Source organism: Peromyscus eremicus, chromosome 2, assembly GCF_949786415.1.
Source record: "Peromyscus eremicus chromosome 2, PerEre_H2_v1, whole genome shotgun sequence".
NCBI lineage: Eukaryota > Metazoa > Chordata > Mammalia > Rodentia > Cricetidae > Peromyscus > Peromyscus eremicus.
Genome location: NC_081417.1, coordinates 96,380,930 through 96,525,108, shown reverse-complemented (window position 1 = coordinate 96,525,108; position 144,179 = coordinate 96,380,930). Strand labels below are relative to the sequence as shown.

Genomic DNA, 144,179 nt, shown 5'->3' with positions numbered 1-144,179 from the left:
CTGACATTGTCCTTAGGGTGGACATAAAACATCAGTGATTTTTATTCCTTCTGTCCTGTTATTTTGAGAATCTTTAGGCCCCTGACCTATATCTTTGAAGGTTCCCTTGTGTCCAGGCTTATCGGCTCTTGCAAAGAAATGCCTGAGGGCCACCATCAAACCAGTCACTAGTCAACCAGCCTCAGCATTTCAAAGTCAGTTGAGACTCAGCTGGGAATAACCATCCCTACTCAAAATAGGAGGGCTTGAGAAGAATGTTTCCAATGTCATTCTGGATAAATTAAAATATGGTCTTTCCAAAATAGTACTAAAAGGACACATTTATTGAGAGATGTAGGTCATGTCACAGAAAGTGGAAAGTGTCATATATCCATTTTGTTTTCTATTCTGTGGGGAGAACAGTTGCATATAGAATTCAGAAAACTAGGCTAAAATTATGATTAAAACATTCTGGGCTTGTAATCTATAAATATTCTGCCTTTCTCTCTCTCTCTCTCTCTCTCTCTTTTCCTCTCACAGGCCTTTGCTGTTTCTTTTCTCTCTCTTCTTGCACTTCTACCTCCTCTTGTCTGCCTATCTGTCTGTCTGTCTGTCTGTCTGTATCTATCTGTCTATCTATCTATCTATCTATCTATCTATCTATCTATCTATCTATCTTCCTTCTTTCTCCCTTTCTCCTCATCCATGTAATCCAGGCTGGACTTAAACATGTAACTTACCTCATTTTGCTCTCCTGTGCACAAGGATTATAGACACTGTCTACCATGCCAGGCCTGTTTATCTTCATTGAAATTGAAAGTCTGATGATACAATTACAGAAATGTCACAAAAAGTAGGAACCCAAAGGTAAGAACAAAGTTCATGTTGATTTTTATTTAGAGAATTGTTTTCCTAAAGAAAAGAAAATGCCAAAAATATCTCATGGATTCTTGTAGTATATAGTTCCACCTGTGGAATTCATGATTGGCATCTCAACTCAAATTTCAGAGAATTTTTTTTTTTGGGGGGGTTTTCGAGACAGGGTTTTTCTGTGTAGCTTTGCGCCTTTCCTGCGACTCACTTGGTAGCCCAGGCTGGCCTCAAACTCACAGAAATCCGCCTGCCTCTGCCTCCAAGTGCTGGGATTAAAGGCATGCACCACCACCGCCTGGCCCAGAGAAAATATTTTAACTGGGATATTCTCTCCTGGAGGGAGGCTCATTGAGACTTGGGCGACAAAAGAAATTTACAACATCAGGAAATAAACAAAACTTAGTTTCAGGAAGCTCCTGATACTTACAAGATTCACAGAGCCCTCCCCCAGGTTGTATGAGCAGAAACAATGACTGAGGAAAGGGGACTTTCAGACTGGTGGAGCTTCCTGCAAGGCCTGCAGCAAGTGAGATCTAGAGATGAAGCTTTTGCGAGTCATCACTCACGCTGGGGTAGGCTTTCAGTGACATATGTGTCTTTGAGTTATTCATACTTTTACAAGTAATCTATCAGCCATACTATGCACGAAACCCTAACAAACTCACTGGTTCACTCTGTGGAATCGTTTCTTTGGTCTGTTGCTCCCGCCTTGTCTGAGATGATGAGACATTTGTTCACATCTCTGCAGGCAAAGTCACACAACATAGACAAACATACATATCATAGCAACATGTTAACTAGTCCCTGTACAAAGAGCTGGCTGGTTGGTAGGCGTATCTGGGGCTTTCTACCAAGGCAATAACTACCCAGTGACCACCATCCACTTGGAGAAGTCAATAGAAAATTTCCACTGAAGGAATGTTTAGGGGCAGAGAAATCTTTGACTTTTCCCTTTATAGATCTGGAAAGCACACATGATTGTCTGGCTAATTTCCCACTCTTACACAGGCCTGAATCAGTGAAGTTTGAAGAGGGTCAGATGTTTAGATCAGAGATCCTCAAGAATAGGTCCTTCCAAAGGAGAGAGAAGTCAGCTTCAGACACAGCCCAAGCCCAGACCCAGGCTCTGCATCCACTAGGATAGAACTTGATGGAAAGACTCTCAGCTTACATACATCTCCAGGAATATGGGAGTATGCTTCCAAGAAATGTCTGCCTGAATTTTCTTGGGAGGTTGTAAATGAAATAGACTGAAATAGACATGGGAAATGGGTTGTATGTCCATATTTTGTGGGACAAGGATTCAGTTGGTATTTGGACTTCTTAGAAGTTTTTGCCCACTGTGGTAGCTGGAATAAGAATGCCCCCCAGTAGACTCAGATGTCTGAATACTTGGTCCTCAGTTGGCAGTTGGTGGCACCGTTTGGTTAGGTTTAGGAGGTACTGCTTTGCTGGGGGAAGAATGTCACTAGAGGATGGCTTTGAGTTCTCAAAGCCATCACACCATTCCCAGTTCATTCCCTCTGCTTCATGCTTGTGGTAAGATGTGAGTTCTCAGCTGTTGCTCCAGCTGTCATGCGTTCCTGCGGCCACAATGTCCCATCATGATAACACTTACCCTCTGGAACTGGAAGCCTGAGTAAACCCTTCTAAAAGGTGCCCTGGTCTTGGTATTTTATCATAGCAATAGAAAAGTAACTAGTGCACCTGCAGACCCTTAACATCACATGGCTGGAGATGTAGCAAAGTTGAGAAATGTCTGAAACCAGCATTGAGAGTACTGTCCTTGCCAGCGTCTCTGAAGAATCCGGGGAGGGGTCTTTGTACCACAGCATGAATTTGCATCATTCTTCTTACCGCGGGAACTGAGAAAAACAGTGGGCTAGGAATGTACAAACAGATCCCACCTTGAAAGAAGTTGTGGAATTTTTGTATCTAAATGGCGGGAGAACCAGGGGCTGACATTTAGGAGGACGAGATGTGTACCCGCTCAGCTCTGGGCACTGTGATAGTAGGGATACCTGTGTTCCCTGAGGAGTGCCTTGCTCAGGCATATGAACTGTCACTGTTCTTGCAGGTACCAACTACTGTGGCAAAAAATGCAAAAGCTTGGACATCAAGTAAACATTCTGATGTGAGAAATTAACAAAAAAAAAGAGCACATTTTGACTTCTGAACTCATTTTTAATACAAAGAAAGCACAAGGGAAAACTCTCCATCTGTGTGAAGGAACACACAAACATGGAGGAAACTCACAACCACGAGAGGACTGGAGTCTTACCGCCTGCTCTCACAGGTCCTGAAGTAAAATTCCTGTCACATTTCTGGCCAGTGCAGTTTCTCTGCTTAACCTGTGCTGCTCATGCCTGTGACTAATCCTTTAAAGGGTCCGACTGAAGTGAGGGTGGAGCAGAGGCTCTGTCACTTCTGTCCCACAAACCCATGCCTGAGTGCTTTAGTTCCTCAGCTTCACACACTGGGCCTCCTTCCAAACAGAAGTGCTGGACAATCTGGTGTCTGAGTGCAGGATGACTGCCCCTTCCGCTGGGCAGGGAAGGTTCCATGCAGTAAACCGCCTCTTCGGTTCTATTCTGCTCCAGATGCCAGGCTTAAGGCAGAAGCCCACATGTGGGAGTGAGTGCTTTTTCTTGCCCTAGAATAGGAAGTTCACAGGAGTATGACTTCATTAAATAGAAAGTATGTATCAATAAACCTCTTGCAATAAATGAATGAATGAAGTTTCCTCATTGTTAAGCAAAACATAATCACAGAAAGCATGTAAATACTATAATCTAGTCACTGCTAAGTAATTTACAAGCAGGACAGTATTTGATTCATATACTTCAGTTTTTATTGTACTCCTGTTTTATCTGAGAAAAGTGTGGCTCTGCATGAATAAATAATCTGTCTATATAAAATAGCAAGAACTGAGAGTAATTGGATAAACCCAGCTTTCTTACAGGCCTACTATTTTTGCATTGTGAGCATCTTGTTAATTTGTTTTCATCATAAGAAAACAAAATTGTAAAGTGGTTAGCAGCTGTAAACAATCTATGAATGGACACTCATGCAATGATTTAGAGTATAGGGTCATATGTCACATGCTAGATGGATTATTAACAATGCTATGCCAATGTACTTATTCACATTTTTATTTCCTGCTTTGTGATTTAATAAAATTCATTTCCTCAGTGAGAGTTTTCTCAAGATGAATCCAGTTTCTGATTCTTGCTCACATTTAAAAAAAAAAGATTTCATTGGTTCATTCTAAGGAGTTTATTAAACACTATCTAGAGCTGGAGAAATGGCTTAGTGGTTAAAAGCACTTACTGCTCTTGTAGAGGACCTGAGCTGGGTTCACAAACAGCTGCAATTTCAGTTCCAGGCGATCCAGCACCCTCTTCTGGTTTCATGGTACATGTAAACACATGCAGGCATATACACCAACATATAAAAATAATAAATAAGTCTTTAAAGACTGCAAGACATGAACTTGATATGAATTTGCAATTTTCGTATACATCATCGAATGCTTTAATTATCAAGTAGTGGATGCATCTCCCAAAGCAGTTAGCCAAGTAATAGTAAGCTTCAGCTATGGACAAAACCTGGAAGCTCTCTAAGTTATTGCTTAATACCTTTACAGAATGAAACACTGTCTCAAACTTCCAGGAATCAGAAACACATCAGAAAGGCAGTAATTATACACATGAAACGATAAGGTGTAATATGCTGTGGAATGTCCTGTATGTTGTGAATAAATAAAATGCTGATTGGCCAGTAGACAGGCAGGAAGTATGGGATAGGCAGGACAAACAGAGGAGAGGCTGGGAGGTGGAAGTCTGGAGTAGCTGTCCAGGGAGCAGCAGGTAAAGGCAGCAGGTAAAGCCACAGAACACGTGGTGACATATAGATTAACAGAAATAGTCTGGCTGAGTATAAGAGTAAGAGCTAGTCAATGGTAGGCCTGAGCTAATGGCTGAGCAGTTTAAATAATATAAGTTTCTGTATGTTTATTTTATAAGTGGGCTACAGGAATGCCAGGGCTTGGTGGGACCCGAAGAGAAAAACTTTAGCTACAGTAATATCTCCCTGTGTGCTCTGTTCAGTGACTGAGGATGTCGAGCCTGTATGTCAGCCCTGTGCAAATTATACACATCAGGTATAGAATGCCAGACCTTTTATGAGAAAAAGAAGCATCATATTACGAAATATAATTTCCACATAGCTCATTTAACTGGTGTCTTTTCATGAAGCCATAGTTTCTTTCTATAGGTGGTGAATAGGAAGGTCCAAGGTTTTTTTAACATTTAGTTTTCCAGTTATTGTTTAGAGAGATGCTTGATAGAAACAGCCTTCCTCCTGTGCCTTCTTATTAATCAAAGCAAAATCAGGAACAGTGTGAAGGGAAGCCTGGGAATCAAGTGTCTCAGAGCAATTGCAGGACTCAGGCAAACAACAGAGTTTCTAGCCGACTGGAGTATGTGGATGGAGCTTCTGAAATGGATGAAAAAAATGTAGTAGAAAGTCCTTTGGATTCAAACCATTCTCTGTCTTATCTTTAATTTACATCACTCTTCCAGATTCTTTTAAAAGCATTTACATGCAACAGAGACAAACTTCTGATTGATTGGATGAAAGTGTATTCCTACAGAATGAAAAATAAACATGAAGCTTCTTGGCAAAAGCAAAAGCTAACCCAAGGTTCTCTGCTGCTTCACAGGCAATCTGCTCCTCAGCCAGTTTTGATCATTACTTTTTTTTTTTCGTAACTCCTAAACCTTTTCATTTAAACCTGAGGTCACACTCAGACTATGTGTGTGTTTGAGGATGCCACGTGCTGTTTAAAAGTATTTTACTTCTCTAGCACTTTGCTTCTTCCTATTCTCATGTGGTCTTCATTTACCATGCTCTCCTATTTCTTGTTCTCCCTCTCTGTTGTTGATCCACCTGGGATCTCCCGCTCCCCTAAGCTCTCTTTCCCTCGACCCTCGCCCTTCATTACCCCCACTTATGTCCAGGCTGTTCATGTAGATCTCATCCATTTCTCCATCATTGAGTGATCCCCGTGTCTTTCTTGGGGTCCTGTTTTCCAGGTAGCCTCCCTGGTGTTGTGAGTAGCAGTCCAGTCATCCTTGTTCCACATCTAGTATCCTCCTGAGTGAGTACATACCATGTTTGTCTTTTTGAGTCTGGGTTACCTCACTCAGGATGATTTTTTTCTAGATCCATCCATTTGCCTGCAAAACTCATGATGTCATTGTTTTTCTCTGCTGAGTAGTATTCTGTTGTGTATATGTACCACATTTTATTTATCCATTCTTCAGTTGAAGGGCATCTAGGTTGTTTCCAGGTTCTGGCTATTACAAACAAAGTGCTAGAGAGGCCCACAGAAATCCACAAAGATACCCCCACAATAGACTGCTGGCAATGGTCGAGATACAGCCTGAACTGACCTACTCTGGTGATAGGACAGCCAAACACCCTAACTGTCATGCTAGAAACCCCATCCAATGACTGAGGGATCTGGATGCAGAGATCCATGGCTAGGCCCTGGGTGGAGCTCCGGGAGTCCAATTAGTGAGAAAGAGGAGGGTTTATATGAGCGAGAATTGTTGAGACCAAGGTTGGATAAAGCACAGGGACAAAGAGCCAAACAAATGGAAACACATGAACTATGAACCAATGGCTGAGGGGTCCCCAACTGGATCAGGCCCTCTGAATGGGTGAGACAGTTGATTGGCTTGATCTGTTTGGGAGGCATCCAGGCAGTGGGACCGGGTCCTGTGCTCATTGCATGAGTTGGCTGTTTGAAACCTGGGGCTTATGCAGGGTCACTTGGCTTGGCCTGGGAGGAGGGGACTGGACCTACCTGGACTGAGTCTACCAGGTTGATCTCAGTCCTCGCGGGAGGCTTTGCCCTGGAGAAGGTGGGAATAGGGGGTGTGCTGGGGGGAAGGGGAGAGGGGTGGAAGGGGAGAGAACAAGGGAATCCCTGGCTGATATGTAGAACTGAATTGTATTGTAAAATAAAATAAAAAAATGGAAAATTGAAAAAAAATAAACAATAAGAGAGTGTATTAAAAAAAAGTATTTTACTTTAAGACCAAACTTCCTGTGTAGAGGTTAAGTGGGGTGAGGGAGTTGCACCGTCTTTGTCTGCAGTCTGTGCTATGAAAAACATGGGAATAACTTTCCCACTAGAATGAAATAACATAAACTTCAGTTCAAGTCCTCAAAGCCTTGTGTATGTTTATTTATTGGCAAGCTCATTGTGAAATACAGGTTTGGACTAATGCCATCCTATATTGAGGCACGATTTTTACAGTAACACAATATTACAAGGACTGGATTTTACAAAGATAACAATGTCAGCTTGACTTGTGTTCAAAGCACAACAAGTTAGTCATCAGACAATCAAACCTTGCTTGGGTTAAACAAGATGATCCCAGGAGACCGGAATTCTCCTCTATTTGGTTATATTCTTTTAGTTTTCTGTTTTTGTATCATGTCTCTGTTCAGAAACCACTGCTTCTCAATGATGGCTTCGAACCACGCACTTGCCACAGAAACATCTGGAATGTGACACCAACCCACCTATTATCTTACATTCAAATCCTGTGTCAGATCAAATTTTCCAGTAATGGCTGCTGTATGGTTTTTCTGTCCCAGCAGACCTTGATTTGCCCCTTACAGCATGGTGTCACTCTTCTGCAATATGACTAGACCTTTGTAATGATGTTGGCCTTTAGAGTATGTCAGAGATGCTATGGGACATGTTGGGTTAAATTACAAAACTACAACATACTCCATGCCCTCTTGAACAGCTCAGACCATTATATGAAAAGTCCACTGAGCCCAATAGGGAGAATGCAGAGAGACACTGTCTGGATGCAGTCCAACCCATGCTGATCACCAGCCTTTTCCCCTGACTTATGAGTCGTGAAGTCTCTAGTTGATTGCACTTTGAGCTGCTGAGTCCCCTCTGGTGTACAAGTCTTCTTACTGGGAGAAGCCTCGTCCAGCTTCTTCCAGCATGGAATCTTTCTGCTTCATGAGAGGGTTTTGTGCCACTTGCTTTGAGAAGGTTTGTTGTGAAATCATAACTGAGCAGTGCCCCTTTTTGTTACAAATGCAAAGCCACATGTCAAATCAGCGCAAAGGAAGGCAAGAACACAAATATATCTCATCCTAAAAGACTGAAGCAAGACCTTGCATAAAGGCACGGGAATTAACTCAGTGTGTGTGGGCATCAGTCTTCCCATCTCACTGACACCTCATAGTTCTCCATCTCTCCACAAGTCTGACTTCATTCATTTTCTGTGTTAGTGGCTGCATCTCTGTTTTCCAGTATATGTGATGAGAGGCAGCACCTCAACCCTGCTGTGAGACACTTGATTCTTTGATCTTGGGTTCTTGTCCTGCCCTCCTTCCAAGAATGGAGTGGGAAGACAGCAAAGGGGGAAATAAGGGGAACTTTGTCTGGCAAGAAGAGCCAGTTTAAAGGCGAAAGTAAATCTGAATAGGAAAGTAGAAACTCTGAGCCTCTGGAGGCAGCAGCATGCCAGTTGAGGGAGGCTGTGGGTCACAGCTCTGGGCACTAAGCAGCCTTCCAGTGCCAGGTGAGAGATTGTTGTCAAATGTCAGAGCCCAAAAGCTCTTGGAGGATTTTGGGGTGCCAATTGAATGCAACCCCTTACAAAGAAAATCTGCAGGATTAAGATCACTGGTAGAAATTACCACTATTTTGGAATTTTTAGGTTGCTAATTCTCATTGGTCTCCTGGACTAACACACCCCCTACAGTGGAACTAGGGTGCACTGAACATGGAGTGGCTTGTCCTTAAAGGTGGTACACAAAGCCATATGTCCACCCAGATGCCATCCTTCATTGAATTCCTGGTCCCAGGTGGTACAGAATGAAACATTGAGAAGAGGCCATGTTCCTGAGTACTTGAGTCCATTGGAAAGCTCAAGAAAGCTCCCTTCTGGAGGCTCCAGTACTGGGCTATTTGGAAGTTCCATATCAGAGGCCCTTTCTATCCTTTTCATAAACAGACTGGCTGTTTGAGTCTTTATGGTACTATTATGAAAGATGATGACCAAAAGCAACTTAGGGAATGAAATTTTCTATTTTATGTACACTGTCAAGTCATAGTTCATCATTGAAGGAAGTCAAGGAGGAACATAAGCAGGAACTTGAAGCTGAAACCATGAAAGAAACATTTCTTGCTTGCTCACAGCAAGGAAAGCACTTCTCTTGCTTGCTCATGGCTTTGCTAGCTTTCTTATACAACCCAAGACTACCTGTCCAGAAAGGGAAGCTGACCACAGTGGTCTGAGCCCTGCTACATCAATTAACACTCAAGATAACCCTTCTCAGACACGTCCACAGGCCAGTCTGATCTGTACCATCCCTCAATTGAGACTTCCTTCTCAAGTGACTTCGGGCTGTGTCAAGTTGACATTTAAAACGAACTAGAGTACTGGTGTTGATATTTTGTTTGTGCTCTGACAAATAAAGCTTGCCTGCAGATCAGAGGGCAGAACTAGCCACTAGTTAACCATAGAGGTCTGGAGGTCTTTATAGAGAGGAGACAAGAAGTGATAAGGCACGGTAGAGAGAGGATCTTGGCCCCTTTGGACTGGAGGAATGGGAGAGGAAGGAAGTCACTGGTTGCTGCTCCTCTGCTTCTTTGATCTTTCAGAGTACTTGAGTCCATTGGAAAGTTTTATCCAGGTTTTATCCTGATATCTGACTCCTAACTTTTATTGATAAGATAAATTAGATTTACGCTTCATACTGGTATGCCATTTAACTTAGCTTATTTAAGATATCTTAGTAATTTTGACTAATATGCCATACACTGTCTTTAAAATGTGTTAGAATTCCTTAAAAAGGGAAAACAAACAAAGGGAGACAGGCTTAGTGAATATTCACTAAAAGTGTGCTCTTGATCCATACATAGCATTATTATGGTAGAGCATATTGGACCAGCAATAGGAGATACAAGTCTAGGGTGGAGGAGATTTTTGGAAAAGGATATAAAATAAATAAAAATGAAACAGAGCCTCATCATAACATACCATGCTGTGGCTGCTTCCCAGTAAAAATACAGTGGTTCAGGCTGCTAAATTAATAGTCAATTATTGCAAAAGCACTGAAAAAATCAATACAATACATAAGGATTAGACCCCAGATCTCTTGACACTTTTTTCATATCTAATAACTTCTCACAATGCTTCTGCATGGGCTATTTGCAACTAGGAGGTGGTTTTGCCCAATGCTCATGATATTGAGTAAAAGCTTCTATGTCTTGTATCTTTCTATCTAGGACTTTGTTCACATTCAGTTTCTAAAATACATCTAGGGTTTAATCAAATAGTGATGAAAGAGGATGAACAAAGGAAGAAGCCAGTGTGAAGGATTCATGAAAAGATGCTGTATCCTCAAAAACCAGCTGACTGACTGAAACTTCAGAGGTGTGAAGAGGATGAGAGAGAGAGCCAAGTATTTACTATGATCCTATACTTAGAAGGCCATAGGAACTTCAGTACCACACTTTCTATTCTCGTTCTCTCTATTTTGTTCTCTATTTTTGTTTCCTTTTCATTCTTTCCTGTCACCTACCTTTCCTTCTTCTAGATCATGCTTGGATATAATTATTATGAGTGGATGCAGAAATTCAGTAAAGTTTGACCTGAACCAGCAGGTCATCAGATTTCTCTGTTTCATAGTTATTCCCCTAGCTAACATATGAATAAGTACATTACAAAGTAATGAGATTAAAACTGTTTGGTTGGCACCAATCATGACTAAGATTGTGAGTCTGTTGTGCTCGCCTGCTCTCTTTTCCTCAGCATCTCCCACAGTCTCAAAATCAATGGCTACATGCAACATATTCTAAGAACAGCAAGTGAGCTCTTCTTTGTTCTCACAAGTTAACCCCATTGTTACTCCACTCTGGGCAGGCTTACCCTCAGAAATCCTTTCAGCTTTCTAATGAAACCTGTTCTATAATTTTAGGGCACAGTTAGTACTTAACTTCCTTGAGACAGTGCTCCTCTATTTCTGTGTATTGTCAAGTATCAAACTAGTCTGTTTCAGGGGCTAAAAAAAGTCCTTTTAAAATTAAGTATCTGTCACTGTGAATATGCAGTAAATAAGTATTTTGACATATTTGACTCTATATTTCTTCAAGAGTTGATCATCCTAGGGGAGATGAGACAGATGCCATGGAAGGGAGAATGTGCATGCTGCAGAGAGGTCTCTGCTCATCAACTAGCTTGACACTGTACTTGAATGAAGCACAAGCAAGAGCTGTGGAAGAATTTTTGAGAAAATTCAAACCAGCCACACCAGATTGGCAGCAGAGGTGAAGATGACTCTCAGGTAATCTTATAAGAAGTAAAACTTATCACAGAAACCATTCTGCTATGTTTGCAGTGGTTGCCAATAGTGTCATGCACAGGAGCAAGTCATCATCCGCAATTCTGTGGTTCAGCCCCAGCATGAGAATAATCATAGCTCACTTGTGGGGAATCAGGGTTATGATGTAATTGTGATCAGCGCCCAGTCTGAGCCTCAGGGGCTCAGTAGAGACCCTGGCAATTCAGATTAGCCTACTTCCACATTTAATGACTATTCCTTCCACCCCGATGATCAGAGTATTTGTCACCGAGAACATTTCAAACATTCTTTAAAAAGGCACTTTCAAAACTTAACGAGTGATCTGCTCTGCACTTATCCGGCAAGGCTTTCAGATGGAGTCTTCCACTTTATCTGTGAGTGAACTCAGACCCCCGGGACAGCAGAAGACAGAATTCAAGTGCTTCAGTGCTTTCTGCAGAGAAGAGGCTTTTCAGCGGGGAAACGCTGCCAGAAAGGTTTCTTTTGCTACTTCAAACCCAGAGCATTTTCTTGACTATTGACCTTGGCACAAAGAAGATGGAATTAAAAGTGGAAGTAGGCAGGTGACAGGAGGAAACAATTTTGTGGCGTCTCTTAACTTGGAGATTTAACTTTAAAAAGGGGGGGAGGGGCTAATGAGTAATTTTGACGTTAAGACTACTTCTGAGGTGTAGAGCAGTTGCAATCCACAGCTGGCTGCAGCCGTTCTGAGCGCAGGGCAGCAGGAGAAGCCGTCAGCAAACCTGCACCTCTCCAGCGTGACAGATGTGGATGTGCTCACATGCCTCGTGGAAGGTGAGAGGGAGGAAGGTATGCTTGTCATCTCGTTGACGCTAATTTCCTCCAAAACCACTCTCGGATACTTATCAGAACCCGTTAGCTGAAAGACGCCACAAAACAAAAAACAAACAAAAATGGAGCTGAGATATTTTAAGCCATTTAATTAATTAGCCAAAGCAAATGCTAAAAGATACTTAGAATTGTAGTTTGTTGGTGAATGTACATTTTTACTCAAAGCCTAAATAATGGCTAAGAAATCCAGGAGAAACGACACTTGTATTTATTCTTTTGCTGTTAGAGAATTTTACACATACATAAGATGTGTCTTTTTTTTTTTTTTTTTTTGGTTTTTCGAGACAGGGTTTCTCTGTGTAGCTTTGCGCCTTTCCTGGAACTCGCTTTGGAGACCAGGCTGGCCTCGAACTCACAGAGATCCGCCTGCCTCTGCCTCCCTAGTGCTGGGATTAAAGGCGTGCGCCGCCGCCGCCGCCGCCGCCGCCGCTGCCGCCACCGCCACCACCCGGCTAAGATGTGTCTTAATCAAGTTCATCCTCCGTTACCTCGCCTTCAATTCCTCCCCAACCTCCACCACTCTCCCCTCCCAATTTCATGTTCATTTTTTTAGAAAAGTAAATCCCACCGAGTCCATTTAATGCTGCCCATATTGTGTGGGTCTTGGGCCATCTATTAGATCATGGGTAACCTCTCAGGGGTTGCATCCTTGGAGAAAGCTGTGTCTTCCTGCCCAGTGGCCATAGTTGCCAATAGCTCCCAAGACAGTGGTAGTATTTCATGATCACCACTGTCCTCCATGCTGGGATTTCCCTTGGCTTGATCTTGTGCAGGTCTTGGGTTTGCTGCCATACTCACAGGGTATCCACATGTCCAAATTTCCCATGGTGTCCTGAAAATACTGTTTCATTGTAATCATCCATTGCCTCTGGCTTTTACAGTCTTTTTGCCCCCTCTTCCTCAATCCTTAACCCTGGAGAACAGGGTGTGTATATGTCTCATTTAGGGCTGGATAGTCCACAGTTTTTATTTCCTTCACCTTGACCAGTTGTGGGTCTCTGTGTTGGTCACCGTGTAGTGCAAAGAGAAGATTCTCTGATGAGTGTTGGAAGATAATCTAATGGTATGGGTATAAGAATAAGTTTTTAGGGATTGGATTAATACTATATCCATTTAGCAAATTCTTCCCCTGGTGTTATCATCTACCTAGCCATGGGCTCTTTGCCACATTTATGGTATAGGCAAGAGTTCTGACCTGTGGAGCAAGCCTTAAACCTTATCAGAAAATGGCTGGTTGTTCCCCTAACATTTCTGGCACTATGGTACCAGTGCACATATCATTCCAGGCCTATTGTTATCTGTGGCTTCCAGGGTTCCCAGCTGGTTAAAACTGCTGATGACATGCACAGCACCTTCAGCTCTGTGAAAGCTAGGCAATGGGAATGAAACTTCCAGGTCAGTAGCAAACTTGATATATCTGTGTTCTATGATGCAAATATATGGTGTCTTTAGCAATAGAGTCTTATCATCCAGTTCTGGAGGGTAACTAAGAAGAATGGCAGTAGACTGCAATGCTGGGGTGGGTCTATGACTCGCCACTGACAAATTTTCTCCAGAAGAGGTAATTCATACCTGGCACTGCACTTTTAATGCCTATGGTGTCTAGGAGAGACATTGTTCTTCTGTTATAGGGCAACTCCATTTAAAATATCTATATATATGTATGTATTTTAAAAAGAGATACTTGTTCATTCATGTTTATTGCTGCTCTACTCACAATAGGGTAATGAAAATGTGGTAATTCAAAACAAGGAAATATTATTAGGTGTTAGAAAAATGAAATTATGAAATTGCTATGGATAGAACTGGAAAACATTTTACTGAGGGAGGTCACCCAGATTCAGAAAGACAAATGTTGCATGTTTTCTTTTTTATGTGGATGCTGGTTTTGAACCATTAGATGTGTATCTATTTAAATTGGAATACCCACAGAAGGCAGGAAACCAGTAACAGGCTGTTCTGGGGGTGGAGATGGGAGGGGTTGGGGGAGGTTGGGGATTGGTGGAGGACCTCAAGGGAGGGTAGATAGAACTAGAGGAGGTGTGAAGCCAGGGACGGTGAATAATGGAACAAGAAGGACTAATTAGGGTAGGGGATGGGAGGGCAGGGTGGAGGAATGAGTACGGGGAGGGATAGCTAACATAAATAATTTTGAAAACACCATATAGATGCATATATTAATAAGCAGATGGGGAATGTTTTCAGCTGCCAGGCTGTTTAAATCTCTCCATTGGTGCTTCCCAGTACCAGGCTTCCCAGTGGTAGTAGCAGCTCCCCCATCAGACTGGGCCCTGAGCTGTGGCACATAGCACTGGGGGAAAAAATAGGCTATGACCAGCTAGACTTTTATGTGGGAATGTTAGCCAAGTCTGTGGCTTCTTTATTTGTAGGGCCTGGGGACCTTATTTTCCCACTTACTGGAACCTTATTTTTCTTTATCACCTGGATTTAATAAAAAGTCAGCAGATGATGGAAACGTCGCTGAACTAAGAGAATGTAGGGTAAATTCTTCAGAAGAGATGGATGCACACCACTTTTTTTCTATCTTCAACTTATTCTGAGTGCCAGGCACAGTTCAGGCTCACAGAGTGCTGAATGTACCCTGGAACATGTGGGATGTGGAAGCACCCAGGGACATGGCAGACTCTGGAAACAGGATAGATTAACACTAGCACCTGCAAGTCCCAGGAGGTCTATGGTGAGGATTCTTGACAAGGAGGAAACTTTGGGGAAGCCCACATGGAGAACTTTACTGTGATAGCAGTCATGTGTGGCGATCATGTTATCTGTTTATGCTCTAGACTTTTTATTAGGAAGTAAGAGTGTGTGTCACAGTGATTGAGGACACAGAACCGGGTTGCCTCGATTTGGAACTTTCTTTGCCACTGATACAACTAAGTATGTCAACAAATCACTCTATTACCTTGAGTTTCCTCATCTGAAGAAAATAATGGTACTGCTGTGATACTGTTGGGAACAGACAAAAAGTACCTTGTCCTAAGTACTGCCATTTTAACTTCAGACTCCATGTCACCTGTAGGGTGAAACAAAGTTCAAATTCTCAAGGCTTAGTCCTTAAACAATAGGAACATTCTGTTATGCATCTTTAGCTCTCTAAAACTTTATGGCGGTTCTTTTGTTTTGTTTTGTTTTTCGAGACAGGGTTTCTCTGTGTAGCTTTGCGCCTTTCCTGGAACTCACTTGGTAGCTAAGGCTGGCCTCGAACTCACAGAGATCCGCCTGGCTCTGCCTCCCTAGTGCTGGGATTAAAGGCGTGCGCCACCACCGCCCGGCCTTTTATGGCGGTTCCTAACAACAAAAGGAACAAATGACTCTGATTGGTTGGACTGAAAAGCTTACATTCTGCGTTGGTTGGCAATGATGGAACACACAGGGAAAGCCCCTAACCTTTGAATCCTGTTTGGTGAAAAACTGTAACTGTGATTTGGCACAGATGTTTGTGGTTCTTGTGCTTATAAACCCCACTTGAACCCCTGCTTGTGGCTGCCAGGAGAAGCAAGGCTCCCAAGTCCTTGTCTTGCAGCCCTGCTCAATCAGGGACCCTGCTTGCATGGTGACTTGTTAAAGACTTTGCTGTTTCGTGATCCCATAGGTGCTGTCTCTCTCCCTCCTCATGGCGCACAAGGGACATGGTCTAACAATAGTGGTAGAGGAGGGTGTGGTCCCCCGTGGGTACTGCTGTGATAGTGGTAGAGGAGGGCGTGATTCCACCTGGGTACGTGGTAGAGGAGAGTGTGGTGCCATGGTGTCGAATGTTTATGGCAGCTTGTCTCTCAGCTAGGTAGGCCCCAGGGAAGCCTTTGGAAGTTTGTATTCCGGGGTAGGAGCTGGGTCTTGTTTTAAATCAGCATGGATTCCAGGTTATTAAGAGAGAAAACCAACTCACAGGTCATGGTCTATTTCTGTAAAACTTAGAAAACTCGTGGTGGGTGCTGCTGTATTCTTAATATCGAAATGCATTTGCATACATCAATGAACATGCCTGTTGAGGCCAGGTGAGGGCATGGGATCCACAGGAGCTCATGTTTCAGGCTGTTGTAAGCTGCTGTAAGTGAGTGCTGAGAACCCATCTCAGGGTCCTGGCAAGAGCTGGCCGCACTGTTTAGTCATTGTCAGTCACTCCTGCTCCCAGAACAGTGCCATCTGGATAAAGTTCCAACATATAACTGATTTAAAGCCCAGCCTTTGTATTTGTTCTAAATAAAGTTTATTTCCTAATTTTTTTTTGCCCCAAATTCTGGCCTGACAGGTTTAATGAGCTTGATATCTTTGTTTTGTTTGCATGCATATATAATTGGAAGGTGTAAATAAAAAAGAGGAACCTATCACAAATGGTAGCCACAGTGTCTGTGTTTATTCTTTTCAATATCCTTTCCCCAGATCGCACCTTCCACTGGGAACAACAGACTGTTGTCTTTTAAGTTGTATTTGATTGTGCCTTTTATTTTCTCACTTAATTGCTTTACTTGGTTTGAACTTTAAATTATTGGAATTTATTTTTAATGACTTCATAATATTTTATCTTATGAATGTGTGGTGAACTTTTAAAGTTACCATGTCAGGTTCTTCACTTTTTTATAAAGCTGTGCATTATAAATAAAGCTGTGATAAATATCAAAAGAAAAAAGATTTCATTAATAACTTGATTTTTTTTTTATGTCAGAGAGTGGACTATAACAAAATTAAAGGACACTTCTCACTTAATACCTTGTATGAAAGGCTGGATGCCTCTAAGTAGCTTTAAAAACTCCAATGGCAGCCGGGCGGTGGTGGCGCACGCCTTTAATCCCAGCACTCGGGAGGCAGAGCCAGGCGGATCTCTGTGAGTTCGAGGCCAGCCTGGGCTACCAAGTGAGTTCCAGGAAAAGGCACAAACCTACACAGAGAAACCCTGTCTCGGAAAACCAAAAAAAAAAAAAAAAACAAAAAAAAAAAAACAAAAAAAACCCAAAAAACTCCAATGGCCTTGATAAAGAACAGACAGCTAAGGGTGGAGTATCAGAGGGAGAACCCCAAAATGGCTGCCTTCCCCTGTGTAGTTTGAGATAGCATAGTTCTTATTATGTCAGCTGTTGCATGGTTCTAGAATGGATACAGAGACATACAGCCAAGGCTGAGTCCTCTACCAGAATGAAAGTCTGAAAGGAGAGTCGTGGCAGAAATCCTAGTAAGACTGTCATCTCCTCTGTGGTTTAGGAGGAAATACCTGCTTGATGATTGAGGTCCTATTTGTAAATAGAGATGCCCTAAAACAAGGACAAGAGTGTCAACTGGCTGCCTCAGAAGTTGCATGGTCACTACTATATGAAAAAGGGGGTCAAGCTGTCTGCTTAGTAGGAATTTGCTCATGTAAGAATGTTTATTACTGTTGGCAAGATACAAGGAAAAAGAGTCCAAGGTAAATCTGTGCTAAAAAACCCTTCTGGCAACCAAAAACTTGCATGGAATGAGTCTGATAGTGAAGAGAGAAATAAATAATAAGATAAAAATGACAGTAAAGAACTCAAGAAAGTGATATTTTCTACACAGTTCACCAGGGCAGATAATGCTATGTTCATCCACGAGTTAAGGGGTCAGTCTATCATTGACCTCAGACTGTGATAGTGGCTTTGGTGAGTTCCACGAGAAAACATGAATTTTGTAAAGTAAGGAAGGATTTGGCAGACATAAGTAACTTAGACCAGCATGTGAACCAGTTCCAAAAAAGGGGAGGCTAGAGTTGGGATGTAAAATAAATAAATTGATTAATTTTTAAAAAACAAAACTAGTTGGAAAAATATACTAAAAAAAGAGAAAGCCAAGATGGATGGATGAGTGGATGGATGGATGGATGGATGGATAGATGATAGATAGATAGATAGATAGATAGATAGATAAATAGATAGATAGAGATTACCATGTCACTTGGAGTTATCTGTGGATATATTTTTCCCTAGGGTAGAAACTAATAGATAACCCAATTTAGTGCTGGCTAATCTTTGTAAGGCCTTCAGTCCTGACTAGCAGTTCACCATAGGGCTAAATTTTTATAAAAACAGAGAAGTGAAGATGATTACTACTGCACTTCCTGCTATAGAGGAAGGAGGTCTCCAGGGATGGAAACAACCCCAGCCCCTTCCCTAATAATGTAGCCAGAGACACTTGCCAGAGAAGACCATGCAGGGTGACCAAAAGCCCAATGTTGAATTACAAATTTGCTGTTCTTCTATTAAAGTTAGTATTTGGGCCTGAGTGGATGCTACAGCAGATACTCCTCAATGCCCATGCCCTGCAGGAGTATCAAAGGTAATAAAAATCAGTTGGGAAATATAGATATACATAGATAAAAGGGATTAAGTTTAAGGAGAAGGCAGCTGCATCCTCTGTGCAAATGGCGTGGGATGAAGCAGCTAGATAATACTGCAAATGAGCAAAATCTTTTTATGCTTTACTAGACCTTGCTAACAATTTGTTGTCTTATTAATGTGAACCTTTGGGATCATGTGACATTTGCTCAGAATGGATGGCAACTAACTTTCAGAGTGCTTCACCAAGGTTATATCGATAACTACATAACTCTATAATTTGTATGGGATGGTTGTTCCAGATTGCATTATTGCCCTGCTCATCCTCTGTAAAAAGTTTTTTGTTGTAGGTAGATTACATAATGCTAACTCTTAAGATTTTACAGATTTAGAGACTCATTTGAGAAACACAGGAATACACCTGAAGAAATAAAGATAAAATATTAGTTCTCTGAGTGTCAATAAGGCTATTATGTGAATGTAAAAACAGATGCTTTCCTAACCCATAAGTGTGGGGAGCTGAGGAAGCCCTGAGTGAAGGTGTGAGTAGGGAATGGAGGTCTGAGTGAAAAATGTGTTGTTGATAATGGACACAGCCATGTCATGGATACCAATGTCTCAATTCCGTGGAAACTGGCAACGTCTTTCTCCTGGAGAGGCTCAGAGGAATAACAAAACCTTCTTCTAGTCTAAGTATGAATGATTACAAATGATTGACAAATGTGTGCGAAAACTAGCACCTGCAGCTTATTCCTCAGAGATGACTGCAGCCTCAGGCTGCTCCCCTACAGGGGGCTCATATTGAGACTGACTTCCTCTGCTCCCTGTGCTGTACATAACAAACACACTGAGGATTCTGGGTGCTGCATAGCAGGTGCTCCATCAGAGCCAGCACAGCCTACCTGATCCTAGATTCTCTCTGTCTTTGTCTCTCTCTCTGTCTCTGTCTTTCTGTCTCTCTGTCTCTGTCTCTCTCTGTCTCTCTGTGTGTGTGTGTGTGTGCGTGTGTGTGTGTGTGTGTGTGTGTGTGTGTGTGTGTGTGTGTGTACCTGTCCGTCTGCCTGTCTTTTCTTCATCCCTGTGCTGCCCCTACTCAGGTCTGCAGGACCAGTAAAAATCCTAGTGTCAGTGATGGAGTTGTTGGCTGGGGAGCCCTAGAGGCCCTTAAAACAAGGAATGCCATGGCTTTGCTGTTCATTGTGCTCCAGAATCAAATGATAAGGACCTATTGTGGAAGACCTTGTGTGATTTGGTTACATGGCTTGAAAAAAAAAAAAATAGGTAGAAGACAGAGCTGGAAGTATTCGCTTACTGTGGTCTAGCTCTCATAGCACCAAGGTGTTGCCAAGGTTGCTGGAGAGAATTATGGCCCCCAAATCCTCCTCAGCTCTGGCTCCTGCATGCTTCATGACAAAAGTGCCAGGCAACGCTTGCCAGCTAGTGCAATCGTGGCACAAGTGGTTACAGACAGAACCAGCTTTCTGATTGGATTTAAGACCTGCGCCACAGCTGGAAATTCACAGCTGTTAGTGTTAACTTGTTCAAAACCTGTAGCCAGGGAAGTCATAGACCCCGATGAAAAAATACTAGTATTGCTTTGGTAAACAAATGTGATACTTCCTGGGTAATGTCCTTCACAAGATTTGTGTTTATAGCTGTGGGTTATTTAATGCTGTTGGTTTTCACTTAGATATTATTCTCTTTCTCATTTTATGTCTTTCCTCATAGCAAAAGAAATACCATTGAGACTCACCACCAGGCATGCTCTGGGAATAAAGAGATAGATAAAAAGACACTAAGATGCAGTACTCTACTAGAATTAAAGGACCATATTAAGACTTCTGTTCCACACCTTCAAGGCGCAGGGACCATTACAGAACTGGGAATAGAAAGAACATGAGAACCAGAGGAAGGGGTGGAATGTTGTATGGAATTTTCCTGCCCGATTAAAACCATCTACCTTGGACGGAAGGCCATTAGGACACAGGATATTAAAAAGGAGCTAAAATAACAGCATGTTCTAAGGGAAATAAAACAGTCCATCCTGCAAGGAAACTTGTTACAGTCAACACAATAGCTTCAAGTCCCTGAAACTAATCAAATTCACTAGGCTCCCCACTCCCCAAGCGCATATAAGCTGTAACAACTGCTGAGAGACACTCTCAGATGAGATGAGCTGCCTAGAAGAGGCTCAGACCAGCCAAGAAGCCTGAAAGAAACTAGATCAACTGCCTAGAAGAAGCAGAGACCCGCTGAGCTGCCTGAAAAGAGACTCAGAGCACCTGACCCACCGGGAAAGGACACTCCAACCTGTTGAGCTGCCTGCAGGCTGTGCACTGGGTTCCAGGTTTCTAGCTTGCATGCATTGCCACCCATATTGGGGTAGGCTTTGGTGATTCAGATGTCTTTGAATCCTTTCTGCTCCTGTAAGTGGCTTCTCACCTATATTCCTGTAACTAGTCCCTATAAAACTCCTTGGCTCATGAAGTTGGAGTGTGGTAGTATCCTTTCTTCAGTGTTGGCAGTTTCCCATCTAGGGTGAGGAAAAGTTTCTTCATGTCTCCCCAGGAATAGTGTCACACAACAGTGCAAAACATGTGTTTAATTCTTTTGGGTATACCTTGAATAGGAGTACTTGACTTATATGATAAAATATATTTAGCTTTATATCTCTATCTATATATCCTAACATCAATTTGTTTCAAAGCGGTTATACCATTTTGCTTGCTCTCCAAAAAGGAAAGTTTCTCTTCTTTTCAAGACAACTTTCCTAGAATTTGGCATAATCAGTGTTTGCTTTAGTGATACTAAATGCTGTGTGGTATGAGTACTGTACTTTCCTAATAATGATTAGGGATACGTGTCATTTGTACAATTTTGGTGGGGGGCGGGTAGTAGGACATTCTTATAACTTCTTTGTCATTTTCTCCTGATTGAATTTTAAACTTACACTTTCCTTTTCTTTGGGTTTTATAAGCTTTGTGTCACTAAAGGCAGGCATCTACTGTCAGGTGGAAGACGAACAGTGACCATCCTTCTAGAGCTGCTTGCTTCCCGAGTTCTCAATGATGTGTAGACACATCTGTTCTACAGAATTCGTGGTTTCACCCTTTTCTTGGAATCTCACTGTTCTTTTGGAAGATGAATGTATGCAATGATGTATGAATGGTGCTGGTCTCCAAGCTTACATGTGGCATGTCCTCATGTCCTTCAAATGGTGCCCCCCCTGTGCACCCAATAGAAAGTGTGTTTGAAGAGTGTATCACTTACTCCTGAAGTCTGTTGGCTGTGTAGTAAGTGAGAAGAGTCTTGCACAGTATCTTCTCTTTTTAGAGGAATTGACTGATTATGCAGTCCAGGTATTGTTGGCCTCAAGAAGAGTAAATTGGGATTGACCTCTGTAATAATTTAGTGCTTTCGATTATAATTTTGTTGTGAAAGTAAGGAAAAGGGGGCTTTGATAGGCAGTGTCTTATTCTATTGCATATTTATCTCTAGTACTTTTATGTATAACCTTTGTGTGTTGCACTTGGCTGACATCCACAAGGATAGAATTCTACATCAGCACAGAAACACGCAGACAATTTAAATCCCCTTTAGAGATCATCAAGGGATCCACAGTCCGTCTCTAAAATGAACAAACTATTACAAAAGGGAAGTTGTTGAACTTGTGCTTTCTGCTTCAGAAGACGCAATTTCTGAATGTTCCTGGGAAACTCTTCTAAGTCTCTAATGCATCCATTCACATGTGTAGACTGGCAAATAAGATGATCATGTGTCTAAAGAAAAACATTTAGTCTGCATTTCAAATAACTTGTTAGACTGTCAGATTTTAATTTTTTCCTGTTCATCTGAGGACACTGACACATGAACTTTAAGTAAGTCAGCCTTTTTATTCATGTTTGAACATTGCACACTATGTTCAAGTAGATCCTGAGGTAGCAATTAAAACATAGGATGGGTATTAAATTTATTCATTTAGTTTATACTTCACTAAGGAAGGGATTTGTGAACCCAAATAATACAATTAAGGAAATCTGAAGTTGCATTTGAAAACTTATACATAAGATTTCTACAAATTTTAGTGGTTTAAAGGATTTCTCCAGACTGAGAAAATGATGGGTAATTTTATGGGAAAACAATGTATAAAGGATGGATTTTGACAGGAGGAGATAATGAAAGGAGGAATTCCACACATAGCAAAGGGCAGATTTCAAATAGAGTTAACACAGAAAGATGTTTGGAATCCTTACTCTAATTTTCAACTTGTAGACCTGCAGTTAAGGTCCCTGAGGATAGCACATCCATCAAATATACAAGCTTCTTTTTACTGAGCATTTATTTTGCCCATGGCACTCTATTGCCTCTTTGTGTTTGTATAGGTGCCCAATGTTCCTGCCAAGGACCAAGCCTCATGTTCCCTGTCCTGCTCAGAACATTGCCTTTTTGATAATCATTCTTTTCATTTCCACTGCATTATCCCTCTAAGCAAACATGCTACAACTTCTCTCATTAAAGCAAAGAACATCAAAAGCAATGCCTAAAAGTTCAAGTTCTTCTCCTTCTTCTTCTTCTTCTTCTTCTTCTTCTTCTTCTTCTTCTTCTTCTTCTTCTTCTTCTTCTTCTTCTCCTTCTTCTTCTTTTTAAACCAGTTTGGTTCTGTGCTCCCTTAAAATCAGCGTCCTAGAAGAATATCCCTGTTTTATTAGATGATGATGATGATGATGATATGATAATGATGGGGGCTTCTGGGGGTGCATGTGTGCAGGCTAGAGGCTGACATGGGATGTCTTCCACAACTTCTTTTCACCTCGTTTTTCCATCCTGGGTCCCCTGTTGCTCTGGATCTTGGTAGGCTGGCAGGTCAGCAAGTGCCAGGGATCCTTACTGCACCAGGATAATGATGCCATCTCTGTTTATGTAGGTGCCGGGGATCCAAACCAAGAGTTAATTCTCAACTCTGGCCTAGTCAATGTATTGAAAGTATTTGACTCTGTTGGCACCCAGTTTGAAAAGATCTTTTTATTGGCTGTGTGAGTTGAATTTCCTTTATGATTTCATGTACCTTTCCTTCTGGTCTTTCCTCCTTAACATTTTACTTTTACTATTGTAGTGATCTTATTGAAATCAAAAATATTTTAGACAAGATGTCTCTGTGTAGTCCAGTTTGGCTTCAAACTCATAATGTGATTTATTGGAATTATTTACAGGATATGTACCTCCTAGTCCAACAATAGCTGACTATGAATAGAAAAGCCAAGAATCCAGAACTTGCACAGTCCACAAGGCTGGATGTCTCAGCTGATCTTCAGTAGATGCTGGGATCCCAAAGAAGTGGGAAGGGGGCTCTAATGCCAGTGAAGGAATGCACTTGCTAGCAAGGTGAGAACAAGCAGGCAGGCACAAAACAAAAGCTTTCTTCTTCCATGTCGTTATATAGGCCTCAGGCAGAAGGGGTGGCCTTCCTGCCTAAATATTTGGATTAAAGGCATGTGTCTTCCTAACTCAAAAATCCAGATTAGAAGTGGCTCTTCTTACTTCAAATTAAGCAAAAATTTCCTCTCATGTGTGCCCTCCAGTTGGTGGTTTTAGTTCCAGATGTAGTTAAGTTAACAACCAAGAATATCCAACATGGATATTGTTAAATGAAACTAAGCAAAATGAAAATTGCTTATTATAAGGATCAAATAAGAAAAAGTAGAATCATGTATAAGAGAAATGATCAACATGTCAGTCACCATTCACTCTGCGTTTCAATTTTTCCTGGCAGCTTTGAAAGAACACAGTGTTGCTTGGCTCATGGCAAATGTCTGAAAAAGGATGAAATGTGGTGCTTTCTCCTAGAAACTGCAACATTGAATTTTGTCTCCTCCCCCAAGAGTGAACGAACTCATCAGCAGATCCACAATGCTGAAATAACTCAGGAACACACCATGCCTGGTAAACACCAGATGCTTGATTCAGAAAACTAGAAAGAGCAAATGGTCCTGCCACTTCCTGGTGATTTCTGCACGCTAAGTGCCTCATGAGCATCTTCCCACAGAGACTCCTCCTGCTAATGCTCTGCTCTTCTTGATGCCACTTTTTACCACATCATCTGTCAGACCAGTGAGCAACTGACATATTGTATCAATTGATTTAAGGCACTGTTGGCATTATGAAATATTTCAGATCTGTCAACACTGGAGATTCCTCCCTTCATAAAGTATATGGCCTGGAGTGGGCAGTTAGGAAAATAACCTTTAAATGTTGGAATGTTAAATCTTGGTTTAAGTGATGCCCAGATTCAGCTGAACCATACAGCAAGAGGAGTCAGGTGCTGAGCCTCTTTATATCTGTTCCCCACACATCTGTCCTGCTCCATGGTTTTCCTTCAGTTTTCTGTTCAACACTGCCTTCTAAAGTGACTTCTTCCATAGGTTGGTGGGTAGTAGTAGCTGCCAGCTGTTCTTCATTACTGAAGGCCTTCTTCCCATAGCACTTATCACCACTTCGGATAATTTTTTTTTATGCTTTTTTATTCCCCTTTACTGAAAGGGCAGCTTTGTGCAAGCAAGTGGGGGCTTTTTGATTGTAGTTGAATCCAAGGTTTATAGCATTCTCAAATGAAACTGGTGAGTCAAAGTTTGATGAATAATGGAGTTGAATAAACCACATATTTTGGCATTAGCTCCTCCTTGTATGGCACATATTGAATGTTAGCTCCATCCACATTTTAGGTGAGAAATCAGGGTTTGTGGGTCTTAGTAAGTATGGGAGCTGTTTCAAGCACAACTGATCCCAGTTTTTGTTGTTGTTGTTGTTGTTATTATTATTAAATTTTGACTTTTAGTTCTAACTGCTGCACATTATCTGTCACTGAGGAGGACTCTTGGGATCACCATGGGGCTAATGTATAGGTTCTGACCAGCATGATGTCTGCACTTCAGGTGCTCAGGCACTATTGAATTCTCTACTTTTTTGTCAGATGACTTCTCTTTACTTTTATTTCACTGTTTACTATAAACTGTCCCAAATTATGTTTGAAATTAAAATGTTTAAAATCACGTTAACAAATTAACACTGACTTACATACACGAGAAGATTCTCTTGTATAAATACTCATGGCATGTACAGAAGGCTAGCTGGAGTCAGTTCTGGCACAAAGAGCCTTGTCACTTGCAGTCATGAGAAAGCGTCTAGAAATCTGTGCTACACAGATGAAATGTAATACTGACTGCCTACACAAAAGAAAACAGTGGAAAGATGGAGTAGAGTAATACTCTGAATGTAATATTGAAACATGAAGTGGTTTTTAACAGAGCAGATGGTGGGAAACAAATGAGTACTTAACATGTATTAGTAGGAGCAATGGGAGTTGGAGACCGTGTGGACCATGATGTTGATAACATTCGTATCTGCTGTAAGTTCTAAGTGTGAACATCCTGGGGAGATGAACTTAATCACCCGTCAGTGGTGCTGAGGAACGGAAATCTCCCAAGCTGGTGGCTTCAACAAAGGGCAGTAGAAGAAAAGTAAAACATGAATGTAAAAGAGAGGTGGTAGATCAATGAGTTGATGGGTGTTCTTGGGTTGAAACGGATAGGTTTGGAAAGGATGAACAACATAAAAACAAACAAGCACAGATGCAAATGTGTTTTCCTGCTTATGAAAACATAACACTTGTTATTCAGCTATAAACAGAGTAAGCACAGTATATGTGGTTGAATAAAAACAGCCCCACTAGGCCCATAAGGAGTGACATTATTAGGACCTGTGACCTTGCTGGAGTATGTGTGGCTTTGTTGAAGGAGGTATGGCTTTGTTGGAGGAGGTGTGTCACTAGGGGTGGGCTCTAAGATATCAGATGCTCAAGCCAGGCCCAGTGGGTCAATCTCTTCCTGTTGCCTGTGGATCCAGATGTAGAATTCTTACCAACTCTCCAGCACCATGTCTGCCTGCATGCCACCATACTTCCTGACATAACAATAATGGACTGAACCTTTGAACTGCAAGCTAGTGCCATTTAAATGTTTTCCTTTATAAAAGTTTTCATGGTCAAGGTGTCTCTTCACAGCAATAGAAACCCTTACTAAGTATATATTAATAGTATATATTAATAAAATATTAATAATTAGTAATACCTAACTATGAATGATGTGTGCTAAATAATGACTGCCCTGTAAGAAATGCTCACTGATACATTAGTGCCATGAACAACATGGGAATGACAAACCACTTTATGATTGGATTTAAAACTTGCTCCACAGAACAAAACCCATACCTCTTACTGTTATCAATCCAAGAATCTATAGCTAGCTGAGTCTTAGGCCCTAGGGGAGAACCTACTACTGTCCTGCTGCTAAATGATCATAGTGTTTAAACTAACTCCTAATGACTTATCATTATACACATAGGTCAATGTATCTGTCAACCCTCATTTGAGACACTTCTATTTGTAGTAGATAGTGATTAATAAAAAAGACCCACAACTGGCCATAGTGCAGAGAATAAGAGACTATGATATTCTTAGCCCTAAAGGGAACATATACATCACATATCCCTCTCCCAAGGATTGTTGCAGAAGTAGGGAATAGAAAGAGTATAAGAGACAGAGATGGTGGATAACTACAAGGAAACAGTATCTTCTGTACACAGCAGGGCAGCTACACTTATGCACTCAAGAATTTTAACACCATGCCTAAAACCTATGCAAGTCCCAGAAAGATCAAATCCCAGCACGGAAAAGGTTTCTTCATTCCTTCTACTCCTAGCTATGGAGTGTCTGGCAACTGTTAGCTTCTGAGGAAAGGAGGCACACTTTTCTCTAAGAGTGTAGTCCCTAGCAAGTTGAACATACTTGCATAATTTTTGGGAGGCACAAATTGGTCCAGAAGACTTAAAAGAAAACAAAAACAAAAACAAAAACAGGACATAAAGTTGGGTGGGGTGGGAGCAGGGGATCTTGGAAGATCTTGAGGTAAGAAGGGCTGGATGTGATCAAAACTATGTCAAAGAACTAATAAGAATTAACATTGGAACAAGTATACACTTGTAAAATTAAAATGTCAAGCCTGACCATCCGTAATTACCATTTGACAACATTTCCAGGCAAGCTCTCACACCCTTCCATACATCATTGTGTGTGCACAGCCTGTATATTCGTGTATGTGTAATCTTAGACATATGGTGGAGATGCTGTGAATGTGTTGCTCTGATTGATTGACTGATAAGTAAAACACTGATTGGCCAGTAGCCAGGCAGGAAGTATAGTGTAGGCAGGAGAGAGGAGAATTCTGGGAAGTAGAAGGCTGAGTCAGGAGATGCTGCCAGCTGCTGCCATGAGAAGCAAGAGTAAAGTACCATTAAGCCACAAGCCACATGACAACATATACATGAATAGAAATGGGTTAATTTAAGATATAAGAACTAGATAGCAAGAAGCCTGCCACAGCCATACAGTTTATAAGTAATATAAGTCTCTATGTGTTTACTTGGGTCTGAGTGGCTGCAGGAACTGGGTAGACACAGGAAAACTTCAGCTACAGACATATGTTTGATATATTGTAACTTGGATGATACACATTATGAAAATATGAAAGTTAAGAAAATGGGCTTTTACCTCAACACTTCCTGTTCTTTAAGATATAATTTTAGGAAGATGACTTCTATTTGTAAGTGTTATTTGTAATTGTTCTTTTCCTCAATCTCTTGCTTCCATTCAACTCTTGGTCAGTTTTCCAATGCCAACCATTTATAGACAGGATGACACTGGGATGGAAGTGTCATCAGAAGACCTATTCCTTCCTTTACTAACCATGGAGCTGTTGGCAATCATTAGACAATCCTTAATCGAACTTGGGAGATCAGGAGAATCAGAGCTCCCTGAGAAAGGGGTGCTGGGGTTCCTGTCAACACAGAGATGGGGAAGGGACAATTATGTTCTCCCAAGGATACCAGGGTCCAGGGCCTATGAGAGATTTCATAGCATCTGTCAGGAGAAGGAAGCTTATGGGTTATCATCCTAGTTTGCTTCTCTCTTGCTGTCATGAACATCATGACCAAAACAAAAACAAAAACTTGGAAGAGAAAGGGTTAATTTCCTCTAACAACACCTAGGTCACAAACCACCACTGAGGAAAATCAGAGCAGGAACTCAGTGTAGCAGTCCGGAGGCTGAAACTGAAGCAGAGACCATGGATCATGGCTTACTGTCTTGTTTCCCATGGCTTGCTCATCTTGCTTTCAAATACAACTTAGGACCACCTGTCTAGGAAGAGCAAGCACCATGCACAGTAGGCTGGCCTCTCCCATATCAATAATCATGAAGAAAATGCCCCATAGACATGCCCAAAGGCTAATCTAATGGAGGCTGTTCCTTAACCAATGTTCCTTCCTCCCAGGTGACACCAGTTTGTGTGAAGTTGACAAAGAGTAACCGGCATGCTCGTGCTTTGTAGGTATGCTGGCAAGCATCAGTGAGTCCATGCAGATAAGCACCTCTCCTTATATTAATCTACAGAAGCTTGAAATGACACTTCTTTTTTTGTTGTTTTGAGATAAGGTTTCACACCATAGGCTAAACTGGCCTCAAACTTGTGGCAGTCCCCCTGCCTCAGCTTTCTAAGTGCTGAGAGCACATGCATGAGTTAAATACGTGGCTAAGACTTAGACATTTTTTCAGGTAGTGTTACCAAAGTTAGTAATAGGCAGTTTTATTTTAGCACTATATAACTGGCATTTTGTTTTGATAACTGTTAGCTAACCAGGGTTACTAAGTACTTGTGGTGTACTTTTTTTCGATTTATTTTTTATGTGCATGGCTACCTGCAGGTATGTCTGTGTACCACATATGTGCAGTGCTTGTGGAAGCCAGAAGCAGTTTAGATCCTCTGGAACTGGAGTTACAGTCAGTTGCGAGCAGCCATGTAAGTGCTGGAAACTGAACCTGGGCCCACTGCAAGAGCAGCTAGTGCTCTTAACACCGAGCCATCTCTCCATTCTCACTACTAGAAACTGGTAGAGGTGTGCTGCATGTGTAAAATTTGCTCACTATATTTAAAATTTTTCATTTGTAAAGAAGAATAATCTAAGATACCTCAGCAACTTTTAATATTAATTTTATGTTGAAAAAGTATTTGGGACACATTTTAATAATAAATTGTGTCCCTTGATATGCTACAATAACTGTGTAATTAAATATGTAGTCTGATAAATATTGGATTAATATAATATTAAATCAGTTCTGATATTTCTTTTTACTTCTTGAGAATGTAGCTATTAAAACATTCTGTTGCACATATAACCCTTACTGTGCTCTGTCAAACAGAGCTACTCTGAGCCACCTACCCAAAGTGGTTTTCTCTTTGGAGCAGCAGGGTAGCCATACTTGGGAGCTTGTGTGAACTGAAGATTGTGAGGTTTCCTTAGATAAAAATTCTCTTGTATCATGCTTCTCAAGTATTTTGTGTGTGCATTAATTGTTGAGAAGAACTATTGTAAGGGTTGTAAAAGACTTAATAGCTACACTGAAGAGGATAGAGCATCATGTAAAATAATATACCTGGAGAATTCACTGGGTAATACTGTTTCTATGTCATAATTTTTTACCTGGAACATGAAGCCAACATTTCTTTTATCCCTGATCTAAGTGCCATAGATGCATTATCTTATTGTATAAGGTATAGATTTTTTACATACCATAAAGAATATGTCAGAATAAATATAAAATCCATATTAACAGAATGTCAAAATCTTTGAAGCTATTGATCATATTCAATATATTGATCAAAGTCTATGATGTAATTAAAAAGCAAAGTAGTAACTAAGAGAATAGAAGATGATTATTAGGTAAAATGTGAGAAGAGAGGATATGCCTTAGCAGCAGGATTAAAAAGTCAAGTTCTGTTTTTACAGAAATATTCTTAAGAACAGCTTTGTGGAATGTTCACCAAGGATCAATGTCATATAAAAGAGCACAACCAAGTCGTCATGAAATAGAGCACAAGGATAGGTGATAATCGTTAGAGTCTCCTTCAATCTTCGATATAAAGTTGGATGAAAACCAGAAGTCAAGTTTGAAGTTCACATCATTTGGAAAAGAGAACCAGGTGATATGAGAATTCCAGAGGAGGGCAGCAAAGCTAAGAAGACAGTGGAATAGATTCAGGCGGAAAGAATAGAGAATCCCACTGAACAAACCACGTTCTGAATCTTTTCTGTGTTGGGGGATCCCCTATTGTTATTTGATTTGCTAGAATAAGGAAAAGTGGTGTTACACATAATTACATGCTTCTCTTGGTATTTATTTACATTTTAAGTGTTCATTGTAAGGCATATGGAAGTGGTGTTTGACCTCGCTGAGAAGTAATGCTTGGCTTCAAATGCTTTTACCTGGGCATTTACTTTATAAATTAGAGCAGATTGCTAGTTGCATCCATAATTGTGTTGTTGTTTGTTTGTATTTTCATCAAGGAGTGGCATGAAGTTATGGCTGGCAAACCAAAACATGTGTGTATTGGAATATACTCACGAGAAGGCATGATAGTCAGGGATAATTTTATACTGGTAAATTGAAAAGATTTAAGAATAATTGGGCTTTATAAATATTTAATCTATGTTCTATTTTATGATAACAGACTAGTTGGGGTGTGGAGCAAAAGTGAGGGCAAGAGAGAAAGGAAGGGGGGTATTTAACTCGTTCTCTGTTCAACCAAGAAGCATGACAGCCTGAACGGTGGCACGCTTTCTGAAGAGTTAACTCACATACTTATTTTGAGTAAAAGGCTGTTTGCCTTCTAATCAGCCTTACAATAACTAATTAGAAGATCCTTCCAGTAGTAAATGAGCATATCCTTTAGATGATGTTTGTCTGCTACTATCAAACCATAAATCCTACGCTGTAGATGTATAAAAAAATGGGTGGAATAAATCTGAACATCTTAATATAAACTCATCAGTGTATCTACATATATATATATATATAACATAATATTTTTACTTATGCATCCATACTTCGTAGTTACTTGGTATAATCATTTAAGTTTAAACATTTGAATGTGTGTATTTGTTTGATCATGGTTTGTTTGTTTGTTGGTTTATTTTCTTTTGACTAACTGAAGATTCAGTTAAAAAAATCTACTCATTCATAAGGCAGGGGAAACGTTTAAAAAGAAAAAAAGACAACAGAGAATCTGGTGTGAATTTGACCTGATTTGAATAGATATGAATTGCATCTGATCTCGCCAGGCATGCAGTTGATCCTTAAATTCCAAATTCATTCTCCAGAGTTTTCTTTCTGTTTGCTCACTGGGATGAGCTGTCTACCAAGGCTCCCATTCGGGACACTTCCGGTCCTCTGCTTCTTCTCCAACCCCTTCTTTAAACCTGAGCAAGCTCTGTCCCTCTTTTTGAAATGCCCCTGAGTGTTTTTTAAAGCTAGGGTCAAATACCACTCCTTCCACTATGTGCCACAGCCCAAAGTTTCTGAAAATTTGAATTGACCTGCATATCCATTTGTCTCTATGCTTCTAGATCATGTATATGGTCCTTGCATCAGGAGGCCTAGTTTGAAGATTTTTAAAGTCTTGGTAGAAATGTATATTCTTTATGTCTATTTAGTCAATGTGCCCAATAGAATTTTTAACGAAAATCTCAAACACATGAGGAATCATATTGTTTTTATAGTGGGTAATGTGAAGATCTATTTTTGTGAATTTCCATACACCTAGTGTATGAAGAGAGGTGAGAACCAGAGCAGGCAAGGAGACAAGCATGTGAGGTGTCTGTGTTAGAGGAACCTGAGATCAGGTTTGAGCCTTGTTTTTCTCAAGCATAAAATGAAAACATGCAACCTGCATGTTAGGTCACGAAGCCAGCCCAAGACATGACAGTGCTGAAGGCAGTGACTGGCCACCCCCCGGAGCTGGCTGTTGATAGGCTGAACTCCCACCTGAGCTAGATTTTGCCAAGAGGCAGAAACCTAAAGTGTTTCTCGGAAGCCCTTAACAGCTGGCTGAACGCCACTAACTGCAACTGTCAGCACCTCATCTGTCTGAAGAAGTCCCCAGCTGACCACCTGGCTGTTCCAGCTTTTGCACAGACTCCCCCCCCCCACACACACACTATATACTCATACAAAGCTAACAAGCTTCTGCCGCGGCTGCTGTCCTCTACTATGGGAGGCGCCTCTGCAGTTTTTAATAAGTTGTTCTTTCCTTCCGTGGCAAGTGGCTGTGTCCAGTGATTTCCTGCTTGCTGCACCTCTGTGCACTGCATAGCCATTGTGAAGACCAGAAACCAATGATAACAAGGACTTTATTGAAGTTGAGTATGTAAAAATAATATGCCCTGCATAGCCAATGTTCCTGTCCAGAATGTTATTTTTTCTTTTTTGTTACAGTTTTTATTATTTAAAATAATTTTTTAAATTTATATATATTTTGATCATATTCTTCAAGAAAATAAAATTAGTGAACTCATCTTCAAAAGATAAAAATCTAAAAATACATTTGAATTAGAGGTTCTCTTAATCTGGTAGGGAAGAAAATGCTACAGTATTTGGGGATTAGATTGCTGTTACCTGATCCGTAGGTTATAGCTTTTTATTGGTTGATGAAATAAACATAGAGCCTTATGATAATGTAATAGATTAAAATTCATTGGGAAATATCAGAGCAAATTTCACTTAAGCACAAGAGTGTTTTGTGGCAGGTGCTGTTTAATGATCTACACACGTACAAGTGTGTTGAGATAAACATGCTTGTTGTTACTGGCGGCTACACGGAGCACCGAAAATGCAAGGGGTGTTCAGTCACAAGGCTTGCTAAGCTAAATATACATTGTGCATAAATTCATGCTTTCAGTAATTCAGCGATCTTTATGAATTTGCAAACCATGTAGTCTTCATAATGATTATCAATCATTAGTGCACAGAAGTGTTTGGGGAAGAATCAATTTACAGTGTGGTTCAATTATGGAGACAGAAGCATTTCCTATAAATGGAATCCAGGTTGAAATCAAAGAATTATTGTTTTCCTCATAACTTATAGAGAGTGAGGCCCATGCTCTTGAATATGGAGGGAAATTTAGTTAAAATGAAACTTTAAGCCAGTTTTCCTCTAAAATATCAAACAATGGAAGCATTAGGGGTCTGTTTTAGCCCAGAGGTTCTTAATTAGGGTTCTCTCAGCCACATTCAATTATATATTTTTCCCTTAAGATATTTTACTTATTTCAGTAAAAAAAATTTAATTTTTAAAAATTGTTTCTATAATCAATCATCTTACCAGAATCATGGTTCACTCTAAACTATTGTGGTACTTCCAGGGAAGCTGGTTTATAATTTGTATGACTGTTATCATTACAGTAAGGTGTTATAATTGCTACGATAGGTTTCTGTTTATAGGAATTAAATGTAGTCTATACTGTGAGAATCATTAGTTGTGCCTAATCTAAATTAGAAAATACTGAAAAGAGAAATAAGAAGAAATAGTAAAGGCTCAGATTGCATGTTATAAGGTTCTTTATTATGGAAAGAGGAAGCTGTTTTCTGACTTTTTGTCGGTAGATGTGAACAAATGTTTGTTCACCCCAGATATGGTACTGGCATCAGACCAAAGAAATGATCCCATTCAAGTCTAGTTGAGAAATTACTGAATTTATTGTGGTTACATAAGAAAGCATAGGTGAGGAGTACTTTGAGGAGTATGGGTAAGAGGCTGCCCACAGGAACATGATTGACCAATTGCAGCTGTGTCTCTGAAAAGCTCACCCCAGCCTGAGTGATGACTCACAAAACCAGCATCCATAGAGCTCCCTGACTAACTGACAGGCAACCCCACCAGAATCTCCTCTTCCCAGCATGGTCACTGTTTAGTCCTGAGGAGGGGCCTTGTAAACCTTGTAACTTTCAGGGCTTTCCAGAGCCTTGTGAACTTTATCACTCCCTGAACCTTGAATGTGTGTTTCCTTTACTTCTGAAGTCTTGGGAGCCTCGCTCTCCTCTAAGAATGAATGTTTCAATTTGGAGAAAAAATCTACACAACAAAGCCAAGAACCTGCATATTGCCTTTTACAGTTTCCCACTGTGAAGACATATTTAATGATATGTGCCTTTTCAATAAAAATAGCTTTCAACTATTAATGTACAAAGCTTAAAAAATATCTTGGATGTGTTGGAAGCAAAGAATTCTTTCTTGGGTGCCATTGAGAACATCTTTTGGGCAAGGAAGGCTACGTCTAAAGGAATGTGGTGAAGTTAGGCTTGATTGTAACCAGGAACAAGGAAAAAAAGATGAAGCTGTGCCTTCATCAGCCAGTATCACCAAGTGCAGACAGCTGAACTTCTCTTTAATAATCTAAAGGAAGGGCACAAAAGAATTCTCAGCAACTGAAACAAAACAAAACAGAAACCTTTTCTTTGAGTCAAGCCAGCTCCTGGTTTTCATCTTCTGGAGACACATTAATGAAGCTAAGGAAAAATCCCATGTTTATGCATATCTTTGGGAATGTCCTAAGGTCTTCAAATTTTCTTTGCTAAGAACACGTTTTTCTGGCTGCTGCAGCTGGTTGAAAGTCTGGAAATTTTGTTGTCATGAGTTCTATAAAGAAACAAAGCTTAATTCAGCCCTGTCACTAGGACTTTGTATGTCTATGTTCATTGGTTTAAGACCATGCTGTCTGCAGTCAAAAATTGACCTCGTCTCCCAATACAGGTGCTGAATCATGAGAGCTCTGGCCACAGAACAACATCATTTTGTCAAATGATTCACAATAAATAGTTTCTATGCAAATTGCAGATGTTTGCTGAGGTCATGCTTATCATGTCTTGCAGTGCTCTACTGAAATCTGGACCCAAGTTTCAACTCTTGGAATGTAGCAAAGTGTCTGCCTAAAATAATTGAAAAGAATGTTTTTACATACAGTATAGCTAGTTACAGATTTGGTCTTGTAACAGAGTCATTCAACTGGGTTTGCTTATAGATGAAGAGGTAAATCTTTTACATCAAGTTTCAATAACTTGTATGATGAAGGGTGCTAAGAAAGCACCCATTTCTTTGGCCAAGCTTTGGAACACAGGACTTACAAGATAGGTGTATGGCTTAATTAGCTGGCTGAGTGTCAGTTTTTTGGTCTGCAGAAATCTGTAGACTTCAAGACACTGAGAACACTTGGATTCAAGAGGACATTTACGTCTGAAATACTGTTTTTCATTCTTTCCTCATCCACATGGTAAATACCAACGAGCTAGACTTTCTCAAAGACTTCATGGAAGCGGGTAACAGGTGGTGATGGTGGTGGTGGTGGTGGTGGTGGTGGTGGTGGTGGTGGTGGTGGGTGTATTTGTGTCACTGGGGGTAGTCACTGTAAGCCCCTGGAGGCACACTAGTGTTCAGGCCCCTCCCCTGAAGACCTCCAACTGCCAGGTTCCATCTACAGACTCTAACTGCCCTAACAGCTAGACCCTGCCTCTACCCCACAGAGTAAAAAGCCTAGGTTCCAGTCTTGAAATTCTACCAATCCCCACCCTGTAAAGCCACCCCACCTCAAGAAAAACTATATAATTCCTGTCTTGTGCTCAGTTCTCTGTTGTTTCTCACCCAAGAAGAAGTAGCCACTCTCCTGTTTTTTTCCCTTCCAGTAAATCTCTTGTGTGAGGTTTGTTGTGCAGTGTGACTTGGTGGTATTCCTTTGCTCCCAGCTGCCAGGATACTTTTCCATCCGAGCTGTAATGCTTACAGTCACTGAGTACCCAGACATGTGTAGTAGGCTTAACTCAGTAATTTAAGACAACGGAACTTAATATATGTAAGATGGTTTTGAATTTTAGGGCTCCTTGCCTCGGACTTCCTTGTGTGATTAAGTGAAAGAGAACCACCTCTCTTTGCTCTTCTTTCTGTGGGTCTGAGCACTAATGAACTCTGAACATAATCTTCTTAAAGGTGGAATTAGCACACTGTAAGAGATACCATAAAATGCTAACATACAAATCTCTATGTAGATGACCATGCCATATTTTGCCCCTCTATTCAACCTCAAGATAGTCATTCTAACATACCCTAATTTTTTTTTAACACATTCAGACAAATAACAGCTTCAATGTACCTAAAACCTACAACCAAAAGACCACCAAATGAAACACCTTAGAGAAAAATTTTGTAATTTATATACTGAGACTGAAATATGAAGATGTATTTTTAGATACGTCTTCTCTCAAAAATGTTCTTTAAATATTTTAATCTGTTTTCTACATTGCTATGTCTTTTTGATTTTTTCAGTATTTCCAATAGTACATATGGAATGATTTATAATTTTTATACTCATACTTATAAAAAGCAAGATAAAAATCCCAAAGAGAAAATGAAGTCTTTAGGGTGTTTTGCACACATTATTACTCTTCAGGGTATCTTTGTGGTTTCCCTTGCTAACAGGTTTTCATTACTTGTAACACATACAATAGTTCACATCATAAATTAGAAAAGAGGTATTTGTTATAGATTCCTTCTGACAGCCTTGTGCTCCATGAATCATGAATATTTTACCAATGTTCCAGTATGGGATGATAGGAACAGCACTGGCTGGAGATGAAACAGTACGTTTGATTTTCCAAATGTTTCAGATAAAAACTGAAAGTGGTTTGGGAAGGTGAAGCAAGGTACCCAAACATAGACTGTGGGAGAGGCCATGGCACTCACTTCTCCAGCAGTCTGTACTTAGCTTGTGCCCAACATACTTCTTTCGTGTAGTGAGATTTACAGGGGGAGAAAAACTTAATTTGAGGATGTTTTAGAAGTTGGGGGAGGCATAAAAGAAGAAGGGTAAAGTGAAAAGTTGGAAAGAGAAACTCAGTGCATCCACTATTTGAAATGATGGCCTGGAAAGAAAATTTTGTCTTGGTACAGGGGGCAGGCAGTATGATGAACTGGAGAGCTTTAAAAGTACTATGTTCTCTCTTCTTAAAAGTGTGTGTGTGTGTGTGTGTGTGTGTGTGTGTGTGTGTGTGTGTGTGAATGTATGCCATGTGTGAATTGCAGAGGCCAGAAGAGAGTATCAGATCCTCTGGACCTGAGTTAAAGGCTTCTGTGAGCCACGTGGCATGGGTTCTCTGGAAGAGAAGTAAGTTCACACAACCACTGAACCATCAGTCCAGTCCTGAGAGACCTCTCTGTATACATAGCCTGATGTTAAGGTAACAAGCCTTAATCTGATGTCAAATCAAGATGTTGGCAGCTGTCTAAAAAGTCAGGTAATGTGTGTTTTATTCCTACTCTTAGGAGACTAAGGTGAGTTCTTGCCAATAGGAAAAGCATCCAGATTCAGGACATGATTGTCTTTGGCACCTTGGTTGTCTCAGTGATCTGAAGTCAGCTGAATGTATCACCACTGATCAGCAGCTAGAGCCCATTTTAACCCATGTGACTGCTGCTTGTGTGTGTGCAAGGAATGATCTATGCTACATGTGTATACACACAAATGAATAACATGCATATATGCATATAAAGATCTGATGATTGCAAGTTTAGTTTTCATTCTCTTTTTATAACACCTCTTGAACAAACCCTTCTTTTTTTCTAGCTGGGAAATGATGTTGAATTTTCAATGTCTCTTGTAGCCACATCTGTGGAATTTGTGAACCTGGAAAGTGTATATGCTTTTTGGATTTAGCTTTTGCTTTTGGCTCCAGACTGCTCAAATAAATGGGCTTTCTGTCTGGAGTTACCCATGTCCACTTCATGCCAATGCTTCTGTAGCTCATTTCAGCAGACTCCATTACTGGAGCTAGCTGATGGCGACAACCAGACTAACACATCCAGGTCCAGACAGATTAAATATCTCACTCTGGAAATCAATGGCCAAATTGCAGGTTAAGTCACAAGTTGATAGTTATTCCATGTACTGCTCAGGGCTTTGAATCACATTACTTCTGCAGAACTCCAATCTGAAGCAGAAAGAGTAGAGATGTGTTGTAGAAGGGCTAGCCAACAGCTCTACTTTAAATTCTGAGTCGTCCAGACCGAGGGCATACTTCTAATCAAAAGAGCAGAAAGGAAGAAAGCTTTAGGCTGTGGTAACAGAATTGAGCTCTGAACTCCAGAATTTGCCACAGTATCTTCAAAAATGTGAACCTCTCAAGCCCTGTCAGTTTTACCCATGAAGTATGTCATCTTGGGAGGCTATTAAATGACATAATATGTAGAGAGTCCGACAAAGTGATTGTTAATAGTTAAAAGATAGGTTTCCATTTTTCAAGTTCTTAATTGGCAGAGACTTAGATCCTTTGACTGTAAATACATACTATAGTTTCATCCTCTATAATATTAGAATGTTCATTTTCCAAGACACAGGAAAAGCTGCTCTAAACATAATATTAAAAAAAAGGGATGTAGTTATTTTATTTCTCTTCTCTTTCTTGTGTAGCAACTCAGAACAGCAATGTTTCTTGATAAAAGATTAACAGAGCTCTTCACCTTCTGGCTATGCTGTGACAATGGGTCATCTTCAGCCAGTGGAGGGTGGGAAAGAGAAGTGAGTACACACACACACACACACACACACACACACACACACACACACACAATTTTCAATGCCCTTGTCAAATGAGTCACACAAAAATAGAAAGGAGTCTGGGAACTACAGAGTGGTTTCTGGAAGTCAATAGTTCAACTAAACATTTACTACTTCAGAGGAAGGGGAAAATAGATTATCATATGTTTATTATTACATGCATGTTATTAGTATGATGAGACTAATCATTGCCTTTGTTAAAATAAATTTGTTTTAGGGGTGTGCCTTTATGTATTGAGTATACTGTAACCCCAGGAAAAGACTTTAAAGGTAGTTTTTTGTTTTTTGTTTTGTTTTGTTTTGTTTTGTTTTGATTGTTTTTGTTTTGTTTTACTCAACAGATAGTAAGTGGCCAAGGAGACAGTGAACAATGGGCATAAATCCCTCCCCTGACCTCAGGAAACCTGCACTCCAGTAGGGGGAATACATAAAAAAAATAAGGGACATGTCACTGACTAGGTAGTATGTGATAGATGACAGAAAGGAAGGAGTCAGGAAAGGACTCCATAAGCTGTCCTCTGGGCTGAAACACAAAGGAGAATGGGAGGAAGTTGGCCTCCCAGAAAGAATGCTGTGACATGAGAGTGGGGAACAATGGCTTGTGCTCCAGCATGCCTGTGGGGAGTCAGGGAAGTCCAGGCTGGGGCATGTGCACAGGATTTGATCATATGGGGGCTCCCAAAAGAGAAACTCCTTGGCTTCTAGTTGAGTGTAGTGTGAATTCTCTATGTGTTTTAAAGTGATTGCTTCTGTTTTGTAGAGCAGAGACGACTATAACACGGGGTAAGTCTGGAAAAGAAGGAAGGAGGCTACTGCAATAACCCAGGGGAGAAGCCAGGAGGTACAGGAAGGAGCAGAGTGAGGTGGGTTTGAATGGTGCGTAGACTCCGAAGGCTTAGCATTGAAATCTACCTATGGGTTTTTCGACTTGATCCATAAGAGTGGGAACACATGTAGAAAACAGTAAATCTTAAAGGACTGAACACCGGGCCACCAAAACGAGGAAAAGTAGAGAGGAGATTGAAATGTAGGAACCATTGAGACTGAAGTCAAAGGCGGGGCAATGCTGTCCGAGATGAGATGTGAGGTGGTGACAGACAAGAAAAAGTCGCTCTACAATGTGAACAGGTCCCTGAGTTTCATATCTAAGTTTGCCAAGAAAGAGAACCAATGATTGATCTATTCTCTCAGCACACGAATAAATTGTGAGATTCTGTTAATGTCATTAACATTAAGATGTTTTTAAAAATTACAAAATATCACAGTGAGAATTAGGAAATAAGACATAATCCAAGTGTAAAAGATGCTCAATTTCAAGGCAGTATAGGTAGTTTCAAAAGCAGTTTAGGGTATGTATTGTGGTCACCATGAGTGGTAGGGTTCAAGTTGTAGTAAATGTAAGCTTTCTGAGGATCCTGGAGACTGAGACAGAGTACACAGGCTACCCAGGCATAGTCTCACTTGACTTCATTGATTTCTGATGGTAAACAAGTGCCTGGGAATGTTCCTCAGCATTTTTCTTTTCATGCACAGTGTCATCCCTATGTTCTGCCCATTGGTGTTCAAAGGATAATTTATACAATCCTATCTTCACAATCATTGTAGTTACTTCTGAAAATGTTGCTTCTTGAGAGTCCTTTCTGCCTTGGGACTCAGATTGGGAAGAGAGTCCAGAAAAAGGAATTTTAAGTCTGCTTCATGGGAATTTTTATTGTGACGATCTAAATTTTACTTCTCCCACCCCAAACATATACTGCGATCCTTACCTGCCAAGGTTTTAGTACTAGAAGATGGAACCTCAGCAATGGGATTTCCCATGAAGGCCCAGTGTTGATAGTATAGCAGAGATCAGGGGCCTCGAACCAAACCAATGACTCTTTGTGATGAATACCTGCATGTAAAGATGTATAAATAAAGGGGTTTACTGTGTGACTCACTGTGTCACACTGCAGCTTCCATGATGAGATTTTCCTTTTCTTCCTTTTTTTTCGTCTTCTATCTCAAATTTTCTTTTTGTTTTATTTGGGGGTGGGGATTGCAAGGGCAGAGGGCAGATGCAAGGAAATGAGAGATGGGTGGGATCTGGGATCTGGATGTATGATGTGAAAGACACAAAGAATAAATAAAAAAAAATAAAAGAAAGTTTATAAGAAGAACAAGGGGCCCCTGAACAGTCTGGAAGGCCATATAAAGAGGACTAGGACCTTGATAACCAAGACCATATAGGCAAATCACCCCTCCCTCCATGTGGGAATGCAGCAGGGAGGCACAGTCAACAGCAGCTAAGTGATCGGGCCCTCGGTGACTACACCCTAAAATGACGTTTTATTAGCTCTGTGGTCATCTGTCAGCCCAGTTTGGTTGACACACAGACTTTCCCTCTGTACTTACATGCACAGAGTATGAGTACAGACTGACAGTGAAGTAGACCTCTAAAGGAAATGCCTAGTTCACAGTCCATGTCACCAAAAAGGAAAAGAATTGAGATGAAAAATTGCCCAAGGAAAGTATTTAAAGTTACAGTATATGACTTGGGAATGGATGTATGTTCTATTGAACTTTGACATTCCCTAAGTGAATAGTTAGTTTAATAATGTTTCATAACTTATTTCCTAAGTTCTGTTCATTTTTTTCAATGACTGGGTCATATTTATAAAACTGTAGTTGAAAATCAAATAGCCTAAAATTACATAACAAAATATTTTGTGAGTTCTTTTTTTTTCAAAGAAATAACACATTTTTTTAACTGAACATGTGCCATTAAAATGTAGATGGAGCAACATGCTGGATTCATTTAGAAGGGAAAGTGGGAAAATGTTACTGTGACCTTTCCCTTTAAAACTGACTGCCTTCCAAGTATTCACAAGCCTTCTCTGGCTTGAGCGTTTATAGGAGTTGGTTTGAGTGACTTTCTATTCTTGACTGGTACACTATCCAGTGGTTATACATGTGTGGCTATTTTGTTAATAGGCAACTATTCTGTTTTTCTTAGACATTCATGGAATCTTGGATTTCAAAGGTTTACTTTAACTGTAAAATAATCAACCTTTCGCAAATGTTATTGAGACCTTTAAAGACGGCTTCTCTGCCAGCTGCAGATCAGTTTCAGTAGAATGGAAATAGCTCACACTCCCATTTGGTGACATAATGGAATTCAACTTCATTATATGGAAAAATGGAACATTGTATACATTTTTGCTTTATAGATAGAGGTTGGCATATAATGTTTTAAATTAAAAAATTGATTCAAGATAACTTAGATTTTATTAGAATCTAACTTTAGCCTGGTATTCCATATATTTTTAGAAAATCATATTTTCCACAGAGGGGTGAAACTTGTTTCTTCCATGTCTGAGCTTCTCTGCAGCTTCTCTCCCTCTAGGTATTTGCTTCTAACGTTTTATACAGTACTTGAACTGAATTTTTGATGTGCATGCTTTTATTTCTCTCTGCAAGTTTACTGAGAGTTTCATCCATAAGCAGCTCCGTTTAAAGTGGGTCAAAGTCATGTATACTTGGCCTAGACTTGTAGCCTCATCATTGCATAGACTTATATAAAAAGAAGAAAGACCTGAAGCCATGGTGCTTCGTTTTAACTATCCTGCTTTTTTTTCTGTTTTTTTTTTTTTTTTTTTTTTTTTTTTTATGAAAATGCCTGAAATTCTTTTGCTTCAATTTTAAAATTTGGCTTTATCTATAAAATAGAATTACAGCCCTTTGATTGTTGTGTGGCTTACATACTAGTGCATTTAGAATGATCTTCTCTCATGTCCACATTACTATCAAAAACATGGACCTTTGTCTTTTCCTGCTTTTACATGGAATTAAGGAGAATGCATATTTGTATACACGCATCACGTATCTAGAAAGTCTGCCATCTATCTATCTGCTGTGCCGCTTTTCCTGGAGAGACGTGAACATAGGTCAAGTATCTGTTTACTTCAGGACACCAATGACAGACCAAGGCAATGGTTTCCCCCAAGTTTATCATAATGACCCAGTGCAGGTCTGAGAAGATACTTTCAGAAGCATGAGTGAGAGATTACCTATATGAGCATGGGTGACTCGGAGCTAGCTCCACTGACAAGCCTACCCCAGCACAGCGGGAAATCAGAAAGGCTTCATCCCAGGAACTCCTTGCACAAGCAGCAGGCAGCTTGGCTGGAGTCTCCTCTCCAGGAATTGCTCACTCCATTCATAACCTTGAGAGGGACCTTATGAATTTTCGAATGTTTGGGAGCTTCCCGGGCTTATAAATTTTGTTTATTTTCTGAGTCTTATAGGCCTTGTCCCTTCTTCCAAAGGAAATGTTTCAGTTCTGAGGAAATAGTTCACTGCTATCCAACTGTCTGTTTATATGTATGAAATGTATATTTCTAGAGAAGAAACTTGGACTTTGGCTTTAAAATGTGTACAAATGCTTTCGTCCATGTATGTCTGTGTCCCACATGTGTGTCTAATGCTTGTAGGGGTCAGAAGAGGACATCAGACCCCCTGGAACTGGAGTTAACATATGGTTATGAGCCACCAGGTGGGTCATTTGGAAGAGCAGCCATTGCTCCTGACCACTAAGCCATCTCTCCGATTTTACTCTGGTTTTAAACATAAGTATTTTGTTTTAATGTGGTAATTCTCTTAGGAGTAAACTTCAACTCTGAGAAATGCCAATATTATGATCCACACGGGCCGAAATAATTGTAGTTGATACTAAAAATGGTTGGAAATTTTCAGCTTCACTCAAAATTGAATTTGTTAGACTTTTAAATTTTAATTTAGACTTTATGAGTATTGAAAGGGTTTCCAAAGCAGACAATGGTTTTATCATAAACCATCTAGCCTTTCAAGTTTATGTAGAGGTTCAATGTTTTAAATTAGCCTTTGGTTTTATTGTAAGTTCATGACCTCATAGAACAAAAATTAAATTCATAAGATTGGCTCTTGCTTCAGTTTGAAAGCCAATTCCATATTTTTCATGTTTTTTATTTCCCAGATATACTCTACTTTCTGGGATTTCCCAGAAGTCAGTGCAATTTTGTTGTTCAAAGCTCAGAAACCACTACCATAAAGAAAACAAGCATGTGCCATCTTCTATGCAGACATGCTAATGTAACCCAGCATTCAAGTCAAAGCTTCTGGATCAACAGAGGAAGAACAGCAGCAACCCACCAAGGAACACCAGACACAAACCTGTGAAGGTCGAGGCATTGGCGAGTGCTCTTTTCATGTATTTCAGATAAGGACTGTACAATTACCTCCATAACATATGAGAAATAATTTTGTTGGCTTTTAGATTGTTATTTTTGATTTCCTCATATTAGTAAAAGTTTGATGAATTTAGCATTGTAAATAAATCAGCTCATAAAATTCTATGAAATATGAAGCTATTTTAAGAGAATGAATGGACTTTATCCTTTGTCTACTGAGGTTGTAGAATAGCCATCTTAAACAATGGCAAGTGGATACTAGATGAGGCACAATCAGGAAATGGAAGCTCTGAGAAGACCAGAAACCTGCATGGAGGGATGGTTGTTGGGATGCTCTTCATCAGAGAAGATGCTCTTCTCTACTAGTGTCTCAGTCAATGAAACAGCACAGGCATTTTGTCACTACCCACAAAACACAAGGAGCTGAAGCTTCTGGAAATTTTCAGAGTGTTAGAAGGCATCTTCAAATCTCTAAAAACTTTTCAAGGTGTCACTCATACATTCTACTCATTAGTGACTAATGGTCAACAGAGTGGCGACAGAGCAATTATTGTCTTTAGGAAGAAACAACACTGAGAGCCATATGACTGCAGTCTTGGGTAAAAGTCATCCACTTCAAAATAAGGTGAGCAAAATATTCCTAAATATAGCTCCATTTCCTTCTGCCATGCAACATCACCTGAAAATTGATGCTTATTATTGTCATTTTCTGCAATATCTCTTAGTTGATCAACTAATTTCTGACTCTGTTGTTGGCTTCACAACAATCTTATTCCATTTGAAACAGGATTCTACAAAGGATCTGTACTTTGACCAAGGATAAATACTAACATGCCCAGGAAGGTGTAAACCTATTCTACAGAACAAGATTTGAAAAAGTTGTGCTTTGTAGTTCTCATTGATTTCACTAGCATTCTACCAAGCAGGGAGCACAGCATTGGTATTAGTTACATATTCAGTGTCTCCATCCATCCTCCACATCCCCGTAGAAGATGCCTAGTACAGTCCTTCAGAAGGAATTCACTCAGTGAGTTTAGCCAATTTTACTAGCTACTTAAGTTATAATGAAAATATACACTGTTGTCAAGAGGAAAAAAATAAAAATGAGAATACTCATAAAAGAAATAGGGTTAGAATAGAGGTAAGTCTTAAGGCACTTGCCTAGCTTTTACTGCATTCAGTCTCCTAAGAGAAAAAGAGGGAGAGGGAGAAAGAGAAAAATGACATTGTTGTGGTTTGAATGCTCATATGTTTGGATTCTTGGTCCTCAGTTAGGGAAGGATTAGGAGGTATTACCATTGTTGGAGTACGTATGGAATTATTGGACGGGTGAGTCACAGGGGGGTGGGCTTTAAGGTTTCAAAAATCCACATCAGGCCCAGTCTCTCTCTGTCTCTATCTCTGTCTCTGTCTGTCTCTGTCTCTCTGTGTCTCTGTCTCTGTCTCTGTCTCTCTCTCTCTTTCTCTCTCTCTCTGTCTGTCTGTCTCTCTGCAGATAAGATGTAAATTCTCAGCTACTGCTCCTGCACCATGCCTGCTTGCCTGTCTACACATGCCCCACCATGATGGTCATATACTCACCCTCTGAAACTTTCAGCAAGCCCCACCACTCCCAAATGCTTCCTTTCATCAGTTGTCTTGGTCATGGTATTTTATCACAGCAACAGAACAGTAACTAAGACAGGGATAGAGAGGCATTTTGATTTCCTCCCATTAGGTAACTCTAGGATACAGTTTGCAGTTTGGTATAAATAAATCAATTAAAAGCACAGAGAGAATTTTTCTTATTTTCTTTTTACAAAAATACAGTCATCAACAATATTTTATGCTGCTGTAAATTTTCTGCCCCTTTGAACAGTATGTTATAGATGTACCTCATTCTTTTTGTAGATATGTCCCATGATTTATTCAGCCTGTTCTTTAGAGGGAATGTATTCTTTTCTTCAATTTTCTATTGTTCTCCTTTTTCCCTTTACTAGTAATGAGTACATAAACATTCTGTGTATATCTGTACATAAAACTCTACTACTACCAATCCCGAAGTGAGATTTCTAGGCCAGAATGATGTTAAAATTGCAATATATTTTTATATATTGCTGCAATAATGCCTTGTATTATCCTTTTGCTTTGTATTGTATAGCAGATTCCTTAGTATACTGAGTTCCTAGAAGGCATATATTCTCCCTCTTAATCTTTAGTGGCAATAAATACTTACTTGAAAATAAAGTTTTGATTAGCCAGCTATATCACCATGACTATAGTTTCCTATAGTTAATTTTAATTCACAATATCTTCCTGAACAGTGAAGCCTTCAGTAGTGGCCTCCTCTCTTCCAACTAATAAGCTTTGGAAGATGTCACAGATTTCTTAAGTGCTGGACTATAGTTTAGGCTAATTATTTAATTTCTTTCTTATATTAGGCTTCTATGTAGAGTAGATTATTAACTATTCATGGTCAAGAGTCATAAAATATACTGTAGAGTTATTAGTTCTTTTATGCGTAGGGTGCATGAATCCATTTTATGTGCTTTGTATTAGTGCTGTGAAAGCACATTGTCCATGTCTTACAAATGGCCATTCTGTGTATTGTGTGTTAGAAACACAGTTAAAAGTGAAAGACAACATCTTTCAAATGTGCTACATATCAGAATCAAATGCTTCTTCCCCATCCTGTCTGGTATAGTCAGAGGGAAGGATGTCCCTGATATCAAGTGAGGGCTAATACCCATTGCTAAATAGGTAAGAGCTGTCTTTCTTTTTTGTTTTTTTTTTTTTTTTTCCGAGACAGGGTTTCTCTGTGTAGCTTTGCGCCTTTCCTGGAACTCACTTGGTAGACCAGGCTGGCCTCGAACTCACAGAGATCCGCCTGGCTCTGCCTCCCGAGTGCTGGGATTAAAGGTGTGTGCCACCACTGCCCGGCCTGAGCTGTCTTTCTTAATGTCGTCCTTTCCTAGATGAATAAACAAACATGGAGTTTTCACTACTAATAGGAATTGAAATTAGATGAACAATAGAAGCTAGATGTCAATGCAAGTGATCCAGTTGGTACCCAGATAGAATGAAGCAAACTGAGTATACTTTCAGTTATGTAGTATTCTGCCAAAATTCAGATCCACTTGAGCCTTTTTGACTTTGTTTAGAAATAGGGTTGTGCAGATGTAATTAAACTGAACTGGTCATAGTAGATCGATGTGTGTCTTTACTCAAATAACTTGTGTTCTTATAAAAAGAGGAGTGGAAACATGTGAACACATTGAGAGAAGAAAGTCTTGTGAAGATGAAGGTAGAGATAAGAGATACTCAATCAAAGATCGTTGGCAACTGCAGAAGCCTCAAGGCAAGGGAGGCTTCCTCGCTAGAGTCCTCAAAGGCAGCATGGTCCTAGAACTGGCAAAGAACATTCTTTCTGCCTTGAGTCACCAAGACTGTCGTAATTGTCAGTCTTAGGAAGCCAATAAAATTACCAAACTTTTGTGTGTGTCCCTATGTGGCAAGTTATCATACCCTTAAAGGAGAAAATTTAAATCAACCACATAGTAGGGTTCCTTTTTTTTTTTTTTCAAGTTATAATGGCCAACTCTGTCTGCTAGCTAATTGTTTACTTAGTTGCAATAGAGTTTAATTTACTTTTGTTGAGTTTTCTAGGAATGCAATCAACCGCATACAGATGCTCACACATGTTATTGTTTAAGAACTTGTGCTTTTTACCTTTTTCGTGCTTTGTTAATCTGACCACAAAATAATATCACCTATTAAAAAACAAAAAACGAACACGAGCGCTGGGGAAATTGCTCAGTGGGTAAAGTGCTTGCTGTCTAAGCATGAAGACTTGAGTTTGGATTCTTGGTGAACTCTTAAACTCCAGGCATGGCAGTGAGCATGTATAACCCAGTGCAGAGGAGGAAAGTGGGAAAGATGGATTCTAGGGTTTGCTGGCCAGGTATCCCATCCAAATCAGTGAGTTCCAGGTCCACTAAGGGGCACTGTCTCAAAAATCAAGTGGAGAGTGAGAGAGGAAAACACTTGAGATCAGCTCTGGTCTCTACATACACATACATAGTCATGCACACCCATACACATACACAAAAGAAAAGGAAGAGAGGAAGCATGTAGCTAATACCATGCTCACCAGAGAAAAACTCAAAGCCTTCCCATTAAGATTAAGAGAAGACAAAGCTGTCCATTCTCTTGTCTTCTACTCAATACAGTCTTTGAAGTTTATCTAGAGCAACAAGACAAGAGAAAGAAGTAAAATGGATTCAAGTGGGAAGAGAAGTTAGAGTATCCTCCTTGTAGATACTAGAATTTTATTTAAAAGACCCCACAGTTGCCACTAGAAAACTCTTAGACTTGATAAACACTGTCAGAAAAATGAGATGTCCTTGTTCAGTTTCTATTGCGGTCATAGACATTCTGACCAAAAACTGCTTACTGGCTTGTTCCCCACAGTTTTCTCAGCCTGTTTTCTTAACTCAGGACCACCTGCTCGGAAGTGGTACCACTCATAGTGGGCTGGGCCCTCCCACATCAGTCATTAATCAAGAAAATTCCCACAGGCCAATCTGATGAAGGCAATTCATCAACTGAGGCTTTGTCTTCTCAGGTGACTCTAGTCTGTGTCAAGTTGACAAAGAACTGGGCAGCACAGGAGGTTACAAAATCAATGTACAACAATCAGTAGTCTTCCTGTATGCTAGCAACTGGTACCAAGAAAGAAATAATGGACATAACCCCATCCACAACTGCCCCAGAACAATACCTTGAAATAAATCTAACCAAGCAAGTGAAAGACCTCTGTAATCAAAACTTTGAAACCCTGAAGGAAGAAAGTGAAGAATTATTAGAAGATGGAACGACCTCTTATGCTCATGGATTGGAAGAATTAATATCATGAACATGGCCATCCTACCAAAAGCAACCTACATGATCAATAAAATCCCTATATCTTTCTTCATAGAAATAGAAAAGAAATCCTAAAATTTATGCAGAAGCATAAAAGACCCCAGATAATAAGAGCAATCCTGAATAAAAAGGATTATGCTGGAGGCAACACCATACCAGATTTCAAATTATATTACAGAGCTGTAGTAAACAAACAAACAAGCCAACATGGCACTGCTATAAAAAAGGCACATAGATCAATAAAATAGAACAGAGGACCCAGATATAAATTCACATGGTACTGTTGCAGCTACCCACTACTTGACAAATATGTCAAAAATACATATTGGAGAAAGGCAGCCTCTTTAGCAAGTGGTGCCAGGAAATATGGAGATGAACCTGTAGAAGAATGAAACTAGATCCTTATCTCTCCCATAATGCATTTCAGTTGTAAACAGAAGGAGGAATGGAAACACAGAGGGAAACACACTACTACTTAAGAGTTGTTTTTGCCCCCTAGGACAAGATGATGTTTGAGAGAGTTCTATGTCATTGATTAGTTCTTACTTTGTTCCAGGCACAGGCTAGAAAGGTAAGTCCTTACTTCTCTCACAGCAAGCCATGAGGTAGGCACTATTATCTATCTTAATGGGAAATAGCTGTATCAGAGACTGCCCTAACTTTTCTGGGACGGTGTGGATGGAAGATTGGCAGAGCAGTCTTACCGTGGAGGCTCTTTTCCTGACTCAGAGGTTGTGTGCTGTGCTGTATTTCTCATAGGACTTTATTCTCTGGCTGTGGCTATGTTCTAGCATGTTCCCTGTTTCCTTTCCCTTCTGGGATGAATGTCACCATCTTGCTTTAGGACCCATCTTTGTAAGCCCAGATATCCTTAGTTTCTGACCAGGCAACTGAAACAGTGAAACTGCCCTCCCTCAGTGGTGATTTTCTTTGCCAGGGCTTTCTTTATTCTGTGTTCTGCTGAGTAATGAATGTTTGATAGATTTAGTCATACTCTCTGTGGGGGCTGTGGTTCTCTGCTTTCCCTATTAAGTAAGTCTCTCTCTCTCTCTCTCTCTCTCTCTCTCTCTCTCTCTCTCTCTCTCTCCCTCCCTCCCTCCCTCCCTCCCTCCCTCCCTCTGTCTCTCCCTCTGTCTCTCTGTCTCTCTCATTGTGTGTATACATGTATATGTATATATGTGTGTTGTTTCAGCTCTCAGAAGACATTTTTTCACAGCAGGGTCTATTTCCTGTGTCCATTTCCAAATATTTTGGTCAGAAAAGCAAACTGCCTTTGGGAGCCTAGCTAAAAATAAAACCAGCCATTATATAGGGTAGTGGTTCTTGCCATATGACGTTTCTGAGTTAACTGTCCTGTCACTTGCCCACCTTAAAATTAAAGCAGTACTTCTGAAGGGAGGCCACAGAGGAGCTGCTCCGAAGCCCAGGAGCTTGCTGTTGGCTGCTGCTGCATGCTCCTGCCTTTCTTGCTCCTTCTCCTTTTCTCTAATGTCCATCCATCTTGTCCACTACTGGTAATCTTACTTGGGGAAACCTCCCTCACCTTGAAGCGAGTGTTCAGAAGTCCATAGTGCAGCCTACCGATGCTGCTTCATGCTTCCAGAAATGATTCCTGCTCTGGGTACCTCACTCCTTGTTGGTGCCTCGACGTTAGCAAGAACCCAAGGATTCTTTACGGACAGGTTTCCAAACCTTATGGATTCCAGAACTTATTAGGAGCTGTCAGATCTGGGGAGCAGAAGACTAAGCCGGCAAGAGCTGGCAGGCCCTCTGCCCTCTCTTCTTTCCCTTCGCCCAGGCCTTCCCTTCTGATGTGTCTGTGATGAGACAGAAATGTCTGGACACACAAATGGAGGTAAAGAGACGCTATGAGGTTTCTGGGAGAGGAAGTGTCATCTGAAGCCTCTGGGATGCGGCCAGGAAAGCCTGTGACTGTTACCCAGTTGTTCCCCAGTCACAGATGCTTAGGACACAGTTTTCATTGCCTCATTTTATGTTCAATTTCATGTGAACCCTAGCTAGATGATAGTAGTAACCACAGGAGCGGCAATGGATGGTGAGACAAGGGACAAGGTCTTTACTGGAGGCCTTCTGTAGATGGTGTGGGAATGACTCTGGAAAATGCATAGAGTTGAGCCAAATGAAAAAAATTAATAAATGAAAACACAGAAGTGGAATTTTCCATCTTTTCTGTTTTTCTTGAATCCCTATTTCCCTCAACTTTTAATTAATTGCCACTAACTTAACAGTTATTATTGTTACTTTTAGGATGTCCTGTGGATACCAAACTTTACAATGTCTCAAGTCCCTTACATAAAGTAGTACAGTATTTTCATACAGCCTACTCACACTCTCCTGTACACTTTAATGAGCTGTACATTTGTTACAATACCTAATATAATGTAAATACTATGTAGGTAGTGTTATACTGCGTTTTAAGAAGAAATGACATGAAAAAGTGTATGCATTTTCAGTACATGCCCAACCATGATAGGTTTAGCTGCACAGTGCAGGAATGAGAGGCAAGGTAGACAATGCTCTAACAGAGTGAATGATGGAGACAAGAGACAAGAGTGGAGGCCATCTACAGCCTGGCATGTCTCTCTGCACTTCAGTCACATGGGATACTCACATACTGCTCCATGCTTGACAAACTCAAGCTTTGATTTTTTAAATTTCTAGACTAAAAAAAAAAAATAACAGTTGGCTGAATCTGAGTAAGAAAGAAGAACTTGCAGATATAGATGGATGAGTGTTCTCATCCTAGAAGTAACAGTATAACATAAGACAGTTACAAGACTTGAAATATGTTTGCTCACTTATGTAGAAACCCTGACCAAGGCTCCATTCATACCTGATATGTTCATGATCTTTCTTTTCTTTACTAATGCAGAACAGCTGCCAGTATCTTACACTTAATTACAGTGGAAAGTTTTGAAGGTTCAGTACAGATGTCTGAAGAACACTCCGTATTTAAATTGTGACTACCACAGTTGGTAAGAATGGCACATGGGCAATGTGATTCTCTGCAGGGGTTTTAATTTTAAGGTGGGAACCTTGGTGCCTCTAATCTTGTAACTAGAAATATAATCTAAAGGAACACATAATTCCTTAGAATACTGTCCCTCCAGTTATAGGTAGAATAGATTGTGAGATACTTATTTTCTTGGGAGTTGCAATTTAGCTCAATCAAACAGCTAAGCTTTCAAGAGCAGAGAGAATGGAATGAAATTAGCACAGTTTGGAAGAGGTAGTTAGGCTCAATACTGACTCTGCTGCCACTGTTTCATCTTGGGTAGTTTGCTTTGGTTCAGTTTTCTCATCATACAGTGGAATGATTCTAAATCTTTTCATCTCATGGTGTCATCACAGTTAACAAATGGCTGTGCTTCTTGAATTATAGGGCTCTTCACAATCAGAGTGCACTCTTGCCTTAGTACTAACTTGATGAAGTGACTGATGCAAGTTAGTTGCTTCCAGTAAACTCAATATCCGAAGGATGTGCAATTCCTGACTGCTTTTTAAAGCCTTGCCCATGTAGCTAATAGTCTGTCTGCCCTCTCTCTCCTCCTGTGGACGCTCTTTCTTTTTCTTTTCCTTTATTTTTTTAATGAAAATATACTTTATCAGCAGGTTCTATCCTTCTTGCTGTTTATGTAACAGTGCTGGGGATCAAGTCAAACCCGTTTCATGCTCAGCAAGAACTCTACCACTGAGCTATAACTCAGACTGTTGTTGTTTGGTTGGTTGGTTTTGGTCTTGCTGTTACAAATTACTACTCTGTAGCCTAGGCTGAATCTCAAACTCATGAAGTTCCTGATTCCACCTTCAAAGTGCAGGGATCCTGGCCAGCTTGGTGCTGTGTCTATGTTCTCCAGGGTGAAGTAATATAATCTGTTGTTATGAACCAACACAGACAACTTCTCATAGTAATATGATAATGTCTGAGTGTGGTCAATCGTCTCTCCTCAGTGACAGATATGAAAAGGCACAAATCTGAGAAGTTGGTTCTACATGGATAAATATCAATAAAAGGTCATATAAACTGGGAATTTATAGGATATTCCAATTGGAATCATATTTGGGGTCTAGTCATGAGAAATAAACACTAGAAGATAAACTTGTTGCAAAGGCCATTTTCCCAGCACTTAGTATTAAAATATCACTTTAAAAAATCATTTAGAAAGCAATTTTTTCTTAAGAAATGTTGTGATTATTTCCATGTTCCCAATGAAAACAGAGATGGAATTATAGCACATCATGTCAGCACTTCCCCGACTAACAGCCAACATAGGAGACATAGGAATTCAATAAGTGCTCTGTTGGATTATACTGTGAAACAACTAAATGTCTTTAGAGGTTCATACTCCCAGGCAACAGGCGAAAGTCACATTAATTTAGATGAAGTTTAGCTAAACAGAAATGAGCAGTTACATAATTATGAGATCAACTGTTTCAGTGTTCTGCCAACGGAAACATTTTCTTCCTAGAGTGAATTCCCCAATGTTCATTCTAACTTTAATGACTCGAGTAATCGTTTTTATACTTCTCAGATAATTGAAGAACAATCTGAAAATCATCACATGTTATTGCTTATTCAATGTTGTCAAATATATTGCTCCTAGTAGACTGTTTCAATGCAAATACTCCTCCCCCCTTTTTTATAAGGCAACCACATTCCCAGTTGTGTTTTTTTTTCTTCTACTAAAGGAAGTATGCAATGCATGCCCAGGAAGGGAAATCAGAGGTAGTTAACAGTATTGGAAGCATTTATAAAATTATCTTCATTTATATTTTATTTTGTGTATTTAAATGCTTTGCCAACACGTACATTTGTGCACCACTTGCATGCCTGGTGCCCATGGAGGCTGTAAGAGGGCATCAGATCCCCTGTAACTGGAGTTGCAGACAATTGTAAGCTGCTGTGTAGGTGCTAGGAATTGAACTCGGGTCCATTGTAGGAACAAACCAATACTCTTTAATGCTGAGCCATCTTTTCAGCTCCTAAAATATTTTTAAAATGCGTCAACCACTGGACTAAGGCCAGCAAACTAGAAAAAAAATTTTTATGTCATCTCCAACTGAAAGAAGATGGATTGGGGAGAGGGAGAAGGGAGAGGACAAGGAAAGTCTTCCCATTGCTTATTAAATAAAATCAAAACTTTTTCTTCTAGTGGCCATATCCTTTCTCACTGGTATAATTGACACTCCTTCCTCATTTGCACCCACTTGTATTTTAGTCAATATTTGCTTATACTCTTACTTCGCTGAATTTTATTGTAGTCAAAATGGTATTTTCACTCTTGCAGAACACTTGTACCTTTTCTATATTCATGCCATTTTGCCCACTGCTATGAAGTGTCCTTATTCTTTTCTCAAACTCCCACAAGATTTTAAATCTGTCTAGATCTACTGCCAGGAGTTCATAAAGTGGGAGAAGTGGTTTACTGCATGTCTGTTGTCTACTCCTTCGCCATTTGTTTAACTGGAAGTGTGAACTAAAATAGTTTTAATCAAAGAATTCCCCCCTGTTTAGGAGCCTCTAGTACCCAGTGTTGGCTCCTTTGCAGAGGTTCACTGTCATTAACAGCATTTTAAAGTGTAGGCATAAGCTCGGTCCCTTGTTTTAATTCTGAATCATTTAAGAAGTCTGTCCTTCTTCCAGAGCTCCCTGAAGCAACATATAAGGTTTCTGTTGTAGCTGCATTGTTGTTCAAAATTCTCTCTATATGTATCTACTTCTCTTTTTTCCTTGAAGATGTTGCTTCTAAGAGAATGCTTCCTTACAACTATGTGAATATATGTTCCAGAGATGATTTTTTTGCAGACATGATAGGACATCTGGCATAGAAATGGTTTGAGGAGACCAACCTTTAGCTGAAGTGCCCACTTGACAGGAAGTGAGAACAGCACAAACCATGCTGTAGCATAGCAACAGTTTTTATCAATGCTGAAAAAAGATGGGGTGATCATGAGATGAAGAATAAATAGAAGTGGAATTTGTGTGTTTGAGAGGTTTAGAGTAAGTGGCAACTATGTAGTCAGATGATATCTAATAAAGATAGTCAATCATTTGAAAGAGTTAATAACTGTAAGTTCAATGACTTATTGTTATAACTGTATATCAATTCATCTCTCAATCATCATCAGAGAAGCTTCTATTTGCTGTACATTGTGATTAACATAGAGACCTACACTAGCCAAGGTACAGAGAATAAGAGATGTCACAATGCTCAGCCCTAAGTGGAACATAAATATTGCACAGCCCCTTCTAAGACTCAGGTATGATTGTTGAAGAAGGGACAGGACAAATGTAAGGGTCAGAGGCAGTGTATGACTACAAGGGAACAGTATTTTCTAGACACAGCAGGGCAGCTGCACATATGTGCCCACAGCAATTGTGACAACATATAGGTAACCTCAAAGCCAGACCAAATTCCACCATGGAGAGAGGAATAGGGCATGAATTCCACCCTACTTGAAGAGCTATTAGCAACTGCTAGCTGCTGGAAGAGGCTGGGTCATTTTTCTCTAGGGGTGTAATCCTTGGAAAACCAACAATACTCCAGTGAAAGACCACACATCCAAGAATATTTAGGCATCACAAATTGGTCTTGATGGGGGAAGGTAGAGAAGGGAGCTGAGTCTGGTAGGAACTGGAGAGAGGGTGGTAAACATTATCAAATCACATTGTATAACGTTCTCAAGGAATCAAGAAAAATGAGTAAAGTGCTTAGAAATAAGCATAAAATGAAAAGTAAAATTAAGTGTGAAAACCAGAGGTCCTCCTAGATTCTAGGTAGGAAGTAGGAAGCTGAATGCTAAGCCTGGTACTTAGTTAAGGTGAAAGTCAAGCTCTACAATAGGCTGAATTCCCAACCCTGCTATTCTCCTGTTACTTGGCATCTGGGATGGAGGCATCCAAGCACATGCATTGATAATTTAAAATTTTCACCCTATGAAGCTTCTAGGGATACAATAGTGCTCAACTTCTCCCCATTAGAGGTGGATGCTCCTACCCTCCTGAAGATTGTGTGCACAGACATCCATCTTCTGAAATAACACCTAACTCCCCAGGGTCTGGTCTCTTCAGAACTCCTAGACATCACAGCACTAACTACAGTAAATGCAAAAAAACAAAACAAAACAAAAAATATGCACCTTGCCAGGGACTTTACAGGCAGCCTGATGGGAGGAAAGGGGGCTCATACTGGAAAATGTGGAGACCGAGCATGAGGCAAAGTTACCAGTGACAAGAGAATCTAGGCCTTAAGGATACTGGATCAACAGAAATGTAAGATTATTTTATGGAAACTTTTTTGAAGTCTGGAAGTTCCTTCTTGGGATAGGAGATGTAATGCGTTGAAATGGATTCTTAGAGATGAATCTAACATTCTGATGTAATTAACTTTGCAAGTTTCAAGTTCATAGAACCAGTGAAAATCTTAAAGAAATAAGTAGATGTTGAGGTGTATATTGAGGGAGCAACAGGCGGCTCCAAGGATTTGCCGTGTCAGAGTGAGTATACTATGTAAAAGTAGAAATAACAGCAGCAAGATGTTCCCCAAAGGTTCTGGAAGAGGTGATAAGCTTCTTTATATGCTGGGAGCTGAAAGGCCCCAAGATTATAGCATAAAAGTAGAATTGAATGTGTGCAATTACTGTAATGACAAGCAAAGAGAAGAGTTTCAACCAGGATAGTTGATAAAAATTAATGATCCTGGTGCAAGATAAATGGGAAGTGAACAAACATTTTGCTTGATTTGTATAAAGGAAATAAATTAAAGAGGCTAAGGGCAGCAAAGAGCTCACTTTGGAAATGCTAGGCTCTATGCTGTTGAGCAGAACAGTGGAAATTTGGGATCCTGGGTAAAGAAAAGAGAGATGGGGAAAGGAAGAAAGATGGGAAGGAGGTGAGCATAAAGGAAATCGATGAGGAGGCAGGAAATGTTAGTTAAAAATAGGCACCAAGGACGTGCTTCTTTCCCTGAGTAGGCACAAGAGAAAGTCTCATTTAGGCTACTTTTTCCTTTGAGAATGAAAAAAAGGCATAGAAGGCTGAATGGATCTGATGTGCCCATTTAGTCAGAGCATAGAGAGGAAACAGCTGTGCATTTTTCTTTACCATTAAAAGCAAATACAGTCAGCTATCGACATTAAAGAAATTGCACTCTTCATACCATGATTCATGCCCTTGGATTCTTGCTGGTGCATACCCTAGGAAATCATGGCTTTCCCAGTTGTAATATAAGGTTACAATTCCAGATGCTTAACAGCCCATGGACTTTATTGCAATATTTTCCTCCCTCTCCCTTTTCCTTCTGCCCTTCCATTTGTCACGGTTCCCTAAAATGCATTAAGCTATTTGTTATGTGATTTGTGAAGTTCAGATAGTTTTCAAAGTAGGCAAGCATAAGGAATAGCTTAGAACCCAAGACTCCACTTGATTTGGGCTAAACAAACATCCCTCTCCAAATAGTGTACCTAAGCAACCCGTTAGCAATCTAAGACCCCCTACCTGCATCAAGATGCAGGTATACCTGCTCAAAACAAGGAAAATGAGTTACTACTCTTAGAAATCCCTTGAAAACACCATTTCTTTGTTATAACACCATAACATCCTGGAATACACCCAGGACTATAGTCAATAGGCCAATCCAGTAGATCAATCCAGCCTACACTTGTTTTGGGTGCATGCACAATAAGGCAAAAGTATGTTTCCAAGTGAACTTATATGAGGACTCCACTATTTATCATCTTATGCCTATGCATGATTGGACACGAATATGATTAAACTCAGATGCACTATGGGAAAAACATCCACAGTGAGCAGGCCTTACATAATCCAGATCTGTCAATCAAAATAGAGAACCACTTAAATTACACCACTAGTGACCTAATTCCTTCTGTTGAACCCCATAAAACGAAGCCCCTGTTGTGGGATAATCTCTTTGTACACTGGAAAGATGTGTCTCTGCCTAAGGTGCCTTCTTATTGGTTTAATCAAGAGCCAAATAGCCAATAGCTAGGCAGAAGAGAATAGGCAGGACTTCTGGGGAGAGAGAGGAACTCAGGGTTAGATTCTAGGTGTACATGGGAGATGCCAATGAGACACAGAGGGAGTTGGATGTACAGAATGGAGGAGAAGTAAAGAACTACGTAGCAGAGCATATGTTAATAGAAACAGGTTAATATAAGTTATAAGAGCTAGTTGGGAACAAGCCTAAGCTAAAGGCCAAGTTTTCATAATTCATAATAAATCTCCATGTCATTATTTGGGGTCTGGCAGTCCAAAGAAAGTCCTACAACTAGCCCGAAACAATAATCAGGGTCCTTGGGTACCCTCGTTCAAGTGGCCTGGCACCCACTTGCAATAAATTCTGATTTGCTCTGTTGCTTTGCTTTGTTTTAAATAAAGTTTCTTTACTACTTAGCAGTTTGTGTGGGCCTTTACTTTGTTTCTGAATAAGAGGCCAAGAGCCTGGAATTTCCCAACCTAAGTGCTAACCTTTCCTAGCATTTCTCCTCTAAGCAAGCTTGTAATACAAGGTAGAGATCAATAAGTAAATAACAATGACAAAATGTAAAAAAATATTAGTGGAAGTGCCCTGAGTTCTAGATAAACACCTCAGAATTGGGAGTTCAAGGAAGGACTTGGATAAGTGGTATTTTTAAAATTTTGTTCTCTGAGAATTTCACAAGTATATACAGTGTAGGATGATCATATACATCCCCCAATATCTCCAGCTCCCCCTAAACACTCCCAGTACATCTGCTTCCTCATTTCACATTCTCCATCTCTTCCTCCTCTTTTTCCTCCTTCTCTTCTTTTAAATATACCCCACTTTATCTGTATCCAATGCATGTTGCCCATAGGTACACTGGTGTGAGGTCATCCACCGGGACTCGAGCAGCCTATCAGTGGCCACACCCCCAAATAAAAAGTACTTCCCCTCCCTCAGCTGTCATCAACTGCCAATAGCTTGTCAGCTAGGCAGTGATTCTCAACCTGTGTGTCACGACCCCCTTGGAGTTTTACCTATCAGCTATCCTGCATATCAAATATTTATGTTATAATTCATAACAGTAGTAAATTTACAGTTATGAAGTAGCAATGAAATAATCTTATGGTTGGGGGTCACCACAACATGAAGAAGTGCATTAAAAGTTCTTAGCATTAGGAAGGTTGAAAACCACCGAGCTAGAGGAAGAGCCTGTGAGCAAGGCCCCCCACCTCCCACCTGTGCTTGAAGCTTGACTGGCTTAATCTTGTGCAGGTAATCACAGCAGCTGTGAGCTCAGGCGTGCTATGGCCATTTCATGTCTAGAAGACAGGATTTCATAGCGTTCTTGCTCTTCCTCCATCTCTTACGTTCTTTCTGCCTCCATGTCCATGATGTTCCTGGAGTCTTATTGGGGCAGGGATGGTATTTGGATACATTTGGAAGAAAAAAATAAAAGGATAGACAAGGGCAAGTAAAATGCAGAACAACTTGCTTCATTTATAAACTGTGGAAAATAAATAGCTGTCAACTTCGAGAAATAGAAAACACCTAGAATGCCCTGATCTTCCATTAAAAAATTTTGGTATATTATGATGAAAAATTCTGTGGGAGACACAGGCTTTATCTGCCATAAAGAATGGACCTCATGTGTTATGGGAAGCTATTAAACAACACATAATTCATGAAGATATAAAATTGAATGATCACGTTAAATTTTTCTGTAGTCAATGAAGAGAACATTGAATTAAGCAACACTTAAAAAATAAAAACAAACAAAAAAATCAAAACTGTAATTTAATTACTACTTCACCCCAGCCAGCTATTGGGCTCTTTGTGTCTCAAAGACACATTGAAATGCATCCAGTATTTTAGGGTCGTATATACACCCCTTGTCTCTAATTATATCCAGAATTCCCCAACACATCTGCCTTTCAACTTCATGATTATTCCCTCTTCTTTCTCCTTCTTCTAAATATATCTCACCACATCTAATTAGTGCTGCTAACGATGGCTGTCTGCATAAAGGTTTCAGTAAATATCTGTGCAGTAAAGTAATGAATGGCTTGACAAACGAGTCCAGTGACTTTTACTTGGTTTTATTAGCTCATAATAATTTTGTCTTTTACAAGAATGGGTTTCATGGTCAAAGCTCAAGTTGTAAAAATGGCAGTACTGCAGAAATGGATTCACTTTATGCCAAGACCATTCCATCCCACTCCATTGCAAAGCTGTACTCATTGCATGGGGTTTCTATGTACTCAATTTCTGAGATGGAACAGGTTTGTTTGGTTCTGTTGGGGGCAAAACTATCTCTTATCATGGTGACTAGTTCAGAAGTCATACTACCTGAGTATTGCCATAGGCGAGAAATTCAGGGGTCTTGCTCTTTGGTATAACCTGGGGATACACTGGAGACAGCCATATTACTGGTAGATGCTGAGAGTGAGTTTCGCACTACGAGGGAAGCTGGGCAGGAGAGGAAACCTGAACCACAGATGAGGACTAAGAATGTGGTTAAAGACTGCAGCAAGTCCCCTTGAAGATAAAAAATGCATCTGGATTTAAAGCTATGTTAGAAGGAAAGTTACCTTTATTGTCTAAGTTCGTTTTAGTTGGTCTTCTTTTATTTGAAATTGAAATTACTGTAAATGGTGGAATTGGTGTGAAAGCATGACCTGAAAAAACAAGAAGCATGTGGCCTGAGCCCAAAGTGAGAAAACATGCTGATTAATTTTTAATCAAGTTTGAAATAGAATAGACTAAGTGCAAATAAATGTAAAAGAAGTAATATTCACATCAACCTTTTTAATTTTTTTGTGACTCAACAATAAGTATATAGAAAAAATATATAAAAATTGTAGCTCAGTGGATTATGATAAAGAAATCATGAAATCAGAATGATAATTTCAAAAATTGCTTAATGTCCCAATTGCTATTCAATTCTAAAGCTCTTGTTCTGACGTATCAATAGATGAAAATGAAAATACATTATTTATGCACATATTTTTATATTTTCTTTTAAATTTTCCATTTTGTGGTGTATATATATATATATATCATGCATGTATTGTGTACATGTGGCCACACTGGGTACTGTGAAACAATGCATATGTGCTTGTGCATCTAGAGACCCAAAGTTGATACCCAGAATCATTCTCATTGTTCTTCCACCATACTCTTTTATTTCAGTCCAATCCAGAGTGGTTGGTATGGCTAGTTTCACTAGCCAGGTTGCTCTTGGGATCCTCTGTCCATCTTCTAAGTTTAGAATTATATGCAGGTGGCCATTACTACCCAGCATTTAAGTGGGTTTCTGGGGATTCTAATTCTAGTCCTCAGACTTTCATGGCAAGTACTTTAATCATTGAACCATCTCCCTAGGCCTGTTGTTATGCTTCCAAATTCCTTTCAAAATATTTGCAAAGTACAAGTCTGTGATGCTGTATATATAATATAACACTTAGAAGATAAAACTGTGTCTAAAGGAGAATAAAGGTAGAAGAATAAGTAGATTTTGTGTCCACTGACAGCATCAGAACACATTTGCCTTTATAGAATTCAGAAAATATTAAGAGAATAAAAAAGAACACAGCACTCATTTTAAAACATGTACACGAAGAATCGTGAACTCTTGTGTTAGGGACTTCTGAAGATTCATTGTATGGTGAATATCATTTAGTCTTCTGTAATCCTATATGGTAATAAATACCTTCCCTGTCTTTTTTTTTTTTTTTTTTTTTTTTGATTTCTTGAGACAGGGTTTCTCTGTGTAGCTTTGTACCTTTTCTGGATCTCGCTCTGTAGACCAGGCTGGTCTTGAACTCACAGAGATCTGCCTGCCTCTGCCTCCCGAGTGCTGGGATTAAAGGTGTGCGCCACCACCGCCCGGTCTTCCCCATCATTTGAAGAAGGGAAGTGATCTGTACATAGGAAGTGCCATGAGATTTGGACCCAAACGCATTTGCTTCAAAGCATCTATCTTTGACCACTGGATTTGCCTCTACAAGAAAAAAAGAAAAGTGAAAAGAAGCAACATTTTACTAACAGAGAGGATTTCACTGTCATCAGGGTTCATAAGAGGAAATGTAGAACAGTGTAATCCTGCAGTGTCAATTAAACACCTTAAAGGCATTTTCGGAAGACTGTCTTTACCTTATTAAGTAACTCAACAATAAAACATAACCAATGGAGAAATTCCTAGAGTTATCTTTTTGAGTTGCCCATTGTTTTAGCTTGATTTCCGTCACTGTAATAAACAACATGAACATAATCAATGGCTTATATTAAAATCTGAGAGAAACAAATAATTTGGAGCAGTACGTCATATTGTTTCATGTGCTAAGGATTGCCTTAAAAGAATGCAGCCACACAACTGCTATAAATGGAGAAAAAAGACAGTACTGAAAATAACGGCATAATTGGAGTTGAAAGAAAAGTAAAATTGACATAAATAAATGGGCATGCAGGAACTAAGGTTTGAGAGAAAGATCAGTTTGACATTCTGTCCTAGTTGTTTTGTTTTTGTTTTTCTGTCAACTTGACACAAGCTAGAATTATTTGAGAAGAATGTCTATTTGAGAAGAAAATCTACCTCACATTGCCTGACTGCCTGTGGGCAAAGCTGTGGGGCATTTTCTTGATTAATGATCAGTGTGGGAAGACCCAGCCCATCATGGGTGATGCTGTCTTTGGGTAAATGGTCCTGAGTTGTATAAGAAGCAACCTGTGCAAGCCAAGAGGACCAAGCCATCAAGCAGAATTACTCCACAGCCTTTGCTTCAGTTCCTGCCTCTGACTTCCTGCTTTGAGTTCCCACCCTGACTACACTCAAGAACTGAATGTGGCCTGAGAGTTGTAAAGTGAGATAAACCCATTCCTCCCCAAGTTTCTCTTCATAATTTTTTATCACAGTAATAGAAGGCTGAACTAAGACAAATTCCAAATGTTCTTAGATGTCTGAAGTCATTAATAACAAATTCATTGTGGTTACAGCTTCTGACACATAGTTTATCTGTGACCAAACATTGCACTGAGAGAATACCTACAGTCAGGTAGCTTAAACATGGATGTAAATCACCAAACATATGGATTTTTTAAATTTGCCTTTCCTTTTTCCTTTCAGCCATCTGCTGAAACCATAAACCTGAATTAGTAACAGTTTCAGAGCACCTAGACAACAAATCCACAGCTATGTCATAAAAGGAAAAAAGAAAAGACAGGAGTGTTAGAGATATGCACACATGTACATATATTAAGAAAGCAGATAAACAAAGCCATTGAACTTTCACAAAACCATTCAGGGTGTTATGAGGTACATTGAGAAGAAAAGACAATTTCATATCTCAGTTGTAATTCTACACTTTTATCTTCACCTATATCTTTCTCTGCTCATTGTCTTTAAGCTCTTTGTGGGAAGAAGCCATCTATGCGCTATTATTTCCTTTGCCCAAGTAAAACATTCAGTTTCTACAAAATATAAACTAAGTATGTATGAACTAGTTAATGTACATATAGAATATTAATAAATTAATGGAAGTACTTAGCTGAGAAATAAAAAAGACACATATAGAAAGGCTCAATTTAATGAATTTAGCCAAGGAAGCTACTTAAACTATTCCAGCCCTGGCTATGTATTAATTATAATATCAACATCAGTAATGGGAATCCATGCTTTATTAAATATTTTGAGGAAAACAGATGAACATAATTTAATTGTATGCTAAAATAAATAATATACAATTTTAAAAATATACATTTGAAAGTTGATTATGTTGAAATGAAGCAATAGATGTAGATATCAAATCTGCAGAGAGTTGGTAACTGTACAAACTCAGAAAATAGAAGAATAGGTAACACTGAAATAGTTAATGGTGTGCATGAAAAACCTCAACTCATTATCAATAGGTTTGCACTTTATTTCTAAAGAACATGAAGTCGCTACTGCAGAGGTGTCAGGCAATGTGCCCTGCAGATTGAAGCTGTGTAAGGATGGGTTCAAAAGGCTTCTTCTCATAGCCAGGTGTGGTGGCACACACCTTGAATCCCAGCACTTGTAAGGCAAAGGCAGGCAGATCTCTGTGAATTTGAGGCCAGCCTGGTCTACAGAGCAAGCTCCAGGACAGCCAGGGCTACATAGAGAAATCTTGTCTTTAAACAACAACAACAAAACAATGTTTCTGATAATATAGTTTGTAGTGGCCAGACTGAGACACTACTGAATGCCCACTGGTGAAACACTGACTAAATAAATATGATTTCAAAGTATAGTAATTGCCTCTGTAGGTATTGATTTGGATTTATGCAAATTTTCTAATTTCACTGAAGTATGTTTGAGTGAAAATAAGTTTCAAACGAATGAGTTTAGACAGTATACTGTAACTTCTAGTAAAAGAAAATGAATGCCAAGTGAGGAGGCTCATGTCTAGAATCCCAGTGCTTGGGAGCCTAGGCAGGAGGATTGTGACTGAATGTCCAGTCGGCTTACCACAGAACAAAACAAAATAAAAACAAAAATAAACCTAAAAAACAAACTCTTTCTTTACTCCTTTAAGAAAAGGTGAGGAAAGAAAAATAAATACAAAAACAAAGAAAAAGTTATATACTTGAGCAAGGTTCATGGCTAATCCAAACATTAGAGTCCCCTACAGCTACTAGTGAGTGAAGATGCTGTCAGCTTTGTCTGGGTAGGCCACCAAGTAGGCTATAAACATGGAACCAGTATGCAAAACTGAGGGGTTCCTAATTACCGAGTTTGTATACTGGAAGGAAGCTGGGTGCTCAAGTCAGGCACACAGGTTCTTCTGCAGCTTCCCTCTGAGGAGGACACTCTCTGATGGACTAGGAGGATGTCATCAATATCTCTCTTTCAACAAGCACAGCTCTGGTCTCTGGGGTTCAAGTCTTGTACAGATGCTTACTGGAGGGCAATATTCATAGAGCAGGACACATCATACAGACAATCTGTTTTGTTTCGTTTTCTCTCAAAAAAGAGCTCATATAAGTTGGCAAGAAAACAGAGCATGGATATATTTAGTCATATTTTATTCTCTGAGGAGAGCTTACAATTTTGCTTACAATTACTATTCTCCTTAAAACTCCACTGTAATTAACACTATGTCCTTAACTCAAGTACAACACACACCAAACCACAGAAATCTAAAGGGCAGCATTCAGATGGATTTTCAATACAAACTTCACTTCATTTTTGGCATCAGCACCTGAGAAATAGAATTTAAAATAAAAAACAACATAAAATCTACCTCACTGTCTTCAAAATATTTATGTTATTTTCTGTGTTGCAAGAAGGAAAAAGTGTAGCATGAATCTTAAAAGTTCTTATTAATAAAATCAAACCTGAGCCAGGTAGTGGGGTGAACACTGGAAGATCAGAGAAGCAGAACAGGCCACAGCCACCTTACCTCGCCAGTTCCTCAGCTGATCCTGTTTCCTCAGACTGGAAGCCTCTGAGTCCTCATCCAGAATGAATCTCAGCTGAACTGCTGCTTCAAAGCCTGAAACCTTAACCAGCTAAAAGCTTCTAGTTTCTGGTCTTCACGCCTTATATATCTTTTTGTTTTTGCCATCACTCCCTGGGATTAAAGGCTCACTTCTTGGGATTAAAGGCGCGTGTCACCATGCCTGGCTGTTTCCAATGTGGCCTTGAACTCACAGAGATCCAGAGGGATTTCTGCCTCTGGAATGCTAGGATTAAAGGTGTGAGTGCCACAATGTTCTAGCCTTTGTATCTAGTGGCTGTTCTGTCTCTGACCCCAGATAAGTTTATTAGGGTGCACAATATTTTGGGGAACCCAATAGCACCACAAAAAAAGCTCATATTTCTAATGCTTTTACTGGGTAGCTAGAACTGTGTGTATAAACTTGTTCTTTACCTTTTTAATAACTCAGTGAGGTAGGCATCATGCTGGTTTTCAAAGATGGCAACTCGAAGTCACACTCAGTCACCTAAGTGACAACAGTAGTTATGGCAGGCCCTGCTTTAACACAAGGTAGAACATTACAAATTTTGCATCCTCTCCAACTTTCAGTGCAGCTATGGAACATTTTGTTCTCAGGGCCCCCCACAATTTGTTCTCTCTCTCTCTCTCTCTCTCTCTCTCTCTCTCTATATATATATATATATATATATATATATATATATATGTACAGAGACCATATTGGTAGTTTGAATACCTATCCTCCAATGTACAGGCCTACTATCAGCATAGATTAATTTAGTTCATATATATATATATGAACTAACAAATCTGTTTACTCACTGAATATTTACAAGGTACTACTCTGTGACAGGGACTGTGCCTAGACTCCAGGGCAAAGGGAGCTTGTGATCTAAGCAGAGGTCACCACTGAATTGTTAATGCAGGCCCTCTCTCAGCATTTGTCTCTAACCATGACAAATCTATAGACTACATCACTGTTATCATTTTCATTTTAGAGGCAGAAAACAGTAGTGCAGAGAGCTTAAGGACTTTTTCTAGAGTCACACAGATAGTAGATGTGTGGTTCAGCCTTTTGGTGTAACAAAACTTATCTGAAAAATTCAGAACCTTGCCACAATCTATCCCAATCACAGATCTATGTGCTTGGCTGTGCCACTCTGCACATCCTGTACTTGTCTGAGCAGCTGAGCATGGCTCCAGATTGCTAGTTGAGATCCCTTTTCTCTAACTTCTTTCCCACTGAGATCAAGAGTGAAAAGTATCCTTTGTTTGCTTTCCTTATAGGGAGAGGAAGAGGCCCACAGGGAGAGAAGATCTACATAATGGGAAGCTGGCAGATTGTCTCTTTCCACCAACATTCCAGAGTCACTAAAAGCCACAGGTCAAGCCTGAAGTCAGGGAACTATTCTATTCCCACATTAGAGAATAGAAAGGATTGAGAGGACAAGAAGAGTTATAGCCAAGTAGATCATATTGGTAGCAACCCTGGGATCCACAAGCAGGGAGACCTTAACCTAAACCCTGTTCTTTTAAGTGTGACTAAAATCTAAGTAAATAAAGGCTTTATCATTTTTTAGTTCATGACTAGTATTTTCTGAGTAAATTTTCTAGTCTGTAAATTTTCTTCTGAAAAAACGAGATGCTGTAAATTTTAAAACCTTAAAATAATTGCTGTTAGTGACCACTATTGATTGTTATTGATCCTAAAGTCCTTCTTCCTCATTTGGTGTACACCTCATGGTTTCCTTACAGTGCATTCTCCATTGTCTACAACTTCCCAGAAATGCAAAGCACTGTGTCTTCAAGGAGATACAGTGCTCTGTATAGTCTGATACTTTGCATAGATGTCACATGGGAATCCAGGACTCCTGATGCTCAACATTACATCTATGCTTCCCCATGTGGGCATCTGAATTCTGGGAAACTGGCAAGCCACAGCGGGAGTACTCTGAAAATGGAACCCTGAGATATTGAGAGTTAAGTCACCAGAAGGGAATCTTCCTAGGCACAACCCAGACATTGGGTATGAAGCTATACCTCCAGCGTCAGTTTTACTTCCCCTGAAGATGCCCTCTAAGGAATGGATTCCCTCAATCTTTTGCAACCAACATTTTTGGTGGAAGGGAGTATTCTCTCTCTCTCTCTCTCTCTCTCTCTCTCTCTCTCTCTCTCTCTCTCTCTCTCTCTCTCTCTCTCTCTCTGTGTGTGTGTGTGTGTATGTATTTCCATGACCTATCAGCCAACTATGAAGGGACATGATCAAAACAGCCTTGGTGTTACATATTTCTAGATGCCTCAGTTATACGAAGGCCAATTGTTTTCTTTGAAATGGCAGTTTCTGAGCACTGTGGAACTGTTCTTATATTTATGTGTTAGGAGCTTCCTAGTGTCACATGACCATTAAGTGATGCAGCTAAAATTAAAATGCAGGCAAGTGATTTCACTATAACTCTGATCACTGAGACTATGTCCTTCCCAGTATTCAGAGCATCAGAAATATAGAGCACTGATGGGTTACCTGGTCTTTATAGGTTCACTCTGTGGCTATTGAGTTTGCTTGAAAAGCTAACCATCATCAGGTAATCAGCACTAATTCTTCTATTTGTTAGAATGAATGTGAAACATCTAAAAACTTTAGTACTTATCTTAATGGAACAGGAAAAAAAACTGCATTATTTGCAATATACAGATAAAACTAAAAAGTAGAATTCTTATCATCTCCCAGCAGTCTTAGGTATGACTCTTAATCTTAGCAGCAGCCGAGGGATGCCCTGCCATTCCACCCAGAGATCGGTGGGGAGGTGGTTCTGCCCAGTCACCACTTGTGGCACTTGGAGGCACAGGAAAATGAGCCTGCCATTCCAAATATGAAAAGGTAATAACTTTTATCTGAAGAGTGAAATGAAGCTGTGAAAAGTGATAAATTTGGTCTCATTTGTAAGGTCTCATATTCGTTATTGTTGATAAAACCCACAGTGGGGAAAAACTGGGGACAGTGAAGGCAGGACAGTAGTCTACAAGCCAAAATCAAATATGGACTGAGCCAAGGAATGAGAATGAGGACTATGCTCCAGGAAACTGGCAATGGGGTAGCAGTATTTCCAGATGAAGAGAACGTTAGGCACGAAATGAAACATTCCTTCTGTGTTGTGTGGGTCAATGGAGACAGCCAAGGCTGTGTAGTTTCCATTTTCTCAATTATGATCAAGAGACACTGAGTATCAACGAACCAGGAAACTCCCAAACCCAAATGGAAATAAATATGAGTGATCTAGTAACTCAAATGTTTAAATACTGCTAGGCTCAAGATAGCTCAGCTGATAGCATGATGCTTTGCAAATTCAAGGACCTGGATACGGACTTTGATTGAGAGGGAGAGGGAGAGGGAGAGGGAGAGGGAGAGGGAGAGGGAGAGGGAGAGGGAGAGGGAGAGGGAGAGGGAGAGGAAAGGGAGAGGGGGAGAGGGAGAGAGAGAGAGAGAGAGAGAGAGAGAGAGAGAGAGAGAGAGAGAGAGAGAGAGAGGGAGCATGAGCGAGCCAGATGTGGTGGCATGCATATGTAATCCCAGAGCTAAGAGGTGGAGCTCGTCAGACACCAACAGCTCACTGGCCAGCCAGGCTACTCAAACCAATGAACTTAAGGTTTGGTGAGAGATCCCATCTCAAAAATAAAGGGGACAGCATCTGAAGACACCTGACATTCACACACACACACACACACACACACACACACACACACACACACACACGCCAGTATGTCACCCATCAGTGTTTTAGTATTTCTGAATATTAGGAAAGTCTTGGTCACAGCAATCCAAGTTATGATCGCTGAACTCAGTTGCTTGCATTTGAGTCTTAGCTCATCACTTATCTGGTACTGGAAAGCTCCTAATATTTTCCTAAGCCTCGGTTTTGTCACTTGTCATCTGGGCCATCTGTGCTACCCATCTCAGAGTGTGAGAATTTAAATGAAATAATGTGTGACACGAGAATTAAGTGAAATATTGCCTTATACATTGTTATTAAGAAAAAAACTATTGAAACATTTTATTAATCATTTGATCTAATCTACCACATGCTTCACACTTCAAATGCTAGTTAATATTCTTGATTGGGATCTAGTCTCATTTACCAGATCTGATACTTGAAATCTTCCCCAACCAAAAATTTTAGCCTGATTATTTTGGACATTCTGGATGAATCTCAGCCAAGTATTCTTACCTTACTGATAATGGTGGGTAAAGTTTTCCTAGATACAGTTCAGCTCTCCCTGTGAAACCCAACCCACCTGTTTCCCAGAGGAAACTGGAGAGCACATGAGCATAATCCCACCACAGAAGGTGTAGGTTTATTCATTCTTAGCATCATCTCTAAACCTTCAATCCTTATGTTCTTCGTGGTCAGCTTTTTATTCGTTCTCAAGCAGGATGGTGATACTAGAGATCAGTGAGCAAGGGTGGGGCAATGTGAGCAAAGCGCCCAAGTCACCCAAGACCTTAATTTGGTAGATAAGTTATACAGTTTGGGGGAGGTTTCACTCTTGCCCAACTTGAGGGAACTATGGGCTGCATTTTGTGCCCTGAAGAATTCCTGACTTTGAGCACAAAGTGATGTGATGACAGGGCTTGCTGCTATAGTAATCTGCAGCCGTGAGAGGAACATCCAGAAGGCCTTTGAAGTGGCAGACGTGGAGCCCTGTCCAGACGGAAAGCTAAGCCAATGCAGAATTCTACCTAGGTCTAGAATACGTGTCTCGTGCAACTGGTGCCTAAATCATGGTTAGCAGAGTAATTCTGTTGCTCATAGTTATAAAAGCTCAGTGCACCCACACTAGTCCTGAAGCAGCATGAAAACCCAGCATTTGTTCTTACCTCAGCAATCTCCCCAGTCCTTCCTCCACCATCTCCTTAGGCTTTCACCTTTATTAGCTGTCTGAGCTTTCTGTTTCCTTTGGCTCCTTGTCCCCACATCCCCCAGCCATGATTGTCACCCACCCTTAAACTGAACGCAAGCTGTCTTCCCAGCTCTGATCTGCACACTCCAGGGAACAAGGCTGGGAACTCACACCTCAACACCTAATGCTGGCACATGCAAGGAGCCATCCCCCTTCAGTGGCTGGGACCTGAGCTCAGGAACACAGCAGTCAGGACTGCAGAACCCATCTAAGAAGAACAGGAAAATCTCAAGCTTTGAAGTTACTCTTGCTCAATTTTTTTCCTGCCACAGTATTGAAAAACTGTTAATATTTGGTCACCAAATTGAAATAAACTTACAGAACTGTGCTGTGCCTTAAACCTCAGGCATATTAAGCATTTGGATTCATTTTCACTAATATCTCATTATACTTTAAAACACGTTTCACTTGATGATATCATGTGATTGGCCCTAGTGACAGTGCGTAAGAATTACTACCCAGACTTTAACTCCAAATAATGGAACCAAGCCTGTGAAATCCAGAGACTGGAATGCAAATGCTGTCAAATGTTCTTTGCTCTTTTTCCGTTGGCTTTTTGCAAAAGCATGCGCTGCTTCCTGTGAGCCAGAGATGCACATGCGGGTCCTGGCAGCACTGTTTTGTACCAGACTTACAGGAGGCTCCACTGGGGCCCGGCTTCCCCCAACTGTTCTCACCTGGATTCTTAGCCAACTGCTTTGCTTTCCAATTTCATTAGGGGATCCAGTTGGCAGCAAGAACTGTATTTTTTTCTAATATTAAAATCATCTTTTCCACTACCACATTATTCCCCCAGCATTTTATAGAATGCATTTAAGCTTACTAAGTGGGTCAAAATAACTACCACACGACAGAAAGAATAGTCGTCTTCATCTATCATAAGTCTATGGAGATAAACGCTGAAGAAGCTGCTCATTGCAGAGAAGGTGTCCGTGTTCCACCTAGGTAGGAACTTATGGAAAGTTATGTCCAAAATGGTGGAACTCAGCACCGAGAGCAGTTCGTAGTACCTTCCCTGAGCATGTAATGCCCCAGAGCTTTTGTTATGTGTGGAGCCATGGAGAGAGACTGTGCATCATGGAAATAGCTCATTTGATTAAACAGACATAAGGAAGCCAGAGGTTCTTGTAATCTGATTGGCTTTTTCCTCTTAGATTCAAAGTTCTGGCCACTCTCTGCTGTCCAGCTGGACATTTCTCCATTCTCAAGTCTTCTTGACCCTAGCAGAAACTATGAAATCATCTGTGCTTGCTCACACTTATGCAATCAAGACTTACCATGAACTAGTTTATAGTCAGTACCTCCTTGGTTTGGGTTCTCTGGGGCCCAGAGCAAACTGTGGGCAGGTACTGCACCATACTCCCTGAATTTTGAATGCCATCTGCCTTGCCTCATAAACAGTAAATACATCGTAAAAGTTTGTTGAGTTGAATTGAAAGGCTGAAATAACACTATTTTGCAATTTCCCTGCCAATAAAATTTAGATAAATATTTACATACTTCACAAGATTGTTCATGAGACTTACGGATGTAACATTCATGAAGGAGGAGCGCGGCATATTGTCGGACCAAATGTGCACTGAAGTTTGTGCACCCCTTCCTTCCCAGTCCTCTTGTTCCTGATTCTGTGGTGGCTGGAGGTCTGTCCTGGTGACGGAAATGGATCACAGTGAGAAGATAGGAGGCAACCAGCTGTGCTGCTGCTTGATAATACCAGAGGACTGATGCTAGAAGTCACAAAAAATGATCCATGGAGATGAGTGGAAAAAATAAAAAGCTCCAGAACCCTGGATGCCAAGTAGAATTCTGTTTATTTGTGTCTGCCTTAAAAATAGTCCCATGAAAAGTGTGGTTTTGTCGGCTGCTTTGTTTCTTCCTGTGTCACTGCTGACTTTTAAAAAGGAATTCACATTATTGTTCTTTTATTAGACTGTTTTATTTCTAAAAAGTAAATAGTTGGCCAAATTCTAGCATCGCCTTATAACCAAGATGCTGTCAGAGTAAGAAGTCGGTTTTACACTTTATCATCTGGTCAGAGTTGGACACTGTTCACATTTTGTGTTGTTCCTTTTGTAAACTGAATTGAGGCTTCCTTTAAGAGTTTTGGTTGCTAATGTATGCATTTGGTCTCATGGAAAGCTGTTCTGTTTGACATCTTTTCTCAATAAATGTCTCATTATTACAGTGGATGAAAAGCCAGCCAAATCTTTGCACTCCAGATGGTTTATAAAAATCTGGAACATTGGACCAGAGGAAAAACTGACCAATTCCAGCAAGTCTTCCCAAGATTCCCCCCTTAGTGCTAATGTTGTAGAAAAGGACATTACATTTTATTGTCTCCTCATTTCACACAGCATAGCACCATCTTCTTAGTTGGATCCCTCGGGATGTTTTTCAAGTCATGATAGAAATAAATTTATTTCTTGCTATTTTTTCCTTACCTTTTGTTTTGCAAACTTCAAACATGTACATTAGAAAGGTAAGTGGACACCATATATCTCTTGCTCAATTCAACAGTGATTGATTCATGGCTGATCAATTCCTTTTAAATCTTAACTATTTCTGTTAAGCCATTTTTCAATAGCACATGATTTAATTCATAAATACTTCCATATATTATGTCTAAAACTCCAGAACTGTTTTCAGTCACCGTCATGATAGTATTGACCCATTATGTCAACTATTTAACCTGTGTTTACTTTTCCCTGTTAGGGAAGGAAGAGGAAAAGCTGAGTACAAAATCAATGAGTACAATGTAGTCAGAAAAAAGCAAGCAGTATCTAGACATGGTGGTGCGCATCTTTAATCCCAGTGCTCCGGCAGCAGAGGCAGGCAGATCTCTGTGAGTGTGAGGCCAGCCTGATCTCCACAGCGAGTTCCAGGACAGCCAGGGTACACAATGAGATCCTGTTTCAAAAAACAGAAAACAAAACAACAAGAACAACAAACAACAAAAAGGAAAAAAGAAAGCTCTGTCCTGTCACAACACAGCATATTAACTCTGCATAACGATGATGTACAGGAGATTTCAAGGATCCAGAAGAAAGGACAATGAGATGATTTCTCTGATTTGGACATTACCTAGTGCATGTGTATATTCAAATATCAGATAGTACATTTGGCTACTGGCAGGTTGCCATGCCTTGGCAGATGGCTGACACCCATGCTCATGGGGGAAGCTGTAATTTGATTCAGAGGGTTATAACAAAAAAGAAGTGGACACGAAATTTATATAGATAGATAGATAGATAGAGTAGATGATGATAGATAGACAGACAGACAGATAGATGATAGATAAATAGATAGATAGATGATAGACAGATGATAGGTACATAGATAGATAGATAGATATAGAGTATATGTTTGATTGATAGACAGATAGATAGAGTAGATGATAGATAGATAGATAGATAGATAGATAGATAGATAGATAGATAGAAAGATAGATAGATAGAGTAGATGGATGGATGGATAGATAGACAGACAGACAGACAGACAGACAGACAGACAGACAGATAGATAGATAGATAGATAGATAGATAGATAGATAGATAGATGATAGAGCATTCGGGAGTTCAAGGGGAGTGGGAGGGATGAGCTAGTGGATGATATGATTAAGATACCTTGAATACATTGTCAAAAATTCTCTGTCTATCCCCTCTCCAAGGTTCAGAGAAAATGGAGGAAGAGGAAAGGGAAAGGATGTAAAAGACAGATGATGAGCAGAAGGATAGGAAAGGCTGTCTTCTAGATGTGACATGGTTACGGTACTCATCAACTCACTGCAGCTGTAATTACCTGCACAATATTGGACCTATCACCACTCCATTGTGGAAGGGGGATGGGCTCAGACTATTAGTAGCCAGTGACTTGGAGGGGAAGTGGTATAGCTACTGATAAGTTGTTCATGCTCCAATAACCTCCCACCCATGTCCATGCAGGGAACTGCAATTATTCTCAGTATCCATAAAAAAAAGAAAAGAAAATGAAATAGGAGGAGAACTTGTTAGGAAGAAAGGTTTCAATGGGGAGGGCAGGAGGATGAGAAAGGGAAAGGAACAAAGATTTATTATATACATGTATGAAACTATCAAAGAATAAAAAGAAAGAAGAAAGGAAGAACCTTAGCAGGGCTAGATTTAGAATGTTCATCAAAATTGATCAAGAATTCTTATTTCTGATCTTCTGGAAAGGACCATGGGACTCAGTAGAACCTGATGACATTTTGACATATTTCTGGCGGTCAGCCTCCTTAGGTGTCTTGCTTTCTCTTACATTGTTTTCCACAGTTGCTGATAGTATGGCCTTAGCTAATAGTGCATTGTCTCCAATGTCTATGAAGGATGTTGTTGATCGAGTACATTTTGTCTGCCATCTGTCCTTTGATGTAGGCAAAACCAGTGACAGAAACAACAAAGTTCGTCACCATTGCTACCACAATCCTTCCTTTGGCTCTTAATTACTGATGCAAGGGGTTTATATGAAGGTTTTGACTGATTATGAATTGTGATTTTTATACAATTGCTTATTAATTTGATTGCACTCATTACCTGACGAAGATTATTAGACAGCTTATTTTTAAGAAGTATGGTATAGCAATGGAGATTTCTCACCAAATTAATTATAAGCAAATAACATGCCCTGTAATATTCATTAATGCTTATACATGTTTAGAAACTTTATATTATATGAGAGAAAGTGACATTATTCATTAAAAGACAGACAAATATATACAAAATTAAAACTTCCTAGTCATATCAATTCTAACTCATATTAAATGGAAAGGTGAATATATTTTGTACCTGTTAAATGCTGTAGTTACTTCTAGAAGAGTGGTGCTTTGACTACCCTTCTTTCCTCTGATACAGAAACGAAAAAAAATTTTTTTTTTTTTTGCTTTTAATGGCCATATCATGTTAGCATTCAATGTAGGGAATGTAATTTCACTGTTGAAGTGAAATTGATGATATATACACACTTTTTTGAATCTTAGCCTGTATCCCTTCCTGATGCCTGTTAGTGTATCAGCATATTATATTCTAGTGGAGTTATTTTCTGTAGGCATTTAAATATACAGCACAAAACATGCCCAAGTTAACTGAAGTCTGCCAATAAGTAGGAGATGTTAAGGCTCACATTTAAGAGCTTATTTTAGCATGAAGGCAAGAACTTGGATCCTACAAGAGAATATGACCTTCTTTAGTAATCTAGGAAGATGAAGCCACAAGCAGAGGACACTGGTATTCCAAACACTGCAAGAACAGATAAATGTTGTTTACATTTCCTACCATGCTGACAAACAGTGACTATATATGGATCCTTAACGACAGGAGGGGAGGGAGAGGGAATTTGACTCAATTTCAAGGGTAATGTTTCAAAATGATCTATATCCTCTGGAAAATACTTTTACTAAAAAGGCTTATTTTGAGGAATAGTGAAATCGTAATAAAATCTTGACTGTTCATTAGACAAAGCTTTCCTGAACGCGCTGTGGTGCTGGGCACCGTTTTAGGGTTGCAGAGGCATCACTGAACACAACTGGCAAGCATTTCTGCTTTCCTGCCAACTTTGTTCGGCTGAATACAAATCAAAACACAAACATGCCCAATACCAAACTGGCAAGAACGTAAATTCTTTGTTGGATCCAGAGGGCCAAGACTCTTGCATCTGCCTTTTCTCTCCTCTCTACATTGTCCCCTGGGCTTTCCCTTTAGACCTTACCTTGTGTGCAAATTTCTACTCAGTCCCTAAACTTGATGTAGAGAACAGTTCACATAACACTTAATGCAGTGAGGGGACTAAGTCTGCCTTGGGTCCAGTGTCTGCTGGTGTCGTTCCTGGAATTCCAGAGCCCTGCAGATTAACCATCTGCGGAAAGTACCCCATAGTCCAGACTAACACCAATGCCTGAAAACATTGCCAGCAATTCAATACCTGATCTCCTTTTCTCCTCAGTAGACCCGCCATGCTGAGGTGGTTGTTCGTGTCTGGCTGGTGCTTGTCATTGTGGAAGCCTGGAACTGTTACCTCTGGTGGATGCTCATGGATGTGTTCTTCCATCTCCCAAACACAGAGGGCTGCTTCACCTCCCCCAGGTAGAATATAGAGATCTATAGTGTCCTCAAGATGATCTGACTTGAGGAAACAACACATTCATCCAGTCACAAACACATTTTTAATTTCCTATTATTTAGCTATATATTAATTATATGTGATTTTTCATTTAGTTGTGAATGAAATATCACTCTAAAATATTCTTAGTTACTTAACAGGCACACTCCCACTCTAAGAAAATTGGTGCCTCTTGAAGAAAGAAGATATCAAAAAGCAAAAAAAATAAATCATTAGATAAAACTTACAACTTCAACTTTCAGCTGTGATGAGAGCAGCAAAGGAGAAAATTTATTAGGATCCTCTAGAGTGGGGTATACGACACAGTTACAAGGCTTTGGAGGAAGTGTTCCTTTAAAATGGGGACAAGCACTAATAGGCATCAGGAAGGATAGGAAAAAAACTCCTCTTTAGAATTCAGTCCTTTCAAAACACCAGTGCCAGAAACACAAATCTCATGAGCTTCTCAGAAACCCTAAAAATTGAGAGGACCAAACAGATGCCATAACGGGCTGCTCAGTCGTCTTTCAGAGATCAGGCCTCAATTTCAGTTTCCTGAGACTGAGCAAGCAGTTTCTGGGAGGGCCATGAACAAAAGACAATTAATCATTGATGCCCCTGTCAGCAGAGACAGGGAGATAGGATGCACCAAGCCTGGGCCACTGAGCCAGCCCCCACAGTCAATATGTGCTAGGCCAGCCAGTCTCCACAGCAGCTCAAGGACAAAGCCTGGGACTTGTCCTGGCCTGCCCTAAAACGGGTAACTAACTATAGCCCTGACAAATCCCCAACTAACCCTTGCCAATTAAAAGCTACTTACATGATTGCCACTCCCATAAACCAATTCTGAGTCTGTTCCTATGTAGTCTGAAGACCCCCAAGACCCCGGCTTGCTTTACCCCCTATAAAAACCCTGCCCCATTGCTACTTGGGGTCTCTCCTGCTCTGCTGCTACGTCGGGTGGATGGAGAGGCATGAGTTAACTCACAATAAAAAGACTCTTTGCTTTTCCATCAGACTTGGTCTCTTGGTAGTCTTTGGGGTCCAGACTCTGGGCACAGTGGAAATGTTTTCTCACCAGCACCTGTAGAGTCTGGCTGTATATTTTCCTTGTGGAGTTGAGCTCTATCTTAAGCACTGTCAATGGCCACAGAACAACAACAAAAAAGTCATCACTGATCAAGAAGCTCCTGGGGGGGAGGGTTGGGTCTCCAGAGAGAGGCTCTTGTCTAGCATTCTATTCAAGAGTAGTGATGCCCAGGTAGTCCCAACAATTTGTCAAAGAACACATAACTCTTCAGAGCTGGGCCTCCTGACTCAAAACCACTAGAATAATGAGGACAAGTAATGATTGTGGCTCTCTTTTGCACTCATTGTGATGGTGGTTCTTATTACAGTTTGTGGTGAGCAATTTTGATTTTCATATCTGTTAACATTATAATTTTTCTTTTGAATATAAACTTAAGATGCCAAAACAACAACAACCCTAATATATGAAGGAAGACTAAAGATTAATTAGGGAAAGGATGCGGGGAAACCTCACAGGACAGACTAGAGCATGTGTGCAAGTTCTGTAGAAGAAGATACACGGATTTGCAGAAATCCTAGGTCCTAGGCACTGCAATGTAAAGCCCCGAGAAGCAGCATGAACACTTTTACCAAGATTTAGAGTTGTGTTAACAAAGGCACTATATTCAGAACAGCAGTTTTTCAGCTATGTAAGGACAGTTTACACATACCTTGCATTCAGTTGCCACATTCAATTAAAAGACAAGTGGAATGTGAAGAGTTTCATCCTCCTTATCTGTTCTGATGTAGCTGGAGTTTTCCTGCCTGGCCCACGGTCAGGGCAAATCTCTCTCACCCGCCAGTCCCACAGCCACTCAGACCCGACCAAGTAAACACAGAGACTTATATTGGTTACAAACTGTATGGCCGTGGCAGGCTTCTTGCTAACTGTTCTTATATCTTAAATTAATCCATTTCCATTAATCTATACCTTGCCACATGGCTCGTGGCTTACCAGGATCTTCCCATGTGGCTTGTCATGGTGGCGGCTGGTAGTGTCTCCTTCTCAGCCTTCCACTTCCCAGAATTCTTCTCCTTGTCCCGCCTATACTTCCTGCCTAGCCAATGGCCAATCAGTGTTTTATTTATTGACCAATCAGCAACACACTTGACATACAGACCATCCCACAGCACTTCCCCTTTTCTTTTCTTAAAAAGGAAGGTTTTAACCTTTGCATATCTTCAAAGTCAGCTTGGTATATTTGGGAATTTGGGCGTAGTTTCTCGTACTACTTCCTGCTGGAGGGGGGCGCTGTATCTTATGGGGACACAAAGAATATTTTAGGATTATGGAGTTGTCCATGAGGGTGTATCGTCTGAGCCATTTGCCTTGAAACAGTTCTGGATGTTGGATCATCTGGGCCATGGTGTCATCGGAGACCTTTCAGGTGGTCTTGGCTGGTCAAACCTGATGTATCTTAATCTAGAACAAATCCATAGCCTCTGGCTTTCTGTGGAAACAAAAGCAGAGCCTCCTTTCCAAAGCAACATATCCTTAGATCCAAATTTTGAAGTCAAAGTATCTTTAAAATATCCATATTGGTTTAACTCAACAGCTTTTACAATCAAATGTTTTTCTGCAGTTAAGAATCCCAAAGACAACACAATTCAGATTCTCTGTGTAATATTCATCTTTATGTGGCTTATTTTTCATATTAATTTTACTGTCTTCTTTAAAGACTTTATTTTTTAAAACTATGTATTTGTTTCTATAACTGTATATATCACCTTTTTTGTCTCTTTCAATCCTACGTATATTTTACACACATTGTAAACTATTACATCTGAATCTGTCTTATTGTGAATCTATTGTTTTTGTTTTTGTTTTTTTTTTTTTTTGGTTTTTCGAGACAGGGTTTCTCTGTGTAGCTTTGCGCCTCTCCTGGAACTCACTTGGTAGCCCAGGCTGGCCTCGAACTCACAGAGATCTGCCTGGCTCTGCCTCCCGAGTGCTGGGATTAAAGGCGTGCGCCACCACCGCCCGGCGAATCTATTGTTTTAAACTGCAGCATTTGTAAGACTGAAACGGAACTATGGCTGCTGGCTCCGCCCACCTCAGCTTCTCAACATGGTGGTGGTGCTGCGTTTACCGCCAGCTCTGGGAGCTATAGTGGGTCTATGCTTTTATCCAAGCAGTATGTAGCCCAGAAGCCTCTTTTTTTTGTTTCATTTTGTATTAGCAAAGTCTAGATCCACCACGCAGCTTAATGTTCCACTTGCAGAGGCCTCATTCCCGCCATACGACAGGTTGAGCACGCACGCTAGGAACCCACAAGTAGCTCAAACCGGCAGCTGCCGCTCATTTGAGAGAGACAATTAGGAAGCTGTTTTTAGCTCCGTTTTAGAATCTTTTTTACTCAGGTTTTAGGTGGAAACTCTTGCCCCACGTTGGGCGCCACTTGTAGCTGGAGTTTTCCTGCCTGGCCCACGGTCAGGGCAAATCTCTCTCACCCGCCAGTCCCACAGCCACTCAGACCCGACCAAGTAAACACAGAGACTTATATTGGTTACAAACTGTATGGCTGTGGCAGGCTTCTTGCTAACTGTTCTTATATCTTAAATTAATCCATTTCCATTAATCTATACCATGCCACATGGCTCGTGGCTTACCAGGATCTTCCCATGCGGCTTGTCATGGTGGCGGCTGGCAGTGTCTTCTTCTCAGCCTTCCACTTCCCAGAATTCTTCTCCTTGTCCCGCCTATACTTCCTGCCTAGCCAATGGCCAATCAGTGTTTTATTTATTGACCAATCAGCAACACACTTGACATACAGACCATCCCACAGCATTCTGATATTTGGGCATCAGTTCCTGCAGCACTTAAGCAGATTTGATGATGATGGGCAGCTGAAAAGACCATGAAATTTCTTTTGATTCTCCATAATCTGCACTGTTCTACTTTTGCCTTAACTCTGCTCCTTAGCACTTTCTTTGATGTCTAAGAATAATAATTTCTGCAATTTCCTTTCAGAAGAAATTTGGTTGCTATGATGTAGTTTCCTCTGACTTTAAAACTTTCCATCCTGGAGGGAAGCTCATTAAAAGAGAATGTTTACAGAGAGGTGAAACAACAGGCTATTCTAGGGAAGGTGAAACATTCTATCCTTTAAAGAAGCTCATTAAGCTCAGGAAGTAAACAACTCATGATACCTTCAGGAAGTCCCTGAAACTGACCCGATTCAGTAGGCCCCTCCTCTGCCGACATAGATAACTGAAAAACTGCTGAGAGACTCTTAGACAAGTTGAGCTGCCTAGCGGAGGTTCAGACTGCAAAGCCAGATGAGCTGCCTAGAAAAATTAGAGGCCAGCTGAACTTCCTAGAAATAGCTAAAACCAACTTGGAAGGAACACTCTCCTGCTGAGTTGCCTGCAGGATGTGCTCTGCACCACAGGTTTCCAGTTTTCATGAGCTCTCAACCATGCTAGGGTAGGCTTTGGTGATATAGCTGTCTTTGAATTTTTTTTCTTCTCTAAGTAATCCCTCCCCCACACTTCTGTAAATACCCACAATAAAGTCATTGACTGGTTCACCAAGTTGTACTTTAGTGGTATCTGTCCATCATTACATTGGTCTGTCATTGGGACCCTCTCTGAAGTGAGTAATGTTTATTCTCGTCTCCTCAGGAACAGTGTCAGATAACACCTATTGTTTGGGAGGCAGAAGCAGGTGGGTTTCTGAATTTGGGATCATCTTGGTCTACATACCAAATTCCAGGCCAGACAGGAATTTTACAGACATATCCCTATAATCATGCCATATTGTTCACTTCTTCCCTGGAATAGTGTTGCACAACAGCAATCTGTGTTAAACTCTGTGTGCTTGGATCTGTTCCCGTCTTAAGCTACAGTTGACTGGAGAGCTGTACCCAGTCATCAGCCACCATAAGTATTTCAGAGATATTTTCACTGACAAGTGTTTTCTAAATCAGAAGAATATATCTTAAGGTGGCTATTATTAGGCAAATTGGTGGTGTTTAAGACATTTTGATTCATAAGGAACAGGTCTTTCCCTTTTGTGGAACCCACATAAGCCCAGACTTATGTACCATTTACAATGGCACCCACTAAAAGAATTCTCTGTCTAATTTACGTTTGAAAGTTGAATACTGAGTATTTAAATGTTATTAACATCATCTCAAAGGAATCTTCTGTAGGGTGTGCTCAGGGCATCCCCAAATTAGTAAACAGTAAAGTACCTACTGCTCAGTTAACAGAACATGCTGTAGGAATGATATATGTCCTTCAGATAAAAAAATAACAGAATTTAGATCTCATAGGGAGATGCTGGGAAGATACACAGAGACTTCACTTACTTCTCTTTGTTTGAGGGCACCTACCAGGATGCTAAAAACTGTACATGACCAATTTGTCTTATGTAACTTAGCAAAAAGACATGCCACATCATTCATATATCATATATCATATATATATATATATATATATATATATATATATATAACTTTAGCATTCCATCTTCAACACAAGTTAAAGAAGGACATTACAGTTAACCTACTTAAAAGACCTTGCTGTTGCTCTTGAATTCCTTAAAGGGAGAGCTCTACAGTAGCTTAATTCATCTTAGATCAGCTTGGGAATTTCTTGTGTGATGGTGAACATTGTGTTTAGAGGATAAAGTTACTGTGCTAGGCTTATGAAAACAAAATTGTTTTCAGATTGTTTAAGGCTATGAGGAAGTTGCTCCTGCCTTGAATGTACCCTGTCAGCTGGCCTGGGATAGAGCACTTCCTGGTGAAGTTGGGCTATTCTTAAAAAATTGCTGATTGTTGTAAAATACTTCACTCTTTCAGCTACTCTTACAAGATAGTGGGTCACAAGATTAAACAGGCTAACTGCTAAATTCTGCATTTGTATGAAATGCTGGCTTGCTTGGATGACTGAGGCACCTGCTGGATGCCTGTTACAAAATCAAGCCTTGCCTGTACCCATACAGGATATGACTTAATTGTGCTCCCCAAAATTATAGCTTTGTGGGTTTTGCCTTATTAATTGTTTGACTAACAATAGCTGGGGCTGTGCATAGAGTATTCTCTCTGGTTTGGTCCTGGCTCTTTTTAATGAAAAGCCTCTAATTTACTAAAACCAAAACTTGAGTCAGACTGGTGAACCCCAGACACACAACATCATCAAGTGAAACCATGCCATACTTCTGTATACTTTTAGTCCCGGGGTGTCTTCTATCATAACTCTTCTCCTTGCTATGGATTCTTCCCTTCTACTGTGTGATGCAGCTGGACATGGTGTTCAGTCTAAGCCTTAGCCTTAGGTGGCCTCAGGAGTCTTCAAAAGAATCTGTGCCCTACTTTTGCATTTTACTTCTGGTTATTTCTTGGGATTTGCCTCTGCCCCATTTCATCCCATCCTGCACTCCTGCCCTCTCACAGGTTATTAGCACTTCCAAAGAAGCATGGCCCAGTTGTACCCAAGCTATTACCGCCATGATAAGTATCCGTACCTTTCCAAAGGACGTCTTAGTTTTCATACGTGGAGAATTTCCGAGGTCTTGAACAGATACTGTTCTGAAGCTTTAGAGGTTTTGCTCATCTCATTCTCATCCATCACTGGTTTGAGGTGAGGACAGTTACGTGGAGGTGTATGGAAATAAAGTCTGAGTTAAATTTGGTAAAATAGGAGTAGTTTCTCTAACTAGGTCTGTCGTGTTTACCTTCCACTGTTGTGACATTTATTGTGAGATGCTTAAGCCAGGCAATTGGCTTCTTCCATTTCTCTCTTATTTTTGACTCATTTTACAAAAACAAAAGAAATTTTCTTGCTACGCGTTGTGCTTGTTTGTAACAAGATAAATCCTAGTTTTCCTTTCCAGTGAGCTACACCAAGTTGTTTTGACAGACACCAATAGGCAGAATACTCAGCCTTTGGAGGATAAACTTAGGGTATCTTATAATTTAGTAAATGTTATCTCTGTAGGTATCTCTAAAATAAGAAGTAATTTAGAAATTTCCATTTGCATATACACATCAAAAAATTTGATTATCTCAAAGGTAGCATTTTTCCCCAACTTTGTGCTAGGCCCTCCACAGATAAGAGAATTAGATCCCTCTTTCTTACAGTTGTGTCATTCTATACTGTTGACAGAAGCAAACAAACAAAATGAAGCAAGTTTACGGCTTATTGCTATACTAAACTTACCCATCTGTTTTTGATTTATGTTTCTGGTTCTTGCCGTACAATTAAATATCTGAGGCACCATAACTTTGTAAAGAAAATAGTTTTGTTTTGCTTATGGGTTTGGTACCTGACAGGCAAAAGACATGGCATCTCACTGGCTCAGTTCTGGTGGAGGTCCTCTTGGCTGCATCATGCTACGATGTCTGATGACATTTGACAGAAAGTGATGACATGTCAAGAAGCCAGAGAAATCTGCGTGGAGCCCAGCTCAGACTGGTAACAATCCTCTACCAAGCCCTGGAGAACAGTCACTCAAGAACCTCACTAATGCTTTCTGGGGGCATGACTTCAGCAACCCAAAGGCTTGCCACTAGGCCTGCCTGTTGAAAATAACATTGCCTTAATACCTCCATGTTGAGGACTAAACCTCCAGCACATGGACTCTTGGGAAAAACTGTATCCAAACCATAGTACTAAGGTAAACAATTAAACTCACTTATAAAAAGAAAATACTACTTTGAACAGGCTCATAAAAATCATCAAACATATCTCATTCTTCAAAGTAGCTGAGTTGTGATTGAAATACAAGTGTTTCCTATAGTAAACAATCTCTTCACAAATATTCAACAATCTTGTCACAAATGTCCAAGAATCTGGAACTCGGCAAGATGCCATAAATCTCTTCACAAATGTCTAAGCATCTGGAGTTAAATGAGATGCCATGTGAAGATAGACAATAGTAAGGCTTTTGGATTAACAATTCTGTGGAGCTGGGCAATGGTGGCACACGCCTCTAATCCCAGCACTCGGGAGCAGAGCCAGGTGGATCTCTGTGAGTTCAAGGCCAGCCTGGTCTACAGAATGAGATCCAGGACAGTCACCAAAACTACGCAGAGAAACCCTGTCTCGAAAAACCAAAAAAATAAAATAAAATAAAATTCTGTAGGACTTAGGAAGATGGTAACTGCAGATGAAGGGAGTTATATTTTTTTCTTTCTAAATTAAGAACACTTTTCTTGAAAATGGTGATAGACTCAGTCATTGATCTCTTCAGAAAGCTATCTCTAACACACTCACACACCTGGGGTTTTCGTCTTCAGATGCTCCCTCCACCTTGTAACTCTTAGTAGCAATTGCCTCAGAAGCTGTAGCCAAGTTGATTTCTCAATTGTTTTCATTTCAGCTCAGTGTCTTCTAAGGCCCTAGACTGTAGATTATTCATCCATACTGAGCTTAATATAAAAGAGTACCAATAAATATTTTTAAGTTAGCTGAATATGTACTTATTAAATATGCATTTATTAAAGTAGCTATATATAATTATATTTCATTTTCCTACATAAATTCGGGAAAATCTATGCTACCATATTCCTTCATAAGATACCACCAAATGGTTTAGGGGATCAAGAAGCCCCATGCTAGCTGAGAAGTCTATGGTTTTTTAATGGCTGTTAGGGGAGGGAGAGTCAGTTTTTTCTGAGATGTGGCCACTAGCAGATTTCCCATGCTACTGTGGATGGCCCTACACCCACACATAGTCTGGCAGCACTAATTGGGCTCAGTGAGTTTTGAAAAAACAAAACAAAACAAAATAAAAGAGTGCATGAAATTAGCAATAAGACATGATTGGTGGTTCTGGAGGAAGTTGAAAGGGAGAGAGGTCACGGATTTGATCAAAGAACACTGCATACATGTATGAAGTTCTCAAAGAATAAATAAAATGATATATGCAGATATATAAGAGAGATGCAAAATTAGTGAATAATTCCTTAGGCAAAATTTCATTGTGATATGTATAAAATGTCATAATTACATACAAAATGATTTCAAAGAATGAACAAAGTTTTAAAAGAGTACAGAAAACTCTAAAATTGGAGAAACAGGCATTGACAACACCAGCCAGGCATTCCCACAGTGAGGGAGCTCTGCTCAGTCATCACCTTGGATTAGGTTAGTGCCTGTAGTGCAGGTCACAAACAGGTGAGAACATGCAAGAGAACTCTAGAACATAACAAAGAAGATCCAGATGGAGAATTTCCAATAAATAGAAAATGGTGAGGGCTGTCATCAGTCACTTGCTGAGGAGGAGCAGAGGCTGATGCTTCCCATAATGTAAATTGATTCTCATTCATTGACCAGATGTAGATCTCAGCAAGGCATGTGGTGTTGTTAACAGAGAAGTGTGAAGGGACTCTGGCCAGCTCTAGCATGGCAAATATGGCTCTGGCAGGCCTTGCCCTCTCCCCCATTCCCTCTGCCTTGTTAAAAACTGTTAGATTACATTCCTGAAGCTAAGTCATCAATGTCTATTTCCTTGTTTGGACACTTCCTCCTTCTGAGTCTGACTACCAAGATCCAGCTATCAAAGTACTGAAGTCAAGCAATCCAAAGCCACCTTTGGCTTACCTAATTAACATGCCCAATTAAAATTAAACACCTCATCATAACATGGGGTTTTCTCTTTTACCTTTATAACCTCCATATTCCCATGGGCCACCTCTGTCTCCTATCTATCCAGAGACAGTCCTTTGTCCTCTTCACCCCAGGATAAACACCTCTGCCCCTCTCCTTTGTCCTCTTCACACCAGGACAAATACCTCTGCTCCTCTCCTTTGTCCCTTCCCCTCCTCTCTTGTCCTCTATCTCCCATCTTTGTCTCTTATTCCCACCCTTTGTCCCTCTGGGAAAATAAATCTCCTTTGTGCTGAGAACCTGGTCTTGGCAGGTTCCTGACCCTATACCATTCCCTTAGAGTTACAGCTGTAGTTGGCAGCATGAACCTGGGAGAACAGGGCCTAAAAATGAGGTGGACTAAAGTATCATGCAATAGCCAACTTTATTCCCAGCATCAGGCAATTTCTACTCTGAGGGCTAAGCAGAGTCACATGAGTAAGGTGTTCAATCACAAGGACAAGCCACATGTGGCAAAAACACACTTCTCCATCGAGGCACATGAATAACAACAGCCTGAGTAAAGTCACTCCTACCCGGGAGTGATGCACCTAGGCAGCGCACAAAACCACACTCCAAGAACAATTCTGTGTTTCGAAGAGACTGAGGTCACAAGACTCTTGTCTTGTTTTCTCACACTCAGAATTGTCCTCACAGGACTCCCTTCTTGGACTGTATTCCGACAGAGGAGTACATTAGTACTCTACTCAACAAATCCTGAGTTGCCTTTCTGAAGCAATGAAGTAAAGAATTTCTGTTCATTATTGTTTATAGAAGATTAGGAAAGTTGGCATTTAGTGCTCAGGATGTGTGTAATTCTCGAAATAGTTTACTTTAAAAACTGAGCCTCCAAAAGGCTTTTCCTTTTGCTTTGAAGGCTTGGTAACCATTTCACATTACCGTCATTCCACTTTTGTAGCCTGTTTATTCCACAGTTCTGAGGCAATGGGGAGGCTCACCATCTCCTGCCCCAGCCTTTTGAAAGCTGCCATGACTATAAAAAAGAAAAAGAAAGAAAAGAAAAGAAAAACAGGCAGTTCCATTGTTGTGACATTAAATTATGTGAATCACAATTAAAGTAGAGAAAGTTAATAAGACAAAATTGGCAAAATTAATGCAATTTCTTAAGATAGAGTAAAAAAAATCTCCTTGTTTAGATAAAGTTAGATATATTTGATCATCTGTTGAAATAGACTGATTCAATAAATATTACTATGTTTTCTTTTTAATAATTTGTACCTCAGGGAGTTAGTGCATTTGTACAGCCTGAATTTTCAAATATATAAATTGAAGAATGAGAAAGGAGAAGACGTCTGCCCTACTTTATCATCAATGGTTCAGTTCTTTTAGGGTTTTTGTTGTTTTTGTTTTTGGCACACGTTGTTAAGTTCCTTTAGTTTTTGTCTTTAATGCATATATGTCTAAATCAGACATTTTCGTTTGCCAATTTCTACTTTCCTCATGTTATAGAAGATTAAAGTTTAGCAGTCTTATAACACAAATGCCCCTTTACCTTCTGTTTTTGAAATAAGCTATAATTTCTGTTAAATCAGTACCGGATGTCTACCTAATTGTGATTTTGTAAATGTGGTCCATTGTTCAGTGAGATCTATGCCCCGATTGTATATTTTACTTCCTGTTAAGCTTGTTTGTCCTTTCAGATATTTTTTCTTCTCCTTTGACTTGTTTTCTGTGTTCTCACAACCCTGTGATTAAGTGTTCTAAAAGTCTCCGTATGCAGAAATCCATCTACATGTTATTTCTCGCACAGCGGAACTTGTCTGGGGTTTCCTGGGTTCAGTCTGGTCTGGGCCTCGTGCTACTGTGCCGTCTTTCTGACACTGCAGCCTTGCTATACCTTGCCTATTTCCCTAGCCAGGGTCTAATATGTAAATTTTTTAAATTGATAAAATAATGTCCAGTAGTGAGCATTCCTTACTCCCCCTGCAGATTGAGGGGTACATATCTGCCGCCGTATTACTTTTTCACTGAACATTTGTCTTTAAGGAAGGGAGATTATCCAGATGGGTCTATCCAATTTCAGAAGACATTAAAATTAGAAAATTTTCTCCATGTAGTGATAGAGGAGGAAAGAAGAGAGAAATCAGATTCTAAGCACAAGAAGGACTTTGTGTGCATGGCTGGCTTGAAGCTGGAGAAGGATTATGTTTGTGCTACCATCCAGGGAAAGGGAACTGTAGCCCCAGAGCTTCAGGAATTGCATTCTCCCAGTCATTCCAGTTACAGACCTTAAAATGAAAAACCCAGCTGATAGACTCCTGATTTAGGCCACTGAGACCACTTGAAAGCCTGATTAGATTTTAGCGGTCTTAGACCACAAATTCCTGATTCCCTTCCCCCCATTTTTCTAATAAAAATAGACCATAAATTTGAATAAATTGGTTCCATGTCTGCCTAATCAGGACTATGTAAATGCAGCCCAACAAACTGCCTTGGAATTAGTTATGTTTGTTCCCATGGATGGAGGCTACTTTCAGCCTTAATCAGAGATGCCTGTCGTTGCAATTAGCATTGTCAAATGCAGAGGCTCATGGCTACATGTGCTAGTTAGTTTTTGTCAACTGGACACAAACTAGACTCATCTGGGAAGAGAGCCGCTCAATTGAGACATTGCCTCCATCAAATTGGCCTGTGGGTGTGTTTGTGGGACACTTTCCTGATTAGTAATTGATGTAGGAGGGCCCAGCCCAGTGTGGAAAGCACCATACCTAGGTGGGTGGTCCTAGGTTGTATAACTGGCTGAGCTAACAATGGAGAAAAGCTGGTAAGTGGTATTCCTCCACGGTTTCTTCATTTTCTGTTTTCAAGTTTCTGTCCTGGCTTCCCTTGATGATGAGTACTATTTAACCTTAAAGCTGAAATAAATCATTTCCTCCTGACAATGTTTTATCTTAGCAACATTCCAGATTAATACAGACATTGGTACGTAAAATGTGGTCATGTTGTGATTGAACTATGTATTTTGCAAGGAGGTTGTGGAAAGATTTTAGAGGTTTGTGTGAAAAATCCATTGATTACTCAGAGAAGCTTGATTGGCTGTTCTGTCGGAACTTGGAAGATAATGCTAAGAACACTGCAGAAGATTGGAAGCCTGGCTTATGAAGTTTCAGAGGGATGTTTGAGAGGCCTGCAAAGACTCTACCAGGGCTAGATATGTGATATATTTGAATTAAGAATCTGGTTTCTGGTCAGCTGGGGTTGAAGATCAGCTGTGATTAATAGGAGACGAGCAGCACTGAAGTGAAACCTTTGCTTTAATGGGACAATTGATGCTGGTTAGCTGGGGACAAAAAAGTCAGCTCTGATTAATAGGAGAGCAGAATCCTTGAAGCGAAATCTTCTGGGAAATGTTTCCTTAGAGTCGACACATGGAGGCTGTGGGCAAGTCTACATCTCAAGCTGGCAGTCAAACTTAGTGATGTGTTAGAATCGTTCTTGTTATCATAAAATTACCACATTTCATTATTATCAAATTGTCATGTGATAGTGTGATAGGGTAAGTGTTCCTCCATCTTATCTCAGCTGGAGCCACCTTTGATTTAATTTACCTTACTTTAACCTTGCTTTACTTCCCCTGGCATCTGCCAAACAGGATGTCATCTGTCTCTGTTCTTTGCCTACATAAGCTATGGTAATATTTTATTTGTGCATTAATAATTAAAGCTTGCCTGGAGATCAGGGGGAAAAGGCCAGCCATTTTAAGTAAACAAGAAGTCAGGAAGCAGCACAAGCCCTTAATCCCTTACTAGGCAGGATCTCTGTGTGTTCAAGGCCACACTAAGGAACACAGCCAAGCATGGTGACACACGCCTTTAATCCCAGTACCAACCACAGAGACCTGGAGGTCTGTACAGACAGACAGACAGTGACAGAGCTGTGTAGGAAGAGAAAGTGAGGTAGCTGGGCTAAGAGCCAATGAGAGGGCAGAAAAGCAATGCATATAAGCCTGGGTAGACAGGAAGTCTCTCTCCTTGGAAGCTGTGGAGTTGGTAAGGTGAAGTTAGCTGGTGGCTTTGCATATTTCCCTGATATCTCTGAGACTTTAACCCAAATTTCTAGCTCTGTGTTTTTTATTTAGTAAGACCATTTAGAAATTCGTTACAATAAGCTCACTGTAAAAATGCATTTGAGGCTGTTCTTTGAGAAGTATTTCTCTTCGGGCTGTCATAGGCTGGCTTAATACAGCCTCTCAATTTGGACTGTGGTTATGCAGAGTGCTCTTTGCGTCTCTACCCTGCAACATTACTAGGTTTTCTGGCATGAATGATGCAAGATTGAAGGAGTCACAGAGAGAATATGAGGTTCGGGAGCAGGAGAGTCTGCTGATAAAGGTTCCCTCTCAGTTGTAGTTGATACCTGAAGATTGACAGGGTCATGAAGAGAAGCTTAGGCTGGCACTATGTAGCAGTGTCAGAGTCCCTAAAGAGGCCATTGGTCAAAATGAAGGCTAGATTCCAGTGGAGACTCTAGTATGTTAGAGACACCAGTACTGTGAAATTACCACCAAGAATAGCAGCCGGTGTGAAGTGAGCACCCTGAGCCTACAAGACAAACTGTGTGTGTTGTGTGTGGTAGAGTCAGAGAGGTGGGACTAGCCAAGTCCTGTGGAACCCAGAAAAATCAAGAAACAGTATCAGATATTGGACACCTGAGTTCTTAGGGATAAACAAAAAAGGAAGTTTTAATAGTGACATTTTTGTGTGTCAAACTGATAAGGGGTCAACTGACACAAAATAGTGTCACCTGGTAAGATAGGCACATGGGCATGTTTTTGAGACATTTTCTTAATTGATGATTGATGTGGGAGGGCGAGATCACTGTAGGCAGAGCCAGCCTTAGTGTGATGGTCCTGAGTTGTATACAAAAGCAAGCTGAGCAATCCGTGGAGAAAAGGCGGTAAATAGAGTTCCTCCATGGCCTCTGCTTCAGCTCTTCCCTCCAGGATCCAGCTGGCTTCCATTGACAGTAGACTATAACCTGAAAACTGACGAAATAAAACCTTTCTTCCCTACATTGTGGGCAATGTTTTATCGCAGTAACAGAGAGAAAACAAGGACACTGCACAATATATTGAGAATAGAAGATGGATAAATGCACATCCTACACAGGACATTATACTGTCGTATCTAACACTCAGGGAACATTGTGGAGAGGGTATGGGAAGAGGTTAAGAATTAGAAAATGGGGGAGGGAGGTGAAATGTCATATTCTGGGCAAGACACAACCATGGCAGTCACAATCTCATAGCCGCTGTACATATCTGCACTGGTCTGTACAAAATGGGTCCATCCTAGTCAGACATGGATGCCAGAGGGGCTCATGGGCTCCTACCTCTCACTGCTGCACTGTCTGCTGCTGATATATTCAGGGAGTCATTTCCTTTGGCTGTGTACCCACTGCTCACGCCACCAGGTCCCAGTACGGTGGTCATGGACATGGCCCTGGTTAAACTAAATGGGTCACCAAACAAAACAGAAATGCTCGAATCTCAGACTCATTCCTGTGACTCCTCATTTAGGCACCAAGCTGTGGAAGCAAAAAACAGCTCTCCCCTCAACAGGAATCACAGAACGTTTTGCTGTTGTTGTTTGCTTTGTTTTCTGACAGGCAAATATGAATCCTGAACATGGACTCAACTTGTCTTGTATAATGTGTTCAAATGTGGAAGCTGACATATGAAAGTTTGAAGTCACAAAACAAAATCATAAATCAAGGCATTTTTCAAACGTGATAATTTGCAGTAGATGGGATAGGACAAATCAGGAAAAACTTGATATAGATTTTGACTGTTATCTGATAACATTCTTAGCTTTTGAGCAGGTGGAGGTTAGTTTATATTCTGTGCATAAATGCTTTTAAAGTTTCACCTAATTGTTAAAAGGATGTTAGGTCAGGCACAAAGGTTGACAATGAAAGGCTGTTAAAAGACTTAGATAGCTTAAGATAGCTTTGATTCTGGATCTGTCTGTAGTGTTCCAGCTCACCACAATCATGAATTGACAATCAGCCTCGGAGAGTCTTTAACATGGTATGACTTTTCCAGAGCATCAGCTCCTGCTCTACTGTATCATGCTCCTCTTTTGACCCGTGTTTTAAGGTATCTGTTTTCCCCCACTTCCCAATCTCAGCAATCTTATAAGCTCTTTGATGACAACGATATCACTGAATTCCTTCCCCAGGATAAATAATCCATCAGCAATTGGCAAATTGTTTAACTTATACACATAACATGAAGAAATAAGTATATAATAGAAAAAGGAAAGAAATCATTAACCAATAATCAGTTGCATGTAGATAATACATCTTGGGTGACAGTTCTTCAAATATTCAACTATCTGTTTCAGCTTTAGGATTTAGACACCTATTAATAATCTTTGAAATATATTTATAACATGGTATATTCCTATTCATAATACACCATTTTGGTTTGTCATGAAGTGAATCCCTCTATCAGTAACATCCCTCATCTTCATGAACAGCTTCCTTTTGGTAAGACCATATAATCTTTTTTTCCATAATTTTTCAAAAATAATCTGAATTTGTCTTATTAATAACAAGAGGCAATTCATGTTTTCATAACCAGATATATGGCTACTGCAATGTTACTGGCTTTTCTTAATAACAATGTCCTATCAAGTCTGTATATGCTATTTAAAACATTTTGTATACAGTTTATAAGAAAATCAATTGAATATAAGGTTTTAATGAAATATTGTGATGGTATGTTAAATTAAAAATGCAAGATAATTACAAGTGAGTTACAGATAGACAAATAGAAATTTCTGTAATTTTAAGAAACTGCAGAATGGTTCATGAGGCTTAGAAAGTGAATATGGACTTCACTAAGCATCTATATTCTGCTCCATTTTCCAGCACACTAATCCACTCAGTCTACTTTTAATTAAGCTGTCTCCTGTAATCTTAAACTAATCCTTGATAATTTGAGACATGAAAGAACAGAGAAGAAAGTGATTGTTGCTGACAGACAACACAGAACAATGTCTGTACTTTTGAGGAAGGGTGGAAAGACAGGAAAACTTGTAGGGACAAGGGAAGGAAAGGGAGCCCCTTGTTCCAGAGTCTGGCTGAAGCCTCTCTCAGCCAAGAATCAGGAATTCCAGCATGATTAACCATGGTTGATGTGAAGATTGTCCTCATGGAGATAATATGCCTTTTACATAAAGATGTTTTCAAATAATCCAAAAGGGCAATGAACTATGTTAAAGCCTAAGCCTGTGTGACTTTTAAGCATGGCCTTACCCTTTCCCAGACCCTTTCTGGGAAGCTCACAAGCAAGGCTATTAACTTTTGTTTATAGGGAACATATCTGAAATTTCGATGCAACTCTTGTGATGTGGGGTTCTATCTTATCTGCACTATCCTCCCTGGCATACCTCAGACACCACTCTCTGGTCTCATTTAAATTCCTTCTCAACCCTTTAAATATATGTAGTTCAAAACAAACCAGGGTTCTATGTGTGGTGATTATGAAGACAACGACATGTGGCTGTCTTTAGAGAAGACCCATGCATACTTTGCTATATCTTATCCTTTCTCTGAGTGCTTGTCTTTCTATAACCCCCCCCACACACACACCAGTGCTTAAATCTATGTTTAAAATCCCCTTTAATAAATTCCAGTCAGTTCTGTTTCATAGAGCTTTCGTAGCTGTGAAATTCCTTTTTGTGGTGATATCAAGGATCTAGCTTTTGTGCTACACAACTAAGCTGCCAGACATGATGTGTCCACTGGTGTAATAATGGTATATAAGTTAGGAGACTAGCCAGCTGGTTTATGATTGAATTTGAGACCTACTCCAAAAGAGAGAATTAATTCCTGGAATTGCAAATCTGGCAAGAGCCCAAGGCTGGGAGGCCATACACTACAGTTTGGAAGCTATTGTTGTTTGCTAAATGGACATGTTGTGGCCATCAAACTGTTTACTGAGTGTTTATGTTTCTGCCTTTAGTGTCACTCTGATCCAAAGTCAAAGAATCCTCCAGCTACAGTGCTTGGTGGCTACTGCAGAGAGTCTTAACTGACCAAAGTGCTGAGAATAAGTGACAATTGAGTGTTCATTGCTAAATGGCATATCTATATGACCTCCTAAAAGACTTAGAGGACACTGTGGAAGGGGTGACAGAAAGAATGTGGGGCCAGAGGATGGGGAAGAGTGCTCTGACATACTGTCTTCTGGACTTGGCATAGTCATTGTACTCATGAGCTATGGTGGTTACTTGCACAAAATTGGGCCTTTTAACTTCCTACCATGCCTTGGAGAGGGGATCATGAATGTTGTGAAATATTATTTTAAGATGTGTTACATTTGTTTATGCTGTGGAACATTTGCTTTAATGATGGAAAGATATGTTGCATTCTCTTATGTTACATTTGTTTAACTCTGTGAAGCTGTGTTACTGTGCCTGTCTAAAACACTTGATGGTCTAATAAAGAGCTGAACAGCCAATAGGGAGGCAGGAGAAAGGATAAGCAGGGCTGGCAGGCAGAGAGAAATATGAGGAGCTATGTGGGAGAAGAGGAAGAAGAAAAGAGCAAGAGAACAAGGAGTGAAAAAAGAATGGGCCAGTCACCCAGTCACCCAGTCACCCAGTCACCCAGCCAGCCATAACTACAGAGTACGAGTGAAAGTAAGGTATACAGAAGTAAGAAAAGGAAAAAGCCCAGAGGCAAAAGGTAGACAGGATAATTTAAGTTAAGGAAAGCTGGCAAGAAATAAGCCAAGCTAAGGCCAGGCATTTATAATTAAGAATAAGCCTCCGTGAGTAATTTATTTGGGAGCTGGGTGGTGGGCCCCCCAAAAAGAGCCAAAGAACAAAAAGCCCAAAGAGCAAAAACAACCAATAACATATGAAGCCCTACACTTCTTTGAGTTTAACGTCACTACCAGAAGTTAAAGTCTCTGGGGGAGGAGGAGCATTCATTGATGCCATAACTAATGACTCATACATGCTTGAGAAATAAGCACCTATCCATGCTCATGCAAGCAACCTAATCAACTTCTCTCTCTCTCTCTCTCTCTCTCTCTCTCTCTCTCTCTCTCTCTCATACACACACACACACACACACACACACACACAGAGAGAGAGAGAGAGAGAGAGAGAGAGAGAGAGAGAGAGAGAGAGAGAGAGAGAGAGAGAGATGAAAGTAAGATGGAAAGAGGTAACTACTTTGGAAGAAGAGGTTCATCAGGAGGAAGACAAAAGAGGGCAGTGAGGGTAAATATGATCAAAATACATTAAATACATGAATGAAATTGTCCAAAAATGTTAACTGAAAAAGATTATCAGGCTTTACCTGAGTGGAAGTCTCTAAAAAGAATTCCCCAGTCTGTTGCAGGTGGTATGAAGGCCTTAGTCTCCTTCAGATTACTACTTATCAGTTTCAGAAGTCTGGATTATCCCCCCGTGGATCTCTGATACTTGGTTTTATGCTTAAATATGGGGGGGTGCAATGATTGATGTGCTAGGATAGGATATTAATATTATTGGTTAGATTGAGCTTAGGACATTAGTCCTTTTTCTGTCCCAGATGCAGCTGAAGGTTCAGTTATAGGCTGAATGGTTAGAATATTCAGATACCGATGGCTTATAAACCAAGATGTTTGATGCTTCGCATGTCAAAAGACTTGAATTCCAAATCTGTGACAGTTACTCTTAATCATGAGGCAGAGCTGTGCTGACTCAGCACCGTCTTTCCTGGGTTGGAGTCTAGAAGCCAGCAGTTTAAAACATGACTTGTGTTTTGCTTATCTTTCTTTGACAGCAGCTAGTGACATGTATCTGTGATTTTGCCATTAGGAAGAAGGCATAACATATAAAGTTGAATTAGAAAATATTCAAGTTATTGTCAGCCCCATTCATAGTTTAGTGTCTAGATTGCCTTACTGTAAAACTTCAAAAATAAATTTCTTAGTCATAATAATCTGTGGTTCTCCCATTAATGATTTTAGGAATTCAGTAAAGTGTGCATTTTTGTTGAAGTCCAGTTTCTGCACATGATGTTAATTCTACTAGTTTCTGGGATGTCTGAGTGAAATTGCACTAAGTCCCCAACTCCAGGGTAGGAGGAAGTGAAACTCTGACATTTTACATTCACTTTATAATTTCCTGAAGAACTGCTGCTTTCCATGTGGCATTCTTGACCAATGAGAAGCAGGGTTCTTCTGGCTTCCAAACTCATTTGTCTGTATCCCAACAGTCTTTCTCTAAAGATCTGGGGTGTTTGTGGAAGTTAGTCACCAAGGTTTTGTGCTTTCCCTTTGTTAAGGTAGAATTGTTCTGATATCAGCTACCTATTGAGGGCAGGTTTTCTGGTCTATATTATTCTTCTCCTAATTTTTCTCCTGACCTACAACCCTATTTGACAGCTGTGGGCCGATATCTTAGGTGTCTTAGTTACTTTCCCTGTTGCTGTAATAAAATAATCTGACACAAGAAAATTAAGAGGGAAAGTGTTCAATTTGATTCAAAATTTGAGGTTACATGATCATGGGGGGAATCAAGTAGTAAGAACTTGGGGTAGCTGGTCACACTGTACCCACAGTCAAGAAGAAAAGAGTGCTGAAAACCTGCTCAGTTATCTTCCTCAAATTACATAGTCCAAGATCCCAGCCAGTGGTGCTGCCCACAGTGGGCTGTTCTTCCATGTCAAATAAGGCAATCAAGATAATCGCCATAAACATTGATCTTTAGTGTTTTCCTAGGCTGTGAGCAATGTCGCCAGTTATCCTGTCCCAGATCTAATCTTTTTCTCTACAGAGGAGAACATGTTGTTCTGCCTAGGCATGTATCTGATATATCATGTGCCTATGGAGCACTTGGCATCTGTGTATAACTTTCTCTTCTTTTCAAGCAATGGTAGGTAGCAAACATTAGCAGGCTTCAAGGTCATTTAGGATGGAAACTTGCCTTATACTCAACAGCTTCTACAACCAAAGCTGGGTGTTGATACTTTAAAAGCTCATGCCATTCGCAGTTAGCTTTCTCTCTTCCTCATACCCTGTGGATAAGGATGTAAGCATTCAGCTACTGGTGCAGCACCATGCCTGCCTGCCTGCCTGTTGCCATACTCCCTGCCATAAGGGTAATGGACTCTGGCATTGTAAAACAAACAAAAACAATGAACTCTTTCATTATCAGCTTCCTTGGTCATGGTGTTTTGTCATAGCAATAGAAAAGTAACTAAGGCAACAGCCCACTGTTACCTTCCTTTTGAGAACTTCATGTTTGTATTTCATAGCCATAGCAATGTTCTTAAGTGGTACTGTCATCTTCAAAGAATGTCCTCCTCCATTAGAAAGTTCTTTTCAACCCATTTTTGAGATCCATGGAGTCGAAAAGTTGCCTTGTCATCTTGACTGTCATAATCAATCTGATTAGCAGTGATTTGTCAGGGGTCTTCTTGATTTTATCTCACATCTCAGTTGTTGATGCTTTTACTCATTATACATTGAGGAGAAAAATAGAGCCCAAGTTGAGGTTCAAGTGCCAAAGTAAATTTTCCCACTTGTCCAGTATCTAGTGAAGGACAGAGCTGAGATTGCCCCCCGAGACTGCCTGCCATTATTTTGCCTTTATTTCCACTGACATGTTTACTTTTTAAATTTTTAGTAAATACAATGTTGATTTTTGCATCTGACTAAATTAAGTAGTTAATGAACATAAATTCCTACACTATTAAGTGTGTGAGTCCTGCTGGTTAGAAACTTAAGAGATCTGCCTTTGGCTATCAATTTAAAACAATGTCACCTGTAACTTAAATATTTGCACATTGGAGGGAAAAGGAGTCATAACTGTGGGAAAATTCTCCTCTGTTTACTGGTAGACATTTGGAATTTTACCAATGTGAATTTTATCATCTTAGCCTGAACATTCTTCTAGTTTCCTCATACCTCATCCATCCATCCACAGAGATAACCTGAAGTTTACCCTGTAAAGTAAAAGAAGCAGTGTTTGAGGGCCTAGAGAGGAACCCAGAACGGCCACAGGGGAGAAAGTATTTGAAAGAACAGAGAACAGAAAACACAACTTTAGCCAGCCAACGAATGTGACCTGAACAAAGTAAGGGTTAGACTATGGGGGATTCCTATGGGCAATTAAAGAGGAATGCTAAAGAATAAAAGAGTTAAGCTATAAAAATGACTATTTCCCTGCCAAGTGAGTTGCAGGGGCAAAATTAACCTAGAGTGACAAATTTGACATACCAGAGGTTTGATATTTCTTATAAACCACAAAAATGTCCCTGTATAAAAAGGGAAAGGAAGCACTGGTTTCTATTTCAGCCTACATCTTTTTTTTCTTTTAACCCATACTGTTCAATTTTTTTTGTCCATATACTCTTGGATGTTGTTGGTGGTATTTTTTGCTCTTTGGTCTTTGGTCTTTTGGGAGGCCCACCACCCAACTCCCAAATAAATCACACATGGAGGCTTATTCTTAATTATGAATACTCAGTCTTAGCTTGGCTTGTTTCTTGCCAGCTTGTCTTAATTTTAAATTATTCCATCTACCTTTAGCCTATGGGCTTTTTCCTTTTCTTACCTCTGTATATCTTACTTTTACTCTTACTCCATGGCTGGCTATGTGGCTTGGTAGCTGGCCCCTAGCATCGTCCTCTCCTTGTTGTCTTGCTCTTTCTTCTCTTTCTCTCAGATTTCTCCTTCTGTTTATTCATTCTGCCTGGCAACCCCACCTATCCTTTCTCCTGCCTTGCTATTGGCTGTTCAGCTCTTTATTAGCCCATTGGGTGTTTTAGACAGACAAAATAACACAATTTCACAGAGTTAAACAAACGCAACATAAAAGAATCCACTACATCTTTGCATCATTAAACAAATGTCCCACAGCATAAACAAATGTAACACATCTTAAAATAATATTCTACAACATTTGGGTGTGGGGCTGTCCACTGGAGCATGACTGACCTACTAGGGGTTACACCTTTAGAGAAAACTGATTCTCCTTCTCCCAGCTGTCACTGGCTAGTAACCTCTCATCTAGGGTTGGGATTTTGTGTACAGCCATTCCCCATCATTCTGGGATTTTTATCTAACTTGAATGTGTATAGGTCCTGTGCCTACGGTCACAACTTCCCTGAGTTTGTGCAATTGCCTTTCTGAGTCCTGGAAACAGTTTCTCTTTAGTCATCCACTGCCGATGGCTCTTATAATTTTTCATACTACCACCTTTTCTTGGATAATCCCCTGCCTGAGGGAAAGAAGGGAGCATTATATAATGTTTGATCTCTCCATAGATATTTTTTTATTTGCTACATATTGAGCAATTGTGGATCTCTATGTTAATTGTCATGCCCTGCAAAAGAAACTTTTTCGATAGGGGTTGACAGATGCACTAATCTATGTATATAACAATAAGTCATTAGAAATTGGTTTGATATTTAGCAGAATAATAGTATTAGGCTATTGCCTAGATCCTATGACCTGTCTAACCACAGGGTTTTTTTTTTTACCATGATAACCGTGCCAAATGTAGGTTCCACCCTGTGGAGCAGGTCAAATAGAAAGTGGTTGGTTGCTCCCATGGCATTCATGCCACTGTTGTATCAATGGGCATAACTTTCCAGGGCAGCCATTATTGTATAGTGTATCATTCACAAGATTGATGGTTACTTTTCTCCTTTTAGATGTCTTCAGTAATAAGGGCTTACTATCAAATCCTGGAGGGTAGCCAAGAGCTATGGCAATACTCTATACTGTTTCAGGGTCAATGGTTTCTCACTAGCCAACACCTCCAAAAGAGGTCATCTATTCCTGGCAATGGGCTTTTTGTTAGCTAGTGGTGTCGTTAGTATGGGCATTATTGCCCCATTATAAGGTAAACTCCATTTAAACTCTTGATATATATATCACATACATACAAACATATGGAAGCTTATGCAGTAGCTGGTTTCCATATGGCTTTTTTCATAAGGTCTTTAGTGTTACTTAGTCCTCCCTATAGTCTGTCCTTTACCCTGCCCTCTACTCTGTTCTTCCATCTCCTATCCCAGTCAATCATTCATATCCCATTATTTCACCTTCCCTCTTTATTTCCCTGCATTCTATATGCTTTCCATTGAACCCCCCCCCATGGTCCCTTACTAGTTTTCTGACCTCTATGGGTATTACAAACAAAACACACCTATCTAAATATTCAAAGATAGCATTCACAAATGCTAGAAAACGTTACATGTTTGTCTTTCTTACCTGGGTTACCTCAATCAGAATGATTGTTTCTAGCTCCATCAATTTTACCTGAAATTTTCATAATTTTGTTACTCTTAACACCTGAAAAATATTCCACTCTGTAAATGTTCCACAATTTCATTATGTATTTATCAGCTGGTAAACATTTAGGTTGTTTTCATTTCATATCTACTGTGAATAGAATAGCAGTGAATATGAACGAGCAAGCATCTCTGTAGTAAAATATGGAGACATTTGGGTATATGCCTAATAACCCAAGGGTAGTATAGAATATAGAGTCCTTTGGGTACATGTTCAATAGCCCAAGGATAATATAGTTAGCTCATGTGGTAGATATATTTCTAGCTTTCTGAGGAAATTCTACATTGATTTCTATAATGACAGCATCAGTTTGCATCTCATCAGCAGAGAATAAGTGCTCCCCTTTCTCTACATCCACACTAGCATTTGTCATAATTTGTTGTTGTTTTTTAATCTGGGATAAGATGATACCACAAAGATGTTTTGTTTACATATGGAATTTATGATTATTTTTTCCATTTTTGTGAGTAATTGCATTAGGATTTTGTTGAATCTGTAGAATGCTTTTAGTAGGCTATTTTACAATATTAATCTTACCAAATCATGAACATGAGAAGTCTTTCTATTTTCTTGGAATCTTCTTCAATTTCTTTTTTCGGTATCTTAAAATTTCCATTGTACATGTCTTTCAAGTCCTTGGTTGGAGTTACTCAAAGAAATTTTTTGTTATTGTTGAGAATATTGTGAATGATTTTTGCTCCTGATTTCTTCCTCACTATGTTTGTTATTAGTATATAGGAAGTAAACTGATTTTTGTATACTAATTTTTGGATCCAATCCTGCTACTTTGTTGACTGTGTTTATTGGCTGTGGGAGTTTCCTGGTGGAGTCATTAATGTATAGAATTACATCATTTTCAAATAAGGATATTTTAACTTTCTCCTTTGCTATTTGTATCCCAATTGTCTGCTTCATTTTATTTATTGCTATAGCTGAGACTTCAAGCACTATATTGAGTAGGAAGGGAAACAGTGGACATCCATGTCTTGTTACTGTTTTAGTGAAAATGCTTTGAATTTGTGTCCATTAGGATGATATTGGCAGAGGGCTTACTGTATACTGAATTTATTATGTTGACTTATGTCCCTTATATCCTTACTTTTTCTAGGACTTTTATAATGAAGGCATATTTTATTTTGTCAAAGGCCTTTTCTACATCAATGAGATGATCATGTGGCTTCTGTCCTTTAGTCTATTTACATTGTAGATCACATTGATTGGCTTATGTGTGTTGAATCATCATCCCAGAAATTAAGCCAGCTTTATCATGGTGGATAATTTTTTTGATATGGTCTTAAAGTCAGTTGGCCAATATTTTATTGAGAATTTCTGGATCTATGATCATCATAGATATTGGCCTATAATTTTCTTTTGTGTTGGGTCTTTATCTAGTTTGATATAGAGTTAATACTGGCTTCTTAAAAATAATTTGAAAATCTACCTTCCTTTTTATTTTATAGAATAATTTGAGGAGTATTAGTGTTACTTTTATTGAAAGTTTCATAGAATTCTATGCTGAATCCATCTGGTCAAATGCTTTTTAAAACTGGGAGCTCTTTAATTACTGCTTCTGCCTCATTGGATGTTATAAGTCTATTTAAACTTCTTGCTACTTCATAATTCATCTTGATTTGATTTTGTAGGACACACACATACACACACACACACACATTCAGTCACTGTTTAGATTTTCTAGTTTGATGGAATATAGATTTTATAAATTTGTTTTCACAGTTCTATAAATGACTGTTGTACTGTCTCCCTTTTTATTTCTAATTTTATTAACTTTAACATTTTCTTTCTTTTGTTTAGTTTGGCTAAAAATCTATCAATCTTGTTTATCTTTTCATAGAACCAACCATGCATTTTAATTCTTTGTATTTGTTTCTATTTTATTAATTTCAGCCCTGATTTTGATTATCTCTTCCTATCTACTTTTATGGGCTATTATTTATTCTTGTTTTTCCAAAGTCTTCAGGTATATTATTAGATTATTTATTTGAGGCAGATGACATTTTTATATACGTAGCTAGTACTATAAACTTTCAGCTAGGCCTACTTCCAATGTGTCCCATAGATTTTGGCATATTGTATTTTTATTTTCACTCAATTATAGTATTTAAAAGTTTCCTTCTAGATTTCTACCTTAACCCAATTTTCATTCACTAGTGTGTTGTTTAGCTTCCATGAGCCTGTGCACTTCTTGTCATTTTTATTGTTATTTGATAGTGAGCTATATTCCTTTGTGGTGCTTTAACATATGATGTTATTTCATTTTTCCTCTATTTCATGAGATTTGTTTTATGACCTAATATGCAGCCAGTTTGGGGGAAAGTTTTATGGGTTGCAGAGAAGAATGTGCATTCTTTAGTGTTGGGAAGGAATGTTCTGTAGAAATCTGTTAGTTCTATTGGATTTGTGATGTCATTTAGCTCCAATGTTTATTTATTTTTCCCCCAGTGACCTGCCTACTAGGGAGAATGGGGTGTTGAAGTTGTGTGCTATCACTGTGCTTTGGGTTTTTTTTTTTTATATGTAGCTTTTTCATCTAATGGCATTTTTAATAATATTGAATGTCCCTTTGTTTGACACACTTTAAGTCTATCATATCTTCTTGGTGGATTTTTCCCTTGAAAACTATTTTTATATGTATGGATATTTTGCATACATGGATATCTGTGTACCACATGAGTACAAATGCAGTGTTTATAGAGATCGGAGGGAAGTATTAGATCCTCTGGAGCTGGAGTTATAGATGGTCATTGCCTGTAGGGGGTGCTGATAACTGAGCTCCAAGTTCTCTGAAAGACCAGTAAGTCATCTTAATCATTGAACCACATATCTTCAACCCTGAATTGTTCTGTTAATGAGTATGAGGTGCCCCTCCTTATCTCCTCTGGCTAGGTTTGTTTTAAAGTCTCTCTTTTTTTTTTTTTTTCAGATATTGGAATGGCTGCACCTGATATTTCTTAGTCCCATTTGATTACAATATCCTATTCCATGCTTTTACCCAAAGGTAGTGTCTCTCTCTGATGGTGAAGTGTGTTTCTTTGAAACAGCAAAATGATGGATTCTGTTTTGTAATCTATTCTGCCTTTGGTGTTTCTTTTTTAGAGGACTGATACCACTAAGTATTAAAAGTTCTCATTGAGCAATGTGTTCTTCCTGTCATTTGGTTGTTTTGTGATTGTTTTTTCTAAACCCCCTTTGATGAACTGTTCTGAAATTATTTCTTTATCCCCAGTACCCTCTTAGGTGTGTTTAATCTTCTCTTCAGACCTAGTAATTCCTTCCAGTAGCCTCTATAGAACTGGTTTAGTGCTTGTAAACTCCTAAAATTTGTTTTTATCATGCAAACTTTTCTTTTCTCTTTTGATTATGAGTGAAATTTTTGTCCATCCTGTAATCTGTGGAGCATTAGTTCACGTTTCTGGCTTTCATAATTTCCAGTGAAAAATTAGCTATTACTCTAACGGGCCTGCTTTCTACATCACTTGCTCTTTCCTCAGTAGCCTCAATAGCCTTTATCTGTTCTGTACAGTTAGTGTTTTGACTATGCTATGAACTGGGGAGTTTCTTTTGGGTCCTCTCTATTTGGTGTTCTGTGTGCCTATTGCAGCTTGAGGGGCATCTCTTTGCTTAAACTTGGGAAATTTTGTTCTATTATTTTGTTGAGATGATTTTCTGTGCCTTTAATCTGGATTTGTCCTTCTATACTTATAATTAGTAGGTTTGGTCATTTTATAGTGTCCTGGAGTTCTCACATTTTCCATTTATTTATTTATTCCTTCATTCATTCATTTTTTTCAAATAATTTTCTGTGACTGAGTGATCCAATTTTTCTACCTTGTCTAAAAGACCTGATATTCTCTCTTCCACTTGATCCATTCCACTGGTGAGGCTTTCCTCTGAGCTTTTAATTTGACTTTCTACATTTTTCACTTTATGTTTTATTTCATTTTGACTTGACTTTTCTTTAGATATTCTATCTCAGGCCGGGCGGTGGTGGCGCACGCCTTTAATCCCAGCACTTGGGAGGCAGAGCCAGGCGGATCTCTGTGAGTTCGAGGCCAGCCTGGGCTACCAAGTGAGCTCCAGGAAAGGTGCAAAGCTACACAGAGAAACCCTGTCTCGAAAAACCAAAAAAAAAAAAAAAATAGATATTCTATCTCATTATTAAATTCCATTTTCATATCTTGAATGGTTTTCATTGTTTTATTTGTGTGTTTACAGTTTTCTACTCTGCATGTATTCATAGCCCCTTGAATGTAGTTATTACTACTATTTTGAAATCATTTTCTTCTAGATCATCTAAGTTGCTTTTCTCGGGGAGTACTAATTTTAGAGGGGATATATTATCTTGGTTACTCATGGTGTTTGTGTTTTTGCAGTGGGGTTAAGGCTTCTGTAGTTAGGTCATTGGTATTGTTTCTTGGTGTGGACTTCTGGTCCCTCCTATGTTGAGTGAGTATTTGGATCTGTTTGCTGTCATCCTAACTTGTCAGGTTGTAGAGCAATTAAGTGGGGCTTACAGCTCAATCTTGGAGCAACTCAGTGTTATTTGAATTTGGTGTCAGAAGTGGTCGAGGACTAGGTGCCACATCTAAATTGAAGAGCAAAGCTTCTATGAGGTTAAAAGATTCTCACAGCCAATCCTTAGGAGTCAGGTGGAGGTATGCAGGACTCATCCTCAGATGACAGGAGGAGGCAGAGTGGAGGCAGGAGTGTGGGGACCTTACCCAGAAAAGAAGAGTCAGTGGGTGGGACATGGAGTTCTCAGACAGTCATATGGGTTCTGTTTCAGAAGGTTGTCGAATCTTTAAGAGGTGGAGCTTTGATGGAGGAAGCAGATCATGAGGAGTAAGCCTTGATGTTTTTTATAGTTAGCCCACTTCCTGTCTACTGGATGCAGTGTGAGTAGCTACCCTGTGCTCATGCTACTGTGCCTTCTCTACCAGGATGTTCTGTATCCTCTCAGGCTATAAGCCAATATAAATCCCAACTTTCTCAACCCTCTTCTTGTAAGTATTTGGTCACATCAAAAAGAAAAATAATGAATGCATTAAGATAATAAGCATTTGTTAAGGCCAACTTTTTGAACTTGCTTTAAGTAATAGAAACTTGTTTGACCAAGCCCTAGTCAGAGAACAGTAAAGAAGCATCTTTAAGAGTATACCCTCTTTCTAATAAATCAACCAATTGTCCTCCTGTGCAAGTTTCGTAAGATGCAGGGAGGGAGCCAGGACACACCCAGTGCCAGTTCTTGGGAAGTGGAAAATGAGCATCACATAAAAAGTAAATAAAAAGCCATGGCTTCAAGGAAGTCACTTCTTCCAGCTGCCAGCTTGATTGAACTCTAATTTCACTCTCTGTGAAAAGACTTAGATCTTGTTATTCTCGCCCAGTGACCACACCAAAAAGTTATAACTGAACTTAGAAGCAAAGAGGGGGAAAATCACGCAGACAAGCACTCAAATAAATACGTTCATTCTTTCTACTTTCTATGTCATCCAGGCCCATGACCAGGGACCTACTGATTCTGGAACACACGCAAGAAGTAATCCACTTTTTTTCTGAGGGGATTTCCAGTTATACGCAATTTGTTAAAATCTGTACTTTTCCTGAAATTTTTAATTGTGAAGAAATCAAACCAACAATATAGGAATCTTTTCTGAAATTAAACCTCACAGCCAAAAATGAACTTTAAAGTTATGGCCTTTTGTAGCTTTCAGTACTGCTTCATTTGCTTGTCTTTTGTGATGGTTTGCAAATCATAGAACAATTTATAATGAATTTAGATTGTTAACCTTAAGTAAACATTTTCTTTTGTTCTGAATTGAAGTCCAAACTTCTATAACAAGCAACACTATACAATTAAATGCGCACTCAACAGTCTAAACATTTATTACTTGAGTTATTAATAGGTGCTCATACTTCTGTGAAGTCCTACAGCTTTGTGAGAAGTGAACTTGGGACAGTTCCCCACTGGCAACTCTAGGGTAACCACTTAATTATTTTAAAGAAAAGAAACATAATGGCATTCTCAGGAGGGGATATATAACCATATAAAATAAAGACATCAAACTTCAAATTAATCAACCTGTTCTTCAGTAGCTGAAGAAGTAAAGGAACGTGTGGCAGGACTGGGAGATGGAAAATTACTCATAGATTAAAAAAAAAATCAAGCTGCCCACCAAGAAAAGACACGACAAAAACTAATGGACTATATTTGCTCAAAGAAGCCGGTTTGAAAAGGCTGCATACTGTATAGATACAACTGAGCCAGGCATGGGGGTGCATGCCTAGAGTTAGGGGCAGGCAGATCTCTGTGAGTTTGAGGCCAGCCTGGTCAACATCATGAATTCCGAGACAGCAGAGGCTACATAGAGAGACCTTGTCTAAGGGAAAACAAACAAACAAACAAACAACAGCAACAAAACTACACAACACCCTGGATAGGGTTTCACCAAAGAGATAGGATATGAGATCCCAGGTCCCTGGTGTTAGGAGAGAGGGAGAATAGAGTAGAGACAACACAGAGGAATTTGGGGACAGTAAAAGGATTCTGTGTATTTTTACAAGTTGGTGCATGTTAAGAGACATTGGCCAAAGCTGATGCAATGTACCGCACCCAGAGCAAGCCTACTGCAGTCTATGAATTTGTGATGACAATAGTGAGTCACAGTAGGTTCCTCAGTTGCAACAGCATTTTTCTCTGGTGGGGATGTTGCTAATGGGTAGTCATGGAGTTCACCAGAACTACCTTTACTTTCTGATTGATTTTTGCTGGGAACCTAAAGTGCTCTACAATATAGTTTGTTAATTTTTTAAAAAATTACAATAATCTGAAGTCTTCAAAATACCAATGACTTGAAGACAAATCAATGATGAAGAAATGAATGAAACTGAAAGAAAATAAGAAAAATATCAACGAAGAATAATAACAGTTGTGAATTAATTTTTGTTGGTAAAAAAATTAATGTCAGAACTTTGAATGAATGCTATGAGCTAAGTTGTTATGATAATCCATATTAATCAAAATGAAATCCTTGCACATGACCACCAAGTGCTGCCACTGAGCCATTTTTAGGTAAATTTTAGTAAAAAGGAAGAGATAGAAGAGTCTTTAGATTATATTCAAAGCTATACTAAATATAAAATGGCTCAAGCTATACATGTAGTGAGTAAGGACTCACACTTGGGTAATGAAGATAACAAAGAAATGATGCACGGTCCAGGGTTGTGCTGCTCACTTTCAGCAAAGCAAAAGGAGATTAGGGTTAGGGTGGAACATCTAGTGAGTCTTCAGGGGCAGCTGTAATCTCTGTTTCCTTATCTGGTTTATAAGGCATGTGCTCAATGTAATTCATTAAACTGTGTGCTTATTTTGTGAAATATTCCATGTAAAAGGAGATTGAATGGAAAGGAAATCACTGGCGATCTCAGCAAAACCTGCTTTAAGTAAATATCATAGAAAAGTTGTGAACAAGAGAACTTGAAGATGAAGGAAAACAGAGAAAGTGAATGTAAATAACTTATTTTTTTTCAATTTTTTCCCATAAAAGGAATCATGGAAAAAAGATGGGTTTTGGCTGCTTAGAAAGAGTTGGGCTTTCTCATGTTATAAACTGAAGATATGATAGCCAGTTTGTGTGATGTTGGTAAAGACTGCCTAAAGAAGAAAACATCATTATGCAGGGGTGATTCAGTGTGCAAGCAAACATGATGGCGCTTTGTAAAAGTGGAGTGGGGTAGACTCCAGGTCGAGTATGGAGTTTGCCCTTTATTACAGGTAGCCATGATTCTTAAAGGAAGCATGATTTGATAAACCTCGAGTTGGGGAAATGAGGCAGAGAGAGAGGAGGTTGAGAGAAGGCATGGAAACCCAGTAAAGAGTGTATGTGCTTAGTCAGTGGCTCTCAGCCTTTCTAATGACTGCAACCCTTTAAGTGGTGACCCTCCAACCATAAAATTATTTTCGTTGCTACTTCACAACTGTAATTTTTCTACTCTTTCGAATAGTAATGTAAATGTCTGTGTTTCCAATGGTCTCAGGTGACCCCGGTGAAAAGGTTGGTTGAGTGAAGGGATCATGACCCACAGGTTGAGAACCAGTGGCTTAGACAGATGCATCTTCATAAAGACTTGTGTATGCTGAGAGTGCTGTGCAGAAAGTAACCTAGTTTCCGCTCTGAGACTCAGGGAGAGGTCCTGACTGAGAAGGGGCCTGACAGCAGATAGGAGATGAATGATTCATTATCTGGGGCTGAGGAAGCTAACCAGGTGTATTCTGTAGTACAGGACAGAAGAGGGTGCTATAGGATCAAGAAGGGACTGTGGTTCTTTGTGAAGAGGTCAGAGTTCATGAGGAACTTTCTGGACAAATAATCCATGAAGTAGACTGTATGCTATAAGGTGAATTTTTGTGTGATGGCAAGCTTAGGAAACATCATGGACAGCAGTGTGCATGATCCATCATGGTGGGCTTTCTAGAGCTATGCTGACATTATAATCCTAGATTATAACATGAACAGTAGAGAAGACAAGGAAGAAGCAGGTTGATGGCTGGGCTTGTGTTTCCTGCAATGGAGTGCGATTGCACTAGAGGCAATGTGCTGCCACTGGAAAGTCTCACAGCAGAATACTATATTGCAAATCAGAAGGGCTAAACTTTGGCTTAGTGATGATTATGTCTAAGGAAGGGGATAATAATATAAACATACTTTGTAATGTTTATCAGTTCTATAGAAGTGCATTAGCTGAGATCATGAATGAAGAGATTGTTAGAGAAGAGAGAGAACAAGGTAGAAAAAAAAAGGGCTCAGAAACCTCTGTATTATTGACCCCTGTATGGCTTAATACATAATGACCCAGATTTCTTTCAGCGATGGTGTGACATATCAGGTCATTTTTGCATCCCAACATCTCTAGCCATGAAGAAAGCCATTATCAGCAATCACTACCATTGAAAAGAGTAAGTGTTCTGTGTAAATAACACAAGTGCACAGTTAAGCTTCCATTGTGTACAGTAGACTTTATTGTCATGACTAAACAGAAAACTCACACAATGCATGGATTCTAACATCAAATTGGTGTCCAATTTGGTCTACAATTGATAGCACAAAATGCCACATAATCTTCCCGGAATAACCTTTATCAAATCCCTGTTATACCATATATAAAAATATGTGCAATATATTTGTCTGGTGGGATAGTTGCATTTTAGGGGGACAAAGGCAACTATATTATGGAAAAGGAAACAAGGAACTCAGGAAACAGTCCTTGGTGATTATGGGCTTGAAAATTCTCAGATTTCTCCAGCACCATTTCTTGCCTTGCTTGGCAGAAATTTGAGGTGTTTGAATGTGGTTTTTCTGCAAATTATGAGAATGTAAGGACATGGCACTCAATAAAATAACTCCAAAATATTTTCCAAAATAAGAAAAAGATTTTACATTGAAGTTTATTCTTCATAGTAAAAAAAAAAATCACTCAGGACAGTTAGTTAAATTTTGGTATACTCTGAGCATAAAACAGTGCGTCCATATAGTGTTGCCAAAACAAAACAAATGGGTTAAGGAGAAAAATAGCGATGATGGAAGATTTTCTTTACTTGAATTGTTCAGATTATTTTCTTAGGACAACTGTTCTGAATGGCTTTGGAACATTTCAGTTAGCTTTGCTTTCACTGGTGTTTCGTATAGTGTATTGAATGTCATAGGATCTCAAATACACAAAACAAAATGAAGAGACAGGTTTGGAGGTGCTATTTCAGGAAGGCAGGGGACGACCAGTTACTGACTCAAGGCAGAGGCATTTCTAAATGGGGTTCTAAAGCATACTCCTCATGGCTGGGTGTTGCTTTTCCTTTTTCTGTATTTTCCAGGAAGAATGCTGAGACCATTCTTGGCCAATAATTCCTATTCCTTGGAGAAGAGGTGGTTGATGCTCTACTCCAGGCCTGCTCTCATTACCCCCACATGCTCCACTCCAGGCCTGCTCTCATTGACATACTGAACTGCACAGGCCCCTTTCTGATGGCCCAGGGCCTGCCCATAGCAGAGGCTCAGTAAAACTTGCAGCTGTTAGGGGCAGAGTGAAGATTTAAGGAAATGTGGCTAGTGGACCAATCACAAGCAGTGTTGTGCTCCCCTGAGGATTTCAGTCCATAGAGCTTAACGAAAATGTTACTGTGCCACCAGACCAGTCTATATAAAAGGCAAAAGGACCAATCACTAGTGTTTACCCTGATTTTGTTTTGAGTTGTTTTTAATAAAAAAAAAAAAATTAGGAATGACCACAGCAGATGTACAGTCTAAACATCTCTTATTTTTGGAATAATTCCCTAGTAGCCTTTCTCAACTTCTTTGTACAAAGGGAAACCTGAAGCCTCCATTTCTCTGAAAATACCAGCAAGAGGTATAGGTTAATCAAGCCATCACTGTCCTTGTCTACTTTCTGCTGCTGTGACAATCACCATGACCAAAGCAACGTGGGAAAGAATGGATTTATTTGGCTTAGACTTCCACACCATATTCCATCATGAAATGAGGTCAGAACAAGAACCTGGAGGCAGGACCTCAAGCAGAGACCATGAAACAGCACTGCCTGCTGGCTTGCTCAGCCTGCTTTCTCACACAACCCAGGACCATCTGCCCAGAGATGGCTCCACCCCAATCATTGGAGCCATCCCACGTCAATCATTAATGAAGAAAATGTGCCACAGATTTACCTACAGGCCAATCTGATGGGGGCATTTCCTCAGATGAGGGTCTTTCTTCCCAGATGACCCTTGCTTGTGTCAAGCTGACGAAAACCTAACCAGCCCATCACTTAGGTTTGTTGTTAGCACACTAGACCCTCCTCATGTTTGTAATCATGTATGTCCATATGTGTGTGTGTGTGTATGTATACACATATACAAATGTCTATCTCTACATGTGTACATTCATGTGTGTTTAAATATATATAAATATGAATCACTTGTATAAGTATATGATTACATTTATAATAGTCTTTTCCAACAGCCCTGGGATAGACGAACATTCAGCAATTAATTAATTGACAAGAAACATTAGAATAGTTGTCACAATAAAAGGAACTAACTCACTATCTCCTTTGAATTTTACAAATAATTCATTTAACTTGGTGAATATATAGCTAATCTACCTACCTACCTACCTACCTACCTATCATCTATCTACTAGCTATTTATTATCTGTCTATTATCTATGTCTACCATCTATGTCTACCATCTATGTCTCTATCTATGTCTCTATCTATCTATCTATCTATCTATCTATCTATCTATCTATCTATTCAATCAGATATATATCCATATATCTCTTTATCTATCTCTCTATCTAATCTATGTATCATCTGTCTATCATCTATATGTGTGTGAATCTATCTCCTGCTATCATTTACCTTCCATCATCTGGCTAGCTAGCTAGCTATACCTATTTCTGTATCTATTTATCATCTATCTCTCTATTTCTATGTGATTTATAACAGTAATCATGTATTTATCTATCAGCTATGTCTCTATCTCTCTAACATCTATCTCTATATGGTTTTGGAACAATAAACATACTTCCCAGCTTAAAAAAAACATTTGCAAAAGGAAATGCATCTTTTCTTGAAATATAGTGGTTACAGTGAATCCAGACTATTTAAGGCAAACTTAAGCTGCCAGAAAAGCTTTCCCTTAGTTTTGTGTTGATAACCTCTCCCTTTCTAGTGGGAGATGTATCTTGAGCTTTGTACATGCTTATGTTGTTAGATAAGCACACATGGTGTGCCTGGAGGTTTCCTCTGCATTGGGTCACAAAATGGGTGGGGCAATAAAATATTAACATGGGAGGAAATTAGTGATGGGAATATTAAGATAGAAAATAAAACTGTCAAAGCTCATGTTTTTTCATGTTCACATATGTGTGGCCATCTCTATTAAAAACAATTTCCAATGTTTCATTAACGGACTGCATTGCGTGTTTTTTCCCACTGTGTTTTCACATGAAAGGAAAAAATATGAGTGCTCCAAAAATTCCTTGGACTGATCTTGGCCACAGAAACTTGGATGAAATATTAACAGGCGGTAAATCCCAGAAGACGTTTATCTTTCAGGGCTTGTCTGAAGTGGCGCTCCTCGTGGCTGCGTTTCTCAGCACCTAGTTACCATTTGTCTCACATCATTTCAACAAAAACAAGATGGTCATATCAGCAAGCGTGTCAGAGAAAAGGGCAGCTTCAGAAAATTCAGTTTGTAATCCTTCTGGGTACAGTCTCCAGCTGGACCTGACAAGGAGTCACCCCAGGGTCAGGTAGAAGACAGCAGTTGCTTCCAAGATGCTTTTGTTTGAGTCAAATGATCAGGCCTCTCCTGTTTTATCTTGCAGCTTGTGGAGACGGTTTATGTTTCTAATGAGGGCAGCCAAATAATGCAGTGGTAACTCAAGCCTGTTCATCCTTTGGCCACGGGGTGTGTTACATTATACTTCACATTGCAACCCAGAGGATGATGTAATTAGAACATGCTCTGCACTGTCCCTCTACTGAGGCCCATTTTTCAGATTAGCATTGGGAACCTTGCCTTTGAAATGTGTCTTCCGTCTGAGGCTTGGTGGTAGAATTCAGAAAGTTACATCCATTGTTTTTCTCTCTCCCTCTCCCCTGCTACCTCCTTCCCTCTGTATCTCTCTCTCTCTCTCTCTCTCTCTCTCTCTCTCTCTCTCTCTCTCTCTCTCTCTCTCTCTCTGTGTGTGTGTGTGTGTGTTTCTGTCTGTCTGTCTGTCTGTTTCTCTCTCTCTCTCTCTCTCTCTCTCTCTCTCTCTCTCTCTCTCTCTCTCTCTCTGTGTGTGTGTGTGTGTGTGTGTGTGTGTGTGTGTGTGTTGCTTTCTTGCGTGGTATTGCCAGGTGAAAGTCATTATCCTTACCCAAAACCTGACATCACTTCCCTGACTGTATCTTAGGGGCACGACTTTACATTAGCTCTTCATGTTATAGACCTGAGTGTTGCTGACACTTTGAAGTGTGAGTATAACTCTCAGTGTCATTTTTAAGTCTTTGACCCACTATATATGTCTAAGAGAGATTCACTATGAAATTCATGACAAGAGAATTAGGCCCTTTGGGGAGGGAACTATTTCCACAACCCAAGGTATTTCTCATGTAAATAAGAGGGGGGAGAAGTAAAATGAAAAAAGAAAAAATATCATGTTTTAAGAAAACATTTATCTGACTAATATTTTAAAGAAGTGGGTTGCAATTCAATGCTTTTGATACTTTTGTTTAGGAAACTGTAATTTCTTTAAACAAAATAATAACAATATATTATAGGAAATTTCAAAAGAGAAATCAGAAGTAATATTGTATTTTAGTTCTTTCATTTTTTTAGAAAATGAAGGATCTGGAAGAAGGTATTAATTAATTTTACCTTTAATTTGATTAGTTGACAGTACTGAATAATAATTACATTAAGTTTTCTGATAACAAAACATGGCAGGAAAAACTCTGTTTCTAGCGACCCATTTAAGTGTATTCTTGTAATTTTCCATAAGCAAGTGGACAGTCGTCAGCTGCACCTCTCCTCCCAGATCCTTTGCAAGGGGAAATCAGAGACCCATGATGCATGTGACACAGCCTTTCTCACAAGGAGCTGGCTTCTCTGTGAATCATACATTGGAATGATCCCCAACTTTAACTTCTTGTTCTTTCTAAAATGCACCAAGAATCCAAGAATTAGCCTGCTAGTTTTATTTATTGACAGAACAAAACAAAAAAACTTTCCAAAGTTGTTTAATGCATTTCTAATAAAGAATAGCTTTTAAACTCATGTTGGTTCCTTTGAGCAACCAAAATAATGCTTTTATGTGCCCAATAATGAGATAATGACCTAAAAGTGACACATGGTATTACTGAGAATTTTGCCATAAATATTTATGAACTGACTTTTAGCTATGTAGAATTTATATCCATTTTAACTGAGCAATTCAAGGATCTTTAAGTGACTTTTAACTATGCCAAAGTCACTTCCCATAAGGATCTCTAACGGGGAGTAAATAGTACAATAATTACGAAAAAGAAAAAAATAAATTTCTGGGGGGAAAGTTTAAAAGACAAAATTCCATTTTCCTATTCTTGACCTCGGTGCTCCATCTGCATTGGTTACTTTACTGTTGCTGTGAGAAACCCTGCGACCAAGGCAGCTCACAGAACCAAGTGTTTACTGGAGCTTGCAGTTCCAGAGAGTTAGAGTCCATGTGACAGAAACAGCTGAGAGCCCACATTCTGAATCACAAGCAGGAGGCAAAGAGCACACTGGTAATGACAAAAGTCTTTTGAAATCTCAAAGCCCACCCCCACTGACACACCTCTTCCAACACGGCCATACCTCCAAATCCTTCCTCCAAAATTCCAATATTCAAACATATGATCCTATGTCAGCCATTTTCATTCAAACCACCAGGCCATCTAAAGCCTGACTTCTGTTTTTCAAATATAATTATTATATTCTCTTAGCATGTGAACTCTCACAAATGTGTTTTACAATGAGCCGTTTGGGTCACTCAGTATATACATCTTTGAGACTTAGCCTGTAATTGATCATGTGATAAGTATATCCCTTATCTTAATAGTTCCATGAAGACTAAGCACTTCCTGTCTGAATTAGGAGTTGGAGACAAGGTTACAAGATTCACACAAACAAATTGAGTAGCTATCATATGGAGAAACACAAATGTATTACCCAGTGTTCTTTTTCCATGTTTCCAGAATTTCTGCACGATAGGGTTATGTCATCTATGGGGTCAATGATTCACAAAACAAAGGCTGTAAAAGAACATAATTGGGTCAAAGTTCACAAGTGTTGGGTGAATAAACAAAGATCACAGAAGCCAAAACACAGGCATCTCACTGGGCTTCTTGTTTCTGCTGACTCAAGTCTAAGAAAAGAGACTTAGGTATCATGAACCTAATTCTTACTACATTCTTTCTTGTTCTGAATAGCAGTGTAGAGCACATGGAGCTGGGGAACTTACAACACCCCATTAACAGCAGCACAATGTACAGTCTTCACAAGCATACACAACGTTCTCCAGTGTAGGGAAAGTTCAGTCACAGATAGGTCAAACAAGGAGGCAAAGGGGGAGGAAAAGTATACTGAGAAAAACGAAAATGGAACACAACCTGGTGCCTGAGAAGGTCAGAAGAGGGTACTGAATATCTTGGAACTGGAGTTTCAGGTAGTTGTAAGGTACTATGTGGGTGCTGGGAATTGAACTCAGATGCTCTGGAAGAGCAGCCAGTGCTTCTAACTTCAGAGTCATAGCTCTGGCCCCTTGTCCATCCTTGCCTCTTTCTTGACTTCCAGTTCTCCTGCACCCCTTTCTCTCGTGTCCTTAGTTTTTGTTGCTGTTGTTTCCTAACTTCTTTTTGTACATTATGTATTTTATTTATCGTTACAAGTGTGATTAGATAAAACATTTTGCAGTTATAAGGATAACTAACTTGAGTCACATATAAACACTCATGTATCATGTTCATGCTCATGCACAACCTTTGTATGTTTGATTTCTCAAAGTACATCGTCTATGTTATAAATTATTACTGTTTATAATTAAGATTATTTTGAAACTTTTGTTATTTAACTTGTGTTTGAGAATTTTAAAGGGTTTTTAACCAAAAATACAACATTTTAGTATTCTATGTTTATCTATTTGATTTTTACCAATGAACTTTATGCATTCATATAATACTATGTTCTTTCTAGTTACAAGCCCTTTCCTGTATTTATGCAGCACATATTCTGAACATCCAGAATTAATTTACATACATTTCTGAAATGAATGAAATTTCTTCAGCTCTATCCCAAAATCACTGAAAGAAGCATTTTCATAAACAAAAGGCATACTCATAGGAATGGTGAAGGTCTCTTGACTCTGATTTGCACTAGAGGCTATATGTTGATTGCTGGTGGGGACAATGGGCATTTTTATTTTTAGCATTGAGTGATTACTAAGGCACATCAATATCAGCATTTCCCTGAGCGATCAGATCAGTGGCCATTTGGAATAAGTCACATTGAAAAGGAAATCGATTTTTGACAAACTGCTTAGAGTCTATTTAAACTATATGGCTGGCTACCATGAAATAGTCAGTTCTATTTACTTCTCTCTCCCTGAGACCCTTTGTAGGCTGGTTGCTTCACAAAGCCCACTCACTGCCCAGCAAGATCACTGTTAAGGTGGTTTTGTCTCCCCTAGCCCTGTTCTAATTTTGAACGTTACTTTGTCCCCTGCTTCTTGCTCTGATCCACTGAGGTACTCAAGCCTACTAGTAACCCATTTTAGAAGAGAAGAAATATTACTTCACAGTGGCTCAGTGAAAAGTAGTAGGGATGTAATTTAATTCTTTTAGTCCCACACTATTCCAAACCGAGTTTCCTTCACTCCTGTCTCATTGCTGTCTTCCATGCCAATCCCCACACCAATCTGAGTGAAGAGCTGCCAGGCCAGACCCTACCTCCCTGTTCATATGCTTAGCTACCACACTGTTGCGTCCAGCACAGATCCTACAGATTTCACTCCTTATCCAAAGATGCCTCCAGCTCGTGCTAACAATAGCTGAGATTTATGTGGGGGTGTTCCCACATTTTCCATGTTTCTGCTCTGTTTTTTCTCTTCAAAAGCTGTCCTAGGAGAGAGTTAGACTAATCCTCCCATCAGAAGAAATATCATTGCTATTCCTTCCCAAACACAACTTTGGATTTCTCTGGGTGGGATAGAACAGATGACAGCACGTGAAGTGAGAACATTTCAAGTCACTGTGAGATCTTTAGATCTGGATCTCTGACATGCAGGAAGTGAGCCATGTGTAGAGAGTGTAAGAGTTGCCAGCCACCCTTTTGCATTGGGTCCTTTTGACCCCACAAAAAAATGCTCTAAGGTTCTAAGAACCCACCCACAGCCACATCTTTGCTGATTCAAAATAAAATATTTAGAATACATACGTGTATGTATGTATGTATGTATGTATGTATTATATATGTGTGTGTGATGGTTCATTTGTCTAATTTTTAATTGCAGTGACTTGATTTTTCTTAATTGCATTTCTTTTACTATTTTTCCTCATTTTTGTGGATTTCTGAGTGTAGATTTATGCTAGTTAACATAAAAACAGAGTTAAATTTCTTTACAAATTGAAATTGATAGTCCAATAGAATCCTAGGAGTATATTAAATTACAGTAGTATATGCTTGGGGGGAGAGGGGGGGCGGTGGCACGTGCCTTTAATTCCAGCACCTGTGAGGCAGATGCAGGTGGACTCTGAATTTGAAGCCAGCCTGGTATACAGAACAAGTTCCAGGACAGCCAGAGCTACACAGAGAAACCCTGTCTCAAAAAACAAAATACAAAACAAATAAAAATTACATTAATATCTTACAGCTATAATCATTCATCACATGTGGCTTATATTGTTCCAAGTTCTCTATAGCTTTAATAAAAATTAAATGTTTATGTTATTGTATAGCAATGAAAATACAAGGTATCTTGTTGACATTTTAGGTATAAATTTTGACATCTTATTTTTAATGATACATCAGAATTATATTTATATGATATAGCATGATTTTTTTTCAGTTCTTCTATACAACGTGTGATGATTTAGTTAGGACAATTGGTATATCCATAACCTTAGATACTTATTTTTTTATGTAAGAAACATTCAATACTCTCTATTACTATCTTATAATACATAAACCAATAGTCCACCACATTTATCCTACTATACTAAAGACATTTAGAAGTCAGTCCTCCTATTCAACAGCAGTCCTCTACACATTAATCATCCCTTGTAAGAAAAAGATATGAAGTATGATTAGTTCACACTACTCAGCCCTTCACGGATGGTTTGAACATGAAATGGCCTCATATGCTCATGTTTGGAGCATTTGTTCCCCAGCAGGTGGCATCACTGGGGAGGCTGTGGAACCTTCAGGAGCTGAGACCTACCTAGCAGAAGTAGGTCAGTGGTGGCAGGCCTTTGGCGATTATAGCCACGCACTCCATCCTGGTATGCTGTGATTTGACAAGCCTCTGTCACGGGATCCTGGTAAGCCACTTGTCCAGGCCTTCCTTCCATTCTTTGATGAACTGAGACTTTCTGAAACCATAAGCCCAAGTTAAACATTTCTTTCCATTCTGCCGTCGGGTATTCATTCAGGCAGTAGAAAAGTATCTGAGACACTTTGATAATAGTTTTCTCATGTGTGCAAACTACATTCTATTGGTTGGTATTTGGTCACATTGCTCTCTACAACTGAAGAAATAGGGAAATGTAGCTTCGCCGTGTGCCATGAGTGAAAAGAAACAAGACAGAACAAATTCTTAGGGTTAGGTGGAACCTGCACTCCACACAGAGCTCAAGTCTGGAAGGCAAAGGAGCCTGGGAGAGCGTGGAGTGAAATCCCCAGCTGAAGGAAGCAGCCAGGAAGCAGCAAACCATCTATAACTCCAATTCAAAGGGATCTGATGCCCCCTACTAGACTTTGCAGGCACTAGTCATTAATGTTGTGTGCAGACTTACAGCCAGCAAAATGCCCACACACAAAAGATAAAAATTAAAAAGAGAAGAAGAAACAGTAAAAAATAATAATTCAGCTGGAGCATAGATACAAAAATTAATATACAATAATCTTGTATTTCCAATATGGCAAAGAGTTAAAATGAGTGTTTTATTTTATTTATTTAATTTTTAAAGGCATATTCACTTTATTTAATATATATGAGTGTTTTGCTTTGTCTGCATGTATGTATATGCAGCACATGTGTGCCTGGTACCTGTATAGGCCAGAAGAGGTGTTGGCTCCCTTGGAACTGGAATTACAGAGTTATGAGATGCTATGTGGGTCCTTTGCAAGAGCAGCAAGTGCTCTTAATCGCTAAAGTATCTCTCCAATCCTGAAATGAATACTTTAGAAGGTACTATTTATAACAGCAGGTAAACATTAAGTAATAGAATAAGTCTGAGAAGTTGTCTAATATCTATATGAAAGTATTTAAATGATTCTATTAAAATATGCTTGTGAAAATCTACCTGGACATAAATCATGTTATGCATTAGAAGACTCAATACTCTGTATAAATTTGCTTCAATTAATCTTTAAGTTAATGCATATAAAAATTAAATTTTCCCACTAATGGAACTTGACAAAACAAATGAAAAATATGTTGAAAAATAGAGGGTCAGAGTCATCAGGATATTCTTGATGAACAAGTAGAGCAAGCTTGACTTTCACAGGTGTGTAGTCCAACATTTTTTGTCCCAACCATCCTGTCCCAAATACTCAGTGGCTTAACATTACTTATAAATGCTCGACTGATAGCTCAGGCTTGTTACTAGCTAACTCTTACACTTAAATTAACCCAAAATTCTTATCTATGTTTAGTCACCTGGCTTGGTACCTTTTCTCAGTATAACATTCTCATCTTACTTCTCCCTGTTTGCCAGCAACTCTCTGACTCAACTCTTCTTCTTCCCAGAATTCTTCTACTCTAGTTCTGGAGCTCAGTCTCTTCCTGCCCAGCGATCAGCCAATCAGCTTTTTATTAGCAAATGAGAGTAATACATATTCATAGTGTAGAAAAGGATTGTTCCACAGCACAGGTAGATTGTAATTCTTCTGATAGTTAGGATAGAGGAATGCTGGAGTGAGATATGTGAGTATCAAATGAACAGAAAGTTAGTACAGTAGAAGCTGAAAAAGAAAAGAAAAAAAAAAAAAAAGGACACCAGGCATATCGCCCAAAAGATACTGAAAAACAATGGAGAAAAATCTGAACTTTTCAATGAGTGGAACTATGGCAGTTGTTAAACATGTGGAGAAAGTGGAATTGAATTACTACCCACATGAAAATTAACTAATATTTTAGAAGGTGGTGCAGAAGAATATTTTATAACTTCAGAAATTCTAAAACAAAATGGAAAAAGTATGTTATAAAGGAAGTATAAGAGACCTGATTGGAAACACCCTGAAACTCACTGACTATGAAGTCAAGAAACAAATCCTAGCGTGAACTGACAATGCAGCACTGTGCAGAAATGGTAACTAACAAATCATTGACATCCACCAGCAGGAATGATCTATGAGCAGAAATTACAGTGAAAGAACCAATGCAGAATACATAAAATGCAATTCCGTTTCATAAAATGTCTGACATACAAAGTTAACCATGTATTGTTTAAAATGCACAGATGAGGGGTAAACCTACAAAGAAAGCAAGGAGTTCTCAGACTGCCCCACCTTCAAATCCAGATGTCAGAGGATGCTAGAAGGAAAATTCAAACTGAAGAGGTCAACTCTTATGAGCATAGATGCAAAAATTCTCAGTAAAATACTTGTAAACCAAATCCAAGAACACATCAAAAGATCACCTACCTTGTTCCAATAGGCTTCATCCCAGAGAAGCAGGGATGCCTGGACATACATAATTGATAAATGTAGTCCACCACATAAACTGACAGAAGGCATCTCATTAGTTGCAAAACCGTCTTTGACAAAAGTCATGATAAAAGTTCTGGAGAGACTGAGAATATAAGGGACATATCTCAACATAATAAAGGCGATTTACAACAAGCCTACAGCCAACATCAATCTGAAGGGAGAAAAACTCAAAGAATTTCCACTAAAATCTGGAACAAGACAAGATTTTCCACTCTCTTCATACATATTCAATATAGTACTTTAAGTCTTAGATACAGCAATAAGACAACTGGAGATCAAAGGGATATAAATAGGAAAAGAAGTCAAAGTATCTTTATGTGTAGATGATATTATTGTATACATAAAAGGCCCTAAGAATTCCACTGGGAAACATATACAGCTGATAAACACTTTTAGCCAAGTAGCAGTATACAAAATTGACATACAAAAATCAGTATTCTTCCTAAAAACAAATGACAGACTGAGAACAAAATTAGGGAAACAATACCTTTCATAATAGTCTAAAAAAATCTTGGAATAACTGTAAAAATTCAAGTGAAAGACTTGTATGGTAAAAAAACAAAACAAAATAAATAAAAAACCTTTAAGACATTGAAGAAAAAATTAAAGAATGTATCAGAAGATGGAAAAATCTCTCATGTTTATGGATCTGTAGGACTAATACAGTGAAAATGGCCATTGTACTAAAAACAATCTACACATTTAACAGAATCCCCATTGAAACTATAACACATGTCCTCACAGAACTTGAAAGGACAATTTTCAGCTTTATATACATACACAGAAAAACAGGATAGCTAAAACAATTCTGAGTAATAAAAGAGCTTCTGGAGAGATCACCATCCCCAATCTCAAACTGTGTTATAGAACTATATTAATAAAGACAGCAGTGCATTGGCATAAAAACAGATAAGTTGATCAATGAAATTGAATTAAAGGCATAAATCCACACACCTATGGACATGAGATTTTTTGATAAAGAAGCCAGAAACACACACTGGAAAAAGGACAGCATCTTCAACAAATGGGGTTGGTCAAACTAGATGGCTGCATGTGGAAGAATGCAAACAGAGCCATGCTTAATCACCATGCACAAAACTCAGTTGCAAATGGATGAAAGGAAATGAACATAAGGCCAGATACCCTGAATCTGATAGAAGAGAAAATGGGGAAATATCTTGAACTCATTGGCACAGGAAAAGACTTTCTGTACAAAACACTAATAGTACAGCACTAAGAACAACAATTAATAAATGGGACCCCATGAAACTCAGAAGCTTCTATAGGATCATTCAAATAAAATGGCATGCTACAGAATAGAAAACTTTTTAACCAACTACACAACTGATAGAGGACTATTGCCTAAAATATATAAAGAACTAAAATATTTAACCTCAAAAAAAACCAATAAAAAATGGAGTACAGAACTAAACAGAGTTCTCAAAAGACAAAACACAAATGGATGAGAAACACTTAAATAGATGTTCAATATCCTGAGTCATCAGGGAAATGAAAATCAAAACTACTTTGAGATTTCATCTTACACCAGTCAGAATAGCTAAGATCAATAAAATAAATGACAGCTCATACTGACAACAATATGGAGTGAGGGGAACAGTGCAAACTCATACATCCTTTATGGAAATCAGTATGTGGTCTCCTCAGGAAGCTGAGAAAAGATCTACATCAAGATCCGGGTATATCATTCTTGGGTATACACCCCAAGGACTCTACATCCTATCACAAAGACACTTGCTCAACCATGTTCATTGCTACTCTACTTATAATGTGCAGGAATTGGAAACAGCCTAGATGTCTATCAACAGATGAATGAATAATGAAAATGTTGTATATTTACAGAAAGAAATATTACTCAGCCATTTAAAAAATGAAAATTGTATGTAAATTGATGGAGTTAGAAAATAATCATCCTGAGTGAAGTAACCCAGATCCCTAAAGACAAATATGGTATATGTTCTCTTAGATATCACATTAGCATTTAGACCTTCAATAGGCAGGCCACAATTCACATAAACATAGAGGTTGAGTATAGAGTAAGGGATCGGGGACAATCTCCCTAAGCAGAGGAAATAGAATAGGCAATTATGAATGATGAATGGGAAGTCTACAATGGGAAGAGGGAATATGGGGAGGGACAACTAAAACTAAGGACCATTTGAGTGGTCATATGGGAACCTAATACAGTAGAAGTGTCTTAAAATATACACATACACAAAAGTAATCTAAATTCAAGCAACAGGGAACACAGAGCCACAACTAGATATCTCTCAAGGCCAAGTGAAACTTCTAATTAAGTTGCTGTCAAAGGTTTCCATGGCTATGCCTAAACAACTCAGGCTATTGGTTGCTTTCTACAAACATTGTATGGCCCTATTGCTAAAGACAGCATCTCCATATCTCATTGAATATGGAGAAGTCTAGCTGATGCCTAACTGAAGTTGTCACCCCCACTCACTGGAGCTCATGGCACTAGAAGGTACCCTGCACATGACCTGAGTAGAAAGGTAAATACCAACAGAGCAACAAACCCTGCAATTTACGATGGTGACCGGCCTGCATGATACACTGGTGAATTGTCACACAAACGTTGTTGAGTAACCAACTACTTTCTAAATGGATTTAAGGCCCACCCCAGGAGAACTAACCCATTCCTGATACTGCTTGGGTTGCCAAGAACCTGAGACTAAATAGGCCAGGGACCTAGGAGAAATCCAAATACTACTGCTCTGTTAAAGGACCACAGTAATAAAATGACCCCTAATGGCATTCTGCTCCACCCATAGATCAGTGAGTTGCTGAGAAGCATCTTCCTGTAGTAGATGTGAACTAAAATAAGAACCCCCAACTGGACATTGTGCAGAGAGTGAGAGACCTGGGAACATTGAGTCCTAAATGGGGTGTCTTCATCAGGGATCAGGGAGTCACACAGAACAGGAAGCGGAAGGATTATAAAAGCCATGGGCATGGAAGACACCAAGATAACAGTGCCTTCCAGACACAGCAGAACTGACACACATATGGACTCAAAGACTGTAGCAGCATGCTCGGAGCCTGCAGAGGTCCAAGCCAGATGGATTCTCAGTGCCGAGAGGAAAATGACACAATGCCCCATCATTTCTAAATGAGAAACTATCTCCAGTTAATAACTGCTGGCAAAGGATGGAGTCTCACCGGGTATACAAGTCACACTTAAGGGCTAGCTCCACCCCCAGCAGTAGATGGCTATCACAAATCAAACTCAATGGTAGTTTTGAAGAATTGTTTTTGTCTCATAACTGGGGAAGGGGGCATTTTTTTTTAACCTTACTGGTCACTTGCTTATATATTACGGTTTCTAATTTTTTGTTTTCATGGGCTTTCCGTGTCTTTGTGTATATGTGTTTCTCATGCTTCTTTGTTTTTCTGTATGTTTTGTTTTATTCTGGTTTGTTTATTTAATTGTTTGTCTGTTCTCTAAGAGAGAGAGAGAGAGAGAGAGAGAGAGAGAGAGAGAGAGAGAGAGAGAGAGAGAGAGAGACAGCAAGGAGTTGGCAGGGTGGAGGGTTGGGGAGAACCTGGGAAGATATGAAGGAAAGAAAACTGTAGTCACAGTATATTGTATGAAGAAAATTTTATTTTCAATTAAAAAAAACTAAAAAGGAAACAGAAATGACAACCATAAGGGTCCGGCTATTGTTACCAGTGCCTGGGAGGAAAGTGGTTCATTTGGAAGAGCAACCGTGATATTACAAGGCTTAACCAAGACAATGGCTGTACTTTCATGCTGTACATCATATACTTTTGCAAATGCTTCTATGTGAAGGGTAGATTTCATAGGCAAAAAGGAAGTGTTGTGGTTATAATGTTTTTGATAATTTACACCCAATATATTTTCTGTAATTTTAAAACATTGTATTTCATTCTGGTTTTATTACCCTTACCATTCAAGAATCATAAAATATATAACGTGAGACTGAACAGCACATGAAATGTGAGTTATTTATAGTTATATACACTGTAATTCATATGGAGATTTCTATTATAATCTGGAGATTACTTTGTGCCTCAAAGAATATTGGTGGAATTCATAAGAACACTTCCCACAAGCCTCTGCTGGTGAAAACAACAAAGTTGACGTGGCAGGAAGTTAGCCATCAATGAAATCATCTCCCACCCAATGCTGACAGTGACTGATGTATTTGAACTCATAATCTGATTTGATGTTTGTAATTCCTTAGTTAAACATTACATAGCTAAAGATAGTCAAGCAAACTCTGCACTCAGTGTTTGTGCAGGGCAAAACGGTTCAACAAGCATTCTCCTGAGAAGTCAGGGCACAGCAGAGTCTGTGGAAGCCTGCTCCTACTCTTGAAATTAAATGTCTCCTAAGCACCATAGGAGGGGCAATACTGTTCTTATGGCTTGGTGGGGAGACCTTATGTTACAATGTAATCAACTGTAGAAATCAAGGTGGCAGAAATGACCAGAAATGTGTTCTGCACTTAATCCAGTTCTCCTTAGAACCACAAAAGCTCTGTACAGTGCTTATGTAGCATGTATCAACAATTTTTAAGAAATAAAATGCATTTGTGAAAGTCCTTGCTCGCATGAATCCAGCAGAAGCCACCTTCCACACACGCTGATGGCCACATTCCTCTTAGCTCCCTAACTCCTACAAAGTTCAAATTTCCTCACTCAGACACCAGCTTTTTTCTTCACAGAATTTATCTTTGGAATTATTCTCTCAAATAAAAATACCCACATTTCACAGGTAGAAACACCAGTTCTCAATACTGTTATGATAGACAAGAGTCAAACAACTGAATAATTTTTTAAATTATAGTTGATTTGTTTTCAGTGCAAAGACACCCAAAACACCCAGTAACTCAGTCTGGAAATTAGACCCAATGAAAGGAAAGCTACAGTTAACATGACAGATTTGCACTTCAGCCTAGGAGGAAAAAGAGTGTCGTGGGCATCCGGGGTTGGCTTTCATCTTAATTAGTGGAACTTATGCCCTCCGAGAAACGAGAAACCGAACACCACCCAAGAGCAGGCAGCTTTTCCTCCCAAGATTTCCTGATGTGAAACCCCTTCTTCTCTTCTCCACCATCATCAGACACGATCCTTTTAAGTCACATTTCTTCTCTCACCTCTTCAAGACGCAGGAAAAGGAAAGGTGGCCTTTATTTTAGTTCTTTATAGGCTCTCAGAGTTTACTTTCAATGAAAGGAAGAAGATATTCCCATCTGAATAATCTATAATTTTATATAAACCCGGGGTAGAGTGTGAGAGGAGGGCTTGGATGGGAAGGAAAGAGGATGCAGTTGAGACAGGTAATGGAAAAGAGCACACTACTGGCATTTCAAAAGATGCAACTGAAAAAGGCCTAAATGTGGTTTTAAAGCAGCAAGATGCTTCTTCCCCCACCCTGCAGGTCACAGATTCGGCTTTTAGTTTTAGTAACACAGAAAAGCACCCAGTGCTGGCACACAGCTCTGCCTAGCTGCACAAGCATAAGGTTCCTCTGTGCTCCGAAACTCGGAAGTGCGGGCTCCGTCATGGTGATCAAAGGACTGCTCTCCTATCAGCCTGAGAAAATGCCCAAAAATTACTGATAGGTCATTTTCCCAGGGGACTCATTTGAAAACACTTGGCAAACTTACAAAGAACCTGGAAGTCGTGCGTGGAGGCAAACATGCTAGGCAGGTGCTATTGAGTATTTTCATATTAACTGTGTCTCTTACAGAGCACAGCCAAATCACTGTGACTCGAGCTGACTTATCTGCTGCTGGTTATAACAAACCAGGTACTGGGTTTCAGTCATACCGGTGACTGAGAATAACTAACAGTGATTCAGCCTGTTGGTAGCTAATATTTCTTCTAGGGGAATGACATTTTCTTGTGATTTGATTAACGTGCCTTCCAGAAGTTTATCACAATGTGGTAACAATTTTTTATCAGGGCAACTTGCCAACATTTCTGGTTATGAAAGAGTTCTGCTTCGTTAAATATTCCTGAAGAAACTTTTCAAAGAACTGAGATTTTCTTAAAAGCGTTTGACTCATCATTGTCAATAAGGAATAATACAAGAATGACTTGCTGCTGTAGCCTCTGAAACTCACATTCACAGTGGCATTATGGTGGCCATCGTTTAAGGAGCTATGTTGGCATATCCCATGGGCAGACAGCTTCCTGTCTGCCACCATACACTAGCATTTTGAAGTTCCTGGGGCTTCCTCTGCTCTGTTTATTATATTTTTGTGCCATCAAATGCTGGAATTAACTTGTGTTACATTACCTTATGGGTTTGCAAAACATCCAGACTTGGTCTCATGTTGTAATTCAACATTTTCCATTCAAAATCACCTCCTGATATTAGAGATCATTTTATAGTGTTTGTTGTATGAGTTTTCAACTCATACAACTATTTAGTTACTGATAGGAACCCACAGTATTGTGTTAGTTTACTGCTGCTCTCAACACTACTTCAAACATTCCTAAAAACTTATCTTTTGCTCCATTGGTTCTAGGAGTTATCATATATAAGCGAGAATTCTGATCATGCTCCCAACTTAAAATAGTATTTCCAGCCGGGTGACTGTGGCTCACGCCTTTAATCCCAACACTTGGGAGGCAGAGCCAGGTGGATCTCTGTGAGTTCAAGGACAGCCTAGTCTTCAGAGCAAGATCCAGGACAGGCACCAAAACTACACAGAGAAATCCTGTCTCAAAAAACAAAAACAAAAACAAAAACAAAAACAAAAACAAATATTTCATCATTTCACAACTGAGAGTCTGGACAGAAGTTCTCAAAGCCCAGGTATGAAAGCAGCCCTGTCATGCTCCTAGATAATCATTTTGTACAGTTTTAGCTGTGCATAATTTTCAATTTTTGAGAGCTTTATACATATATCTAAAGGTACTACGATCATATGTATTACCCTTTCTTATCCATCTTCATTCCTCCTGACCAACTTCTTCCCAATCAGTTCCATTCCTGCTTTCCTGGTTTTTTGTTCATTTCATGGTGTGTGTGTATCTTATGCAGGTAGCCACAGCTGCCGTGAGCTCGTGACTGCTACAGTGGTGTCATACCCATAAGACCTCATTCTGCTGTGCTCCGCCCCATCCTCATCCTTGCTCCTTTATAATCTTTCTGCTCCCCTTTCCATAATGTTCCCTGGGCCGGGGCGATATTGATATCCCCTTTGTGGGTGAGTATTGGAATGTCACTTATTCTTAGTATTTTGACTAGTTAACATTCCCTGCATTAAGAGCCACCTGCTGCTTTAGATATACGCTACTTAGATCAAGGCTGGGAGCAGCACTAGTCTATGTGTTGGTGATGGTTTGATCTTTGTGTTTTTGTTTTTTGTCAACTTAACACAAGCAGGGTCATACGGAATGAGGGAACTTCAATTGAGAAAAATACCTCCATCAGATTAGGCTATGGGAAAGTCTCTGGGTGTTTACTTGATTAATGATTGATGTGGGAGGGCCCTACTCCCTGTGAATTACACTATCCCTGGGCAAGTAAGTACTCCTTGGTTACATAAGAAGGCAAGCTGACTAAGCCAGTGTTTCTCCATTATCTCCACATCAATTCCTGTCCTGACTTCCATTCCTGAAGGACTGTAAGCTAGAAAATGAAATAAACTTTTTTCCTCCACAAGTTACTTTCAGTCATAGTGCTTAATTACAGCAATATAAAACAAAAAAAAAAAGGACAAAAATTGATACCAGGATCCTGGTGCTATGGCTATTATAGGCCTGAACATGTTTGGGGGAGGATTGTGATGTTGTTTGAAATTTAGGGATGAAAACATTGAGTGTTCAGAGCTTAATGAGATGTATGAACTTAGAAGACAAGGACGTTGAGTGTGTTGCAGACAGTCGAGGCCTGGTTTGTGAAGCTTCAGACGGAAGTTTGTGAGGCCCTCAAAGACAATGAGGGGTCCTTGATAACGTGTGATATTATCAATTGAAAATCTGTGGTTCTGGACAGCTAGGGCTGAAGAATCAGGTGTATTTCACAAAAGATCCTAACACAGGGGATGAGCTCTGTGTACTTGGAATGGCAGAGCCTCAGCAGTGGAGCTGCCCAAGGCCCTTGCAGCCCAGAGGTGAGTGCCAGACGATGGACATTAAACTACAGAATTTAATTTGCACGGTGGAAGGTTTTCTTTTTTTCTTTTTTGGTTTGTTTGGATTGTTACTGAACCCTAGTTCTTCCCTCTCACAATAAGAGGTAGGAAACTTGCTTTTTGATTTTATAAAATGTATTATAAAAAGCTTAGCACACACAAAATTTAACCACACCCCAAAGTCCATACAACTCGGTGGACTCCTGTACAGTTAGAACAGGCATTTGGAATGGAAGCTGTGGAGCGTCACATTCAATTTGACACTTTCGCTGTTGAGTATGTGTTATGCTCTTATCTACCACCAAAACCAAAAACGCATGGTGGAAACAGAACTAGAGAAGCAACTAGTCTCATGTTCCCTTTCATAACTCATGTCCACCACCTGCATTCAGTCCTTCCTCATCACCTTGTGTTTAGGCTTCCTGGTTCTCTTTGCCTGGAGTTATATTGCACCCACGTGTACATTTGTTACATATATACATATATTGTTGACTAGATTCTGCATAATGAAAGACAATGGGCTTTGTTTACTCAATTACTTTATAATGCCATATTGTTTCCTTTTTAAGATTGTGTGACTTTGCTTAATAGAATGCATTAATTTTTATTTTACAGGAGCCCACAGTCAAGAGACTTTTGAGTTTCAGAGAGTCTTTGGCTATTTTAAGGAGATTTAACTACTAAAGTGTTAAAATGTTTAAAGATTATGGGACTTTTAAAAGTTGAAATGTGTTTTATATTGGGATATTGGCTGGGCACTCGGGAGATAGAGGCAGGGGGATCTTCGTGAGTTCGAGGCCGGCCTGGTCTATAGAGCAAGATCCAGGAAAGGTGCAAAGCTACACAGAGAAACCCTGTCTCCAAAAACTAAAAAAAAAAAAAAAAAAAAAAAAAAATGTGTTTTATATTGTGATATTGATATTAATATGAGATCTTGGGATAAATAAAATGTCATGGTTTAATAGTGATGTGATTGTGTATCAAGCTAACAAGGAGTCAATTATACTGGTTAGTTTTTTGTAATTTTGAAATAAGCCAGGGTCATCTTGGAAGAGAGAACTTCAGTTGAAAAAATGCCACCATTAGATTGGACTGAATGCATTCTGTGGGGGCATTTGCCTGATTAATGATTGATATGGGAGGGCCCAGACCACAGTGGATTGTACCATCCCTTGGAAGGTACTCCTGGTACGCTGTATAAGACAGCGTGCTGAGCAAGCCATGCTGAACAAGCCAGTAAGAAGCATCCCTCTGTGGTCTCTGCTTCAGTTCCTTCCCCCTCCAGTTTCCTATTTTGCATTTCCTCATGCCATGACTTTCCTTCATGGGTAGGCTGCAAATTGTAGGTTAAAAATAAACTTTTTCCTTCGCAAGTTGCTTTTGGTCAGCATAAGAACGCCACAAGACCAAGTTCTCAGCACAAAGGAGATTTATTTGCCCCAGAGGGAAAAAGGATGGGGAATAAGAGACAAAGACAGGAGATAGAGGATAAAAAAGAAGAGGATGGAAACAAGGGAGGGATACTTGTCTCCAGATAGAGAGGAGACAGATGTGGCCCGTAGTTTATAAAGGTAAAAGGGAAACCCCATGTTAGGATGAGTTGGTTAATTTTGATTCAGCATGTTAATTAATGTGGCCAAATGGAGGTTTTTGATTGCTGGGCTTCAATACTTTGATAGCTGGACCTTGGTAGTCAACCTCAGGGGGAGGAAGTGGCCAAATAAGGGAATGGACCTTGGGGGCTAGCTTTAGGAATGCAATCTAATGGTTTTTAGTGAGGGGAAAGGAAAAAGGGGAGAAGGAAAAGGCCTGCCAGAACCATGTTTGCCAAGCTTGGGCTGGCTAGAAACCCTTCAATGGTGTCTTATCTCAGCAATAAAAATTGAACTAAGATAATGTACAAATGTAAATATTTAGAAGTCAATTTGACTACATTTCCATTCAACAACAAAAACCACACCAGAAGTAGTACATACTTCATAGGTCCACACCCGGGTAAAAACTGATGATTTTTCTCCTTCAGTGGCCTGTTGAGAACCTTCTGACACTATGAAAACGAGCCAGTAGGGAGAAAGCTTCCAGCTCAGTTTCAGCTTAACTTCTCTATGTCTAAATCTTAGGGTCTAAACATCTGGTTCTGATAGTCAACCATGAGCAATGGAAATATCCTGTATTGTTTTGGGAGCTCCTGGGGACTGATGGGCCAGCATCCCACACCTGGTCCTGTGGGTTGTTTTTTTTTTTTTTTCACTTAAAAACCTATGGCTTTTGAGAGCAGCACTGTCTATATATGCAGGTACTTCTGGTCAAGTTAATTTTAAAAATTACATTCAATTCATAAAGTAATAGGTGTCCACATAGTAGTTTTGTTGAGCCACATACCAGATCTACTAAAGGAGAAACTCTGAAGAAACAAATGGCCCCACAAATCTCTGTTTTCATAAGCTTGGTAGTGATTTGAACACAAATTGAAGTTGAGAACTTCTGACCTAGATATTTCTGTGAATATTTTTTTTTATCAGAAAACTCATTAAAAATATAACTGAATTTTTGTCATGGAGAAATGTTGTATTTTATAGATTTTTTTCTGACTCTATTACAACTGTATGACTTTTGGTTCCTAATTAGTTATTATAGCTTAGATTAATGAAGTTTTTATTTTTAATTTCTGGCCCAAGGACTTTGCTCTTACTACGTGTACACTACTGTGCTACAACACTAGCATCTTTTTTTTTTTTTTTCTTTCTGAGACAGGGTTTCTCTGCGTAGTTTTGGTGCCTGTCCTGGATCTCACTCTGTAGACTAGGCTGGCCTTGAACTCACAGAGATCTGCCTGGCTCTGCCTCCTGAGTGCTGGGAATAAAGGCGTGCTCCACCACCACTTAGCGACACTAGCATCTTAATGAGTTAAAAAATAATTAAAAAAATAAGAGACTGGAGAGATGACTTAACAGTTAAAAAGCACTAGCTGCTCTTCCAGAGGACTTGAGTTCAATTCCCAGCACCCACATGGAAACTAACAGCCATCTATAACTCCTGTCCCAGGACCTTTGAAGGCATTAGGGATGTGATGTGCAGACATACATGAAGACAAAACATCGTGCCGTTAAGTAAACAAGTTAAATTAAAACAAAACACAACAAATCAAAAAAAACCATAACAACATTGACAAAAATATCCTTGACTTGGAGAACAATATCTACTTAACCATAAAGTATTTTTGCAACTTGTTGATATTATTAATTATAGTTTTAAAGTTCATAGGAAAATAGACTGCAAAAATTATGTTGAATCATCATCAACAAATAATAAAAGCAAGCTGGGCACAATGGTTTATACCTGTGATCATAGCATTTGGGAAAGGGAGACAAAGGATCTCTGTGAATTCAAAACCGTCCTGATCTACATGGAAGTTCTAGGCCTGCCTGAAGTTTAAGAGTAAGACTTTATCTCAAAAGATAAAAACAAAAAAATTTAAAAAGAAAAATATGTAACCAAATAATTGCCTCAGAATCCTGTTTGCTTTCTTCACAGTAGTTAGCACACTTGACATTTATTTTCACTGTTTATCTTGGGTACGTGTTGCCCTCAGCCTGTTAGCTCTTTGAACACAGTTAGCACTTTTGACTTACTTACCTTTGTCTGATTTCCCAGTGTCAATACAGAGCCTCCCAAACAGCTCGCTCCCAGCAAGTGTGCTACAGAAATGAGTCCAGTAAGTCACTGTGCTATGAGGCAGACCATACTTAGAAATGTTGACTCTTCCTTGGCTCTAAAGTAATTTCTAGACCTGTGTTCCTGCCTCCTTTCCCTACCATGGAAAGTCAACATTTTGCCCACATAGACTCCACACCAGGACACATGTTTGAACTATGCTTAAGTCTCTGGTGTTGCAGAATTTACTTTCTTTAACAAGGAACAAAATCCACTCCAGGAATATTTAGAAAGCTTGTGAAATGGAAATGGTTGCATGGGAGGACACTGAACAAATCAAGCATAGCAAGTAGCTCCCAGCAAGCAAATGGCTTCGAGCTTCAGTTCACCGAGGGCTTCACTTACAATGCAAGAGAGTGACACTTTCCTTGTCAGACGCTATTATTTATATCCAGATTAAATGAGAAATGAATATCGACTATTTCCTGAATACTTATTCTGTATCTATCTTTGCTTTTAGAAATATGTAGATATATAATATAATGTATGTTATATATAACATATATATTGATTTGGAAATACGAATGTGGCAGCTTAGTATCTATCACAAAATAATGAATAGAAAATTTTAAATAGTTTTAAAAGAAAATAGAGTATTGAGAGCAATTGACTGCATACCAGACCCAGTGAAACAGATGAAGACAGGCTAAGAACAGATTCAATACAACGCTTGCTTTCAGGACCTTCTGGTCAACCGTTACCACATGAATGAGACTTTATCAAGGAAAGAGTTAAAAAACTACTGTTGTTTTTCTTAACCTTTTTTATGGATGACAGTAATGGCATTGTATACTGGTATTTACAGTTTATTTCATGTGAAAGGTAAAGAATACTAATTAACAAAATAAATATTTTAAATTATACCATGTTTACTTAGAGACAGCAAGATTAGATGGTTAAAGCAGCAAATTCTCATTTAGATGATTATAAAGTCTGAAAGAACAAACAATAATTTAAGCAAGGTTCCAATTTTCCTTTTCTTTCTACTGCAAGGACTTAATTCACTCAGAACATTGACTCTGGGTGTGGTAACTGTTTGTCAGGGACAAGGCCGTCATAGAAAAGAAAAGGGGGCAGGTCCTCAGTCACTCACCACAGTGAGTTTGTGCTAAGCTTTTACATTTCAGGCCAAGTCAAACAATCCAGCAATGTGACTCAAGAATTATGCAATATTAACTCTCTGTCCTGGTCAGTGGTCACTGCCAGACTGGACAAAAGGAACCAAGACTTTCCCACTTATCAGCAATCTGTGCTAAGGTTTACGCCGAGGCATATGGAGTTGTCAGGGATAAGGTCATTTCTACAAAGAAAAATCTGTTTTTGGAGTTGTGTAATGTACATAGAAGTGGTGCAGTTTTAATCTGGAGACTCCCTCATTGAGTGGCCTGTGATAAACTACTGTGCTCTGAAAACCGGCCTTCTTAACAGGAATGGATAAATGATTTTCACAGCGTGATGATCAACACCTTTGCTTCCTTGGTTTTTCAAATCTGCTTGTCATCTGCTACTATCTGAAGGTTTTCTCCCATCCTGATTCCTTCAGCTCATGGCTTTCCATATTTTAGAACTATCCTAAAATATAGTCAACCTTTTTTCAGATAAGTGCTTGCTGTTCATCTGCTATGTGACCAGCGTTCAACTAGTTGCTGGCATTGTTTGAGGAAACAAAAGAAAAGTAAAATGCTGTACTCTGGGGACATTTGCCCCCCATCATTTCCCCTAACTCTTCAGCAGCTAGCTACCTGCCAGAAATGCTTCCTTGAATTCCTTCACTCAGTTAATAGCTGATCCCAATTCTTGCAAAAATCGAGTTAAGTACTATTCCCACAGGAGGCCTTCAAGTCCCCCTCCCCCCCCCCCCCACACACACAACAGGTTGGGCTTCCAATAAATAAATGTTCACAGCTCATATTTTCTTTAAAAGAACATTTAAATAGTATGGTTATTTTTGTGTGCAGACTTGGTAGGCAGTAATTTTCCCCAGCCTGGCACCACAGTCTGTCTTACTCACCACTAAATGTTGAGTCTAAAAGAGTGACTGAGGTCAAGGAAATACTATTAGAAAACCCTGTTTCAAGGAAATCTTGTATGAGTAGATTCACTTCAAGCTGAACTTTAGTACTCTAATTCACCAGCCTAATGAGGCATAATGATACATCTATTTGTCATCTGTTTCCTGCATCCCCTTCCTCTAGGCAGCCCCAGGTCATTCTTAAAGTCCAGGCACAGGGAACTTTCTCTTTTTTTTTCATTGAAAATAGATTCTTCTCTCACACAATACATTCCTACCACAATTTCCCCTCCCTTCACTCCTCCCACCTCTCCCTACAGCCCTTCTCCCCCATACCTACTCTGCCTCTGTTTCTTCTTCAAAAAAGAGCAGGACTCCAAGAGATAACAGACAAACAGGACATAATACAATAAAACAAGGCAAAAAACCTTTATATTGAGCCCAGCTAAGGCAATCCAATAGGAGGAAAAGAGTCCCAAGAGCAGGCAAAAGAGTCAGAGATACACCTGCTCCCACTATTAGGAGTCTCACAAAAACACCAAGCTAACAGCCATAACATACATGCAGAGGACCTGAGTTACCACACTCAGGATGATTTTTTTCTAGTTTCATCCATTTGCCTGCAAATTTTATGTTATTTTTATCAGCTAAGTAATACTCTATTGTGTAAATGAGCCATATTTTTTTATCCATTCTTCTTTTGAGTGGCATCTAAGTTGTTTCCAGTTTCTGACTATTGTGAATTAAAACACTATGAACATAGCTGAGCAAGTGTCCTTGTGGTAGGAGGGAATGTCCTTTGGGTATATGCCCAAGAGTGGTATAGCTGGATCTTGAGGTAGATTGATTCCGAATTTTCTGAGAAACTGCCATATTGATTTCCACAGTGGCTGTACAAGTTTGTACTCCCACCAGCAACGGAGGAGGTTTCCCCTTGCTCCACATCCTCGCCAGCATGATCTGTCACTTGTATTATTGATATAGACATTCTGACAGGTGTAAGATAGAATCTCAAAGCAGTTTTGAGTTGCATTTTCCTGGTGGCTAAGGCTGTAAAACATTTCTTTAAGTATTTCTCAGCCCTTTGAGATTCTTTTACTGAATATTCTCTGTTTAAATCTGTACCCCATATTTAATTTGATTATTTGGTTTGTTGATGTCTAGTTTCTTGAGTTTTTAGATATTTTGGATGTTAGTCCTCTATTGGATGTGGAGTTGGTAAAATTTTTTTCCCATTCTGTAGACTGCTTCTTTGTCTGATTTACAGTGTCCTTTGCCTTACAGAAGCTTTTCAGTTTCATGAGGTCCCATTTATTAATCATTGATCTTAGTGCCTATGCTATCAGTGTTTTGTTTAGGAAATTTTCTCCTACACTAATGTGTTCAAGGCTGTTCCCCACTTTCTCTTCTACCAGGTTCAGTGTGTCTGGTTTTATGTTGAGATATTCCATCTACTTGGATTTTAGTTTTGTTCAGGGTGATAAATATGCATGTATTTGCATTCTTCTACATGTAGACATCCAGTTTGACCAGCACCATTTGTTGATGATGCTTTCTTTTTTCCAGTGTGTATTTCTGGCTTCTTTATCAAAACTTAGGTATCCATAGGTGTGTGGATTTATGCCTGGGTCTTCAATACTATTTTTATGCCAATGTCATCAGGTTTTTATTACTATAGTTCTATAATACATCTTGATATCAGGGATGGTGATACCTCTGGATGTGTTCATAAGTGTGTGATTAATGTCAGGATCTTCAATTTGATTCCATTGGTACTCATCTTGGTTTTTACTCTAATATCAAACTGTTTTTATTACTATAGCTCTATAGTAGAGCTTGAGGTCAGGGATGTTGATAACTCCAGAAGTTGCTTTGTTGTACAAGATTTTTTTTTTTAGCTATCCTGGGTTTTTTGTTTTTTCCATATGAAGTTGAGTATTGTTCTTTCAAGGTCTGTGAAGAATTGTGCTGGGATTTTGATGGGAATTGCATTGAATCTGTAGACTGCTTTTTGTAAGATAGCCATTTTTACTATGTTAAGCCTATCTATCCATGAGCATGTGAGATCTTTCCATTTTTCTGATATCTTCTTCAATTCCTTTCTTCAAAGACTTAAAGTTCTTGTCATACAAGTCTTTCACTTGCTTAGGTTTTTTAGAGTCACTCCAAGGTACTTTATATTATTTGTGGCTATTGTAAAGGGTGATGTTTCTTTGATTTCTTTTCAGTCTGTTTATCTTTTGTATATAGGCGAGCTACTAATTTTTTTGAGTTAATCTTGTATCCTGCACATTACTAAAGGTGTTTATCAGCTGCAGGAGTTCCCTGGTAGAATTTTTAGGGATCATTTATGTATACTATCATATCATCTGCAAATAGTGAAAGTTTGAATTCTTCCTTTCAAATTGTATCCCCTTGATCTCCTTTTGTTGTCTTATTGCTCTAGCTAGGACTTCAAGTACTATATTGAATAAATATGGGAAGAGTGGACAGCCTTGTCTTGTTCCTGATTTTAGTGGGATCTCTGAGCTTCCCTCCATTTAATTTGATGTTGGCTGTTGGCTTACTGTAAATTCCTTTTATTATATTTAGGTATGTTCATTGTATTCCTTATCTCTCCAAGACCTTTATCATGAAGGGGTGTTGGATTTCGTCAAAGGATTTTTCAGCATCTAATGAGATGATCATGTGTTTTTTTTTTCTTTCAGTTTGCTTATATGATGTATTACATTAACAGATTTTCATATGTTGAACCATCCTTGCATCTCTGGGAGACAACAAGGAAATCCAGAGAATCATCAGATCATACTTCAAAAACCCTTACTCTACAAAATTGGAAAATAAAAGAAATGGACATTTTTCTGGATACGTACCACCTGCCAAAATTAAATCAAGACCAGATAAACAATTTAAATAGACTTATAACCCCTAAGGAAATAGAAATGGTCATTAAAAGTCTCCCAACCCCCTCCCCCCAAAAAAAGCCCAGAACCCGGACCAGATGGTTTCAGTGCAGAATTCTACCACAATTTCAAAGAAGAGCTAATTCCAATACTCTTTGAATTTTTCCACACAATAGAAACAGAAGGAACATCACCGAACTCTTTTTATGAGACTACAGTTACCCTGATACCCAAACCACATAAAGATGCAAGAAAGAAAGAGAATTACAGACCAATCTCTCTCATGAACATTGATGCAAAATTATTCAATAAAAAACTGGCAAACTGAATCCAAGAACACATCAAAAATATTATCCACCATGACCAAGATATTTCCTATTTGAGGCTATTATGAAGGATGTTGTTTCCTTGACTTCTTTCTCAGTACAATTGTCATTTGTATATAGAAGGGCTACTGATTTCTTTGAGTTAATCTTGTATCCAGCCACTTTGCTGAAAGTGTTTATCAGTTGTAAGAGTTCCCTAGGAGAATTTCTAGGGTCACTTACATAGATTATCATATCATCTGTAAATAATGGTACTTTGACTTCTTCCCTTCCAATTTGTCTCCCCTTGATCTCCTTCACTTGTCTTGTTGCTGTAACTAAAACTTCAAGTACTATATTGAATAGATCACAGAACTTTCTCCAAAATTTACCATCTTCTCAGAAACAAAGCAAGTCTAAATAGATGTAAGAAAAATTGAAATAACTCCCTGCATCCTATCAGACCACTATTAAAGCTGGATATCAACAACAGAAACAACAGAAAGCTTACAAACTTATGGAAATAGAACAACTCTTTACTAAAGGAAAAATGGATCAATACAGAAATAAAGAAAGAAATTAAAGACCTTCTAGAATTCAATTAAAATGAATATACAATATACCCAAACTTATGGGACACAATGAACACAGTGCTAACAGAAAAGTTCATAGCACTAAGTGCATACACTAAAAAAAAAAAAAAAAAAAAAATAGAGATACTTCATACTAGCAACTTAATGGCACACCTGAAAGCTCTAGGGGGAAAAAGTAAGCACACCCAAGAGCAGTAGACAGCAAGAAATCAAACTCAGGACTGAAATCAAGAAAATAGAAACAAAGAGAACAATACAAAGAATCAATGAAACAAAGAGTTGATTCTTTGAGAAGAGCAACAAGGTACCTTATTCAAATGATCTAAAAGACAGAGAGAAAATTCCAAATTAATAAAAGCAGATATAAAAGGGGGACATAACAATAAACACTGAGGAAATCAAAAGAATCATAAGGACATACTTTAAAAACTTCTACTCCACCAAATTGGAAATTCTAAAAGAAAAGGATAATTTTCTCAACAGATACTACTTACCAAAGTTAAATCAAGATCAGATAAACAATTTAAATAGATCTATAACCTCTAGTGAAAAGAATGAGTCATTTAAATTCTCCCAACCAAAAAAAACAAAAACAAATAAAACCAGGGCCAGACAGTTTCAGAGCAGAATTCTGCCAGACTTTCAAAGGAGAGTAACACCAATACTCCTCAAATTATTCCACAAAATAGAAACAGAAGGAACATTGCCCGATTCATCTTATGAGGCCACAGTCACCCTGATACCCAAACCACACAAAGACTCACCAAAGAAAATTACAGACCAGTTTCCCATATGACAGAGTTGCAAAAATACTCAATAAAAAATACTTGCAAACCTAATCCAGTAACACATCAAAAAGCTCATCCACCATGATTAAGTAAGCTTCATCCTAGAAATGCTGGGATGGTTCAACATATGAAAATCTGTAAAGTAAATGTTATCATCTGTATAAACAAGCTGAAATAAAAGTTAAACAAAAGCACACATGGTCATCTCATTAGATGCTAAAAAAAAAAAAAAGGCTTGACAAAATCCATCATGCCTTCACAGTTGAAATCCTGGAGAGATTAGAAACACAAGGGACACACCTAAACATAATAAAAGCAGTATACAACAAGCCAACATCAAAATAAATGGAGAAAAACTAAAACCAATTCCACTAAAATCAGGAACACAGAACCTTTTACTGCCTGTGTGTCACAGCACACTTGTCCTACTGGATTGTTTGCATGTATTCGTCACATCACAGTTTCCTGTTTTCTCTGTGCCCTCCTCAAGTCTGCAAGTCCCCAGAGGCAGCCACTGTTGACCCTTTCTGCACCACCAGCTGGTGACACTGAAGCAGATCCAGTATCTGTTCTGTCCATTGTTCCTACCCCAGCCCACTCAGTGGTTGACCATTTCACCAACTATCTGCCTGTTTTACTTTCAATTTCCTTAATTTTAAATGATATAGAAGAATTTTATGCTTCCTTCCTTCTGGCTTTTCTTCTGTGGCCATAGGAATGGTTTACAGCTTTCAGAGTTCAGCGCAAAATGCAAGTCAGGGTTCTTTATCAAGAGTTTGAAGACCCTGACATGGCAGTAAGACAGCACCACAAATTTGGAATTATTCTTTTTAGAGTCCTGTGTATTCATACAAATCATAGAGTGATGAAGCTCATCAATTTGCTCTTAATTTTTTTCCCCATTCCTTCTTTATCTACATCGCTTCCTTTTCTCACAAAAACCATGTCTCTTCCTTCTTTCGTCTTTAACTCCATCTCTGGGATTGGGCAACTGAGATCATTGGCTGAAAGTGAAAAGTGGAACTAGAGAGATTTATATGGCTTTGTCTGATGGGGTGGGTAAGAATTGATATCTATTTTCCCAGCATCTGTTATTTAAATTGAAATACATTCTTTGCATGAACTTCCAAGTTATGAGTTATTTAGCCTCATTTATAAGGATGTAGCTTAACATTTTTTATCAAACTAAATTGCTGCAAGAAATTCTTCTAAGACTACCACCCATTTCTGATTATGCTTTATAATGTGTGTGTGTGTGTGTGTGTGTGTGTGACAGAGAGAGAGAGAGAGAGAGAGAGAGAGAGAGAGAGAGAGAGAGAGAGAGAGAGAGATGAGATGTTAGAAGGATGGCAGCCATGTAGCACAGCCTTCTTCAGGAAGCACCACTTTTTCTGACACTGTTCACTTCACTTTCTGCCGCCCATTCATTCACTCAGACTGAGTTTCTCCACCCTGATCCTTATGCATACTTACATTGCCTTACACTCCATTGCCTGCCTTGTATCTTGTTACCAACCCTGAAGAATCTTGACGCATTTGCTCCCTGCCCCAGCCCTACCTCCTATGAGTTCACAGACCTTCCATCTCTGCAAGAAACTGCTCCACTTCTGTATTCCTGCTTTGTGAAGGACCATCTCCATTTTGAAAAAAACAGAGTAGGTCTCAGAACTGGCTGCCTCTTCATTTCCCTAAAGGTTCCAGGGAACTTTCTGTGGTTCCTTAGTGAAGGATTTAGAGACTCAGAGAAAATCACATTGTATTCCCTTCGTGTGTGTGTTCGGGGGGGGGGGGGGCGCGGGTGACACAGGGTTTCTCTGTGTAGCTTTTGTAGCCTATCCTGGACTCAAACTCACAGAGATCCTCCCGAGTGCTGGAATTAAAGGCGTGCACCGCCACCACCACTCAGATTTTTTTTTTTTTTTGGTATTTTTTATTCATCCATTTGCTTCTTTACTTCTCCTTGCCTTCTCCTCATCACTCACATCCCACCCCCTTCTCTGAGCCACAGTAAATTCTCTTCATTCCTAGAAAAGAGTTTCATTTATACCATCAGTCCTTAGAGTCTTATCTTCTTTTTATAAATCTCTGTTTTCTCAATTTTTATGACTATATTGTTGAATTAAAATTCTGTTCCAAGATATAAGATTGTGAAAAAATTTTATAATAAATTTTATCTAGTTTTCCCTGGATCCTAATTTTCTTTAGTGAAAATAGCTCTGTTCTATGACTCAGGGACCAAGAATTCTAAACTTCCCCACATTTCAAGTATTCTGCCCCCATGTTCTACATAAGCACTTATATTTGAGGTTGTTACATAATTTTTAATTAGAAAATGTTGTTGGCACCACAGCTATTCTAGGTTTTCACCTAGGCGGTTGGTTTCATGTGCCCTAGTTCTCAGCTGCCACTGTAAACTATTATAAACAAGCTATGTATCTTCTTGAATCCCCTCCCTGTCTTTACCCCTTTAATAGCTTCTCACATGACCTTGGATTGTTTTCTTTTGTTTTGTTTTGATTTGCACACTTCATCCCTAATGGCATTTGGCTTACTTTATACCTGGTCATAACTCAGTCTTTGGATCCCTTACTATTGGAAACTTAACCACAGATTTTACCACAGAACTTTTTCAGGTTTAGAATATATGAATATAGCTGTTTTTAAGAGTTTTGGGAGCAATAGACTATAAAAAAAATCAAGACCCATTTGTAATCCTACTCCCTAATATGAATACTTATTAAAAAGTTTATGTTTTATTATGTTACCATTTTTTACTTGTCAATTTTGTAAAGCAAGGATCATTCTGATGTAATTTTGCATCCTGTTTTCATCACATAACTAAACATGGTAGTTTTCCTGTGTATTTTGCCACAGGTTTGCAAAAGGTAGATCCTTGGGGAGGAGATATGAGGGGCGGATTTGATCAAAACACATCATATGCACATATTAAGTTCTTAAACAAGAATGAAAACACACAAAAAAAATAATAGGTGCTTAATCTTTACTTTGAACTACTATCCAGGGATCAAAGCAGGAGAGCTGGGCAAAGAGAGGAAAGCAAGAAAAGAACCAACTTATACGAAGATGTGAGATCAAGCTGGCTGACAGAGTGCTTCGGCTACTTGGCTTAGGGCAACATCTTGTGAGGAAATTCATATACTGTCTATTAGAGCATTTTATCCAGAGCAAAGGGGAGAGTACGTAAACACTGGTTCTGTGTCCTCCTGGACAGTTCACCACAGAGTATAATTTGCCTGTACTTTTGCATTGTGCATGCTTAGGTCCAAAGGAGGCCATGGGGTCTGATTGTATCTCAGATTTTGGCATCATTATCAAAGTTTCAGATAGAAAGTGATTGAACATGAAGTTATCAGGTTGCCCCTAGGTTAATCGGAACTAGTTAAACCAGTACCAACTGGCAGCTGGGACATGAATTATTGTGTGAGGAAGCCTGAAGGACTTCTCATATCTGCAATAGTCAGATATCCTAGGGCTATAATTTAGTGATGTTTTCCTTATGTCTGTTTACCAGTGACACCAAATACTGCTACTGCTTGGAAGTCCTTGTGTAGTTGGGCATTGGAATATCTTCTTTGAGATACGGTGGGTAACCTAATGTTCTTATATCCTACCCGTATTTCTTAGGACTCTCCCCAATTCAACACAGTAATAGTGATTTAACTTCAAGAGAAATTTACCACACCAATCCATCTGTAAAGAAAGTTCACTTCTTTTCTACTTGTTAATTGAAAAAAAAACCCACAGCAAACAAAAAAATGTATATGGTCATAGGTATGAGAGTTAGAGTAGGCATAGCAGCCTATTAAGCATGATGTGGATAGTGTTAGTCTTGCTTTCTAGAATTGCTTATATCCAACAGCTTAAATATAATTTCTTTCTTGAAACTGAATATTTCTCTTTTGTCTTGCATTATGACTCAGCTTTGTTTATGATAGGCAGATCTAGTTAAATAGTCATTTCATAAAACATCATTGCCTACTTGGACTGTATAAGGGCCCGAGTTCCCTGGAGACTATTTATCAAACAGAGAAGAGTTTGTCCATGACTATTTAGTCTTACTGTGATGCCCTAAGAAGACATCTTACTATTGAGGCTTATAAGATTCCATAGAGCATCCATGTTTAAATGGATATGATTAGCACTGTTGGACTGCCTTGTCTGTGGTCCAAGTAGCAAGACAGCATATACCATAACAGTCCAGTCTACTACAGATTCTACCTTCACTATGATCACTATTCAAAGTTCATAGGCTTTTGAGTTTCCAGATAAATTGATTTCAGCATGTAGATGTTACTTCTCTCTTCCTGTGGTAAATTACCATGATGAAAAGCAAATTAAGGAAGAATTTATTTTGATTTACAGTCCTGGAAGTCTAGATGTCCATAATGGTAGGGGTCAGCATGGTCGCAAAAGCATTAAGATGAGATGTTACATGTTACCTACACACAGGAATCAGAGAGCATAAGCAGGAAGAAGGATGGGGCTACAAATAGTCAAAGTCTTTCCCAGTAAAGTGCTCCCTCCAGAAAGGTTCCACTTCCTTTAGGTTTTGTAACTTTCCCCAAAGTGCACCACCAACTGGAAACCAAATATTCAAATACCCAAGC

The 144,179-nt window shown here is 39.4% G+C and overlaps 1 pseudogene; it reads right to left on the bottom strand.

The window, feature by feature from the left end:
• Positions 1-24,149: 24,149 nt before the first annotated feature.
• LOC131904795 (lysophospholipase-like protein 1) lies at positions 24,150-91,719 on the bottom strand (annotated as a pseudogene).
• Positions 91,720-144,179: the final 52,460 nt, after the last annotated feature.